Source organism: Electrophorus electricus, chromosome 4 (assembly GCF_013358815.1).
Source record: "Electrophorus electricus isolate fEleEle1 chromosome 4, fEleEle1.pri, whole genome shotgun sequence".
Lineage (NCBI taxonomy): Eukaryota > Metazoa > Chordata > Actinopteri > Gymnotiformes > Gymnotidae > Electrophorus > Electrophorus electricus.
The window spans coordinates 25,142,551-25,286,565 of record NC_049538.1 but is presented as its reverse complement, the minus strand read 5'-3'; the positions used below and the strand labels follow the sequence as shown (position 1 = coordinate 25,286,565).

At 39.4% G+C, this 144,015-nt stretch overlaps 2 protein-coding genes across 8 annotated transcripts in view; both read left to right on the top strand.

The window, feature by feature from the left end:
- The window catches only part of kiaa1549lb (KIAA1549-like b), a 38,664-nt gene extending 33,193 nt beyond the window's left edge, over positions 1-5,471 (top strand). For 5 of the 7 annotated variants that reach the window (XM_026999486.2, XM_026999485.2, XM_026999484.2 and 2 more), the window contains 5 exons: positions 311-706; positions 932-1,026; positions 1,372-1,517; positions 1,954-2,105; positions 3,046-5,471. In XM_026999486.2, the coding sequence (XP_026855287.2) occupies positions 311-706; positions 932-1,026; positions 1,372-1,517; positions 1,954-2,105; positions 3,046-3,324 (1,068 nt within the window). In that variant the 3' untranslated portion in view covers positions 3,325-5,471. Of the gene's footprint in view, positions 1-310; positions 707-931; positions 1,027-1,371; positions 1,518-1,953; positions 2,106-2,591; positions 2,667-3,045 lie in introns of all 7 variants that reach the window. The other 2 variants (XM_026999490.2, XM_026999487.2) reach the window with 1 other exon arrangement.
- A 71,388-nt stretch (positions 5,472-76,859) lies between these two features.
- On the top strand, positions 76,860-141,139 carry spon1a (spondin 1a). Its single transcript, XM_026999441.2, has 16 exons — positions 76,860-77,532; positions 78,138-78,244; positions 84,226-84,359; positions 89,969-90,042; positions 90,412-90,534; positions 92,899-93,047; positions 128,389-128,453; positions 132,760-132,961; positions 133,899-134,039; positions 134,582-134,657; positions 135,013-135,195; positions 136,652-136,822; positions 137,026-137,193; positions 137,472-137,636; positions 138,957-139,220; positions 139,501-141,139. Exons 1-16 carry the CDS (start codon positions 77,295-77,297, stop codon positions 139,662-139,664), a joined length of 2,424 nt encoding a protein of 807 aa, XP_026855242.2. The 5' UTR covers positions 76,860-77,294; the 3' UTR covers positions 139,665-141,139.
- Positions 141,140-144,015: the final 2,876 nt, after the last annotated feature.

The following is a 144,015-nucleotide window of genomic DNA, read 5'->3' as shown; positions in this document are numbered from 1 at the left end:
GGTTAGGGTTATGCAGGTTAGGGTTAGAGTTATCACACATTTCCATTTGCAGAATTGATTTTCAGTTCATAAAATAGTGCGGGATTGTCCCGTAACCTTTTAGCACAGGTATGATTTTGACCAATATGGAGGTTTCTCAATATGGTTTATAGATCATAAGTAAGCCTACTTCTCATCTTGTCTATACAGCATATTTAATCAGATCATGTTCTAGCTGAGGTTTGTCCTTGAACCTCTGAATCATGAAGGACCATACTGATAATGCAATTCTAAAGTAACTTTATTTTTGATGCTATGGTGATGTTCCCAGACGGAGCCGGAGCTCATCGAAGAGACAGACGTGGACCGACTGGCAGCTCGCCGCCACTATGGCTACGGGCGTCAGGTCAAAGGTCACTCTGAGACATCCACACTGAGCTCACAACCCTCCATCGATGAAGTCCGTCAGCAGATGCACCTGCTTTTGGAAGAGGCCTTCAGCCTTGCGTCAGCAGGCCGCTCCACGGTGGGCAGGCGACGCCAGTACCACCCTCACCACCACCCCTACCATCACCACCAGCAGCTGGGCCCATACAGCCCTGGACCCCCAATTCCCTACTCTGAGGTTGTGACCAGTGCCCCTGGGACCATGAGTCGAGGCCGAGGAGGCCTGCAGTGGGTACCTGCATACGGGCAGGACCTCTATCAGTGCAGCCTCACTAAACCAGTAAGCTCACATCTCTTATTATGACCTACAGACTAATAAGTTGGAATAGACAAACTACCTAGAAGGACCTCAGCCGATGGAGACTACTGAATCACTTTTTTATTTTCAGTCAGACATAATTTCGAGGCCATTATATTGGTCTCTAGAGCTAATGGTGCTTCTGTTTTTTCAGCAATGTGTGTATGTGTGGCTTCTAAAGCTTGTCATGCACATTTCACTTTGTAGACTTTCAGATTCACCCAACTGCCTGAGATGGCCTTGGGCTCTCCTCCACCCATACCCCCCAGGACAGGCCCCCCTCCTGGGAGCTCCCTGCGAAGGTAACATCAGCACAGACTAAGACACTCATTGACAGGTATGAACAGAGAAACACACAAAACACACAAAACTCAAAAACTTCATGTACATACTTTTTTCTTAGAAGAGATGGGCACTTGCCTCACTTTTATCACCCAATTTCCATGCTTTCACAAACTGATGTATGACATATTCTCAGTGTAAGTCTGACATATGGTATGATTTCACTGCTACAACTACACAGGCTATCATGAGTATTGGCAATGTTGAGGCATACTGGCCGCCACAAAAGATTTATGTTGCCAGTTAGTCTGCCATCTAGTGGTAAAGATCAGTAGGTGTGTTTCTGATTATTTGATTTTGCCCAGGTCCTCATCTGATCTGGGTGCAAAGGTTCGCAGTTCTGAATCATCAGTTCAAGACGTACAGAGTCAGCATGAGAGCAACCCCTATGTACCAGTCAGCAGACCACCGCTCCCACCTGTCACCTCAGAGTCTGCACCCAATCACTCAGGTTTGTGTGTGCGTGCTGTATAGCACTTGAGGTTGCTGGCAAGACTTTGTAAAAATGTCTTTGTGTGCATGAAATTAATTGCTCATTTACATGATTATTCAAACACAAATATAAAAATGCCATTTGAGACTTTTAAAGGTATCTATGTTATTATTGTTGGTTTAGAGCTCTGTTGATTTAAAGAAACTAACATGCTTATAACCCCACCAGGGGCTTTCACTTATTATACCCTCAACTCTCTTTAACTACTACTTTGGCTGGTGTAACTGAAATTGCATCAGTAATCTTAAGTTGCTTTATATAATGGTAATGCACACATGGCTGAATTACTAATATTCTATATATTTATCCAAGCGATTTGAAAGGTGAGATCTTTATTTCCTATGTGGACAGCTGAAAGCAGTAAATGAAAACATTCTTCTAATTTGTTTCATAGGAAACCCCATGACGGCTGTGTATGCCATCCCAGCCAGCAGGCCAGGATACACGGGCTATTTCATTTCAACACCCCCTTCATCCTACCACAGCCCGTCCTGGATGTCTTACCCCCCTGAGCCAGAGGATGTGCCGTCCCAGTGGGCTGACTCTGTGAGTAACCCTGCTTCCCACTGTACGCCAGAGCCTAACATCACAGACCCCCAATCCTGCTTCACAACCTGGCTTAAGTGCGAAGAGCTCGCCTAGTGCTGCTGTAGAGCAATGCAGAAAGATGCATGAGGTGAGGTATGCTATAACTTTCCTCACTTTAGATATGTCTGTTTTTAAAGCCTGATTCTCCTGGTGCTTCCTTAGAATAAAGCTCATTTGGTAAGATCATGTTGTACATGAGAGGGATAGTGAGTTAAAGGAAACTTGGACCCAGCCCAGTGGGTCAGGATTGGTTGGTCAGCCATGTCTCTACATCTTTCCACATCGTCCTCTTAAGGCGGGGGGCATTTTGTTGGGTCTGTTACTACCCATGTGACCTCCAGCTCTTTTGCATAAGGCTCCTTGTCAGTTTGGAATGTTCTTCTTATCCCTGTTTTGTGTCTGCCTGTTTCAACCAAAATGCCTTCACGCAGTGTCTTTTTGCAGAACCAGTGTCATTTAGAAACCATTTGCTGAACTGAATTTATCGCTGCCGTTGAGTGGATACAACAAAACACCGGGGTAGTCACATTTCTTCAAATGAACACATTTTACTTCTTTTCTCAATCACAGTTTTTCAGTGTTTTGTGATTTCATGGTCTTATCAAACCCAATCCACTGTGGAATTCAAACAAGTCTGTTTGAATAAGATGTCAAATGTTCATTTTTGTACTGATCCCACACAGATCATTTCATTTATTTTTGTTGTTATGAGTGTTGTGCCTTTGTGTGCTTGCATTTTCTTTACTTTTTTGACTAACTAAATTAATTGGGCTTACAATTACAAACACTTAGATTCTAGACATTTACACTCTTAGAACATCCCTTCATCTAAGAACATAGATAGGTATCTCTTCCATAACATTACAAAATAGTGTTATAGCAGCTCTTCCTCTTCCAGGTGCCCTTGCCAGGCTATGCAGAAGCTTTCCCACACCCGCATTATCCTCAAGGAAGCCCACTCCTCTGGAAGCACAGCCAGGCCATATCTCCTCAGGGGCGACTAGAGCAGCCGCCCTCTGCCGCCACCTCCCAGCAGAGCCTGGCTGAACCTAGAGACCTGATCAGCCCTGACACCCCCCTCAGCAGCCTCTCCACCTCTGCTCTGGTAAAGGCCATCCGGGACGAGGTGGCCAAGCTCGCGAAGAAGCAAGCTGACATGTTTGAGTTCCAGGTCTAGAGCTCCCTCTGGTGATTTGATGGGCAAACTGCACACTTATGTGTTATTAGGAATCCAGGACTTTGGTTCTGCCTTGAAATGTCAGCATTTATGACTTTTGTACAGACAAGATCTCCTGTGCTCTTGCATTCTACTGGACATTTTTATTCCTGCAACTGAAAGATTTATGTGTTTTATGAAAAGCCTGCCTGTTGTTTATAAAGCTGTGTTTCCCTCTTTTTTCACTGTCATTCTAGTTTAACATCAAAATAAACTGCTGAAGAAAATTTGGTCACAACATCCACATCAACAGCGATATCGTGATCAGTTATAAAAATCCCAAACTAATGAGAATGATGGATTATAACTAACAGTACAATAAGAATAATAAAAAAACATAATTTCCTCTAAACATTCAAGTTTCCATGCTTCCAGTATTAATGACTCCATAACACAGTCATTCCATCACTGCAGATTTGTTGAGTGATGCCATTAATATTGTAAAAGCAGGACATCTTTTCTCTTTAGATATATTACTTTTCAAACCTTACTTTCTAGTTGGGGGGCATGATTTGTGCAAAATAAAATGTTTTTATGATAAGGTTCAACCAGTGCAATACTCAGTGGATATCTAGAATAAAATGAACAAGCAAATAAATAATTAAAAAACAACAACAAATCAATGAACAATTTCCTATGTCATTTATGGGAAATGTTTTTAAACCCTGATGGAACACAGTTAAACCAGTTAAAATCATTTACAAATGTCAGTAGACTTTTTCAAAACACATATTTTGTGCTCATTACCTAGTGAATGAGTTGTTAGTTAGGCATAAGGGCTTTCTTTTAATATTCTATACTGTATGTACAATAAAGTAGGCTTTTATGTTTGGTCTACATATTACAATTTTGTTGAAAAATTCTTATCATTAGTATTCCTTCAGCAGTTTTCAATGTGTTCTAGAACTCCACAGAAATGTACTCTAACTTTTGGTAGTACTGTAAAAAAGCACTTTATTTCCAGTCAAAGTCAGAAAGATATCAATCTAACGCAAGACTAATGATGAACATTGCTATTATTACCGGCCAATGAAAATTCAAAGTTTTGTTGGCAAAAGTTTATGACAGTGTCTATGTGCAACAATCTGCGTATATCATGAAATGGTAAACTTAAGTATGCTATCTATTTTAGATGTTTTTTTATGTGTATGCTGACTGAAGTGGACTCACTAATGGGCACCTTTAACAATGTAACATTAGTGTTAAATTTAGTATTTAGTTGTTGCAAGTCATTGATCTTCCATATTTGCTTTGAACATTTGTTATTATTTGCTTCATCACGTTTTACATTATTCCACATAAGAACCGAAGCTGAACAGAGCTGTACCGAAGGCATGATTGATAGTCCTCACAGTGGAGCTAGACAGACGGTGTGATTGCCCTCACAGTGGATCTGGACAGAAGTCATGATTGTCCTCACAGTGAAGCTGGACAGAAGGCATGATTGTATGTACTCACAGTGGAGCTGGACAGAAGGCATGATTGTCCTCACAGTTGACCTGGACAGAAGGTGTGATTGATAGGCCTCACCTTGGAGCTGGACAGAAGGCGTGATTTATAGTCTTTACAGTGGAGCTAGACAGAAGGCGTCCTCAGAGTGGGCCTGCCTTTCTTTTCTGTCACCCCTCTCTTACACCACCTGTCTTTTTTTGTTTGTTTTTACATGTTTCCTTATCAACAACACATCTTGAAATTAATGTGGAAACCATAAAGGTCTTTTTAATATAAACATTGGTGTTAACCCCCCAGAAAAAAAATAAATAAAAAAAATTACTTAATGCATTAATCCTTACACTGGCAGTTCATATATAAATACTACATCGTTTCCAACTTTTAAGAGTTTCAGGGCCAGACTATTAGCTACAGGCAATTTGACTACCCAACCAAGTTAGTGGGAGCACTTGTAACGTAAATGTCTGGTACCCAGCCTGCATTTAAATGCTTCAGTTTTGCATATGCAACTGATAATTTGCAAATAGATGTCCTCATTATTACTGATGGAAATGGATTTTTTTTTTTTTTGCAGGTAAGAATCTGTGTGTAATGAACCTATCACACCACTGACTGACAACCTAAATAAAAATCTAATAAAATCACTGACAAAGATACCCATTGTGCCATTTGTGAGGGAACAATAATAAAATTGCATTAATAAAATTAGGTATATGTGTGTGTGTGTGTCCATCCATAAGTTCAATAACTTGATAGTGAATACAAGCAGGAAGCTAGACATTATTTATTCGGATTTATTATCAAGGGCTTCCTCTTCTGCAACGGCATACCCCTTTTACTTCTCGTGTATTTCCGTTTCATGCTGCAGTGCTCAAAAAAATAATCTGAGAAACAGAAAACGTAAAGTCATCTCACGTGGTAATTTTTAAAATTCACATTTAGCTAGGTTATAGCCTTTACCAAAAATGTAAACGAAGATAGCTAGGTTAGCTAAGATAGCGTACCTAGGTACTATCCTGTATTAATACAGCTAACTAGCAAGCTCACAAACCAATTAGCTAGCTAAGCAACCAGAAACGGTCTACTGATCTGATAACACAGTTAGAAAATGCCAAAATTGCCTACATCTCTTGTCGTCAAAATCCTCCACTAGCTGGTAAAATAGTTCTATCTCCTTGAATCTGACAGACAGCTCACAAATGCAATCAGCCTCACTCCACGGCAATGACGGTCCCTCCGCCGGGGGAGAAAACACATCAAACGGTCGATATTCCGCAGTCACTAGGCTTTTCGTGACAGGCCATGGCTGCGGCTCAAAAATACTTTCGCCTTTGTTGAGGCTCCAAAACAGTGACCCCCAAATATCTCCTGTGACATTTCGGGGGTCATAAAGCGATGGGAAGAAATCCACATCATTAGTATCCATTGACCTGCGACGTTGCTGTGGCCAAGATTCAGGTGTAGCAGAATAGTTTTATTTCAAACACGAATCTGCGTTATTAGGGCAATCATATCAACGGACTGAATTCCAAATTTAGGTCGAAAGGACAATCATTTAATGCTACCAAATGTTTTGGTACACCCAGCAAAACATGCTGACTTACCAGTTTATGGTGGATAATTTATTTAAACTGTAAATATTCAGATATGTGATAAATGACTATTTTGTGATTTATGACTATTTTGAGCACATTAACAAAATATCGCTGTTCGGTTATATAGTTAGCCTACATGCTGAAATTGCGGTATGAATGACTATGTGTGAATGCATAATTGATTATTTATATATGTATTTAGAGGCGCTCATTGGCCCTGAAGTGGGGTGATCACCTGCATATGATGCTTTTGTGTTTGGAACATTCTGTATTATTAGTCTTTATATAATTCTGACACTATTAAATATGCCTAATTCATATACTCTTCACTCTGCAATAACACACACAAAGATGCATACATTTTATTTTCTAAACCATTACTCTGTTTTAGATAAATATATTTCCTGTTGAAATACACTACTGGATCAAATATACTGTGGCTTGTAAATATAAGTTCATGTAGTTTTATTAAAGTTTCACATATTTAAGGGTAAATGCACTTGAAATACTCTCCCTCGTTTCTTTCAGGAGGCTTTAGCTCGATAGTTTCAAAAGAAAGAGGACATTTCAGACAGCTTTGCAATATATTATGGTAGCTATAATATGTTGTTAATCATGTTGTTACTCATGTAGTTGTTGCTGTATTTGAACTAAAACCCTTGAATTATACTTCTTGATACTAACCATCCCTTCAACATCCTTTATGATCCACACTTCTGCTAAAGCCTTCCAATGATATGAGTAAATGCATGCCCCTTTTAAGGTTGAGGGCATAGACATGTGCGTTAAAGATAAGGTAAATTAATATTGACAGATGGTGATGGAGGCCATTACTCCTTCATCCTGTGGTTCATTTGGCTGCTTTAGCGATATCGATTCCCTGTTATCCTGGTAATGGAGTCTGCCTTATATGATGGTGAATACACTTGCTTTATCTGTTACGTGCTAGTGTAGGTGTACTGCTGTCATAAGTATTTTCTGCTGTTTTTAATTGTGATAAATATGAGTGAGAATTTGGTATTGCAAATATTTATTTAATATCAATAAATTTTCTCCACTTCTATGTTGATAAATCTGATTGAGAGTCCCGCAAACCTAAAGAACCATACAAAACAATACAGAACTCATCTGCAAGACATGCCCAGCATAAGACACACCTGCTCAAGGAACCATAACACCAACCTGACCAACCCCAAGTTGTGAATTCTCAAATAGTGATGCTCGGTATAGTAAGTGTCTCCTGTATCAGGTGTGTCTTGTAGTAGATGTGTCTTGTCATTTACACTGGAAACTGGACAGGACAGTCAAACTTGTTGCTCTCTCAGATTTTGTCACATGATGCACAAGCACTGGGTGCCAATGACCCAATCGGTATCACCTTCCAGCCTGACTTTATGTGGTCCTCTAAGCACATTACATGCAATAGGAAGTGGCAGTTGACAGAACCTTTTCTAAATTGCTTGTACTCAGAAAATTGCATTTCAGACATAACCAATGAGTAGACAGAGGAGAAATTGTGGAAAAGGGATAATTATCTCTATTAGACCATGAGATACTAGTGGTTGAAATATTTTAGAAATTGTCACTCCAATTTGGATGTGAGGATAAAAATAAGATGTAAAATATCCAGTAAGCTTTCAGACTGCAGAAAAGTCTCTTGTCTAACAAAAGCCCACGTCTCATTAAAACAGGTGAGCAGACTAGTGTAGCCTAGTGTTATTGTCTAATATAATTATGTCTTATTCTGTGGCATTTTGAATGAAGGCCTGCATATGTGTACATATACATGTACACATTATTCACATATCTTTTTAGGAAAAAACAAAGATTCAGGGTCCTTAATTTAATAAAGACAGGTTACAAACTGTAATGTTTTTGAAACATTGTTGTAGTGCATCATACATCATATTCTCATCATATTCATTATTATAACCTTGTTGGTCCAAAGCACATTCATGTGTTTCAACATTTGTGATTGTAATATTCTCATGAACAAAAGTAACTCTATTATACATGTATGCACTTTTAATGTCTTGATATTCATTATAAGGCATTTCATGCAACATTATAATACAGGACTCAAATGATGTATCACCTAATAAGTCAAAATCTTAATGTTAAGCTGTATCACATTTATAATGTATTATTAATGTATTTCTTAATCTCTCCAGTAGGGGTCATCTGTACTCTGTATCAGAAAACACATGCTCCATATGCTCCAGCTCCATGCTGCTCCATGTAGGAGTTATTTTATCAAGCTCTTCTCACCTTCTGCTATGATTTCTTAGTAAGGACCCTTTTGCAGTTACATCTTTTATGCTGCAGTATCTTTTAATGTCCCAGAACCTAGGATCCCATTCATATCCACTCTCTAACTTCCTGTAACTCTGCTGCAGTCTCCTGTGTTAAACCTTGGGGTCGTTGCGGCTTGTTACTTTTGAAACAGAGCCATACAGTTAACAAATAGCCAGCTGTGACAACCCATCCAGAACTGGCTTGTACTGTCTGTGGTTCTTCTTCATCAGCTATGAAATTGTTGTTGTATATTTTTCTCCTCATTCTATATTATTGCTCTTGAACATAATCATACTTTATTGTGGATTTATGTATATCACCAGTCTATTACATTTAGAGCATTTAGTAGGCACTCTTGTCCTAATTGACTTACAGTAGTGTTTTGTTGTCTCCTTCTTGTCTCCATGTCTTTCCTTGTAGCACACATTGTTAAGAAAGTACACTGTTAAATTCTACTGTGACTATCTATGTTTAATTTATTCACATGGAAGCCTCTGGGATCTTCATTCCTTAACCTGGTATGACATTCTTGATATTGCATTACATCTAGTTAATTTTTATTTGTTTGTTAATATGATTCAATGAACACCATACTGATTGCAGTGTGAAGACTTGTCCAGAGCATAGTGTGGTTTTCAGGCCCTCTGCAGCAAAACATGACCTATTAAGCTATGCTTTGGACTACATGGGCATTGATCCTAATGTTGTTTAGGAGTTTGGTCCATGCCTCTTATCAGCTTTTCAATTAGCTGAGCTCGGTGAACTCTCGGTTCTGGTCTGGAGTGTGGCCTCTTTGAACAGCGAATTGTTCGCTGTGTGTGTCTAAGTGCATGCTTGTGTGTTGCAGAGTATGTGGCACTTTCTGTATGTGACAATATTTTTATATATGCATTATGTAAGATAGACAAGTGTTTATTGGAGTATTGGGCTCATTATCGTAGACATGCAGCCTGAATACAGACCTCATAATAGCTGCTCAGCTTCCCTATACTTCTCCTGTGAGCTTCAATTAAGCACATTGATTTTTCCAAATTGAATAGGAATAGATGGCCTCTGGAAGTTTTGAGTGACCAGCAAATCACATCAACTTGTTGGGACTGGATAATAACTCCTCAGTTTTAAATGAAGGTGGAAGCAGGTGTGTGAGAGGTGGAAGGAAGGAGCAAATGGAAGATCCTGACATTATATAACACTCGAAGCTGTTGATGATATTAAATGTAATCATCAGCAACATCCACACCTCAACTCTGAATGTAACTAACAAATTCAATCAACTGCCATTTGTTATAATAAGGTTTGGAGATATTACCTATATAACTCCCTCTGAGGGGGCCTTCTCAAAAGCAACATCAACTTAAAGGCCAAAAACAAATTCCAGAGTGTTTCACTGGCATCCTTTCCACAGTCTGAGATAACCTTAGCACAGTGAGTCTTTTTGGAAACACAAGCCCAGGCCTTTTTGCTATGGAACAGTTCTTCACCATATATGTATGATGAATACCTTAAATGTCATGCCATATTTGTGCTTTCATTCTTTGTAAAGGTAATATGTGATATTACCTTTTAAATTCTCATTATTATTATTGGTTTTTATGATTCTCTTGATTTGGCAAGAAAGCCTTAAATTAGTATGTTAAAACCTGTCCTGAATATATTAAATTCTAATGTTAGATCCATTCATTCTGCAGTTCAACCAACAGGGAATATTTGTGCATGTGGGTGTCAGCAATGCCTGAAAAATCAATCTCAGCTGAAAAAAACAAAACAAAACAAACAAACAAACAAAAAAAGAAGTAGAAGAAAACACGTACTTCATTAGGAATATTTATACACTAATCCAAATTTAGTTATGTCTAGTACTCCTGCTATAATATCAGTAATATAGCAGCATCAGTACTGGCCCTTTGGTCATTTATAATTCAAAATATGTGCCTTCTTTTTCATATCTTGTCACCAACTGACCCATCTCTGTAACTCCTCAAAATATGCTGATTCGTTTATAGAATGTACCCTACATTAATAATTGGTCAGTTATTAATTTGTTCAGCATAATGGCTGTTATTTTTTCCTCTGACCAATTATAGAAGGTGTTTGCCTCAACTCTTAAGTTATATGGTCCCTCTCTGATGTGTGTATAGCTTTGTAGGGAATGGTGTTTGATGGATCACTGCTGTATTTCTCTCATCATGTGGGTGACACATGCATGAGGTGATAGGAGCAAAAGAGTTCAGTATGGGTGGGTATGTGGGCATGCTTACTGCAGAGCTAGGTTCGGACATGTAATGAGAGCTGTGTGATCACTTCCCCTCAGTAATTAATGTGTGATAGAGAAACAGTGGGAATAATGCAGTGAGGAAATACACATAGCCATCTTAATCTTCTAATCCTATTTCCTTTTTTTAATGAGGCATCATCTCTCTCACTCTCTTTCTGTTTTTCTCTCACACTCTCTCATCTCTCTCTCTTTCTCTGCCTCTCTATCCTTCTCTCTCACTCTCTCTCTTTCTCTTACTCCTTTACTCTGTCTTTCTTTCTGTCTGTATCTTTTGCGCCCCTTCTCTTTTGCTCTCTTGCACATGTGCTTTTATATGTGAAATGCTTTTATGTGACATCCCTGCAACATGTTTTCCCATGTCCACCACCTTCTTGCAATATACCCTCACTGTGATGTGCACTGTTCTACAACATAATTCATCAACTAATTAACTGTGTATGGTAAAATGATGGCAGGTTTCAAAAGAAATGTTTCTGCATATCCATGATTCAGCTTTTTGAAGTACATCTTTCTCATATAGACGGTATGTACCTGACATCACAGTCGGTGGGCGTCAATGCGGCATAAGAACTGAGTGGCAGAGTAGCTTGACGCTTGGCAGCACTACAAGGCAGGATTTGTTGGTGAAATTAAAGTGACGAAGACACTAATGGATATTCTTGCATTTTACTGCAACTTTTATTTGCAAAACTTTATGCTACCTAGGCCTAACACTAACACTTCCACTCAGTTACATTATATGATGTCATCCAATGTTAGCATAATATTTGACACATACATTTCTGTGGTTGCTATGATCTTTAATGTTTCTCTGTTACAAGCGTAACTTCCAAATTTACAAAGTAAATGTCTAAACTGCCTGAGTCTTGACTAGCCAACACTGTCTTCTCTGTTCTTTAGCTTTTGAAAGTTTGTACAAAGATAGCTCTGAATGTTACCTGAATCTGTGCAGTCAAACAGCAGCTCTTTCATATTTTAGATGTTTTTGTGTTTCTGCAGCTGTCACTAAATGCTAATGCTGTCACTCAGTGGGCATATCCCCAGTGACTCCCATCAACTGTGACATCACGTGCATACCCTCTATATGAAGACTGTGTCCTTCATTGGGGTTTAATGTACAAATTATAAGCTTCTTTGATACAGTGAATGCCCATTAAACACTACTACTAACATTCTGTTTGGAGTTTGTGGGGGTTATGGTTTCCTTCTGACTTTTTCAGAGGTCAGTGCTTACTCCACTATCTTTCAAGCTTTTCAGATGTTCATGAAAATAGTAATGCAGATAATTCAAAAGCTACAACACTTGAGCGCACAAATTCACCTATATAATGATTTTTTAAAGACAGTGACACTCAAATACAGTGTTGCTTTGTCAGGTCATAAATAAATCCATCTGTGAATAAGTAAAAATATTGCCACACAGCAGTATAAACCACACAGTGCAGCTTGTCTTGGTGCTTTGCAGATCTAGCTAATTTTGTCTGTGTCCTCTACTGAATTGTTCTACCCTGTCCCCATTTTCATCATATTGTACGTGAAAGCAAAAAATCTCATTATTTTTTACAAACAGTAAACTGTTATTTATTGTTATATGTATTCAAAGTCACTTGTGTCAAATGAACAGCTCCACACTGAAACAACTTTTGTCTAAATCCTTCTAACTTTTATCTCTCCAACACACGTATTTGCAGTTCCAATAATTCTGCATTCTAGTGATGCCTTTCTTCTTCCTCTTTTCATTTATACGCTAATTGAAAGACCTGCTAGGGAATATGTGGCATAGAAAAGGGCAGACAATGTCGGGATTTTTTTTGCCTAGCTGTCAAAATAGATCAGTCACAACCTTCTGTAAATTTCAGCTCATTGCCCCTTGGTGATCTTCATTACCTCTAAACTAATTTATGTATTCTGTGATATTTGGAGGTAGTCAATTAACTGAGAAAAGCACTGGGAAAATATGGTGAAATATGGTGTTCTGTCCCAGAAGTGGTCTCCTTTTCATTCACCCCCTGTGCTTAAGCAAATGCCAGTGCAAGTGGTAAAGTAAATGATAAAAGTACTTATTCATTTCACAATGTGTTGGAAGACAATGACATCGGGTTTCATCCTATTAAAACAGTGCACTGAGTGCCAAGTAATACAGATGGATGAGGGAAGAGAGGAGGCAGGCAGACACACACACACACACACACACACACACACACACACACACACACACACACACACACACACACACACACAGAGAATGGGCCTGGATGTCAGCCCATGGCATCACACAGACTCATTATTTGATTTAAAAAAAATTTTTTAAAGGTCCACAGGCTTAGTTTCTTCTAATGTCGCATTGGCGCAGGATTGTGATTCTGGCAATTACCACCAAGTACAGCACCACCTATCTCCCTGAAGCAGTCCCCATATCACCCCTCCACAGCGGCCCACGCTGATTGCCGGTATAAATCTCACCTCTCCCACTCCTCCAAATTAATGAAGGCAGCAGCTGGGTCAGCTCTCCTCTTGCAGCACAGCAAGGGTTATGTTCCATCACCCCAAACCTGCGCAAACGATCCTCCTTTGTCTTCCTTGCACTTTAGACTGCGTTGTTTATTACCCCTGTCCTTTGTCAAGCTATTGTACCTGCAATAATGAAAAGGACAGTGGAGGCTTGAAACACAAGCATTTTAGAGGGCTTTCATAGCATATAATCCAACTTCTCACTGAACAAGCTGACTTGGGCTCAGGAAGACATGGCTTTTGTCCAACTTCAAAAATGTATTTGCTAATGAGCATTAGAAAAAGACCTTACAGTTTATTGCCAGTAAAAAGGGAAAAACGGAATGTTGTTCACAGTGCATGATATAATGCTATATTTGTCCTGATATAATGCTATATTTGTCCAAACTGTTGGAGCTATTTTGTTATTGTCACGATACGGCAACTCCCTCCTCCTCAAACGTCTACGTGTGTGTGTGTGTGTTCATTCGTCTGTAATGCCACGTCCTCTCGTGTCGTCCACCTGTTCCTTGTTGTGTGTAATCGTCTTGAGTGTATATATATATATATATGTGTGTGTGTGTGTGTGTGTGTGTGTGTGTGTGTGTGTGTGTGTGTGTGTGTGTGTGTGTGTGTGTGTGTGTGTGTGTGTGTGTCGTGTTGTTGTATGTTTGTCGGTGTTTGATGAGAATATAGCCTACATGCTATGTCATGTGTGTTAAGTGTTACATGTTAAACATGTTTCATCGTGCCTCGTCCCCGCATCCTGCTAAAACCTCCTACCGTTACAGAAACACCGACCGACCAAGGATGCCTAGGAAAGGTATTAAGAGGAAGGGAAAGAAGGGAGGTAAACGCCCTCCTACAGCCCTTGTAAGGACACCCCCCGTGTTCCTGGGCACCATACTGACTCCCACAATAGGGGAGAGAGGTCCAGGTGTGTGCGATCCAAGTGCGGAAGCGGGGGAGTCGTGCGGAACCATGTCTGGCTACCAGAATTGGTATAACGATTTCCAGTCCTCGGAATCGGACTCCGTGGGCTCCCTCTGTACCATGGTGAGACCTTTGCTAATCCTGGCCTTGCTCCAGGGATCCACAAAGGGGGAGGAATCCACTGGAGGATTTTTTTTTTTTTTTGGGGGGGTGGGGGACTGTATATGGTCCGGGGTCGGATGCAGCTGAGTCCTACGCAGACTAACCGGACTACGATAACCAGCAATCGGAGATGGACTGATAAGTGGATAAGTGCTGATAAGTGGTGGAAGTGTAGCCAAACCTGCAGAGCATGTGTAGCATCTGCAGGGGGTGCTGTAATTCACTATAAAGGCCGACTTCAAATCTATGCGCTAAAGGTGAAATTCTCACAGGAGAACTCAAATATTTTCCTTATTTTTCAACATTTTATAGGTGATTAGCTTCCAAGGAATCTTAAATTTACATTAATTAGAATTTAAAAATACTGATTGGATTGCTAATCATTTTTAAATATCTGAATATTGACCTGATCCTGTGAATGTCAAGGAGATGGATGTGACCAGTAATGAATCTGCAATGCAATAACAAAACAAACTGAGGGTTTTTTTTTGGTTTCATTTGAGCAAAGGCAATGTATTTCAAGAGCGTGACCATGCATGCATTTCCCCTCTCTTACCTCTGAAGGCTGGGTGCCTTTCTCCTTTAACCCTGGAGGTATTTGCTTATCTCTCAAGCAACTCAGAGGGCTGGCACACTCACAGATGCAGTTCTCATCAGGCTGGGTAAATACAGGCTGTGGGATGGGGTGAAGAGGAAAAGTACAGATAAAGGTTAGAGAGAGGGTAATCAAAATACCATGAAAGGAGTCAACTTGGAGTAAAGAACCTCATCGTATTTTTTCTTCTACTACTATTAGTACCACTACTCTGTCTTTTTTGCTCTCTTACAAAAATAAAAAAATGCAATTATCACAAATTCTATTCTTGGCCGCAATTTACACGACTTACTTTTATGTGTCATGGTAGACATCTTGACTGGAGGTATGCCTTGTCCATGCTGAGTGTACTGACAGGACATTCATTCAGAAAATAGTATGTCAGAGATTACAACTGAAGTCATTAAAGACATTTTGATGAAGTGTTTTGTGGGATTTTTTTTCTCTGCCTCGACAGGTGCCATGTGGTGTGGTGCTCTGGCATCTGTGCTCTGTATGAGGACTGCAGTCCCCCGGGGCAGCTGTGAAGGGATTAGACTCCATCCAGGCCAGTTATTGCTGGCCAAGTAAACACATAAGTAGGCTGAAGGAGAATAACTATCCCCTGCTGAAACACAACTCCATAAGTCTGCAGTCTGCCTAAGTTTATAGCAGGCTTCCACTGAAATATTACCAGTGAAAAGTCTTCGTTTTTCACTCTTTTTCTGCCACTCTGTCTCCATTCTGTTATTCCCTCTCTATCCCCTAAAGTCAGACATGCTTTTACTAACCAGTAAAAAACGGGAAACATTTCATATTGTCTCAAAAACCCTGTGCATCAACTTATATTGCAGAGTGGATACATTTTTCATTGTGTAAATATTCTCAGCACTGCTTTCCTACATTACTCTGACGTTATGGAAATTCATTTTCCTTTGGAGAAATCCCCACTGCCACAAAAGGAATATTGCATTGTAAAATGCTGTTAGACCACAGTGACTTTCAGTCTCTAATGCACGGTTTACCTTGCTTACCTATAAACCTGGGGCAGTCAAGACGATGTTTGACTATTCCTGAATTTGGCAACCAATTTAGGTAGCTTGAACTACATCAGTTATCATGACTGAGTGTGATTTCCAATGACGAGAGCAATCTGCAGGTGTAGTGCAGAGTCTCCTGTCATGATTTTCCTCTAGACCATTGAAGTATTTGCAATTCTTACATGATGACTTACTTGCACAGTAGGTCATTATTGTAAACACAAATCAATTAACGGCACCCCTTAGTATAACAAACGATGTGCCAATGTTAATGTGCAGCCTACGACATCTGAAGCAGATGCTGTATCAGTGGTTTGAGCCATGTGGCAGGGATGATGTGGGGAGCGTCTGCATCTGCCCATCTGAATGGCAAGCACAAGCAGCTTGTAAAAGCAGTCCGTGATTTATGCCCAATGCTAATGATGCAGTTAACTCTACCTCTGGAGCTTGGTATTCCTCCCTTGCCTCTCTCTTTCCTTACACTCTTTTCTTCTCTTTGTGCCCCTCACCCATCCCACACCTGCACACCACGTGTCACGCCACTGCCAGTATTTCTGGACGCACACCTGCTCACAGTGTCATGCCCAATTTTGATCAAAGTCTTACAAAATGCAATAACAGCTCTATAGCAACAGATTTCTTTTTGGGGAATAATGAAGAATAATTAGTTCAAAAGCCTTGAAAATGTTTTGTAATGGAGGATATGAAGGCTGAAGTTTAAATGTATGATTATCTAATTGGTTTGTTTGTTCAAATTTAATTGCAACTGAATTCATTCAAACTCATTAACTCTAATGCATTAATTAAAATTGAATCATGTCACCATATTTAACCTTCTTCACAAAGAATACTGAAAAATTATGCCAGAATGTTTTAAGGCTCTGTAAGTTCTGCCTTAAAACTGCAAGTTCTGGCTAACAGCTAAAATCATCTGTGCATTCCGTAGTCAACTAAATAATCATTTGGCAGGACAAACTGTCCAGGATGTTTTACCTGCTGCCATCAGAGAAGCCATCAGAGGCATAGCTTCTCCTTGTCCATCCTCAGCATGTTGGAGATCTGGCACTTACCAGCAGAAAGTATAAGGGTGGGTGGGGTGAATGAGTCTTAAGCTGGTGCACACTCTGCTGCATAGACAGAAGAATGGTTAGAGCCACAAATCCATCCCATGACTCAGAGGAGAGCATGTGCTGGGAGACAGTGGTAAATGCCTTGTGGAAGACCTGTGGTGGAAAGAGAAGCGTGGAAGAGAAGCCTGGGGCTTGGAGCCCACTGGAATCCTGCTTTGGAGGAACTGGACTGTCAAGGCACAGAGGAGAGGAAACAGTCTGCATTTGTTTTATTTTAAAGGACAGAGAATCATTTATTGAGATAGAGCATGTTAAAAATATGTTTAACATACATTTACCTTAATGCTAAGTTTTAAACGAGTAATGTTCAAGCTCCCACCTGCAGATCAGAAACTGTACATTGTAAGCATTTTAAAATATAATTACTTGCATAATAACTTGTATTTATCTTTGTAATCCACTTCTGTGTGTGTACACATCTGTGCATATGTCACAAGACATTTTATCTCTCCATACAGCAGCAGAAGCAGCTGTATTGCACAGATACAGATCCTGGCAACAGCCACATGGTGCTGCATGAGAAATGTGTGTAGAGACAGAGAGAGTGAGAAAAAGAATGAGAATGAGTAACGAAAAAAAAGTGTGTCTGCATTTTTTCTGTTTCTGTTCATTGTTGTTATGGAGGAACATGAGGAGAAGCAGCAAGAGGCAGCAGATCACAGTGAAAGACTGATGGGGAAAGACAATTATATATGGATGTGTTCAAAATAGATGGAACTGGCAAATATGAGATGCTACAGTTCTTTCTTCATGTAGTGATCTCATTCTGTGATGTGAATGATTGACAACCTTAATAAATATGTACTAAATATGCTGTATAAAATCATTTAATTGTTCATCAGGTTTTTTCAATTCTTATCAACATGAGAAAACAATATAACTGCTGTGATGCCAGTGTTTGAAAAAAATACATACATTTTATTCTGAAAATAATGTGTCACATTTATTTGCACCCATGCCTTGTGCGCCCTCCCTTTGCCAATATAACAGCATTGTCTTCTTTTATAATGCTAGGTGAGGGAGCATATATGAAGACATCTGAAAGAATTCCTCAATGTCTCTAGATCCTGCAGAGTTCAAGGTTCCTGCTTGTGAACCATCCTTTCAGCTTATCCCAGTTGTTCAAGGCTTGATTCTATCATAATAGAGCAACCTTTGTGTGTATTTGGAGATACACTTTGGATTTTTTTTTTCTGCTGGAAGATCTAAACCATGACCCAGTTTATCTTTCTGGCAGAGGCAGCCAGACTTCAATTTAAAATCCCCTACTACTTGAAGGACTTCATGATGCCATGTATCCTAGAAAGGTTGCCAGGGCCTTTGGAGGAATAAAAGTCAAAATATCAGTAGTGATAGAGCTTAACGTTGTTCTTTTTTACATCAGTGTTTTTTCAAATAGCTTGTTGTTGTGAGGCACCTCATTGTAGCTATGGAGGCTTGTCGACTCCAATGTACAACCACCCCTAAGTTCTCTAACCATGATCCTTGGAGAAAGATTTGTTTCTCAAACTATGTTTATCACCATGTGTGGGACCATCTACGGTAAGGGCTTTGTTTATAGCCATTGAAAATAACATTTCAAAAACGTTCTTCTATGATTTTCCACATTGACAGATGACTAAGGGAGTTTTTCTTGGGCATCACCTAATATTAATACCTCTGAAACCGGAGGTCATTAATAACCAAAGGACTGGATTTAAAAAGTAAAATCTAAATGGTATCACGATTAGTCCCTCCCAGCTTCCTTGTTCAGTGTTTTCCCTGTCTTGTGTATTTTAGTTCCATGCCGTAGTTTTGTTTTCTCCGCTCCTCGTTTGATTGCTTACACCTGTCCCTCGTTTCTAGCTTGTTAAGTTAATGTATTTAAACCATTTAAATGGGTGCGTTTATGTGGTTGTGTGGAATGTTTGAAAGCTCGTTTGTGTATCCTAGCCCCGAGTTTTCCATAGCCTGCATATCTTGTTTGCCTATCTCGTGTGCCTATTGGTTTGTGTATTCTAGCCCTTGTCTTGTGCTCATGTATCCACGTACCTTCCATGTTGGCTCTATCACCCTGCACTGTTACAACGACTCTGATTTTGTAATTTTTTTTTACAATTTTGAAATAATTAAATATCTTACAGACAGGAAAAAAATAATTATTAGAATAATGTTGCTTTAGAAAAAGGTTATATTCTGAGAAAAAAAGATAACGCTATTAAAAACAACAGTTTTGTTAACTTTTGCTAATCCTTTTATATTTATCTTGGGTCTCAGTAATTCTGGAGGCCTCTATAGCCACATAGATGCATAAACCTTTGATACCTTTGAGCTACCTTTGTAGATTGCATTTTGTTTTAATTTGTATTATTGTTTTATTTATATTATTTGTTTGATTAAATGCCATATTAGTGACTTCTATATCCAAATATGCCTGACTCACAATGTACCTGTATACGAGTGGTAAAATTTTAGTTCTGTCTTTCACTGTATTGTTCTGAGATTAGCTTCCATGTTCTGCTCTTTGGAGTTTTATTGAAGCTCAAATAATGAGAAGGAAGTAAATGTGTGGGCATAAATGCTGTTGCTCTGGTCCCAGATGTTGCAAGAGTCAGCACTGTTTTCATCAAAGATCTTTTGGATGCTCTCAGATTCCTTTTAAGTTTGATCTATGGCTTGAATAGTAATGCTTTCTCTTTATTTCAGCTACGCCCTGGCCAAAAGGACAGGCAGCAAGGGAGTAGCATTACTGCCTGAACTGGAATCCTCCAACTCCCACTGACTCTAATTGAAAGCTTGTGTTGTGTCCTTTTCTTAATGGATTTTTAGTTTACTCTTCTGTGGGAAGTAAAGGAGAGAGAGAGAGAGAGAGATATGACACTGCAAAGCTTCAGACCTATATAAGGATTCATTTATTGGAGGAGATATTAATGGTTGAGCTTAACTGTCAAGTTTTTCCTAGGGATTGGGGAGGGATGTGTGTGGAGAGGGGATGGTAGGGGATTTATGGTGGAATGTCTCTGAGCTGTTAAATGGCTGCTGTGAGTTTTGCCTGGGCCAGCTGTTTAGAAGTGAGGCAGTCAGCAGGATTCTCCGGTTCGGCTACCACCTGCTGCGGAGCTGCAGCTTGTTACGTCTGCTCGTTCTTTTGCTCTCTCCCTCTGCCAATTTCTCTTTAAATCTCTCCTTTCTTTCTCTCCCAGTGGATTGATTAAGCTGTTTGTCAGCCGTAATGTCTTTGCTCAAGCACTTTTCTTTCCTCTCAGTGGAGAACAGGGAACCTCTCAGTCATCTACATTCTCCCATTTATTCCATTTCACAAGGTACACGCAAAAACAGAACTGTTATTACATGTGTTTCCTCTTATGACATGTTTGTTGGGGCTTATCTCTGCCTACCTTCAATTCTGACTGAGTGCCGTACCTTTTGTAGGTCATTTCCAGGGAGAGAGATATTTATGTTCACAAAATACCACCCGATTAGTTTTGTTGGTTATTTTTGTGGTAATTATTTTTCAGTTGAATAATGCTGCAGTGTCTGTCTCATCAACTGCATGCTCCATGCTGAGATGATGTTTACTATAAATTAAACTTGCCCCCATATGATTCAGCCATCTTGATACATGTAATTATGCACCAATACTTCATCTTTATTTTATGACTAAGCTCACAAATCACCTTCTAGAACACAGATGAGGAAGAGATTCCAAAAGATACGCTTCAAATGCGGATTATGAAATTTGAAAAATTTGCTCAGCAACTGCATGTATACACTCACAGCCACTACAGGGCAGTAGTTTGGTACCTATATGGATATGCAAATACTCTAGCATCACTCATTAAAATTCTGCTTTGTGCTGATTTTGCTACTGTCTATTCTACAACTCTAGGACAGTATTATATCTTCAGGTCGAAAAGTAGATGTTAAGATTAGTGGGCCATCTCCTGTGGGCATTCATAAATCTAGTCATATTAGCATATTTAAATTTTGCTATTTACAGTGTTGAGACGGAGGTGGAATGTGTGACCTTCACTGCTTTGGATCGTCTGATGAGCATCTAATGTCAACAGACGTTACTGCAAAAAAGAGCATGTTTTAAAACACAAATTTATTTCTTACTTTCACCTCCATCAAGCTGATTCAAGCAGAACCAAAACTCTGAAATTTAAGCATCTTCCTTTTGTGAAGGATGATGGTATATGATGATTAACCTCTACATCTGATCCATTATGGACAAGAGAATTTGACACTCTCTGCCATCACTGCAGCTAGGTACAGCAGGTCAAGGTACACCTGTTTGCTAGGCAGATTCAAGAACAAGTTGACCTGTGCCTTTACTTATTTGAATAGCAGTGTCACAACTACCTTTCAAATAATCTACCACAAAAGGACAGCTTGCTGGCTTGCCTACACTATCTGAAATAGTAAGCTGAAAAAGAGAACAACAGCTCAGTCAAGACTAGGCAATCTTCAGGAGATGGCATGAATGCTGGAAATGCAAGTGAAGCTTTTTTTTATACCAAGAGGTCATAGAGACATGTTTCAAGTCACAGTTACTGTTTTATAGCAAGATACGGCAGTCTGACTGTAAAGAGTATAGTTCCTGAGGTGAGCATCTTTATGCATTGGCCAAAATGGCTTTTGAATCTTTTTCTTCAAACGTTATTTATAGTAAATCATACTGTTGAAATTAATTTAAAAGGACCCACTGAAAAAATAATCTAGAAATACTGTCAAATTACAACATACTGTTTTTTGTAATTCTGTTAATAACAATGCTTAAAAGAAGGGCAACACAGAGAACCAGTAAATTATTTTACAGTAGGCTACAGATCAGTATTTTCAAGAAGGGTCTTGCTGTGGCCTGCAGACTTTACCATGGCACAACCCCATCATACACTGTCCATCACTCCCCCCTCACTGCTTGCCTATCTTCACTACACTTGGACTGGGCAAGCTTTTTGGTCAAGGCAATGCGCAATCTGAACAAAGATGATATTTCTTAAACAAAAACAACAGTCAGATATGGGGTGTTATAAAGCACAGCTGGAACAATATAAAAAAGACTCAATCAGTATTTTTATTGATTATTCAGTCCCTGTCATGCTTATTATGTTTATTAAAATATTTATAATCAAAATCAAAATTGTATATAATGCTTGATTATTGACAGCAGTTACATGTTTCATTAAGTAGTGAAATAACTTGAATATTCAACTTTCAGTTACTGTTTCAAGTTTCTCATGGGCCTTTGATTTTATTGAGAAATTTAACTGGACTTCATATTTTTACAGTAATGGGACTGACCATGATAAAATGTACTTTGATAACAGCCCGGCTCCATAGTTAAAATACTGTTGCATCTAATGTAATTATTTTACATAAGCAATATTTTTATAACTATTGTAGGGGTCTTCCTGCTAAATATCTCAAAACACTTCCATACATTCAAAACTCTGCTAGAGTTCGGACACACACAAAGTGATCTGCTCATATTACTCCTGTTGTTCATTAGCTACACTCATTACCTGTCTCTTTCTGTGTGAAATATAAAATCCCTTCTCACATCCAAAGCTCCGCATGGCCTTGCTCCTGCTGAACTCCATCTTTATAAGCCTTCTCGCACTCGTAGATCTTCTGGCAGTAACTTGCTCACTGTACCTCTTACTTGTCTTTCCTCTAAGGGTGCCAGGGCATTTAGTGCTGTTGCACTGAAACTGTGGAATGCCCTCCCTCATTCTCTCTAGGACTGTTTTTCTGTTACATCTTTCAAATCTCAATTAAAGACTTACCTTTTCATTCAACTCTTTTCTACGGTCATGGCCAAAGTTTTGTGATTAGCACAAATGTTGGTTTTCACAGTTTGCTGCTTCAGTTTTTTATGGTGGCAATTAGCATTAACTCCAGATTATGAAGAGTGATCATATAAATTGCAATTAATTGCAAAGAGTGATAACCAAGTGGCTTGGTGAACAAAACATTTAAATTTTGGTTCATGGCCAGGAAACCCCCCAGATCTCCATTCCATTGAGAACCTGTGGTCAAGCTTCAAAAAGAGGGTGGACAAACAAAAACACAGAAACTGATGAGGCAAGAATGGATTGCCATCAGTCAAGATTTTGCCCAGAAGCTGATATCCAGCATGCCAAGGCATATTGCAGAAGTCTTAAAAAAGAAGGGTCAACCCTGTAAATATTAGGTCTTTGCTTACACTGGATGTATTTGTTAATAAAAACTTATGAAATGCTTATAACTGTACTTCACTATGCCATATAAACATCTAACAAAAAGATCTAAAAAGAAACTGAGGCAGTAAACTTTGTGAAAACCAAAATTTGTGTCAGTCTCAAAACGTTTGGCCACTACTGTACTTTCTCTTGATTTCTCTACCCCCCTCCTTTGTCCTTGGATCCAGGGAAGCTGCTACATAAATGTAACTAATAAATAAGAAATAAAAAAATATTTTAAAAAAGCTGTAATAAGTTGGGTGTCATTTTGTCTTGTGTGGTAATCATTACTCATTGACAGATCATCAGTGCAACAAGCTAGGCTTTAGCAGCTAGCTGACTAAATAATTGATGTTATCACTTGCTATTGCTGAACCACAAAATTTTGCTGCTAATATTGTAAAATTATTCATAGGTTACATTTATAAAGAAGACATGTCTGGAGAAAAAGGAAATATGGATCACCCTACTTCTTGTTATGTATACAGTAATTTGTGCTTCAGAATATTCATTCATTTTCAACCATCATGTGCATATGTTCATATATAGTTTTTATTGTTTTTATATACTCTTTATTTTGACACAATTTATATTTCTATGTTCTGTATACCTGGAAATGTTACTCCCACACGATATGTCTCACTCTCTCTTTCTTCTGCTCAGATTAATTCACATTCACTCCATTTAGCAGGGTAAATCTAAAAGAGGTTTTTGTGTATTGCATTAATGATACATGTCCTTGTTAAAATGTTCAACTTGTCAAACTAGTGGGAGGCTACTAGCATTTTGGAGTTTATTCATAAGGATTCCCTAAATACAACTTTCTTTCTGTAATTATGGATGCCTCACAAGTCAAAAATTAACTATGAACCCATTTACATGTACTATGTGCCTAGAAATGTTTGTTCAACTACAAGTTCACTTTTGTCAGGTTGTTTACACAAATCAATTAGTGTTTTACTTTGACGTTGGGTTTGTGTTGTCATTTTATTTAATAATGTACTTACATAACATCTGAAAATTTAATCATTTTTAAGTTGATTTAATTTAGTCTATATATATATTCTTAAAGTTCTGTATCCACATTCTTAGATTTTATTGTTCCAGTGGGCAGCTCAAATGAAAAAAAGTATTTGTATTTTGAATAATATGCAACTGTAATTCTGAATACAGTACAGATATAGTAAAACTGAATTTCAATTCAGCTGTCAATTCAGGGGTCACTCACAAAATAGCTTGAGACCAAAGTCGAAGTTTGAGAAGACACTTGTTAATTATCAGAGGACATTGAGATGATTACAATATGCAGGACTTCAATCACCACTGAATTACAAGACAAATTTAATGCATCAAATTTCACCTAAAACCCAATAAAGATGCCAAAATTAAAATCAAACATTCATTATGATAAAATCTAAAATATTTTCAGGGTCAAAATGACAATAAGCGGTGCAAAGATGTCTTGTGTACAGCTATAACTTTTTCATGCTGCCCCTGTTCTTTCTCGGGGAATTTAAATGCAATATCTTTGAGCCATATTCCTGCTAGGAGTTCTAAATCTGATTACATTTGAATGAGGCTTAATCTATAATTACAACAATCACTTTTGATCCCTTCCCCAACAGAAATATCTCTTTTCAGAATACAGCATAATTTGAATGTGTGAAAGGTTAACATGCTTTTATGTTTGCACTATTAGGATGAAATAATAGATCTACACTTTTTTAAGAAGGGCTGAGTTTTTGGAGTTGCTAGGACGATTTTTTTTAAGAACATGTCATGCTGTCGTACATTTACCCCCAGCATTCCAATGAATTTTGTTCATTCTTCTTAAATGCCTTTAGATGGATCAGACTATACTTTGTGTCTGCCGTGTGCTACTTTAATGGAGACATTCTATGACAGTAAAGTCTCAGTGGATTCTGCTATTCACTGTTACTCACAGCAAGCTGAAACTTAAGCATGGGACACTTGGGCAAGATATTTTCTTGGTCAGAGTTGCTGATCTCACTTCCCTTAGCTTAAGGTATGTACCAAACACAGAGACATGGGCTGATGATACCTTTGTGGCAAGAGCTCTGTCTAGACTGGAGTCAAGAGATCCCCAGGAAGAGCCCAGAAAGGTCAAATAAGGCTAGTACATTTTCATGACAGGCAGGATGGGAGCTGGCAGACTGCCATAAACATGTAGTGGCAGCAGGGACCGTTGGCTTGTCAATGACACATAGTGCAGCTCCCCAACATGAATATGTTTTGAAAGGTATATTCTGAGAATTCAAAATAATATGTTAGTTGGATTGTGTGGACGCATTGTTTATTTATTTTATACCACCTTCTAAATCACCCAGAATAAAATATCCAATATCAGATGGGCCCTACACATGGAGCATTGGTAAATATTTCTAAAATCAGTGCCTATTGCTATTGTTACCTCATGGAAGTCTGTAAATGCTGTGACAATGAATAAACATTGAATAATCGTCAACTTCTATTAACCTCTAGAGAGCGAACACAAACATAGCTAATTTAAAAGAACATGAAGTGCTGTATGTCGTTGTTTAGGCTCTTCGGTCAGATGCTGAAAGGTTAAAATTTGTACTTACACTTACTTATTTAGCGGAATAATAAGGCCAAGTTACTAGGATTCTATTTAGAAAAATGTCTGCAAAGGGGGGGAGAAAGTTTTTTTTTGTTTGTTTTGTTTCTGTTGTCTGACCCAGGAATTAAACACCATCCTACTACTCCCCAAAATGCAAAAAAAAACACTACACCTAACAACAATAATAATCCTTGGGCAAGACTTCTATTCACTTAACTCTGAAACATAAGAGCAAGAACAATGTCATGCCAGCTCAGTATTTGTCTGGTTCCGTATTCATTGCCTACTGGAATAACCCATAGATGGATGATGTCGGATAATATAAACCCAAAGACATAAAGGGCATGAGAAAACTACTTATGACAGAACAGCTTCATCCACATTCAGACAAGCAACTAGTTACTTAATGCTCAAACATTAACAAATGATGCCTCCCAACACACCTGGAAATGGAAGAAATAAGGGGAAATGCTGTTGTCAAAATACAATAACATTTACTACTACACCTGAGAGAAACTCAAGAACACCAAAGGAATACATGAATACCACAGTGTACAGTGGACACATTGTGTGGCTGAGCTGCAGACATACACAAGATGGTCATGACTAAGATAACTACTGTCAGCCACTGGTGTAGATTCTCCTGACTCCCCATCAGACAGCATGGTATCAGATGAATGCAGCAATAGGCATAATTCCAATCACAAGGAAAACAAACCAACAAACCGGTAAACACAGGGTGGAAACCAAGATAAAGACAACTCACATGGAAGTCAGCAAACTGGCCATGCTCAAGAAGGATGCAAAGGTCAAAGGTGGCTAGAGAAGAAATAAAATTGGTGGCCTTGGAGCCTGTTAAATAGAGGTTTAATGCTCTCTTTGCCTCTCACACTGCAACAGAACACTGGCTGTGGATCCACTTAGAGCTGAAATAGAATATACTGGAAAAGCATATACAAGAATAAATAATCATATAACGCCAGTGGTCCATGTTGAAGAGATATCAAAGCAGAATGCAATCTTCCAGAGCAGGAACCAGTCAGCCTTACCAACAGCAGTTATTCAAGAACAAGTCACAACCATGAACAACTGGGCAGTATGTGGGACTGATATTATCCATGCTTACTGACTAAAGAAACTAACATCTCTGCATGGCTGCCTAGTAGAATAAATGAACCAGATGCTAGCATCCATCAGAGCTGTCTAATGCAAGACAAGAGAGTACTGGTCATGAAGGGTCCCAACAAGGGACAAACATAATTCGACTGCAGACTAATTACATACCTGTCCACAACATGGAATCTCTTGGCAGGAATACTAGTCACCCAGCTGAATGAACATATGTGCAAGTACACGAGAAGTGATAAGGAGGAGATTGGAAACAATGGCAAAGGCAACAGCTACTGACAAATAGCGCTGCCACCCTGTATTCCAAGACCAGACAGAGCAACTCAAGATTTGCCTGGATCAACTAAAGGTTCACAACTAGAACTTCAAACCCAGACCTAGCTATTCATGAAATATTTAAATGACCAGTGACCCTGCTCCTATATTGACTAACTGAAACTAGTACTTATTGGTATTCTATGAGTAAGTGACAAAGAACAATTGTAAGTCGCTGTGGATAAGAGCGTCTGCTAAATGCTGTAAATGTAAATGTAAAAGTAAGCATATTACTCAGTGCCACACACCTGGATACATGAATGCCTAGCCCTGTATAAAGTCAATTAAACCATAAAGCCTTCATCCAGAACTTACTGGAACACTGGAAGAGAACACTAGAAGCCAACTTGAAGATGGCAATATATTGTACAATATACAATAATCTATACAACTATTTAAACACAGGACAGTAGAACCTAGACTTTGAGCAAAAGTGGGGGAGGGGTGTACACCATCTGCTAATCCCCAACGTGATGGTATAATGTTAGTGGGCATGCATTATTATTAGTGCATGGATGACTTATTAATACACTGATGAACTGACAATAGTTGTAGTAGCATGATAAAGTGACTGTGCATATAAAGTGAGTAGAATATAGTGATTCACAGGTTAAATAAAGTGGCTGAATGCATTCAGCAACGGATTGCAAAAGTGAGGAGTAGAGCCATTGTAATGGTTCAGTCTGAATGTATAAAATTCCATCAGGCAGAGCCATTCAGCAGTCTTTAGAGAATAAACTATCTCGTAGATAGATCTATTTCTTTAGATAGATTGCACCAGAACTCTAGATGTCCCTTCATTATTGGAGATGAGCCTCACAACTGTAGTGTCATCAGAAAACTTGATTATGTGATTGCTGTAATGTTTGGAGATGCAGGGTGTTTGGGTGAGCAGGGTGTGTAATAGAGGTCTCAGTACGCAGCACTGGAAGACTATGGCATTTAGGGTGATGGGAGCAGAAAAGTGTATTCTTGACCCTGACCATCCGAGGCCTGTTGCTCAAGAAGGCTAGAACCCAGCTGCAAAGTGATGAGCTTAGTCCAAGTGAGTGTAAATTGTTGACTAGCTTCTGAGGTATGATGGTGTTGAATGCTGAGCTGGTCAATGAACAACACTGTGGCATAAGTGTCCTTGTTTCCCAAGTCTAAAATAGTTCCGTGGGTGACAGACATTATGGCATCCTCGGTAAAGTAGTTTTGCCTGTAGGCATACTGGTGAGGGTCTAATGAAGGTGTGATGGCATCTTTAATGTGAGTCATGATGAGCCATTTGAAGCACTTCATGAGAACTGGGGTGAGTGCAACAGGGCGACAGTCATTAAGGCATGTGACTAAGGATTAGTTTTGGCACTGCAATGATGGTGTTCTCTCAGTAAATAGTAGGGATGACATTATATTCCACCACTGCAGAGCAGTGGGTAGTAACAAAAGAAGTGTTCATGCAACTTTTGTTTATGTATACACATGGTCCACCACCTCTTGTCTTCTTGCACAATATGTTTCTGTCCACACAGAAGCAAGTTAGGCCATTTAGTTAAACTGCTGAGTCATGAATGTTGTCATGAAGCCACATTTCAGTTAGAATTAAAATGCAGCATTCCCTCATCTCTCACGGTGCCGGCATTCTGAGCCTGAGTAAGTCCATTTTGTTGCTGAGTGAGCAAACGCTAGTTAAAAATAGTGCTAACTTTTCAATAAATGCATTGAATATTTATGTGGTCTGCATTACTCATTGGGTGTTATTGGCCATTCAAAGCATTACACCGATTCATGGTATACTTCACTTGGTATCACACTCGACCAAGACAAGTTTCCAATCTAAAAACATAGGAAAGAGTCCTCAATCATAGTGCAAATTTTCTTTAAAAAATAATTTGTTGCTGTATTTTAACATCTGTGTCTTGTTGTTAACTATTATTGCTAATATGTACCTGTAATCACTAGCAATTAGGACATACTAGCGAATCCCAGAGACCCTCCCTTAAGAGGAGATGGCAATCCTCTGTCCAAAATGAAATGCAAACAGGGAAACCAGATGCTCAACTGACTGAACTGAAGTAAATTGAGGAAATGCCCAAGCCCCCTGAACAAACATCAATTTGTCAGAGTGGCTTTCTTGATGTTATTCTAGTTAGATACATAATTAGCTAGCTAGCTATAAGTTATTTGATTAGGTTCAGCTAGTTAGGGGAATAAGTCTATGAATGTTATCTCAAAGATTTTGTAATACAAGTCTATGGCTTCGTGATATTTTTTGCCTACACTGGGAAATAACTAGTAAAACTTTGGAACAGCATAAGTGATGTCCTGGTATGACTGATGTAAAATCTACATGATCTGATTTGTACAAGCTGGGCGTTAGGCTTTTCTCCAATATTAAAACATGGATGGTTGCGATCTCCACTCCATTAGAAAATCTCTGCAATTCCCTGTGCTACTCACTCATATGGATGCCAACCGATGTGCAATCGGTCTTTGTCAGCCACGTGTGTGTGACATCTGTGACGTCACTGATTCACCATTTTGAAGCTATACTTACAGTGAGCGGTACAGTACACAACACAAATATCAGACCAAAGTTGAACTGGAGTTTAAACATGTTTAAGTAAGTATCATATTAAATCAAAAAATCAGAAAACCAGAAGCAAACAGCGAGAATACCCTATAGAAACAAACTTTGTAAATTGTTGTCAACCCCCTCCTCCTACAAAACACAATACAAAACTACTATTAAACCATACCATGTATACATGACATTTACATTTACTGCATTTAGCAGACGCTCTTATCCTGAGCTTTTCCTCTCCAATGTTGACATGGTGCTCTAGTCTTGATACTATCACATTACAGAACAAGTTCTGTCATTCTCTGTTACACTAAACATACTTGTTGTTTTATTTCTCCAAATAATCCTTTGTCTCATAAATATGTTATTTCAGCTTGGTGATTTTATTGGTGTATGGTGATGTTTTGCTTTTTTTATACATCTTACATTATTCTTGTTTTTTTTTCCTAATTGCTTAATTGATTTAAAAATTGTTAATGATTTTACCCATGGGTGTGTACTTCTAGTCACAGAAGTTTTAACAGCTAGGAAAAGTACTCAAATTTCTTTGAGCAAAATTTCCTTTAGACATTGAGAAAGTTAATATTTCTAGGGTTACTTCATTTTAACCATCAGGCATGTCTCATTCTGAAATTGTTTTGTCCTGTTGGGCTGGTGACCATTTTATTAAAATTATTATCAAAAATGTATAACATGAATAGTATTAATTCACTCAGAACACCCATAGAAGTTAGATATTAATTTATTTTAAAAACGAGACAAACGAGCAGAAAAACAATGTCATTCAGTATCTAGAACATTACCAAAACAAACCTCATCAAAATAGCTTCTGTCACATCCATAGACCTGAGCGTTCCCCGTTGTCATGTCAACCAAGTCACTTCCGGGTTTTCATCCGTCTCTATGGTTCCCTGTCTCCTCCCCTTTCCCTCCACCTGATTATCGTTTAGCCTTGATTAGTGTATCCACTTGAACCCTGTCTCTTTTGCATTTTGTTTGTCAGTCATTTTTGGTCTCTCTGGTTAGTTCTTGCTTATCCTTGCTCACTGTGTTTCTGGTAAGATCCCGTTTGTCCTAGCTTCTGGTTGTGTTGTCTTTGGTCTCGCCGTTCCTCTCTCTGCTTACCCTTGCCCTTCTCCTGTTTAGTTAACCCTCCCATTTAGAGCCTATGTGCTTTCTTACTGCCCTCTCCATCTCTTTTGCCATCCCAGTTTATGTGTGTCTAGTTTAGTCTGCTGTCCTATACACTGTATGTTTTCTCGGTGCGTTAGTTTAATTTGCTTTCATTATCTGTTACTGCTACCCCTGGCACTGAGGGGACAAGGAGTTCTTGACCAAAGTCTAGGAAGTCTGCGAAACGTAAGCAAACCTTTTCAGATACTAGTCGAGACTCCCGGTAAGTGCTCACAAACTTCTGATCTCAATGCTATCATTAATGAGCTTACAGCAGAGGTCTCCAGCAGTGTTCATGTTTCCGGCACTGTCAGTGCTACTCAAATAATGGACAATTAGACTATGGATTCACAGAGATATTTTTGGGATTTGTTGAAGCCTCTACAAATTGGGCAGCCTTGGTCTCTCCCTTCTGATATGGGCCCTCCACACGAGTACAATTGGAAGGGTTCATCTTACAAAGTATGGATTATTTCAAATACCTCCTCTATCCAGATCCTCTGGAACTTCAGAAAAATGTGTGTTTTTTTTATTTATTTATTTTTCACCAGATAAGGGCCAGATTTTCTAGATCCAGACCCAGAGACTCTTATGTTAATTTGGACCATTCCCCAGCTACCCGGAATACGACCTGTTGTAGCGCTAGTGAGAGAACCTCCAGCCCAGATAAGTCCGCTCTCTACCAGGCTGCTAGATCCTGTGCCTCATGTTGGCGGCCTCTCCAAGGCATCGCTGTCTGTGTGACAGGAAACAAGCCCTTCACCTCAGGAAGATGCCACCCAGCCAGTTCCTGCCTCCAGAGGGGAGGAGGCTGCATGTCCTGAGCCTGTTCCTAGTGCGGAAGATGCTGCAAGTCCTGATCCTGTTCCCGGCATAGTGGATGCCGCCGCTCGTCCAGTTCCTGTTCCCGGTGCAGAAGACGCTGTACGTCCAGATCCAGAGCCTGTTCCCAGCATAGTGCATGCCTGTCCAGAGCCTGTTCCTGGCATGGTGGATCCCGCCACATGTTTAGAGCCTGTTCCTGGTGTGGCAGACACTACCTGTCCAGATCTGGTTCCAGTTCCTGGCGCGAGAGACGCCGCCCGTCTTTCTCCTGATCTTGGCATAGTGAATGCCAACAGTCCTGTTCCTGTTCCCAGTCTAGTGGTGGCTGCATGGTCTGTTCTTGACAACCAAGAGGTCTTTCCTGCTCCCTGTGTCAAGTCTTTACTTGTAGGTGTGCCTCCGGATCTTCCTGTGCCACCACTGACAACCGCCGCTGCTCCTCCAGACCCACGACCACTGCAACCGCACCCACTGACCCATCAACTGCTGTGCCCCTGGACCCACCACTGGTCGCCACAGCCACGCCCGCGAACCTGCCATCGACTGCTGCAGCCCCTGACCTGCCGAAAAACGTCGCAGCAACACCCCCACACATGTCCAGTCCTACTTCTGCTACTACGGATATCTCACAGCTTGTTCTTCCTCCTGGAGTGGGAGTAGTCAGACCGGTTCCCATGCTTCGTGTTGGTCCGAGCACTGTAGTTAATTCTCATGACTCTCCTGTGCCCAAGACGGCTACTACAGGTGTGCTCCCTGAGATAATTAGGACTCCTTTGGGCACCCCTTGTAATCAACCAGTGACTCCTCTGTTCCCAGAGACTGCTGTGCCAGCCCCCTGTTTTGCCCCAATTACTACTTTTGTCCTTGGCTCCTGCTGACAGCTCCTTTTCCTGCTTTTGTCCTAGTATCTGTGCCTGTATCTGTGAACTCCATCCAACCAGTTACCCTACCTTGTGGAATCGGCATACCCCTGCCTGTCCCTGTTTCTGTAACCATGCCTGATGTATGTTTTGTTCCTGTACCTGTATCAGTTATCATCTCATCTGTCTCTGCTTCTGCCCCGTCTCCATTCCTGTAGCTATGCCAAAGTTTGGCGCTTCTCACCTTTTCCTCTCTTGTCTCTGTACCTATTTCCTGTCCTGGTCATGTTTCCAATCCCACTCCTTTTCCCGGTCAGGTTTGAGTTCCTTATTTGGTCCCTACTCCTGTGCCTGTCAGTGACCTAGCCCCTGATCTCGTACCTGCTCTCAGACCTCTCATCATCTTTGCTTGCTCCTGTTGCCCCGGATTTTGTCGGATTCTTTCAGTCTCCTGTTTGTCAGTTCCTCACTGGTTCCTTTCAGAACTCCCTGGTATCACCATCCGAAGCTGCCCGTAGCCTGGGCGTAACTTTGGACAACCAGTTGTTCTCAACTCATGTTTCTAATCTAACCCGGTCTTACAGATTCCTCCTTTGTAACATACGAAGGATTCTGCCCTTTCTCTCACAGGAAGCTACCCAGGTGCTTGTGCAGTCTCTTGTGATCTCAAAGCTAGACTACTGCAACTTGCTACTTGCTGGTCTTCCTCCAAGTGCCATCAAACCTCTACAACCTGTCCATAATGCAGCAGCATGACTGGTCTTCATTCTTCTGAAGTTCACACGTTACTCCACTGCTGTGCTCCCTTCATTGGCTCCCTGTAGCTGCACGCATCAGATTTAAAACCTTGATGCTTGCCTACAAATCCAAAAATGGACCACCCCCTTCATACATGAGGTCAAAGCCCGATCTGTACCTTGGGTACTTCGAACCTCAAGTACGGCTCGGCTTGAAATACCTTGCTTCAGGTCTCATGGACGACAAGCAGCGAGACTATTTTGTCCTGGCTCCAAGATGGTGGAATGAACTCCCACTTACTGTCTGGACAGCAGAGTCCCTTGCAGTCTTCAAACACAGACTGAAGACCCATCTATTTGCAGAATATTTAAAGGACAACTGGCACTGCTCCTTTATTGACTGACTAATTTAGTACTTATTGTAGGGCATTATTTATGCTTTTTAACAAACTCTAGCACTTATTGTTTATAGCACTTATTGTTTAAGATGGACCTTTATGTATTTTGCACTTCTAGGTATCAACATTCATCCCTGTATTCTAGTTCATTGGTATGTTTAATTCTAACCTACTGTACTTGGATATATTCTATGAGTAAATGACAAAGCACTTTTGTAAGTTGCTCTGGATAAGAGCGTCTGCTAAATGCCATAACTGTAAATGTAGGCCCGTGATGTGCACTAAAGCGCAACTGCGAGCTCCCTATCGCTCGCGTGAGCCTTGGGAGCCACCGAGAAGGTTGTCTGTGTGTTTCTCCAGGCTAACCCTTTTCTCTAAATCCCCAGGGATTTGCCCATAAATCTCTCTCTTCTCCGCACATGCGTCCGCCTCCTTACCACTCAACATTAGAGAGGTTATCAATAATGGTTTTAGTAGTTACAGAATACAAGGGTTCAAGTGCATTTTATTAATTTATGCTGTTCACTGAATCTGATTTAAATGTAATGATGGGCCAAAGTAAAATGTTATGGGTGTTTTTAATAAATAACTTTATTACTTTTTAAGAATTATTAATCACATTTAAGCCATTCATGGAGGAATCTGGATCATTCAAAAGAGGTCATAAACCTTTTTTTTTTCTCACATCTGTAGCTAAGACACAGGATCTTGAGTAGACTTGTTTGAACATGGCCTCTAAAATGACCTCCATTAACTGCCCGTTGCTGCACAAAAGACCATGTAATTTCATTTTTTTTTTTCTCCATTCTACTTTGTCCTGTTAAAGCTTTTGTCAGGCCCAATAATTTGGTTTCTCATAGAGAAAGTGTACAATGAGTGATTATCTGCTGCCAAATTATCAGCATTTGTGGGTGAATTCACTCTAAGGGGTCACCTTTTGTGCTACTGCTTTTTTTTTTTTTTTAATAATATATATATATATAGAGGCTGTTGACTATTTTGTTCTTAAATGTACAAGGATTAAGGACAGTATACACAGAGGCCATGACATTTCAAGAGGCATATTGGCCACATTTCTACTATGTTTTACTGTGAGAGAACTTAAACACTTAAAGGGAATGCAACATGCACTCTTAGAAACAATCCTGTTTGCTTCTAAGAAAATGTATTACATCTCTAAAATGTAATGTAACCTTTAAAGCTAAAAGCTGTTAGGATTTGGTAGAAAAAATTCCCAGTTCTTATGAAAGCAATAATAAATAATGCATGACTAATTTTTATTGGGATATACTTGCTGTTGGAAAATGTTAATAGCTTCCTGGATTATATGACTGAACATTCACTTTTATATTATTCAAAGCAACCATGTTCCCATCCAAGTTTTTCAAGTAATTATGATGTAGCCCCTATATTTAAACTTTTGTTTTACTGAATTAAAATTCAGTCCACTACTACCACCACTTGATTTTTATACTGTACACTCAAGCTAATTGAAATTTAAGCTAATAGAACATTAACGAGTACCCATCCAAACAGTGCTGAAACAGTTTGGCAGCTTTATTTAAAGTCATTAATAAGATAAAAGCCTATTTTATTTCACTGACAGAACTGTAAATGGACTTTTCTAATATCTATCCATGAAGATTTGCAATGGTCTACATCTCAGGCATTTGGAACACAGATTTCCACGCTCCCTACTCTAAATGAATGCATGCAAAAGTTACCTTGTTTAATTTCAAAGTGAAATTGCATATTAATTTAGTTACCCACTTCACAATTTGTTACCCAGTGCTTAATTTACTGTGGAAAGACATATGTATGGTGCTCTGATCTGAATCTTGACATTAAAATTATTTTACTCAAGTAGTGTTACTGAGACTGCACACTGTGAAGCTCCTTCGTTCGTTCTTTTTCTGCCACTTCATATTTGCCTCCACCCCCTTTCCTCAGACTAATCATCCATACCTGCATCTTATTCTGCACTCACTGGGACTGTACATATACACACATCCTATCTCCCAACCCGTGTTCCTGTTGTCCTTTTATGGAGGCTTGCAGATCTGTGTTTTCTAGTTACCTTTTTTCCCCCCCAACCTGTTCAGTCTGCAATCTGTGCATGTCCTTGATTTTGTAATTATATTGTTATATCCTGTCTGCATGGTGTTTTGATCTTACTGCTTGTTTTGATGACATTTCATGAATTGGTCTTAATAACTTTGGTTTGTGCAGCATTTAATTCTGCCAGAGAAGGCTAGAGGTTTTAATCATGTTGGAAATGATCTCATACTTGAAAATGCTCACTAAATTAGAGAGGTACTTCTGTTCTGACAAAGTTGGTGCTCTACTCTCCTGTGCATAATGGCATCTGCCCATTACATGCTGCTCTCCTATAGAGTAACGAAATATTTTTAAGGTTCTCAAATGTGTGTAAACGATTTAAAAGCAGCTTGTGGGGTGAGACCTTTTACTGATGAGCCCGGTCTGTGCAGGGGTGTCTCTCTGTAATGTGTATACATACAGGCCACATGCACACATGAATAGCAGCAGTTGCTATTTTCTCCAAGATGTTGTTTTTTTTTTTTTTTTTTTTTTTCTACATTGTTCTTCACCTAAACGCAACACTAGTGGCCAGTTTCCTAGAGCTAGATTATGCCTAGGCTAAAAGTTTTCTAATGGTGGCTCACCACTTGCATTGCAATTTAGTCCAAGGCTAGTATATTTCTACAGAGCTCTGCAAGTCCTCAAATAAACATTAGTGTTACTAGCAATAGTACTTCATAAGAGTAAAACTGCAATACCAACCACCTTTTCTGCAATTCTTGCAGGGGGGAAAAGGAAGGCCTTAGACCTGTGTAGCAAAATGTGCTTAAGTCTATGAATTGTTAACAATGGGGCACCACCCTAAACATAGGGCATTATTAAGAATTTATTACTAAAGGTTAATTAATAGGTTACTCTCAGTCTTATTCAGAAATTAGAATTTGAAGCGTGTGCAGTGACTGCTTATTTATTTTATTTTTTAAAAAGCGTTCCACGATGACCAATTTAATGGATAAATGTGACGTTTCTTAACCAGAACAGAACATGTAAACATCATAATGTATAGTTAGTGTAGAATAAACGGATTTGGCTCAGATACGCAAAATTAGCTAGCACATTACTGGCCTGAGGGAAAACCAACATTAGCCCACTAACGAGTTGTTAGCATGGAAAATTAGCATTAAAGAAACGGATAAACTCAAATTTCCAAAGCCAAACGCTAATAATAATAATAATAATAAAAAAAAAATGCTTCAACATAAAATTACTTTAGGAAAATGCCTTAACGGGGAAAAACCCTCCCAATGGAATCCTGTCGAAAAAGTTAGCTTTGTGTCTGCGCTCTGAGCGAAAAGGGAGACAGATATTCTGTAGACTATATAAATTGTCTATGGGGGTTTGTTTACGGCTGGTATCCAAAGATTAGCATGTGAATTAAAATCATACTTATAGATGACAGAGTGCCAGCTATCATTCTGCCCACGATAGAGGATGGCATAACCCTGCGTGAAGGAAGTCCGGACAAACCGTGCGAAATTCGTCAAGTGTGATTCCAAAACCTTAACTCTGAGCTGTCGGTTCCCCGGGTGTACTGTCCCGAGGTGGTCAAAAGACGACGAAACGAGGCGGATGTTTGGACTGCCGAAGTCCACGAAGCTTTTAAAGATGTCCCAAAGAGGCGCTGCCTCTAACCCTGGATCTGCGGTTGATTCAATTATAATTGATTACTGCAGAACTAATCATAATTCTATCAACGACGAAAAAACTTTAAAAAAAAAAAAAAAAGTGATGGTGAGCAAACAAAACAGTTTAAACAATCTAACATGAACTAACAGGACAACGAACAGGCAAACAATACACAATTTTAAGTAATTGTTTCTACTCGCAAGAGGATATAGACTTGAAGTTTCTTCTTTTTTTTTTCTTTTTCTATTCGCTGCGTCTAGGTGCATATATCCCAAGAACCCGGGGGCGTCTCTACTGGGAGGTTGGCTAACTAGCCCATGGCTGAAAATTATGAATATTCATTATTTCAGTCCCTAAACTTGGATTAGGTGAAGGCGTTTTCCTCAATTCCAAATAAATGATAACTTGAAACAGCTGAAAACAACGTGACAACAAATACGTAATTTCTCGAATAAATTAATTTCTAAGCTTCGGCTAGTTTTCCGGACACCACGGAATCATACCGTTTTTACCTGAGCAAGATTCTGAGATAGTCTAGGAATAATTATACAAGTAATACAAACATTTTATATATATATATATATATATGGAAAACCCGTTATATACTTTCAAGGACAAACTACTTAAAGATGGAAACTAAAGTAAACATCATAGCTGTATTATCTTCCCCCAGAGCGCATCTGTGGCGGTTTAAGGAAGTCTTCCTCCATTTGTGAGCAGGTTAACTGCTTCTAAATGTTACTACGCGTATATAATTATGATAATGAGAAGTGAAAAACATAGCTTTCACACGTATATGGCCTAATACGACATTTGGGGGGGGGGGGGGGGGGGGGGGGAAAGATAAATAAAGAAAACGAAGAAAAACAAATTGAAGTAAATAGCCTACGTTGGTGCAAAGAAAGAAGCAGCCAAAAGATTCAACTGCCAGGATGGTGAGTGATTAAGTACAATTCAAATTGTAATGCTATTTCAAATAAGGTGATCCCCATATGCACGTTACATCTTTACATTGTGGGTTTCTCGGCAGTCACTGAGGGGTGCTGTGGGTTCACAGACTAAAAAGACCATTAAGCAGTAAAGGTTTTTGATCAAACAACATAGAGTCTGATATAGCTGAGATCTTTGTGGGGAGGGGCATCCCTTTGTGAAGGTTATACTCCAGTATTTGTCTAAAAACATGGAGTTTTGAGAAACATTGGAAATTTGAACATCTTGGGCCATGTGTTCTTGTAAAAGTCATAAACCTCTCTTACCAAGAGGATTTTGGAGCAGATGGGAAAATCCAGACCTGGTGGAGCTGTTGTGTGTTCTGACCCTGATAACTGGTCATCCAGGATGGGTGTTGAAGGTTGTTTATAGGTGAGTGTGGTCAAGAGGACATTCTCCACTACAGCTGCATCAAGAATAATTATACCAGTAGATGTTAGAAGTGCTGGGATAGGAGTGTTTCAGGTTCCTACGTAGCTTAACTACTGCCACATGCTGCGTCAGTCCTACAATATGAAATGTTACATTCTGATTGAGAATTTAGATAGATGTATGGAGGGCTGTATGGTAGAATTGTGTTTGTGTCAGTGCCACGTAGTAGCAAGTTCCATCTGTATATGAAGAGATGAGTGTGAGTATTTTGCCCTTCAAGACTGTAGTGCTGTAGTGAAATAAGGTGGAGATCTCCTCGTTTAGGGCACTGGACATAATTAAATGGGAGATTACCTGCCCAGTTAATAAAAACTACAAGTAAATTTATAATTTGTTATATTAGCATTACAGAAATGTAATTGCTTTCTAGAAAAGAGAGAGTCCCTTGTGGCTTAACTCCAACTAAGTAACCATTTCCACTCAATTAAGAATGATTGCTTGATTGTAGAACAAAGAGATTCATTGGGAAACAGCAAACAATCTAAAAGTACAATGAGTGGATTGTACATGCATGAAAACCATTCACATGTCTTTTCACATATTTCTTGGGCAACTTGCTTTCAAAGCCTTAATCCCTTTCCAGTTAAAATCGAATGAAACAAAGTTTGCTATTGTTAAAATGATGGTTGCAATTAGGTAGCCTCATTTCTTACCCATTACAATTATTAGAAGCAGTATTTGCTGAAGAGTTAAAATGTTTATTCATCTAGTTAAATTGTATGCCACATCTCTCTCATTTTACTCTCCTTAAATTAGAACTGCAGATCTGACTTAATTTCATACATTCCAAAATATCCCTGATTCACTATAGAAAAATGTACTACGTAGGTCCTGAAGGGAAGTCACTGCTTGAATTAAAATCATACCGTGACATGTAGTATGACACTATGATGCTTGAAATATGAGAAGCTTTAAATACGCATTAGGGATGGGTTGAAAACCACTGTTTCTCAAAAGTATTGAGTGTATAACAGCCTTTTAAAAAGGCTGTTTGTCATAGGAAGCCGAGGTCAACTATGTGTGTTTATTCATGAGCCTCTCTCCATTCTAATAAAATATTGATCACTGGGTGCACATTTGTTGCTCAGTGTGTGAATATGGAACAGCATGACTATTTGATTATCCCTCTTTTCACTTCAGCTGTGTGAGGTAGAAACAGAGGAAGCGAGAGATTCTCAACTGTGACAGGTCCTGTGAACAGGTCCCAGAACAAAGAATAAAAAAAACATGCCATGATTTATACAAGGAGAGGAAAATTAAAACACTGAATGCTATATATAGACAGAGAGATTAACTTTATCCCAAAGTTTCTGGCACTATATGCTCTAATTATACTCCATAATCAGTCACACAGGCACTTATGATTACCTCCTATGTTTAGGCATGTTTCCGATGCCGATGTTTCCTTACAGATACTTATAACTTAACTCCTGCCTAAGGGGGTGAGGAGAGAAAACACTTAAAAAGCATATCACTGGGGTTGGGATTTATGAAGTATTACCTTCTTTGCCCCTTTGTATTATAAACTCACTCCTCCTACTCTTAAACTTAAAAAGTAATCTAATGTTTTGCCACATTTTAATTGCACTGTTTATGATGTCAGAAGGAGTATTAATTTCAAAATAAGAGGATTTGACTGGATGCAAATTGCATCCTTCTTTTAAATGCATACTTTGCATTGGCCTGCTTCTAATGTATATTGTAAAAAAACATTGAAAATGTTTTATAAACTTTACAATAAAGCTGGTTATATCTATACACGAATCTGTTTAAGAAGGAGTAGACCCTGTGTTATATTCTCATTCCAAATTACTTGAAACTTGCTGACTGGTGTGAGTGCTCAGGTAATTTCATTCACACAATGAATGGCGTGCCCTTGTCTGAGCACAGTGGGTTTCATAAGATGGGTTCACTAAGAATATCATGATTGATGATTGACACTTCATGGGCTTGACTTTAGAGAAGTGAGTGAATGATATTTGATGGACAGGTCTGGGAGTGTTAAAATGCAGTGCCTCCGGCAGCAATATGAGCAACAGTGCTGCCTCAGAGATTGTAATAGAGATTTCACACAACAGTAGATGAGAAGGGTGGGGCCAGATATCTTCATTGTTCTCTAGGCCTCAATAAGCATTTTGCCCTTGAGGCAATGACTGAAAAAGTCAACATGTCATCTTCTGTGTGGCTTTCAAAACAGAGTGGTTGTTCTCAATTTCTGTTTGAGTATCTTGGTAACTTGTGGCAATATTATTGAGTGGGAACTACTTAAAAACATTCCCAGAACAAGCGATTAACCATTTATCTGGGAGCTAAATTTCTTTGATCTTATATTCTGCGGTGGTTTCTAATGCTATCACCTCACTGAATATTAATAACTTAATATGAAATAAAAAATGCATTTTCACAAAATATCATTGAGAAAAAACAAATGGATACCCAAGAATATGCATTAACTACTCTATTCATATGCATCATTACTTTATGCACTCATTACTTTGTTATGCAGCCATGCTACCATTTGTTAGGCACCTTTCATCTTCTTTACAACCAGCAAGCCTCTGCCCACAGGAACACCACAGTTCAGTGGTCTGTCACCCAGAAACACCCAGCCAGTTTGATTAATACAAACTGGGATTGGTATCTGATGGGTCATAGTCATTAACTGTAACCAAATAAGGTGTTAATAATAATAGTAATAATAATAATAATAATAACAACAACAATAATAATTTATTATTATTATTATTATAGCTATTGATGGTACATCACTTCTTAATGTTATTTTGATGGAAATAAAGTCCAATATCAAAAATATTTCTGATGTCTCATTCACAGAAATACATTATTTAGAGTGTTATTTTAATAAATCTATTATTGTTAGATTAATTTAAACATACACCGATCAGCCATCACATTAAAACCAATGACAGGTGAAGTGAAAATAACATTAATTATCTTATAATGGAATCAGTAAAGGGGCAGCAAGTGAGCACCCAGTTTTTGAAATTGATGTTATGGTAGCAGGAAAAATGGGTGAGTGTAATAATCTGAGTGACTTTGACAGTTCAAATTGTGATGGATAGACGACTGGATTAGAGCATCTCCAAAATACCAGGTCCTGTAAGGCTTTCCTAGTATGGAGTGGTTAGTACCTACCAAAAGCAGTCCAAGGAAGGACAACAGATGAACCAGTGACAAAGACTCACTGATGTCCATGGGAAACAAAGGCTAGCCCACCAGGTCTGATCCCCCAGAAGAACTAATATAGCACAATTTTCATAAAAGGTTAATGCTATCTAAAATAGAAAAGTGTCAGAATGCATAGTGAATTTTGGTTTGCTACATATAGGTGTGCATAGCTGCAGTCTGGTCAGAGTGCCCAGGTTCATCCCTGTCCAATTGCCAAAAGCACCTTGGGCATGAGCATCAGCACTGAACCATGTTGCAATGGAAGAAGGTGGCATGGTCTGATGAATCATGTTTTCTTTTGTTTATGTGTGTGTGTTGCTTACCTGGGGAAGAGACGGTGGGCACTGTGATGCTCTGGGAAATGGTCTACTGAGAAACCTTAGGTCATATGGATGTTACTTTGACGTGTACAAACTACTAAAACATTGTAGCAGATCAAGTACATCCCTCATTGCAATGGTATTCCCTAATGTCAATGGCTTATTTCAGCTGGATAATGCACCCTGCTACACTGCAAGAATTGTTGAGGAATGATTTGTGGACCTTGACAAATTGTTCAAGGTGTTGACTTGGCCCCCATATTCTCCATATCTCAGTTTGATAAAACATCTGGGGGATGTGCTGGAAAACAAGTGCAAAACATGGGGACCCCAACTCACAAGTTACAGTACATGTTGCTAATATCTTTGTGCCAGATACCACAAGACACCTTCAGAGGTGTCAGAGCTGTTTTGGTAGCACCATATGAGGCAGGTAGTTTTAATGTGATTGGTGTGTATAAACATTTAGAAAAATTTCATGGTGAAATAAATGGTATTTATAATCATAGGTATGTTAATAATATTTATATATGATAATCATAGATAGATGTCACTAAAGAACATGGTATTTTAGTAATATAGGTAAATCATACAGCTGGGATTCACCTCAGTCATATTTGCCATCCCTGGCTGGGTGTTAAGAGCTATGAAAGTGGCCATGTTCACAGTGGAAACATCTGTGACCTACCAGCCAGTCAGGTACAGAGGTGAATGTTCCCAAGAATGGGGAGCGAAGCTTTCATCTTCAAATACTTTGAATTTCTGTTTGCTAATACAGCAAGCAGAAGGTGGATATTAAGTATGCACTGTCCCTTATGGATTGTCACATAAAAGGGGAGAGACCATCTATAATTGTATGACAAGATTAGAAAAAAATGAGGATAATGTATACAATAAAAACACTGTTGAAGAAACAAAATGGTATCAATTACATTATATAGTGTGTTCCTATTCGGTAGGAGCATAAACAACTATAAGTGCTAAAATCATTCAGCCTGCACTTAGAATACATCACCCCAAATAAAGATATTTGAATGCGTGCTTCTCACATATTTGGTGACCACTATTGCTTCTCTCCATGATCTCTAAGTTTGCATATAGTCTAAACAGATATGTGGATTATGCTATAAATATGGGTCTGCACCATTTGGAACTCAGAAGCACATATTCCAGAATTCTTTTTGTAAATTTCTAAATTGGTATTCAACATAATCATTCCTGATATATTACTCAGTAAAATTTCTCAAATGAAGGTTGATTAGTCCATCTACAAATGGAACCATGAGTTCCTAACTAACAGGTCTCTACCTCTCAGTTTATCTATCAGCACAGGTGCACCACAAGATTGTGTACTCTCACCTCTTATCTACTTTCTATATAACAATTATTGTGCTTCCAGTGATCTCTGTTAAGCTACCTATGTTTGCAGATGACGTCACCCATAGGTCTAATAGCAAAGTGTAATGACCGCAAGTACCAAATACAAGTAGAGCATGTCATAACATGGTGTGCCATAGATAACCTGGGTCTCAACACAACTAAAACTGTGGAAATAATAAAATTCATGAAGCATATTCCTTATTATTAATCAAGAACACTACTGTCAATGTGGTAGAATCCTGCAAATTCCTAGACACTATAATCTCCAATACTCATTTCTATCACATCACTTCTAACACAAAGCTTAGACAAGTAAGATCAAGAAACTCTACATAAGCAACCCTTATCCAGTGTTACAAAGCCATCAAAACATTATCACCTCTTCTGTTGTTTGGTCTGGCTCCAATACTGTTCAGCCCAGAGACCAGCTACGGTGCATTACCAAATGAACTGGTCATCAGAAGGTCATAAGCTGCAGCTTGAAAAGTGTGAAAAGCTTGCTGACTTTTTTTTTTTTACTCATCTAGAGCAGTGAATGTGGCCACCATAATGTCTGTAGATCCCTTCCACCCCAGACATCATTTATTTCAAAACCTAATCCCTGGAAAAGCACTCTAAAGCAACAGGGACCAGAACAGTTTCTTTCCCAGTGAACTGTCATGTTTTCACAACTGCACCTTATGTCACTATTTGTAATTAATTTGGAAATGTATATACTGTACATTGTCTTGTATAACCCTGCATCTTGTATTATCCCTAATAATATTATCCTTAATAATACTTATGCGTATACTGTAAAACTCCTGTCCAGCCAGTGTTGTGTGCTGTTGAGCAGATTCCACCATACCAAAGCAAATCACTAAACCTGAGAATTATTGGCAACAAGTGATTCTGATTCCTAAACTAGCATGAAATCAATATTATCACGATAAAGCTGTTGTGATGTTAAGTAGCATAAAAAAAGAAGTAGTAAAAGTTTAATGAATTGTAAAAATGGCCAACTTCTCATTAATTAAAAAAAACAGAAGAAAAATAAATATCATGACTTTGCCCAGGGGTTCAGTTCTAAAGAAACAAAAACCTGTCAAAATGCTAATTGTCAATAATTGATAATAAAACTAATATTCATTTTAACTAAGGGTCAGTGCTAAGGGTCAGTAAACTGCCATTTATAATGTAACTGTTACAGCAAGCGTCCGAGGGATTTCCAAACAAAAAGATCCAAATTTGACTGTGGGAACTGTCATTGTCGTTAATAAGCAGAAATACATTTATTGAAAACAAAAGTAAAGAACAAACAATACAAACAAAAGTAACGACATTGACAATAGGACATTTAAACACATATAAACAATGAAAGTAATGAGGAACATTACTAACAAGGAAGGAGGCTAAGAGCAAACAAAGAACAAACAAACGCTACATGGATGAACGAGTTGAGGGGAGTGTGACAATGAAATTTGTTGCCCACATTCAGTAAGGGATCTGTGAGGACAAACATCACTTTAATGGTAATGACCTTCAGAGTGCTCCTGCTCTTGTTTGGAATAAATATGAGGTGCTTTAGCTGTCAACACAGTATTTTGAATGCCACTGAACAGATACTATGGTAAATGTGTCAATTCTACACTTTAATCTTTACAAAATTATTGCCATTTAGCTAAGATAATGATGATGCTAAGATAGATGATGCTTTATTATATTTTGAACAAAAGCTTTATAACATCAATATGCACCTGAACACCGGTAGCAAGTCCACAGATGACATATTTTCATATACTTACAACATGTTTAGTGCTGTCAAATGGATTGGCACTTTTCTTGCCTCACTTATATTTATAATAGGACTCAGATCAAGGACATTATAAGACTTGAAAAGTCTGAGTGCTACCTCAACATCTTTTCTACAGCAAAAGGTGTTCACTGTCCTTTTTAGGGTTGCAAACATGGTAGATGCTGGAACCCTATTGTAAATGCTCTTTTTTTTTCTTCTTCTATACCAGTGTGTTATACCAGTGACTGAACTTCTCTCAGTGCATTCAGTGACAATATAAATGAAAAAAACATGGCCGCCTGTAATGATGGAGGTTCAAGCAGGATGCGGGGATGAGTTGCACACACAAGAACATATATGTTACATGTGAAAATAAAAGCACTAATTAGCATGCAGGCTAATGGGTCAAACATCGACAATATCCACGATAAGACAAGAGACTTACATACATGTACAATAACAAGGATCAGGTGAGAAACATGAGGGGGCGTGACCACGCAGATGAACGAACACACACACACACACACACACACACACACACACACACACACACACACACACACACACACACAGAGACGTTTGGGGGGGAGGGGCCATACCATGACACCGCCATTAGACAATTATTACCATCAGGCATTTGACAAACTTAACATTGGCCAATTGAGATGAACCCTGTATAGAATGTACATTGCAGGAATATTTGGCCAAATGGGGTGCTATTGATGGGCTCAGTTAGAAAACCCTGCACATATTTTAAATGGTTCATCTTATGGACATGTAGTTGGCTTCAAATTGTGCACTACAGAGAGCTTGACAACTTTGCAATTTAAAGTCTTTTCATAACTTGCACCGTTGTTCTGCTGTTGTTGATTGATTGCAATGCACACTTTTTGAAAACATATCATATTGACTAATTCAAAATAATATGAAAATTGGTCTTTAAATAATCTTCATAGTCTGAAACTAAATAATATATAAAAATGTTGATTTTGTGTGGCTGGAACACATCAATCAAATCTGTACCTGTATGACTATTCCAGACCATCAACAAAAACTTAGTCACCAGATTTTCAGCATCTACTGTATCACACCTGCTTAAACAATGGCCTGCTATTCCAAACCACTGCACATTCTATGTAAGTCAGTGAAGTACCTACCTGGATGTCTGCAGTAATAGTGAAATAGTAAGTGCTTGTTTTTATGTTTAATTGTCAAAGGGAATGACTTCAACATGTAACAGACCGGCTACATGTGCTTAATTGCCACTTGTAGCTATATTATAGCTGATAGCCCTTTTTGACAATCAGATATCACTTTTATGTTCCTTATAGTATATTTTGTAATCCATAACCACATTTAGTGTTTTATCCCACTAAATCTCGCTACATTAAAAAAAATCGAAACCAAATATTATTCTTTCATATCCACTAAGCCTAGAATGTAGAATTAGTACAATATTTTAAAGACTTGACTCAGATCACTAATCACCTGGGTCTCTTTGGGTCTTAAGTAAAGTCAGTCATTTTCAGATTCACAAAAAGTAGAGAAGAGTAATGGGCTATATATTTGTGTTAGCTGTCATGAAAACAGTAACAAAATAGCCCTGCCACTCCTTGATAAATATGTCTGTAGTGCATTCTTATAAAGTCATTACATCTCAAAAATGATTGGGCAGAAACCTTAATGTGTTTGTTTAAAGTAAATAAATTGATTTCCATTGTTTCCAACAGTGCCTGGAGTGTTTTTTAACATGGCATGATGCATGTAACCAGAGAGAGGAAACATGTCCTATAGCAGGTTGCAGGCATTGCTTTTGAATGACACATGCCTTGACTTAGCAGTCACATGCACATTAGCACGCATCTTTTCTATCCACCATGAAATGTGCTAGTTAATATGAATACCAGCATGTGTCTAAATGAAGAGAGAATGTCTCACATCACTAAGATCAGTTTATGCTGTTTGTGTAATTTGTAAAGTGTAAGGTCGCAAAGTAGGGTAGGCTATTTATGTTCTTGATATGTAATTTCTGCTGCTACTGCTGGTCACTCAGTAATGGAATGATCTTCCTGTTGCAGTGTGTATGACTCTCTCCTAATTTTGCTACAATTAAATAGCAATTAAAAAAGAGGAATACCCATCATTTATGTTGTCTTGCATGTAAAAGATTCATTATGTTTATGCTGTTAGCTGCACTTGCTGAACATACATTTGATAACATTTTATGGCTTTCACTGTTTGTTATTGCAGGTTGATTTAACTTATGTTACAAATGCCCTTGGTCATACTAGGAAAAATTGTTGAACTTTTCTGAATCCTTGCCGGACACGAAGAGTTGGTGCCTGTTGTAGTGTTATGTTCTTTGTTCCACATGTGTGTTGTGATTTTTGTTCCTGTTTCAGGTCAAGTCCTTGGCTCCAGTCATAACACTAACAAAATTAGTCCCCTCATTCGCCAGTGTCTGTCTAGGTTTAGATTCTTTGTTCCATGTGTGCCGTGTGCTTTTGTTTTGTTTTGATTCCATGCCCCTCCTTGTCTCTGCTCCCTTGTTATGCAGTTCATCTGTGTCTTGTCTTTAGCACCTCCTGTCAGTTGTTTTCAGGTGTTCGCCATTCATCTCTCAGAGTTTGTGTGTGTATCCCTGTTTTACGTACTGCTCCTTGTTGGGTATTGTTTATTTGTATAGATGTATTCAAATGGTTATCCAGGATATCCAGGTGTTTTTAGTTTCTTGATTTCTATTTATTTATTTATTTATTTATTTATTTGGGGGTGGGGGGTGGGGTGGGGGGGTTGGTTGGTTGGTCTCCAGCTCTGATTTAGTTTCTCTGTATATTCACTTTGGACATAAAAATTCCTTGTACTTGCATCCTGCCTCCATGGTTCTGGCTCCCTCAGCACAGTGTCATTTACTGCCTGACTGTTTTGTGGCTTGTTCTGTACAAGACCATCCATAACAATTGATTATATTGATGAGCTATGCTATGCTAGGCTTTTTTGTCTTTTCAGATTGCATATGAGATAACGGTCTCTGCAGCTACCCTGAGAGCACAGTGAGCCATAGGGTTTTAAAACACAAATTGTGCCTAACTACTAATTGGCTGCAAGAAACAAAATGGAAAACAGATGAGTGATTAAGTATTCATCGATGCTGCCATCAGACAATCAATTAACTCATTGCATGTCACTTTTCTTGATTAGTTCAAGTATAGGAAACCCGAAGAGAATTTACTCTATCATATGAGGCTAGTAGAGCTGCACATTGCCAGCAGCTTAAAAAATGCTAGGAGTAGGAAGTTCTCACTTTGTGCTGCAATATCCTCATACCATGAGGACCTTTTCTAGGTATTGTAGAGTACTACTATTATTTCTTGTTCATATTATGCTATCTGAATTTAAATTTACATGCTTTGTTGGCTGTAGAATAAACTTGGTTTATTTCAAGTTTATTTCCATATCTGTAATTTCTTTTCCTTTTTTTGGCTATATAAAAGTAAACATTCTCAGAAGGGTCACTGCACATTTACACAACCAAAGAAATCACTGCTATTATGCACATTATAGACCCAAAGAACTCACTGCTATTATTGTAATACATATTTAAACTGTCCGGTGTCAAATTTAGTTCATATCAAGAAAAAGATATAAAGTACAACATGGGTAAAGGACTTATACCTTCAGTCATTCTATTATTAGTTTTATATAGGAATCATGTGCTGTTTCTCTGTAATGTATAGAAGCAGTTAGACTGTAAAATGTGCATTTTATTTATTTTAATGACCTTTCAAAATGTAAATTATTTAAATAACTAAAATAAAATATTTTATGACCTTTAATCTAGAAAGTAATTAGGAAAACATTCTTATTTACAACAGTGGCTTAGCAAGCAACAAAAACCACAGATATACAAATGACTCCCAGTAAAGAATAACATGCACACCAACAGAATTTCACAACAAAAAAACTAAACAAGGCATGAGAAAATGAACAAAACAGCAAATGACAAGTAGTGCCATGAAATAACACACAGTCTATAAATTAATTAGTTTTGTAATGTACTTGTGTATGTCACACTCTCAGGATAATCATTTAAAATGCTGAGAGGCTGAGCATCGACATGTGCACCTATTTCAAATATGCTCTTGATTAGCCTGTTTATGCCAGTGTTTAGACTTTTCACTTTGAAATCTTCATACCTGTATAGTGTAGTTTTCAGCCTTTTCATTCCCTTCATGCTTGTTATAATATATTCTGGTTCTGCATCATCATTCGACAAATGTTTGGTTTTGGTTACCTGACTAAATTCAGTTTAGTCCAAACCTAAGCACCTTTGACATCACATTATGACTGTCATATAATACAGTCAACTGCAGTGTGTCAATTGATTATATGATGCTGGCCTTGGGTTACTAAAACATACTTTGAAAAGTACATTTGATTAGATTCTTGACTGATATTCCTAAAACATTTTGAATCAACTAATTTATTACTGCTAATAATATCTAAACATGACCAAAGTTGCTCATCAGGCTTATGCAAAGAGTGCACATGGTGAAGTTTTAGAGTGCTTACAATCTTGCACTCTAACTGTCTGACTGGTGTCACAGTTTATATAAAGCTCATAACTTGTGGCTCATAACTCCCCTTGTTTAATTTCAGCATTCATTCTAATAATTCCAACTGCCAAACATCTTATACATAGCAGAACAATGCATTTTTGTTTTATAGTTATTATAATTATTATGAACAATCATTTCAAGTAAGTGATTCCTCCAAAAAACTTCTTTGTATTTCTTTTCTGTTGCCAAACATACCAATAGGAGTACCTATCTACCAAACACACCAACAGTGGGAGTATATGTGAGAGTACCTTTCTACCAAAATCTCAGTCAATCCTCGTATGCCCCAGTTTATTACTGCCAACTTTCTAGCTTCCTGATAAATATTTCAAAGAAAATTGGCGTAGGTGTTGTCTGTCAAGTAGGAGACTTAGTATACACAATATCACAGAATACTACAGTTCTCTAACTATGACTGAGTGGTTTGTTTGGTTTAATTTACATTTATTTGGCCACAACTTTCATTATTTATGGGAAGAACGGCTGCACAGGTCCTGATCTTGGCCAAGTAAGCACTGATTTGTTGGTCTAAATAACATGATGTCGAGAAGCACTAAAAGCTTTCATGCTCTCTGTACTGTTGTTCTGAATCAGTATATGTCAGCTTCACAGTGATGGCTGGCAGATGTGCTCTGCTTCTTTTTTTCTGATTTGCAATGGTATTATTTATCCATGCTGAACTAGAAGTTTCAAGGAGCTCCCACACATTTCTTTCAACATTTTGTAGAGGAGCAAGGCTTAACACAGACAAAAAAAGACTAATTTCCACAGTATCCTTAGCTTGAGCTTTGGAGAGCTTTACTTGAGAATTACTTTCCTTAAAATGCTTCATTGCATTGTACAATAAAGTGCAGGTTAAAGCAATAAGCGTAGTGCAGAGAAGTAGTGCAGGCAAAATCCAACCATCTTCTAAATTTACTCTCCCCAATAAGGCTTGGTCTTCTGTCATTTTAATTAAAACTTCCATTAAACATTGCACCATTTCTGACTTTGGTCCAATCAGTGGTAATTAGTAATTTAATAGCACTACTCCAGTGCGGACATTTGGTCTATAATGAGACTTTCTTCTCTTTTTTTGTAAAACCCCAAATCAATGAGCATTACATTACTGCACCATATTATCCAATTCATTTATTTTAGATTACTGTATTATATTACTGCACCCCATCTTTTAATAAGGAACACCTTTTTTTTTTAGTAGCTTCAACCAACTTCTGTCTTGCGTCTACATAATCCAATGTTGGACTAAGAAAAGAGCAGGTTTGCTGCACTTAAATTTTTTTTCCCCCCAAGGACTGAGGCTCCTACTAAAACAATGTGCTCATTTTGCTCCATTTTGCTCTGCCCCCCTTTGCCCTCCATCCTCTCCATACTAATGGCCATTAGCAGACATTCTGGTTCACAGCTCCAGTATAAGTGCTCATGCTCAGATAGCGGTGCATGCTCACATTTCAGGCTATGAACAAAACGCTTTGCCAAGTACTCCAAACAGCCTAGTTCCTTGAACAGGATGGAGTTCTGCTTTGTCTCTGCCGATTATCTCACCTCACTGAGTCATTGAGGGAGTAGTAGACAACACTCATACAGGAGAGACACGGAAGATGGGTGTAATTAAAAACACTTTCACTGAGGGCATTTATTTCCCTTCTTTGTGAGAGGTCTACCGGACAGGTCCAAGAGTGAGAGGCACCGAATCAAAAGTACTGTGTATAAAATCTTAATTCAAATTCCCACAGGGGAATAGAGGTGAAGAACGGGTGCATGCAAGGCTTTGTTTGTATGTGCTTGTGCAACTGGATTTTGTTTAGAGCCAGATACATGTATAGTTGAAGTTTGTTTAGTGAGAGTGAGATAGGCTTGGCCATTTCAGTGCCATCACTCTCACTGTCGAGCGCAAAATGGCACCCTACCTCTGGGCTCACTGAAAGGTCCACTGAACTCTGAAACACAGCTCAATAAGCAAAGCCTAGGCTAAGGGGCAGAGCAGTGTGTAGACTTTCACGGTGGAGAGAGAGAAGGGGTCAAGATGCCATGCAGAATGTTTTCTCCTGCTGGGCCAGATGCTCATTTGTCGCAGAATGAGCAGGTACTCAGGGGGAGGTAATTTCCACCTCTTCTCTTAATGAAGCCAGTGTTTATGTATGACCAGGTGACCTACCAGTGGTGCTGACTGCAAGAAAATGTTGCACTGAAACCTTGGTGGCTTTTTCATCCTCTATATACCCCAATGTATGTAAAGTTTATGTACGATTCACCCCATGGAGAAAGTACATTGTTTGTGCACAATATGTTTATCATCAGTTAACAAACATTAGGTTGTATCAAATGTGGCATCTTTTTTTTCCGTTGCAATCATCTCTGTGTTTTTCTTCATTGTAAAAAGATAATCAAATTATTCATGAAACCCAATGATGCAGTTATGAGAGGAGGTCATTTGTGAGTTAGTTTTTGGAGAGAGTAGAAATGCCAAAAATCAGGACAATCAGCATAAAAAAATTCTGAAATTTTATATTAGGATTGTACAAAGTATGAATAAAATGATCTGTGAAAATTTGAGGGATTTACTTGTTATCTGAAAACAATCAGCCAAACATGAAAGAGAATACTTGAAACATATTGTATGTAAGTAGCACATTCATAGTTGTAATAAAATGCCATGGCTAATGCACTTATACTATTAATCGTCTAGCTGACACTTTATCTACTCATCTGAAAAATTAAGACATTATGCACCAGAATTTTTAAAGGCCAGATATTTTGTTTTATTGCCAAAATGCAGGTGCAGTTTGAGCCAGACATGGACATGGTTTATTTTCTATACAAGGCATTTAAAGGTACTACAAAACCAGTGAGGCAGAGTTACCTTCATAATGCTAATGCAATACTATTGAACCATGAAAAGTGTACTGAATTTTCCTGTGCCTTTCTTCACTGACAAACTTCAACTACCATGCCTCATGACAGTCAACAAGATTTATGTTCATTCCTGTGTTTGTTTGCTTGTTTATTTACTGAACTTCACTCTTGGAACCTTTTATTCCATTTGTACATATAATGATAAAGGACATAATGTTAACTATTGAGAACAATGTTTATCTTGTATTGTCTGTTCTGATGGCTAGCTTCTGGTCCTAACCAATGCAGTGTGCTGGGAGCAAGGCTTGGTATAAGACCACCCTTATGTCATTGCATGTTCAGTACCCATTTTTGGCAATGGTAATGTTGAAAGGTTTATGCAGAGACAGGCTTCCTCTATGCAGGTGCTGTTTCAGTACAAGTGGAAATCTACACTTGCCAGCCTACTTTATTAAGTACTACTCTTTTATATGTACTTCTCGTAGGTGTGCAGATTGTTAGCTGTCTCCCAACTCTTTATTACTGCTCAATTTCTAACCATACACCCTCTGTTGTGTAAAATCTTCAGTAACACTACTGTGCTGTGTTGAATTTGGTCCACCAGCCAAATAATAGTGGCTTGTGGTCACAAAATGACTAGTGCCGAATAGAGTAGAGTGTGACTGTCTGATCAGTTGTGCATACTGACATTTGTGGCATCATACGAACATTAGCAGATTGCAGCATAGCATAATAAAGTTATGCATAGCATCATAAAGTTTTAGTGCACTGTGTTGGTGTGATTTTTGTATGAAGATTAAGCATTTGTGTGGATAAACTGATATAATTAGTCTGACTCCAAAAAACATAAAATGGATTTTAACTATGTTTTCATTACTTTAGCTTTTTGGGAGTGGTTACATTATTTTTGCCCAGTGAACATAAAACAGAGGCTATAAGAATATCTTAATTCTTGCCAACTACAGCTATCGCAGACCAACTGTAAAATGTTCCCACTTGCCTATAGAACACATCACAACACAATTGCCTATCATGCAATTAAATGTAGCCACAATGAAGGTGGAAACCTTCACAGAAAGCCAATTTACACAATATTAAATTATAGCTGGTAAGCTAAAAAGAGTTAACTCCAGCCTTTGTAAAGCAACTTGGAAAGTATAGAGCCAAACTATTTACCACATTCATTATTTGCCCAACAGTGAAATAATTAAAATAATACTACTTTTAACAAAAAACAGGATTAAAAAACATGCAGCAAAAAGTAATGGCAGTATAGCTGGATAATATAGAAAGGAAATGGCTATGGATTTCTTACACTTATCAAACAACATGCAGTTTGTGTACAACTCTTATACCATTTAAGCAGTTGAATCAGATAAGTGGAATTTGATGATTAGTATTTGACAAACCGGCTACAAAAAAGCTAAACTGGTCTAAATGCCTGGAGATATCTCACCTCTGATTAATTGCATCTGCATACAGACTGTCAGGTGACAATAGCACAAACCTGTACATCCCTTGTTATATTATCATATTATTCAGCACAGCATGCTGCAAATCAATACCAAACAACAGGAAAATATCTCCAAATAACCAAATAGTACATCAGCTTTAATCTACTATTGTAGGAATGAGCTTCAGGCACCACAGAAATGTATCTCCAACAGTGCATAACCCCTACTCAGAGTGATAATGTGCTTTTAGTTGGTGCCTCAATGAATGTTCAAAATAGTTTCTTAGATTGACAAACAGTTCATAGATTTTTATGCCTCACACCCTCACACCAACCACATTCTCCTCTGGCTCTCTATAACATGTTTATTCATTATCAGAGTAACAATGTCTTTTTTAAGATGAGCATACCTTTCTACTCAATAGTTAATAGAGCAATAGTTAGTTCAGGCAACCTGCTAGCAATGGAATATTATTTCATTTTTATTTATTTATAGTTCATTAAATGGTTCCACAGGTGCAGCCAGTGTGGAATTTGACCATTCTCATTGTGCCTGTGTGAGATTCCTCTGGGTACTTCTCAGGTTTCCTCCCAAATTTCAAAGGCAAGCATGTTCGATCAATTGGTGTCTGGTCTGTCAGATGGTTACTGTCCCACCCACATCTTCTCCCATTCCTGAAATACATTGGCACACTCTATCAAGCTCACCTGAGTTTTAATGAGCCCCACCTGTTCCTCATTTTTCCCAGTTTCCCTCCCCCACAATGCTCCATTTCTTAAAAGGCTCTCTTCCCCTTCCTCTTTGTGAAGCATTACCAACATAATGCTGCATATTGTTTATACTCTCAGCCTCAGCCTCAGCCTTTTGACTGTGGATTGGAACAACCTTGTTAAAAGTCCCATGCTTGGGAAACTGTGCCTTAACTTGTTTCTCTGACTTGTACCCACTGTGTTTATCGCCTGCTTGTTTCTAAAATAAAACCAACATGATTATTTCTTGCAATTGGATCCTAGTGTGTTTTAGATACTTGTTATTGTTACAGTGTCCCTAAATTGTGTGAAGTGTGAAGGTGTGTGTACATTGCGATACCCTGGACAGGGTGTCTGTCTTGGTTTATGTATTGCACCCCATTCTGCTGGGATAGGCCCCTCACAACCCTAAATTGCATTAAGACGTTTATAAGATGAATAAATTAATGAATAGATAAAAGGTGCTTCATGGGAATTAAAACATGTAAATAATTGGCAACATTGGAAGTGAGTGGTAGATCGTTGAATAGAATTCTTAGAAAGACTAGCCAATTTCAAATGGAGCCATTAAATTTACCAGGCAACTAATATAATTTTCAGGCAGTTGTTAAACAAGATTTAGATGGTCACTTGTGTCATTTTTTCTATTCAGCCAGTGCCTTAATTTTCTGAGAATATCTGATTTTTTAAATAAATACATATCATGGTCTATATGTTGGAGAGAAAAGGAAAAACAAAGAGAAAGAAGTTAAATGGTGAAAATGAAGGCTTTGAAATGACATAGCCTTCATTCCTTTAACCTCTCACCCACATCTCCACACTACATTTGTGTGAAGAGTTCAACTTTGAATGGTTAAGTGACTATTCACTTGTGCTTCCACCATGTTTAGATGGTGATCGACAAATTCATCGTTTGACAAACTCCTTTGAATCCAAATGGTTTTATGCAGGAGCACAGATCTGAGTGTGTTTCTATGTTGAGTTCTGCATTCCTGCTGTGTTTCATACTGGGCTTGGAGACAATGGCACTCAACCCACTGAACTAGGGTGACAAAATAACCTCTTTTTCCTGGACTTATCTTCAAATGTGTCCAGCTGGGATTTCTAAAATGTCTGGGATTTGGCTTTCCTTTCATGCTGACATTTGCCTTCTATAGTCGCCATACACTGTTTGGACATTTTTGCATTGCTTTGAGTCCCGCCTTCTCGCACACTACAATTGGTTGAGCATGAATACACCCTGCACACAACCAGTTTTCAGACTACTTCTCAGCGTGCATGTTGATTCAAAGAAGCATATGGCAAGAGAAGATACATGAAGTTTAGCTTTTATATGATCTTTTGTATGTTGCCTTAACAAGGCCTAAAACATTTTTTTTTTTTACATTTTAAAACTGCCCATCACTGCTCATAGTGGTGATGCACTGAAGGATGGACTCTTTTTTTTTTTCTTGCATTGACCATTTTGTCTATGTATAGCATGCAACAAAAATAATTTGAAGTGAATCCTTATGCTCACACCCTCACAACATAAACTCTGATTAAATTACCTTTTATGTTTGTAGGTCCACTAAAACAGAAATTCTAAAACAAAACAACAGCAAAAAAATTATATATATATATATATATAATTTTTAAATGTATATTTAGCTGTAAGAACAGCTAAATGAAGAGGAAAAACATTATCTTGCTGTATAGGCTCTGAAAATTTTTATTGGTCCTGTAAGTAAACAACAATCCCATGTCTTATTCTTTCCCTACTTTGTGTTTGACTGTCATCTTGGCCATTGGTTGTAATCTTCTCCTTAAGAACCCAAAACATCATCAGTGGTTCTTGACTGGGGGCAGGGGCAGGGTAGTGACATGGAAATAGGTCACAGTGTGCCATGCACAAATCAGCAATAAATATCTAACATTAGTTAGCTAGCTAATTCTGATGTTATATTGATATTTTGTGCTTGTTATGAAGAAAATGACCATAATACAGTGAAATAATATTAAACTAAAGACTGGTTATTGCAACTTTTATATCGTTATTAATAAACCAATATTTCAATTTGTGGGTTTTTCGTTGCTTACACAGCCAATCAGAGAAAATTCTCATAATACTCAGCTTTGGAGCATAGATGATATATGAATGGTGGCACGTGTCCTTTGACTCCTATTTTTTTGGAGCCACCAAAATTGCTGAAATGGGAACTGACATGTTATGTTGCATCTTAGGCCAACTTGGACTACGAGCATGCGCAGTAAAGACTGTACACTCGTAGCCAAAAGTTTTGAGATTAGCACAAATTTTGGTTTTCACAAAGTTTGCTGCTTCAGTTTTTATGGTGCCAATTTGCATTAACTCTAGATTGTGAAGAGTGATCAGATTGCAGTTAATTGCAAAGTCATTCCTTGCCACAAAAATGAACTTAGTCACAGAAATTACTGCATTCCAGCCACTGCATTTTAGTCCTGCCACAAAATGGCCTGCTAACATCATTTCTGTGATCTTCTCACTAGCTCAGGAGAAAGTGTTAACGAGGACAAGGCAGCTGATCAACCATTTATTGAATCAATCATTTATCAAATTATCAAGAACCTCAAGGAGATAGGTTCAATTGCAGTGAAGAAGGCTTCAGATTGCCAAGCAAGTGCCAGGACCATCTCCTAATGAGGATGCTGATATGGGATCAGGTCACCAGCAGTGTAACGCTTGCTCAGGAATGGCAGAAGGCAGGTGTGAGTGCATCTGCATGCACAGTGAGGCAAAGGGTTTTGAAGGATGGCTTAGTGTCAAGAGGGGCAGCAAAAAGGCCACTTCTCTCCAAGAAAAACATCAAGGATAGACTGACATTCTGCAGGAATGTATAGGGATTGGACTGCAGAAGACTGGGGTAAAGTTATTTTCTCTGATGAAGCCCCCTTCAGACTGTTTGGGACATCTGGACAAGTGATTGTCTGAAGAAGAAAAGCTGAGTGCTACCATGAGCCCTTTGTCATGCCAACAGTGAGGCATCCTGAGACCATTCATGTGTGGGGTTGCTTCTCATCCAAGGGAGTGGGTTTGCTCAGAATTTTGCCTAATAACACTGCCATGAATAAGAAATGGTATAAAAACATCCCCCAAGAGCAACTTCTCCCAGCAATTCAGGAGCAATTTGGTGATGAACAATGTTTTTTTTCCAGCATGACCGTGCACCATGTCACAAGGCAAAAGTGTAAACAAAACACCATATTTTTTGGGTCCATGGCCAGAAAACTCCCCAGATCGCAATCCCATAGAGAACATGTGGTCAATCCTCAAAAAGAGGGTAGACAAACAAAAAACACAGAAACTGTGATCACCTCCAAGCACTGATTAGGCAAGAATGGGTTGCCATCAGTGAAGATTTTGCCCAGAAGCTGATATCCAGCATGCCAAGGCGAACTGCCGAAGTCTTAAAAAAAGAAGGGTCAACACTGTAAATATTAAGTCTTTGCTTAAACTAGATGTATTTGTCAATAAAAAGTAAAAAAGAAACTTATGAAATACTTAATTGTACTTCACTATACCATATAAACATCTGTCAAAAGGACATAAAAAGAAACTGAGGCAGTAAACTTTGTGAAAACCAAAATTTGTGTCAGTCTCTCAAATTTTGGTCATAACTGTATATGTACCCTAGCACCACCTTACTATCGATAAAAGTCACTGTGTTCAGCTCAAAATGAATCTCTTGCACTATGAGCTCTGCTATCTCTATTGCTGTACACTGCTGTACAAAACCCTAACCTGGGAATGGTGGGCCCAGTTTGAGGTGTTAGTTTCGCTCTACCAAGGATGAATCCAACAATAACTCGGCCATCTTTGTCTGTTGTCATGAGATATGCGACTGCACCTATTGCCTTTGTGGATGCATCTGAGTAGACAGAGATTTCCCTTCTTCTTGCTTCGCATACAGAGCTTCCTGTGTATATGCGAGGTATATGAGGCTGCTCTAAGTCTTGCAAGGAGTCTGTCTCTCCATGCCTCCCACTCACTACACTTGTCTTGTGGCAAGGGTGTGTCCCAGTCTCCAGCTTCAGTAGAGGGTTCTCCTAATAGAAATCTTCCCTGTATAGTCACAGGTGCTTTGAGGTCAAGGGGACTGAAGAGACTGTCAATAGTGGATAGGACTCCACAACGTGTATAGGGCTTATCACTTACTGACACTTGGAAAGTGAATGTATTGGCTGCTACTTCCCAGATTAGACCAAGGCTGCATTGTACATGAGCAACTTCTCCATCAAGGTTGAGGTCTTTAATTTCTTTGGCAAGGTCATTGTATGGAAAAGCCTTCAGTACTTCTGTGCTATTTGACACAAACTTGTGAAGCCTTAGATTTGAATCAGCGAGAGATTCTTGTGTCCTCCTGAGCAAATCAATTCCTTCTCTGTCTGCAGTGAAATGAGCCCATCGTTCATGTAGAAGTGGCGCTCCACAAACTGTCTGGTATCAGGTGCATACTGCTGTTCACCTTTTCTCATGACTCTCCTCATGCTGTAGTTAGCCACTTCTGGTGCGGGGCTATTTCCAAATACGTGGACCTTCATCCTAAATTCCCTGATATTTTTGCTTGGGTCATTATCAAGAAACCAGAAGAAGTGCAAGTAATACCGTTGGTCTTCTCGCACGATGAAAACATGAAACATTTGCTAAACATCTGCTGTTACTGCCACATGTTCCTTCCTGATGCGGACACCCAGAAGACTATTATTCAAGTCTGGTCCTGTAAGGAGGACATTGTTCAGTGAGATGCCCCTGTACTGTGTACTAGTGTCAAAAACAATTATAATTTGATCTGGCTTTCTTGGATGATAAACACCAAATGATGGCAAATACCAGCATTCCTTTCCATCTCTCAGTGGAGGTACAGGCTTGGCATGTCTGTTATCAAATATTTTCTGCATGAAAGCAATGAACTGCTCCTTCATCTTAGGCCTTTTTTCCAGGGTGCACCTTAAAGAAGAGAAGTGAGTTAGGGCTTGTTCTCTGTTGTTAGGAAGGGGCTGTCTGGGCGTTCTGAAAGGAAGAGCCACTCAGCTTTTTGAATCACCCTGGTAGACCTCTTCATCCATGAGTGTCAAGAAGATTTTGTCTTCAATAGAAGGAGCGGGCTTCTCATCGTCACATGTTCTTTTGAAGATGATGAGCCCAAGCCCATCGTCTGAATTGCACATCGCCCCCAGTGGCCCTTGAAAGCATGTGACTTGATGCTGTAATTCACCTTGAATCTGTGCACAATGGGCTTGTGGACATTTTCCTAGACAGAAATCACCTACAAGAACCCACCAAAGATCTAGCTTCTGAACAAAGGATCTCAGCATTGTGAGTTCCGCTGATCTGTCGTCTCACTTTATGAACTCTGAGGATATCTGCCCAAGAGGAGAATGATGTGGGCATCAGGTTCTAATGCTGAGATCTCTGTTGCAATGTCCTTAAGGTGAATATGATACAGATCTGCTTCTGGTGTAGAGTTCATCTTGATTATTCAGTATATAATTGCACTCAATCAGTGTTGGAAGCACCTGACTCCACCATTTGCTGCTTTAATCTGATAACCGGAGGGTCTCCTGCCTGAAACCTCCGCAGTTCCATTTCCTTAGTGTGTAAGGAAATGCACTGGTGCAGATGCCAAATAGGTCAAAAAATGCTGATGTGGCTAAAGATCTGTTGCTCTAGTCATTGAGCGAGGCATACATTTTGATGGCATTTTCAGGATTCTCTTTTGGGTAGACCTTGACAAGGCATCTTTTCGAGCAGGATTTCACTGAGAGCCCTTTGTCACAGATCTCAGTGCACAAAGAGTTCACCACAGGTGGTTGTTTGCCTTTGATGACCAAAGAGGTAGGCCAGGATCAAGGGCTGTATTGTGATTGTTGCTGTCACACTCGTCACAATTCAGTATGGCTTTACAGCTGTGGGCAACGAGTGAAGCAGACACACAACACTTGAAGCATATTCCTTTCTCCTTTAGGTATGCTTTCCTTTTTTCTATAGTTTTAAGTCTAAAACCATGACACTTTCTCAGTGGGTGGGGTTTGTTTAGGGCAATGTTTAGCTGGATCATCTTCCAAAGCACTGCTGGTGTTTGGATCTACAGCTTGAGAGATATCTGTTTTGTGTACAGACACTGGCATCCTGTAGCTGGTGTGTCTTCACTCCAAGAGCTGTTGCTGTTCGGCAGATTGAAGCTTGGATATTTTCTCATTTTAGCTTGATCACGGACAAATTAAGTAAAAAAGGAGAAAGGTTGGTAGGAAACGTTATACTCTCCCTTAATTTTGAGCCTTGATAGATCCATTTTTCTAAAGTATATTGAAGTTTCTCCACTATAGGCCTGATACCGCATGCAGTGTCCATGTAGGCCAAGCTAGGTAAGTAGCCATCTTCCTTTGCAGAGAGTAATTCCATCAAGAGATCTCAGAGTACTCTCAGCTATAGGCCATCTTTACTTGAAATCCCTGGGAAACTGTCTAGATTCTTATAGAAAGCACTTTCAATGATTTTGTGAGAACTGCAGCACTCATTTAGTCTGATCAACACCATTTTCAAAGCTGTCTCAGGGTTGTCTATGTGAACTGCACCAATAGGTTTCAAATGTGCAAGATTCCTTGCCAAGCCTTTTAATAACAGATCTAGCTCTTCGCCAGCTGTAAGAGCTAAGTCTGTAACTGTGTGAATTAATGAAAGAGGACTTCCATGCTCTAAAGCTTTCAGTATGATCATCAAAATGAGAGAGACCAGTATTTCAAGTTCTCATGGTGTTGATATATTGTTATTATTAGAGCACCATGTGAGGGAGCTGGTACCGATGGAGCTATGTAATGAGAGGGGGTTGGCTTAGGTTGTTGGAACCAATCGCTAGGCCTTGGGCCATCTCTTTCAGCCTGCTGAGGAATTTCAGTTTCTTTGAGAAAGCAGACTGGGTTGGTATCCTGGTGAATTGCAGTCATAAGGGTATGAGTCAATCATGACATACTGGCTGGGTTTTTACTTCACTGAGTTCTGAGCTACACAGGGTGTTATCCGGATGCTGCATTCTGACTTATGCTCGTGTGTTGGGCTGACAAATGACCTGGACTGATGTGTAAGATGCATGGCTTGATTGCCAACAATCTCACTCGTGTATTTACTTGCTATTTGTGCCATGATTGGGTGATCTTTCTCCATATAGAGTTCCTCACCCTCTAGTTAGGCTGCTGCCTCCAGTATCTCTGCTTTAGCATTATCAGCTGTAGCTTCCTTTTCTAGATGTAAAGCTTCCAAATTTCTACTTTATAGTTTATCAACAAGACAGAACTCAGAAGCTAGGATAACTATATTTTAGCTAGCTAGTTCAGTTGCGTAGATATATGCACTATAACTAATATATGCACTATAACTAACATTAGATTGTCCACCACATAAGTGATTGTGATTGTCATTTGACAAGACAACCGGCCATGGGCATAACTGCTTTGAAAAGTGTTAAGTACAACAACGTGGACAGGGTGTTGCGTTCAATTCAGCTGCCCATTAAATTCTTTAGATGCCAGAGAACATTTTACAAAACTCAATAAATGCATTCTAGGTCATCTTTAAACCAACATTTAAAAAAAGGGTTGGACTTTTTCTCGTTCGTTTGCGCCTTGGAGCTCTCGGTCACATTCTCCTTTTCTCCTCAGTGAGTAGAAATAACAGTAGATTAAGTTTTCACTCTCCAGCTTCAGAAAATTATCATCAGTCATTTTTCTTTCCCTTGACTTCCTCGTTCTGTCGCCTGTATTGGGAGAGCGAGGAAATTTGGATTGTATTTAAGTATAAGTCTTACCAGTGATAAATCTCTCTAGCATAGCATCTTTGATGGAGCAAAAAGGGAAGCTTCCTCTGGCAGTAGTTCTATCTGCCTAGCTTTCTGAAGAGTCATTTCAAAATAATTGGGCACAGTATTGGAATTTAGCTTTCATTTGAGCTGAAGATGAGCTTTCACTCATTTGGAAGTCAGAAATCTTAAATCGTTAGTGTCCTTGAGAGGTTCCCCATTCTTTAGTCAAAGCAGATTTATTCACATTGTACAAACAGAGGCTCAGAGTGAACTATCATAAAAGAGATTTCCGTCATTTCTAGACACTGCCTGACTGGGCGCACTTTAAAAAAACAGCAACAGTGTTGGTCTTTGATTAGATAACTGTGAGTGACAAGGACTGTACTAACAAGTCTCTTTCACAATCCCCCCCAAAATCATATTGAAAATCCTTGGGGCCTTTTTAAATGCAGTGCCATTTTTCCCCTTATTTATGCTGAACAAGTTCATACTTCAGAATTTAAGGAGACTATGCCATTTTTTGTCTGATTTCTGGTAGATCCTCATCTTTTGTTACGTCTGTGTGTTTGTGTGTGTGTTTGTGTGCGTGTGCACGCGTGCATGCGTGCGCGCATGCGCGCGTGCGTGTGTTTGTTTTAATGATCCCAGGGTGAACTTTTGGCTATATACTAAGTTTGAGATTTGAGCTGGTCTGTTCAGTCAAGCTTAAAATTATAACAATGCATATGTGTTCTTCAATAGGAGGATTTGTAGAAGTTGGGAAAAAGACTGGGTCTTTTGAGTTGAGGTTAATGAATTCCAGGGAACTCCAATGCATTAATAAAAAAGATTATTCTTTTGGTTAAAAAGTAGCAATTTTTTAATTCATTCATTTTTTCTACATGTCATTAATTTATATACTTGCATGTTGCTGAACACAGATAATTGAATATGGATCATGCACCCAACAAAGCCCAAATATCTATTTGTACATGGTCTGAACAAAAGTGAAGGGAGAGTGAAGAAACAAACTTAACAAAACAAATGATACAGTATATGTTTTTCAGAAGGTGGGAAAACCATGGATTCATGGAAAAGAGCCTAAACACCCAGTCTGTGGTTTGCTGTCTCATTGCATGCTCATCCTGTCTTTGTGCATACCCTTCCTGCATGGTGTCCTGCCTCATCGGCTCTAAATTGAATCTGTCCAGAGCTCATTATATCAGTCGATGCCTGGAGATCAGAAACATATGCTGACTGAAGTGCCTGTGACACAGCGGGACATTTACCCTCAATTAGCCCGAGAGGTCTGCTCATCCTCATCTAGCTGATCTCTTAGCTGCTTCCTCTGCCTTGCCCTCACAGTTTGCTCACTCCCACCCACTCTGTGTTCATGGGTTTAAAAAAAAGAATACGTCACAAGCTACAGCCAACATGTGTAAAAAAAAAAAAGTGGAACCTGCCTCATGTGTTATGTGAGGGACAGGTAACCATGTGCTGGTTGTCAGTTCAACCACTGTTGTCAGTTCTCGACGCTGCTACTGAAGTTTACCAAACGGATGTATAGCAACAGATTTTGGAGCGTCTGTAACCCTATAATTACTCTAAATAAATATATTGGCTCTTCTGATCCTGCTGTATCTGCTCTGAAGAACTAGCTAGTTAAAATACACAATCTTTCATTTGACTCAAACTGCACATGATGATGGCACATTGAAAAATATGCAACATTATCATCTGAGCACAAATATAATAGTAGCGTCTTGAAGGGATTATTAGTGAAAGGATGATTGAATACGTTTTAGTGTAGAATGTAATAGTAATAATAATTTTTTTGCAGAATATATTAATTTATTTGTCACGTTTCTTTATAAACTATCACCAAAGTATTGTTTACTTCCGAGCTCATAAAGTATGCAAATTAGTTTTTCACACTTCATTAAGATTCTTTATGTTGAGCTCTGCCTTCATTTTCTATGTGAGTGGTATCTATCTTGCATATTCATATTCATCTTGTAAACACAATGAGAAAAATAAATCTACTGTTACATCAGGTACCAAGGAATATAACTTAATGTGGAAAGCATGTTATAATTTAAGAAGGTTGTCACGTGTATAGGTTTTATGCCAAAGGTGACTTGCAAGACTCAAATTATCTTACAGTATATTTAACTTTGAGCAGAAGTTTTCTTAAGTGGCTGCCACTGCCCCAGATCCTCCACATGTTCATTCATATGCCTGCACCTTCAATCTGTCAACTTGAGCTGAACTAAGCAGTGGGAATCTGAGTCTAATATATGCAGGTGTGTGGTCATCAGCCTGATCTCTTTACATGGAACATCCTTCCCCAAGACCTAGTGAAAGAAATGAATAAGCTGGGTTGCGAAGTTTTGGCAATGAACATTTTAACAAACTTCTGTCAGAGTCTGGTTGTAATTTGTTCAACCAGCTAATCAAAATCAGCCTTTTGTACACCTCAAAGGATAGACACTATTGCAACACAAATCCTTTTTATACCTCAAATTGCCTTGCCGTGTGACGATTTTTTTTCCCCTATCCGTACAGTTGAAGTCAGCAGTACAGAAGTCAGAAAGTAGGATACAGAAAGCAGCACTACACTTGCTCTTGCTAAGGGAGCCTTATAGGCAGGGAATGAGAAGTCCTGTATGACTTCCAAAATCACATTGTATTACTCAAGTTTTTCATTAATTTCTCACTCTCTTACTCATGCCTCAGCAGCTGGCCTGATGCGTGGCTCAGTAACCCTTTACAGTCATTGCAGTTGCTGATAATGTGTAACTTTTTACACATTTTCTTCAGATGAGTCTATTCAGGGAGTATAAATGGGACTCAAGAAAGAAAAAAACAAATCAATAATCCCAGACTCTAGAGTGTTCCTGGATGATACAAGTGAAGTTCTTTTTGACATTTCAAAGTCACAGAAGTCAATTTCTGCTTTGTGTTCTTGGTGGAAAAGAGATGTTCCGTCATGCCTTTCATTGACCCAGTCTCAACCAGCAAAGCAGTCCTGGAGGACTCATTAAAGGTGGTGGTAAAGTCAGCATCAGCCATAGATCACAGAGGATGGGGTTTAGAGATGTCCCAGTAAGAGAACCAGCAGTTTTAACTGGGTCCACAGAGCCAGGGAGAGGAGCCTCCTCAAGTGCCTGATCAGAAATCATAAAATACAGTAGGGGAATAGTTGATGTATTTTTAGCCAACTATGTTTACTGTACAAAAGTTGCTATTTCTTATGGTTCTAAATAATTGTATGAAGGGAATATAAATCCAGTTTGCTCTGTGAGTTCACACCTCTGGTCAAGCAATTTATTTCAGGCAAGCAGACAAGTTAGACTATGCCGTACACACTTCATTACACACTTCCCTGACATACATACATTTGTAGACTGCAGTCTGCACTCATTCATATATAGCTCTTATTCAGCTGGGTAACTTACTGATGGTGAATTAAAACAGTCTCTTATGAACTACAACAACATTTTTTTTTTCTGTGTGGCATTTTTTTTTTTCACAAAATGTGCATGTGCAACCTCAGTACAATAAAAATTCTGCTAGTTTAAATACTGCTATGGATAATGGCATGTTTTTTTCCATGATGTTTAGTAGTGCCATAGAAACCATGCACAGCTTGCTGGCAATATTAAATGCACATGCTGTCATACTACATGCATACCTAATGTAACGTTGGGGCTGTACCGTGACACTGTATTGTAAAAGCTAAGATCATGTATTCCTATGCAGCGGGACTTGGCACGGGCACATGGATGTGACCCATGCCTGGAAATATTTACCCATGGGTAGCTCATGCAGGAACATTGAACATTCATCACAGTGGTAAAGGATGGTGGCTCAGCATGCTCTCACCACCCTGTGGGCATTGCTATGGCATTAGTGTTTGATGAAGCACATTGCACAGTTATCCGGACTCCACCTTTCTCTGTCTAACTCCTTTCTGTCTAACTCCTTTCCTCTCTTTTCTGCTTTTTTTTCACTCTCGTTACATTTTCTGCTCTTCTGCACCTCCCTCCATTCTCTCCCCCTCCCGTTCTACTTCCATGGTCAGCAGCATTGAGACGGTGGATACGTCAGGAATGTAATGATTAATGGAGTTTTCTGTGGCTTCAAAGGGAATTGTGTGCTGTCAGTGACCCTCCTGTCTCTGAAGCTCCACGGTCCGAAAGGTGTAATTACTGTGCTTTTAGTAGACCTCTTTCTCTCCTGTCTTCTTGCTCAGTCATTTATAAGGGGCATTTTCTGCCTCTCTATCAGGAGCCACAATCCTAAGGCACTCAGAGCATGCTGGCTCACTATTTACTTTTCCCATTCGCATGCTGAGAGCTATCTTGTGGGTAGGAGTTAAAGTTCAAACTACTTAGCCACCATTCTTTGCTCAGATGCATACATCTTGCATATTGAGTAGAACAGCTCAAGTAGGCTCCAGACTTCATGGATAATATGTGGCTGGAACTGCAGTGAGAGAAAGATTCTGCATTATCATGGTTAAAGAGCTTTGAAGTGCTAGGAGCTAGTTGCTTAGGTTAATTCTAAATATAAATAGGGTAAACATTTTCTGCGTGTATTGTTTATTACTTCCATTCTGAAAATTTACATCTGTATTCAGGACATGAAGCTTGGCTATGGATGGCAAATAGAAAAACTAGGATATGATTCTCCTAGTCCCAGTTCAAGAGCTTTCCTCTTTGACTAGACATGTCCCTTGGGTAGTGGGATGGTGGGTGTTGAAATTGTTGAAAAGTGCAGTCTAATTTTGAAGTATCTTTGGCTGCTAGCAAACAAATGGAAAAGGACATAGAGGGCTTGGTAACATTATATTTAGAGTCCATTTGACATGCTCCACGAAAAATAAACATAAAATAAACCAGAGTGGATGCTGCTTCCAGCTCACAGAACATTACCTCTAGATAGTAAATATATCCATCAGATGATAGTCCATTCAAAATGGGTCCACCGAGTCTTTCTGACTCATTAATTTCTGCATGCATACAGTGACAGAGGACCAACAGCGTCCCCGATGGCATGCAAGCTTTTTGGCTGCTTCGTTGTTAGAACTGGATGCCTGGCACTAGCCCTTTGTGGCCTGCTGTGCCAGAATCAGATGCCCTTAATCAGTTGCTGACAGATGACAGCAGCTCTTGCCGTGTTTCACTCTCCACACCTCATCTCTTTTCCTCTTTGCTTGCATCTCTGGGCACAAACATGCCCCTAAGTGGAGGGGTCATTTGGCTGCTGGTGGTTTGGTGCTGCTGAATTCATAAAAGATGTACTCCACAGTCAGGTCTATCATGGAGAAATAGGTGCATAAGACCATACGTTCTAAGTATGGACAGCTTAGATTTTGTGGCATACTGTAGGGTGTCATGCCCCATGCAAATTCAGTGATCCTACTGTCATCTCTTTACACACAAAATGTTTAGCATGTTTCACAATATCCCACTGAACATTTGGAGTCTCACATCTATTCTAGCTTGCTATTCCCCAGTGGCCTTGGATGGGAGACAGGGACGCTGCTGGGAAGAGGTATCCTGTGGTCTACTTCAGATAGTGAGTTTCTGAGGTTTTTAAAATTTCCCATTCTGCATATAAAACATTCAGGCATTTGATATATGAACAAATGAGCAAGTTTCATCAGCTGGAGCATAATGGTTGGTTGTTGATGCTTTTATCATACTTGCAAATTTGCTAAAGCACATTTCCAAGATTTATGTGTGCATGCAATCCATTGTGTTTGCTTCTCCAGGGCATTCTGGAATGTTTTTGAAATTGCTAATGTTTAAGGAGAGTGGCTTACTGCTGTGCAGTACAGGTATAGCAGAGAGGAAAGCTGAGAGTTCATGTTATGTTCACTGTCATGTTAATTTTAGCACATTTAGAATGTTCTCTGAAAGCTGCACCTTTTAAATAATTTAAAAATCAAAAACAGATTCTTATGTTTTTATAAGCCACTTATAGCTATTTATATTGATAAAGACCTTTATTTTTATGAAAACTTAGAAAAACAAGAAAATGTGGGGCTAGGGTTAATGGGTTCTGAGCTGGAACTGATTCCAGAGAACTTTGAGGGATGTAAAAATGTGTCTGTTGTTCAGGGTGGAGAGACTATGCACTGTTGAAGCACCTTTGCCCTCTGATTTACTAGCTAAGTAGTGACATCTGTGTTTATTTAGGTAATACATTTGCGCTATTGTCTTTACTAAGGAAAAGATGGTTTATATTACATAGATAAAATACATAAAAATAACGGTGACGTTGCATGTTGCAAATCAGGGCTTCTATGAAAAACCAGCTGACCTTGCATTATATACATTTGAAATAAACAAGCCTTCGGGCCACACAGTGTGACTTTTCAGATATGGTGTCCATTACAGTTTTTATGCACATCTCAGCATATGGGCATTGTTACCATTTACATTATTTTTTATATCTGTAACTTACATGAAGCTGTTGCTCTAAGCGTTTCTCAGATGTTGTGATGTAGTGTGCATATTTCATTATATCTAATTTAATAAATTTCTGTTGAGTGAACGCTTACGTAAAAAGTGGAGTGTTTCCAAATAGAGAAAGATACAATTTATTATCAGTAAAGACTTCATTCTCTATTTGCTGCTGGAAAACAATATAATGACCTCATGCAGCATATTCTCCACTGACCATTATTCCCAAGATACTGTTCCATCTGTGTAGGTAGGTGATCATAATACACCTCAAATGTCAGTAGAGGAGAAAAATAGTAACATGCTTGAAATTTCAAATTTCATATCCTTTTCCCAAACTTGACTTTGTACTTAGCCTGAAAGTTGAGGGTTTTTAAGCATTCTCCTCATGAGAGTAAAGCAGTACCATTAAACACATGGCTTCCCTCTTTCTGCTGTTTTTTTTTTTTTAATTAAATTTCAGTTGCCAAATGACTGTGTATTCTCAGTAAGGAGCAGAATGACCCCAGGCATGGCATTCACTGTAGAACACATGAATGTATCAGTGGGCCAAGCTGGCCAGTAAACGATGAAAGGTCACTCATACAAATGGAAGGCCAGCTTTTAAGAAAAGGTCAGAGCTGTTTTATATTGTAAACTGAATTTCAAGATTGCAGTGAAGAACTATAGGCAACTTTTGGCAAATGGGGCTATGTAGTGTATTCTAAGAGCATCTGTACGAAAATGCATCGTAATTAAAAAAGGGATAGAAGCTTGAAAAATTATTAAATTTAAATTGTATCACAAAAATAATGTTTACTAATGATTTCAAGTACACTTGGTTGATAGTTGAGAACTCTGTGTCAAAACCATTTGAAGCAAGCATCCATGTTGAAATGTGGGTATTAGCACAGTGGGTAATACTTCCAGAACAATGTGAATTTGGTTGGATTCAGTAGGAGGAATATGGATGGAATACTCTGCTACTAAATTCCTCATAATGTCTCAATGAAATTCTTTTCCAGGCTGGGGTGGATAATTTCTACTTTTTCCTTTGCTTGTCGTAATGTTGGTGGCCAGCTGTGAACCTACCCATGCATGCCCAGAGGACATCTAGCCCAGAGGTCATTTATGTCTGACCTCAGGCATTGCTGCAGATGTGGTGCCCTTTGGAAAATGTGACAAGTAATGAGTAAAGGACTAGCCGGCTCTCGGTGCTTGACTGAATACTTGTCAGCAGACAAATTCTGTTTCTTTTCTAAGAAACTTGTTTGCTATTTTATATAAGCTGTTCTTCATTTAAACCCTCATTTCTGTATAATGAAGAAACTCCACTGATAATACAGAATGTAGTTCAGAGCTCAGTGGTGACAGAGTGATAGCTTTTTTTTCTAAGCTTATGTCCATGTCAATAAGACCTGGGCAGAACTGTGCATGTTAACCATATGTGTCATATCCATGAAGTCACCTCAGTTTAGGAGGTCACATCCAATGATGCAGTGTCATTCAGAATCTTTTTACTTACTGATGTCTGGATTTATACAGCAAGTGATGGATAACTGACAGGGTGATTTGTGAATTGAAACAAATCCTTCTCCATTGCTATTGCACCCCCCCCCCCCCCCCCCGCCCCCCTGGCCAAAAAATAAAAAAGGGTTAGATTTCCATTCTAAAGTATGCTACTTATGATACTATCCCAACAGAATACATTTTCCAGAGAGATATGTCTGAATTGATTTTACCACTTGACATCTGTTATGATGGATTTGCAAAAGATGAGAGATCTCTGTATAATTCATAATGGAAGCAACCTACATATCTGCCTTTTCTTGTGTCTTTAGTAAAATCTGTTTTCTTGGACAAGGCCTGTGTCTGCTGAAACCGGGCTTGATATTTGCAGGTCTAAGTAGACCAAAGTATTATTATGCATATGTTACTGCATGTTATGGTAAAGAAATGTGATGTCTAGGAAAAGTCATTTTGTATGTCTTCTGGATTTTGAGTTAGGCTAAATTTATTTGTGCTTCACTGAATCCTACTAAACCAAATACTTTCTCAAGGGTGTCCATTCTTAAAAAAGTGCAAACACCTTTACCACATAATATAACAAAATTTGAACCTAAAGTTATGTTGGATTTTAAATCTGGTAAAAGATCCTGTATTCTTCAGCTGTGAAAAGCATAGTCTGTAAAAAAAAAAAAATTCCCAGGACTCAGAAGAGACTAAGACCCAATTAGATTTCACCCTTTGCCCTTAGACCACTAAGCACTACCCTTCTGTTTTGCATGTTCACTTCTAGGGATAGGGTGTCTTGATTCTTCTTGAGATAGAGGGGCAGGGGAAAGTGTTAGGATTGCATGACCATCCAAATGGAGGTGGTCTTTGAATGTCTTTCGAATTACTGTGCAAGGCTGTGCAAGCTACCAAAGAAATCCCACAAATCAGTGAAGATATCTTACTCCTTATTCCTCTGAATAAGGCTCCCCCACATGCTCATAAGCCTTTAGAACTTTAGAAATGTATTGAATGATATATTAAGGTTAATTCATATTGCTGGGCAGACATATCTAGATCTGTAAAGTATAAGATCAGATACTCTAATATTAAAATATACAACAAGAGAACAATTTTAATAATACACCAAGCACTGAGAGACCAGTTATATTCATCCATGCAGCTACCCCAACCATGGCACTAAATGTCAAGCAAAACTCAGTCTGCCTTCTTGGATGGAAAGATTAACACCCACATACCATAAACATGAGGAGGAGAATCATGTGTTGTTCATCACACCATACAATCTACATAAATCACAGACTGTGATATCTTAAAAACAAATAAAGCCTTAGCCATGCAAATATTTCAGAGGACAAACATTAATAGTCAAAGTATAAAAAACACACTTACCCCCCCCAAAAAAAACAGTACAGCAGATTTTCCTCTAAATAATTCCAGGGCAACCAGTAAACACATTGGGGCTATAACAAACATTGAAAAACATTTAACACACTTTATCACACTTGCACATGCCAGGATTTAAATTAACATGTTAAAACCCCAATTACATTCCTTTGGAGTCTCGAGACTCCCAGTGTTACACTCAAGCTACTCACACAAAAGACACCATCTTAATGGAATATTACCACCAGGTGCATGACTGTAAAACCTTGTGCAGCCATAAGAAAAGTGATTAAAAATGAGCATGGATATAACAAGCACATTTTCAATGATATAACTATCTCAGATGTACCATATTACTGGTTTTCAGTGTTTACATTTTGCTAGCTTTAAAACATTTGAGATGAAATACCAATACATAAATACTATTACTTTAATGTGTCAAAATAAAGTTTTGCTAAGGCAGATAAAGTATGTTTGCACAGTTAAATGTTTACGTTAGATTATTCTATTTTTTCATTAGTTAAACAAATTAACCCTCTTTATATTAAATCCAAGAGCATTTTAAAAAGTTTAATAAGTTTCATAAGAATAGTGAGTAACATATTGCACAAGAATAAATTAAAAAGAATTATAATAATTAAAAAATATTTAAGAATTTACAGTGAAAAAGATTGTGAAGATCATATATCACTCGATTTTCATTTTATTTTCATAGATCCAAGTCTTTTATCATTCACTTCTTAAGTTAGTGGTCTTTGTTCAATTTATTCACATGTGTGACAGTCAAATTTAATTTTAGTGTTTAGCAGATAGCTACAAGGCTGATGGAGATGGACTTTGTCACGTGGCCAATGACCTTCAGAATAGGTAGTTGGAGAATTACAGATTCACACTGTCTTCCAGCATCTCAGGAGTTTGCCTACACAGTCAATGTGGTCATCTTTGTACCCCTGTAAGGGTCCAGCTTGGAGAAAGCAAGACATTTTTTGTTTGTTTTTTACTAACAGAAAATTACATTAGTGTTCATACCCCTAACACTGCTGCTGATATATGGAACTCTTGAAGGGTTGTCCCATTTCTTATGGGAAGATTTCAACCATTACAGCTTGTAACACTATTCCAATGGGCAAGGGAACACTTGGAAACAATAGGTAGAGGTAAAAATATGACAGGGGATTGGGTCTTTATCAAATTCACTTGTTAATAATTAGGCTACATTACCCAACTGCCTCCCAACTAATACTCCCTGCAAAGGTCTTATACAGCTGTGTAAGTCAAAGCTCGTTATGAACTGATTAAGTATTTAGTTTATGCTAAATTGGTTTGACTGACATGTGCAATTTACTATTTAGATGAAAGATAATGGCACAAATAGGTCATGAATCGTGACTGATTTCTGGATTTTCATTTGTAATGTAGCTTCTAGACCTTTTATTCCTTCAGTTACTTACACCAAACGTACTGTGGCCTGCCAAGCTCTGGCTGAGAAGGTTCAAAGCATCTGACAGTGTGTGTTCAGAATCTCATAGCTGCAACTCAGCCCCTTGTAACGAAGGACAAACACCCAGCAAGTACTCAGCAAGCTTGAATTCTCCCAGCCCACCTGGGAATTTCTGCTGCCAGCCATCAACTCGGATGGCCTGTAATGGATTCTGAAAGGCTGTGGATGCTCCGAATGCAGATATTTAATCCAGGCATTTAGGCCGACATCAAAACACATCATGTCAGGCTTGTACAGAGGCTGCAAGCTTCTTTTAAAAGCAACAGACTGGAAATACAGACATTTAAATTGGATTTACTTTGGTTATGTCAGTTCGAGATGACAGATCTGGCTGTGATTGTTTGTGTGCTTTTGTTGTATTTCACTCCATATTAGTTGCTGAGATGCACTATCAGTCTGGCCATACAAATCTTAAAATCCACCAAAAATCACAAATAAAATAAGATGTCAAAGATGTTGTTTAGCCTGTACAATATCTGATATAAGCACATATAAATTCTTAGGATGCCAGTTAATGCAAATGCCAGGTACACGTGAAACAGTTAATGAAAATGGCTCATTATTATTATTTCTATTATTATTATTTTAATCTCTCCTTCTCCAAAATAGATGCCTGTTTTCTTGTTTACATAAAAAAGATGTAATGTCATTCTGACAATGATGCAACGATAATAAAGCAAAGACAGAGAAGTCAGCCCGAGTGCAGCAAACTGTAGGGGTTGCCTGTTCTGTGGCATTGGAAAAGGCCACCTTTTGTATTATTATCACTCCATTTAGAATATATTTTCTCACTATTACAAACAAATGCCCCTGCGTACAAAAAAGGTTAGTGTCTACAGTGTTTATATAAATACAATTTGCAACACTGTAACAGTTAAATCAGTGTTGTAGATGTTAATTCAGCACTTTTTTTGCTTGTAGGAAGTAACTTCTGGTTTTGCTGTAAACCACATTTTCTGTGGGGGAGGTGGTGGCCATGGTCATGGTCTAAACTCATTGACTTTCTCCGTATGCTAAGATCCATGCATACCTACTGTACAAATGGAAGACTAGCCATATAACCATTTACCATGTCATGCTAAAGTACCATGGCTGGCTTTTTTTTTTTTTTTTTATATTCATGTGAGGCCTAAATGGAAAAAAACCTTTAATATATTTGTAATGGACTTGTATTTGCAAGTCTTTTAGTCACAGGTCTGGGCTGGAAAATAATGAATGAATGGATGGAAAATCAATCAATCAAAATGTGTTTATATAGCACATTTTACAAGACGCTTTGTCACAAAGCTACTTTACAGATGTCTGGGTCCAGACCCCAAGTAAACATGCCAAAGTTGACAAAGAAAAACTCAAAAGAGTATGAGAAAGGAACCTTGAGAGGAGCCAAAACTAAAAGGAGGGGACAAGAATAAAGTAAGCAATAGAATGCCAAGAAACAAAAAAGAGCACTCTACAAAAACGAAAAGCAGGGAGAAGATTGGTAACTTTAGCATTTAGATATCTTAAATGATTTTGGTGTTATATGAGCACAAAAATATAAAAATGGCATTGTTAAATTGTATAAATTGTTAAATTGTACAGACAGGAAGTTGATGGAAGGAAGTCGATGATTGTGTCCAAGTGCAGGAACAATTACGGAATTAATCAAGAGAGAAAGAGGTAGCAAAATAGAAAAAGTGCAAACAGGAGGTTAAACATTAGAGTATATGGGCAGTGAATGATGGAAGCTTCAGCATGTCAGAAACCTATCGCAGAACATGAGAGAGAACAATAAAGAATCAATGCCAGCTGTTATGACAGCTACGTGACAGTGTAAACAACAAGTAATGCATCTCATATTAAGTTAACCTGAAGGTAGTGTAAATAAGTATTGTATACATTTGTTTACTACATGCCATAGGTCCAATGTTTAATAATGTGCTTTTATTTACGTCAATAAAGACAAACACATTAGAAAACTTTCCAGTGTGGACATGGGCACTTCAGTCGCGTTGTGCTGCTGAAGCCATGTGAAGTGAGATTTCTCATGTGTTAACTGAAGTTAATTCTCTCACGGTCTCTCGCACATGTAACATCTGGTGGCATCTCACAGTCAGCATGTCCTTGCACACAGAAGGCTACATGGCAGTGTGACCAAAAATATTTCTCCTGTCATTTAGTTTAGTTTCCATATCATTTTGTGTTTTACAGTGTAATTGTTTAATTCAATTGCCTTTAATTCCCATTTATTATTTTATATAGTTGAATGTATTATTACTGATGCTGCTGAATACCACATGTAGCCTAGGGTACAAAACTGTTTTTAACTTGCTCATCCTGAGTTCGCAAAGTTAGTTGTAAATAAAACATAATCACAAACGGAATCATGCAACGCTTCACATTAGATTAATTTTAAAATGAAGTTTTCACCTACCCATTTGGTACCGTTTGTGAATAAATGTCTGCGCGCACGTGTGGAAACAAGAGCTGCGTGTAAATGAGACACGATGAAGGTTACGCTGTGTTTAGAGAAACGTTTCGTGTGCATAAGTAACTGCTAGCGTCTCTCTCCCTGCTGTGGGTTGGTAAGATCCACGACTATATCAGATCTGTGGATTTCAGCAAGGACTTAAAATGTGAACACCACTTGAAACGCACATGCTTTGTTCTAAATGTACGTACATGGTCCAGAGGTCCCAGTCTAATGTCTCAGTGTCTTGTCTGCAGGGGTGTTATGGATATAGTATGTTGTTTCTCCGTGTGCGTGAATCGCGCTCACAAGTCTACTCTGGAGTTCCCATCGCTGCTGCTCAAGCGAATCAGTGTGCGCCTCTCCAGGATCGAAAGCGATTTGGATTCCGTTCCCGTTCAGCCCAGGATGGCAGTACCTCCTTAGTGGAGGCGGAGATCGGACCGTCAGTTGCGTACGAAAGTGCGTTAACACAGACCAGTTTGGTCTACTTCATAGTTTTACGTCGGTGAACTTTTAAATTCTTCCCATTGACTTGTATGTGCACTGCTGGATTCATTTTACCTCTGTCGCAGTGAAAGGCTGTTCGCGCAATGTTAGGAGCGGCAGTGCGTTCGCGTGTTCTGCTGTTGCAGTGTTTCATCACTGGTTCCCTGTGCAACGCATTCACTTTCACAGAGGAACCTGCGGAGCGAGCTGCAAAATCAGATGGATATTGCAGTTGGATTCTAAAGACACAACCGCAGGGAGCGAGGAAAGAGGGCTACAATGAGTTTCGACTCCGTGTCGAAGGGGACCCGGAGAATTATCAGCCCGGCAGCACTTACAGAGGTACAGTTGACATATAAACTGCGTTAGAACTGTGCGTTTCACTTGTCAGGACTCCGCGTTCCTGTCCCGCTGACACGAACTAAGTGCGCTTCTTACCCAGCATGTCTGCTCAGCTGGAGCATGTACGAGACAAAGTAGTGACTAACGAATGCTAAGTGGTCAGCCTATATGCGATGCCTTATGATAAAGTCGATGTAAACGATATTTATGGTCAAGTCGCTACAAACTATTAAAATGTTGTAGTGTAATGCCCGGAAAGGAGTAGACTTGTAAATAGTGATGTTTATAGGCGTTTGTTAATAATAAAAGGAAGCAAACCGTACATTTATGGAAATGACTTTTTTTTTTTTTTACTGTCTATAATCCAGGTATGTGAAGGTGTGGTGCAAAGTGAGCAAAACTGATTTTGACATCAAGTCAAGTACATTAACATATAGGTTGAGTTGAATACAACCACCTGAGCTGGTCTAGGTCGTTTCAGGAGCCTTTCTTCTCTTACAGGAGCAAAGTCACTTATAATACACCATGCTTCCTCGGTATGGATCTGTTATAGCAATTATACAGATATGCTTTACTGAGTACTTTTGTTTTTCCCCTCCTCATAGTGACTCTGTATGCGAGCAGCCCTGCGTACTTCAGAGGTTTCACTCTCATAGCGCTTAAAGAGGGGAGGAATGGGGAGAAAGAGGAGGATTATGCTGGCAATTTCCAGGTAGGAATGTGTTAAAATCTTGCCAATACACAGCAAAATGGTGACAGTAAGAGAAAGAAATCACCAGACCAAGTGTAAAGCACATTGCGAGGAGGAGGAAGCTGCCTATTTATGAATAGACAAGTATCTGTGTTTGCTCCCTGCAGATGACATCTGAATGTCTTATTCAGTTTTTATGCTGAGAGGAGAACATCCTAAGTGTTAGGTCACCATACTATCCAGTGTGGCAGATTATTTAGTAGCCCACCCTCACATCTGCTGCTGTGGTGAAACGTAAGGCTGTCAGTGTGAGGGCCAAGGGCTGGCATCCTCTCTAATGCTTCTGAGAGCTGTAGCCAGCTTCACACTCAGCCACACCTGGCGAAGTCTCTTCCATCGGTGCCATATGCCGCTGCCGCTGGGACCGCCTCACTGCATAAGCTCTCATGCAAGACCAGGGAGGGGGAGAAACGGGGCCTCTTAAAGTGTCTCAGTAACAATAAATCTGACTGAGCTCTTCTTCCCAGACTCTTCTCTGATGCAATAGTCACTTCCTGTGTCATGCGGGGGTTATTGAGGACGTCGGCGTATTCTCACCGTGCTCACCAAAATTCTATTGTTTATGAGATCCAAAGTAGCAACAGAGGTGCCATTTTACAGTGGGATGGTCAGCACAACCGGCCCAATCGTAGTCTATAATGTTCTTCTGTCTTTCTGCTGTTCTTTCGAAACCCTTCCTCGCTCTTTTGTCCCTGCCAGGCTCTGGGAACATCTTTCTTTCTCCTCTCCACGCCCCCGGGCATTCATGGCTTTGTGCGCCAGAGCTGGTTTTCATGTGGAGATGAAGCGGGCTTGCCGAAAGGCGGAAGTTCAAAGTGAGGGCCCAGCTCCCACCTCATGCCAGCTGGATGGGCTGAGGGAAGGAGGGAGGGAGATGTTCCTCTTTCTGTGGGGGGAGGGATGCCGAATGGTTCAGACTGTGCTTTTCCTCATGATGCAAGATGAGAGGAGTCAAAAAGGATCAAGAATAAACAGCGGGGGATTTGGCTCACCAGCTGTTGCTCCAGGTCTCAAAGCCAAGAGTTATCCACTATTAGTCTTTGGGGCCACATTTCCTTACTTTTAAATGAATAATGCAAGCATACAGGCATATAGAGGCAATCTAACCCTCAAGCAGTGAGACACTAGATATTCTGTAGAGTTACTAAATGTCAAAGTTTCTAATATTTTTACAGTGTTGTTACACCTGTGCACTGCCATAAGTGTAATCCTCAGTTTTGTATTCCCTTCCACCCTTGGTTACCCATACATGATCACAGTCCATCTTATGCAGCTGAGAACCTGCTCCACATGTGTTGGCTTGTGCCAAAGTAAACACAATCCTTTCAAAGTAAAGGGAGGGACATTAGTGACCTTTTTGCATACATATAAATATTTTTGGATAGCTTTGACGGATTTGATTTTCAGTGTTGATTAAGTATCAAGAATGCAGTATATGACTGAAACCAGTCATTATCACTGGCAGTATTCACAGTATCTGTTGAGAAATCATGGTCATATTTTTAAAGAATGAAGCCTTCTGATTTTGCCATCCAGTCATTTTGTTAGCTTTATGCTCATAGAATAAAGATGAAAAATTGTGAAATATTAGTATAAATGTTCTGTTCTGCCGAGTTAATCCCAATGCTGTGATTTCGTTTAATGTTTAGCAATATTTTCTAGTTTTAAAGTTACATTTTCTATACATTTTCTATTGTTCAAAGTGAAAAATTATATTCATGTTGTTTTCCCCTGGCTGAAAACTACGCTTGCACAAACTTAGGTTCTGTGTTCTAGTAGTTTTTATTAAGTTTGAAACACTTAGGTGAATTGACTGGATCAATACTGCAGTCATAAACACACTTTATGACCCATGATGCTACTGTGTAACTGACTGAATCAGGTCCCAGTGCCTGTTTTAGCTGTAATTACTCTGGCTGACAAGGTCCCTATAGAGGCTTCCTGCTCCAGAGCATGCAGACCCATGTAGAGAAAGATCAGGGCTCATGGAGAACTGTTCTTTACTAACCCCACCCCCACATTTCCCTTCATATATGTTCTCAGCATGCAGTTCTCCCTTTATGCAGATTTTCCCCCCCAGAGTGATTCCCTGTCTATGACTGTACTTAATGACTGTGAGCACCAGGATGCTGACTTATCTAGTTTAATTGCCCCTAGTCAAAGGTCCCTTCTCACTCACCACTGCTTTACCCCGAGGCAATTGTTGTTAATGTTGAGGTCTTAAGTGTTGCAGAGAGCCATGGCAGTTTCAAGGCCAGAGCTGTTAAACATTGGATTTGGCTTGAATCAAGCTGGTCAGTGCTAATCGATCTTGCGGGTCTTTTGGATATTGCAGCAGATCTCTCTGTATGCTTCTGCTTTGCTCCTCCAGTTCACTGTATTAAAGAACTAATTGATAAGCATTCATTTAGAGTACAGCGTTCACCATTACAAATATGGCCCACCCCGTGAACCTGAAAAGTCACCCTGCAGTACACCAACCTTTTCTTCCAGTCTTTTTCATTTATTGTGCTTTGTGTAACGTGTGCTCTCATTATCCCCGGGAGCTGACTGCACTGAAACGTGCTGTTTTGTGCTCTTGAAATTAATTTCATGGTGTTGTTTATTTAGTGCCCATGTAGAGTTTCCCTTTTGTGGGGAGTGTTGCACACCATAGCAGGATACGCTCAGTTATAATATCACAGGTGAAACGGAAGGAGAAATTGGGGTCAGAGTATTAGTGGTATGTTGTCAGTTGAATTATGAATTATGAAAAAATGAATTATGATAACCTAGGTGAGAAATTAAATAATTTTAAATGCAGTTAATTGCTTTTTAGATATTTTGTATTGCACTTGCAATAGCAGTTCTGTCCTGTTTGGCTTGTTTAAGTTGAATCTTCAGTAGGAAATTCATGCAAACTTCAGCCCAGTGCTTGAATCTGTTACATAGTGATAAAGATGTTGCAGTCATCCAAGCAAATCAATCGTGATCCCTCCACCACATCCACATAGACATGCGTGCTGGGATCTGGCACTCCGCATTGTCTCCTTGAGCAGCCACATGAGATATAAATAAATAAATAAATAAATAAATAAATAAATAAATAAAATAAACAAAGACAGTTTCTCTTTTTCAGCTGAAACAGAGCTTATAGGTTCCTCCCACAGATACCAATGAATAATATTCAGCCTGCTGAGACTCTTATGGAATGCTAAAGAAAAGCCTGGCTTAGTCCCACAGCCACACTTCTGCTCAATCCTCAAGCGTCCCTCCTTCTTTATCCCACTGCAGTCATATCCCTTTGTGAGGCTTAGGAACTCAAGAGACCTGTGCCCTTTCTTTTACTCCATCCTTCCTTGTGTCAGGAGAGCCAGTCATATCACTGTACCCATCCTTTCACCAGCCTGCCCAGACTCACAGTCAGAGCCTGGAGCAAAAGTGTCTCTCTCTCTATCCCCCCACCCCACCCCACGTCTCTTTACCCCCAAGGTAGATGTGGCTCAAAAGCATTTTTTTTTTGCCTTTACTTCAAAATTCTGGCAAATGGAAATCTCTTGCCATTGGGGTTAGTTGAAGAGCATCTTATTTGAAATCTGGAAGCGTGCGCTGCCTCAGCCATTTCTGCCTGGATTCCGACTGCCCTAAAAGCACTTTTGTTTGGCCCTCTGGGGAGATCTGTTGGAACTGTGCCTGACTGGTGACTGACTACTTTTCTCTTGACTGATAATGTTATTTACAATAAATAAGATTCTTGGGAAGATCCAGAGTCAGTGCCTCTTTGTAGTGTTAAACCTCTTTTGATTTTTAAGAGGATTTTAATTTGTCCATGATACTCAACCCATATCCCTCGTGGCCTTGATTCTAGCCAGCTGGAAATTCAGGCTGTGTCCTTTGCGACCTCTAACTAAAATGGCTAGAGGTTCCTAGCAACTTGCTTGAGAAATGATCCTAGATTAATAAGAGGGCTTTTATTGTAAAGTGCATGACATGTGCAATCACTTTCTCTGTGTTTGGCCAGCCATGCAGCCGGTGGCCCGCTGCAGAGTTCTGGTTTTGTTTGACATTGTGTGTTATTGTTCCAGCAGGCTTGCCCTCACTCAAGTCAGTAAAATGCTGCAGGTCAAAGGTCAGTCTGACGCTTTTCACAGCTGGTCTTTCACTGCATTCTCACAAGGTGTCATAGAGATGGACACACGTGTGTGCGCACACATCCCAAATGCTGCGCACTTAGCCTGGTCTGCAGATCAGGCCCTTTTCTCATTCATAAATGGGATGGGGCCAGAATTCATTGCTGACAAGCTAGTCTTATGTGAGTTTTTTTGTTTGTTTGTTTTTGTTTGTTTGCTTGGTTTATTGTTATACACGTGTGAATAAATCAGAAATGAGACTTTTAAATACTTCTAGATTTTTCCTCAGCACTTACATCCTGTTATGAGCTAATACATAACAATTAAAAAGGTTTTATATAGAAACATTTTTAAATAAGCTAAGCAGAACATGGAAACCTGATCCTTGAGATGAATAAACATTATTGTTTGCATCTACAGCTTTATGTATCATTTGGAGAGATGTAGTCTACATCCAGCTTCTCTACAGCTTAAGGCTAGTTACGTTAGCAGTTTACTACTTTCATGTGAATTACCTTTAATAAGCTACAGCTAGACATTATTGGACAATTAAGACTCACCATGTATAAAATACGACAATAAGTGGTGTTTGTGACTTAAGGGAAAAATGCATTGTTCATGGTTCTTCTTTGCAATCACAGCAACTCAGATCTGAATCCCCATGTCCATACTATATAAAAAGTCTTAGTTGGTATTGAAGTATGTGTGTTTTCTAAAGCTGGATGTGCCAAAGTGTAGTGTACCTGAAGTCACAGTAATTGAGCAACATGAGGAACCTTACATGCACGTTATCTGAATTTGCCAATACCCTGCTTACTGCCTTTCGAATATTTCAATGATGGCAACTGAAAGATAATTACCTCAAGTACCACAAGCTACAGCAATAACACCTGACACATTAAGACAAGTTTCCTAAAAAGACTGTAGAGTTAATATGTGTCTTATATAGGGCTGTAGTCATTCTTTATGTCAGTATTACCTTTAAAACCATTAGCAGTGCTGGTCACCTTCAGTGTGCATTTGAAGTTCACAACTCTGCCTGTGTATAAAGTCTATCTAATCAAACCAACAGCTGATTTGATTGCTGCTGCGGTTTATTGGGCGGAGGATTTTAAGAAAATTGGAATTGCCCCTGACCTTCATGTATATCTTACATCACACACATATACGTGCACAAACACACGTACACAAACATCTCTTGGCTCCACCATGTTTCAAAGCATTTACAGCTGAAAAATCTCATGTCTGGAAGAGTCATGTGGGTAGGGCTTGTATGAGAAATACTTTGCTTGTTTTCCCACTGCTGGTTCATGACAAGGGAATGGATATTAGTAAGAATTATAGGGCTTCAGTACATTATATTGGCCTTTAGTGCAATTAAGAGATAAATACCATCAAATTAAAGTAACAAAACAATTAATCAAAAGTAACAAATGGTAATTTACAGTTTGGCACTTGATTGACAAGGTTTAATGGTATTCACCATTTAGTATGAAAGAGATTACGCTAATTAATTAAAAACTAATCTAATGACAAAAATCCTTAATTACTGTGCAGTTACCAGATGTGGCTATTAAGAGTTATTTGTGCGTAATTAGTTACATTTAATTATTCCTATAGTACAAGGTATTTCATACAAATGTTTATTCGAAATCAGATGACTCAGGCTGTTAATGAAAGTAAACATGTAAAAAATATGCCTGGCCAGCAGTCCTTTGACAAGATTTAAAATTAGAAAAACTAAAAAAATATTTGCCTTTGAAAATGTTTAGTTATCTAATACTGTTTATGATTTCTGAATGTGTGTGTTTTTGCGTGTCTTTTGTTCTGTAGGTAATTGATGAAGAGGACACACAGTTTATGACTAATTGTCCACCTGCAGTAACCGAGAGTACCCCTCGCAGAAGGACAAGAATACAAGTATTCTGGACAGCACCCCCATCAGGGACTGGCTGTGTACTGCTGAAGTAAGTGTCAGACTTTGTCTCTTCTTTGTGGATTTAACTTAACCATACTATGTGACGCAACTATCATCTGTCTCTTAACTATTATTATAATTGCTCTCTCCCTTTTCTTATATTCTATTATAGTCAAGGCCAGAAAGAATTTCTAATATTGCAGTTGATTAGATGTAATGGTAATTTAGTGATTTCTGTATTTGGGTCAATAGATGATGAGTAGGTCAGCACTAGAGCAAGTGGAAAGTATTGGCTGGGGAATAATCATCTTGGATTGTCTTAAATCTTCGTTAATGAGAGGAATCTCCAACCTGGAGCAGATTATTCAGAACATATTTAAAGTATGTGACATCAAATTATATGTTAAATGAGTGGACCTTTGAACAGGTGTCTCTTTGTATGCTTTGACTTTGCCATCAGAGAGCCTGCTGTTGTTATAATTCAGGTCTAATCTATCTATCTGTAGTTAGTTTGGACTAAGTAATAAAGACTAAATAAAATCATCCACAGCTCTGAACCTAAAGTGAGTATATTCAGAACATAGACATATAGATCTATAATTGATGTTGCTTTGTGTTCTTTTATTGAGACTTGCATCAGGAAGCGGGCTGGGTGGTAAACACTGTAAAGCTGTCTTTTACAAGAAGGGATGGATCTGATAAAAAGAGTGGAACAAAGAGGAATGGAAGAGATGTGGTTTACATGACATTCTGATCACTGCATTATTAAAGCATGGAGTGAGCCTGTCACTCTGTGCCGCTGCACTGTGCTACTGTAAAAGCCGTCTGCATTCCTTATTAATGTCCATTATTATGTGGTTGTCTGGATGACCGATGAGCACCCTGTTCCCGATGTCTCTGCTGTCTCCACCAGCTGGCTCTGCTCCTTTTGGTCTCTAACCAGGAACACAGTTACTAGAGTCCATAGCAGCCTTGATCCTGAGAGAGGGGAGAGATGGGGAGGGGGGGGTAGCAAGTGGGAGAGTGCAAGTGAGAATTATTGAGCGGGACTGACAGCAGGGGAAATAAAGGATACAGCATGAGGAAAACAGTGTCTGGGAGCAGAGCAAGTCAGAAAAAGGAGATATGAAAGAACGTTTGACAACATAAAAACAGAACATGGTGGAAGAAGAGGGACTGCTGTAGGTGGATTGTGAAGGGGATGTCGGGGAGGGTCGGAGAGGGAGCACAGAAGGTACAGGGAATTCAGGAGAGAAGAGGTGTGAAGAGGCAAAGGAAGACAAAGGTCAGCCTGCTTGAACCTTTGTGCTTTTTTTCATTTCTTAGTCAACAGGGGAGTCCTGAAGCTCAGGCTTCAGTGTTCCCTGGAATTTAAATCATGTTTCAGACACTTGTTGCCAAGTGCCAACTGACTAGAGCAAAACCTGAACTAATGGAAAATTGCAAAATATACTGATGCGTAGGAAAAAGAGTTATTAGCTAACTAAAAAGAGGCCAACTGTGTAACATAATTAATTATTTTTGTATGCCCTCTGAGTGAGTGCAGAAAACTCAATAGGTTGACTCCAATTAAACATTTTCTAGAAACAGAGTGACAGGTGTATAAATAACACTGGCTCAGCCCAAACATGAAACTTCTAGTCAAATATACTACATTTGGCATATACCATTCACACAAACACATGCATACAAAAATGCAGGCAAATTGTTGAGATACTTCCAAACATCTTAAAATGCTATTCTCATATATGCTCATACTTTAGACATAACAAACTGATCCACATGGCAGCAGGTATTATGGAATATCTAGTAAAATGCATCCCCTCAAACCATTTACTTTCCTCCACACATCTAAGGTTTGTTTTCATTGTCATAATTTCAACTTGGAAAAACTAATAAGAAGTTTATTTCTTATTAAACAATTGAAATGAGTCCATCTTACTGAGCTTTACCTTTCAACATGTTTCTCTGCCATAAGGAACATTTTTTTTCCTCTTTTAATTTGACATTATAGTTTTACCCTTCTTCTTATTGACTGATTGATTTGGTTCATTCCTTCCTTCATGAATCTGCACAGTTATTCATCCTGGTGTATTTAAAAAACTATAAAAAAAAAAAAAAAAAAAAATTATATATATATATATATATATATATATATATATATATATATATATATATATATATATATATATATGTATATGTATATGTATATATATATATATCAGACAATTCATAGAAAAATTGATATAAGTATTATGATTAAGTTTAAAATTAGAACACATTACTGCTTTAAACTAGTCACAGGCACCCCTTTATTGGATCTTTTATTTCTATATTTGCCCTGTAAAAACACCAGGCTTCAAATTATTTTTATATGACATATATGGACTCTTTCAGTTTTAATTTGGCACAGCTGTTTGTTGTGTGGTGTTATTAGACCTGCAGTCTACACTTTGTGAAATGCACCCTGCGAACTTGTCAGGACTACTAGTGCACCATCAGCTGGCACTCAGGCTTGCCTGGGAAGCATTTGTTGATTTGATCGTCCACTCTCAGTGTGTGATTTAACAACTTATTTGACAATACAATTGTGTCTTGCTGTGTACACTCCTTTGGAAGAGCTGTTTTTACAGAAAATGTCTTTTCAGTCAGGCTTAAGCCATGTGAGGCTGAGTGCCAGTGCTCATTGGTTTTCTTCAGCCACCTCTCAGTTTGCGTGAGTCCTTGCATTGGACTTTCTAAGGATTGAAACATTGTTGTTTTCCCCATCAGACATATTTATATCCATGTTCTCCTTCCTAGGATCAGACATATACAACATTGCTAAACATAGGCAGGCACTGATGAGAGGTCGAGGCCTACCATAAAAGAGCTCTGATTCACTTATTTAGTGAATTTGCGACCACCTGCTGTAAGGAAAGTTCAGCATTGCCATCAGCCACAGGAGGTGCTCTTTAAAAAATAATAAAAAAGACAGAGACACAGCATGAGCTAAGTGCACCAGCTGAGCCCTAGCTAGCCTGGTCATGCTTGTCTGAATGACCGACTGTGCATGGATGGACACTACAGAGCTAAGTTAAATTCAGAAGAAAAGACTCACATTGATTTCCAATTGAATGGCCTGATTTCATCCCCTTGAACTTTTAGCTGTAGCAGACTGAACTGCATATGTCACCTATTTATTTGGCTCCTTTTAGCTAGTGGGATGCATTGCAAAAACATGTTGGGGGGATCAAGAATCCTTCACAACAGCGTCAGAGAGTAACATATTGCTACTACACTGCTCCTACTAAACCACACAAATAAATCCAGACATACCCATTCACATGTGCACACAAACGTACAAGCGTACACTCACACAACACAAACTGTAAGTGATGCTGGTCACAAATGCAAGGTAGCAGGCACACATTCATATTATGCAAATGTGTCATGCTAATTTGTGGCAAGTGCTTTCAGTGAATGTCAACCACTCTTGCATGTGTACCAGAGCTTTGAGCAAGCTGGCTTTCCCTTTACAGGGTGTGTACCTACTCTTAAGATTGATTATAATTGTATAAGTTTGTCAATAAAGAAGGGTCCATGGCATGGAACATTTTTTAAAATTTAGTCCAAGCTAAAAAGAAGCCTTCTCACAGACATGTATGGTTTGAAATGTAAACTGATCTGATGGGTGTCCTGTCAATCTTCGTTTCTAAATTTTTAAGGAAAGTCTATACTGATTCAGCACAGCTGTATAATGTATTTATGGAAAAACGTTTCTTTATTACAGAGAGCTTTTGGACTGTGTGGTCACACTGCTGCACACTGCTTAAGTGAGCTGCATTTTGCTTCAGTTATGGGCAGCTGTAATTGTGGAGTAACGGCACTATGCAGACATGTTGAAGCCTGGAAACAAAGTCTTGATATCTAGAATCTCCCGCCTGATGCTGAGTTGTTTATTGAGTGAAACTTCTTTGAGACTCACTTTTTGGGACTCGACCAATGTGACTCCAGTAACTAAGTGACATGAGTAGTGTTTTTTTATTTATTTATTTTTTATTTTTATTTTTTTAAATTTGAATACATGCCAAGCATTGAACCAACCCTTTAGCATCACTTCCAAAATTTTCCCTCTGATCTAACACTGCATAATCCATGCGACTGCTGTGCTCTTTTGAATTTATTAAGCACTGGCCTGAAGAGAATGCCCTCTCCTTTAGCCACACACACAAACACACACACACACACACACAAACACAAAAAAAAAAACATACACTAAGATGATTAGCATCAGCAGTGTAGATGCAGGAAAGCGAGTTTGCCTTTAATAACGTCTCATTGATAGAATTTAAATTGGATGTTAAATAACCATTACCACAGCTGATTGCCTGGCCAGCCCGGCCAAGGGAGGAGACTTTCTTCCAGTGCCTCTCTTTCCCACATATGTGAAATTGGGGTGAGATTGAATTAAAGCATGGACAATTAGAGAGGATCTGGCAGTACTTCTGCATAACATGGGAGTGGGTCTGTGTTCGTTTTGGAGTAAGTCAGAGTGTTATTTGAATGATGTAACTGAAGGTGAAGCAGGGAGCTGCTATGGAGATGTATCTTTGCATTTCTTCCACTGTCACATCCTCAACCTGTGGCGCGTTCCCTTATCTTTGACTCCCTTCAGCCTGGAAAAAAGCATTCTCGACAGTAATTTTTTTCCCCATTTAATTGACTGTGAAGGAAATGGCCGGGGGTTGGGGAGGGTCTGTTGACCCCTCGCTGCTATAGTACCAGACACCTAGCAGACAGATGTCTGTAAAGAGGTATTTACTCCCGCTCTCCAGCACCAAATGTCGCAAGGACAGCAAAATAAACAAATAAAGGGCCAAAAGAGTAAATAAAAGAGCTGCCACTTTCCACAGCCCTTATCAAACATAATGTAGCTGACAGTGGGACCACTGAGGTTACAGTAGCTCCTTTTTATTTAGGAAGCTGGAATAGCATCACCAGCATAGAAAAAGGCTAAAAAGAGCAGAAATGTTTGATTGTTTCTTTCTGTTTTCTCTTTCTCCATCTCCCGCTGAATGTACTGACTCAACATTCCATATTTGCACCTTAAACTAGTTTATTTTCCTTTTGTGTCCAGTATATATTTCCTGTGTCCACGTCATGTTAGTATGATAAGACATCCACACCAAGAAGTATATCAGAGAGACACACATTTGCGGTCCGCTTATAATTATTTGAGAGAATGGTCCTGTGATTGAGGAGTCCTTTTTTGTATGCCATTGTATGATTTCACCAGAATAAGGCAAAGTAATGTAACTGTATAGCACCTGCTGCTATTGAAATCCTGTAGTCATGCTCTGCTTGAGGCCATGATACTGTGGACCCATACAGCCTGACACAGGCCTCTTTTTTTCAGGCAGCACAATCAGTCTATAGGAGGTCCTGATTGCACCATTGTTCACAGTACTGCTCAATTACAATGGTGGTCTCCTCACCTCTCCTCACCTCTCCTCACCTCTCCTCTCCTCTCTACCTTTAGGCCCCACTATTGCATTTTACTTTTGTTCCTGCCTCTGTTCCTTTTACTTTTACAGGGTCTTCATTCTTATCTCCTTTTCCCCCTTGCTTATTATTATCTCCTCTCCTGATATTTTCTCTCTCTCCCCCTCCTGCCAGGGCGAGCATCGTTCAGAGGAAGATCATCTCCTTCCAAGATGAGGGCTCGCTCACAAAGCGAATGTGCGAGAAAGGTAAGCCAGTCATTACCACCCAGGAGATGAAATCTTCTCAGCCTCTCAGGGAACCCTTTCTCCTTCACCTCCAGTCTGGGTGCCGTTGCTCTTTTGAGAATATTTCACACAATGTTCTCAATGTTTTTTTTTCTTCTGTTCTCTCTTCTCCCACCATGCTCCTTCATCTCCCTGATCTTAGAGCCTGATTGTCATAGTAGTACTTGCATGATTATAAATGAAATGCTGCCCCCACCCCCCATGCTGTGCATGACATTGAATGTATGTCAAGAGACTACTGTGTGTGCATGCACGTGTGATTGTCTATGTGTGTGTATGCGTGTACCCAGTGTCCTGTAAATAAGCAGGATATTTCTCCCTACTCTGCAGAGTCTCTATATGGAGAGGCCACAGAGAAGCCCATGCTGGACTGCTGTGCTTGTGGCACAGCCAAATACAGAGTCACCTTCTATGGGAACTGGTCAGAGAAGCTTCACCCCAAGGACTATCCAAGTAAGTTATCAACAGTTGCTTAAAAAACCCTAAAAACACCATAATTTGTGGCTCTAACTTGTTTAGCCCATTAACACTCACCTAAAATCTATTTTCACCGATTACACTTTCTCATAACTTATAGCAGTAAAAGGGTTCTCATTAAGGCCCACCCTGCCTACCCTCCTCTTGTGTTTTGTGGGTATAACCTTGACATGGCCTTGTTGAGAATAAATTAAACCCATGGATTACTGCCACTCTCCCCCCAAGCTTATGCTCTGGCAACCCAGATCAATAGGCTGATTAGAATGAACTCTATGAGTGAGATAAACCCAGGGAAAGGGAAGCCATGAAATGCATGAGCTTAGAAATCAGGGGGAAAAAACTGGTCTGTTGGTTTTTGGGAGATGAGAAAGGTGGGCCCATTCTTACACACTTACAGACATGCCACTTAAGAAACAGGTGTGGATGGTTGAATGCAGCATGAGGACAGAGACAAAGAATGAAGCTTTGGAGTGACACAGTGCCACCTGTTTATACCACTCATATCAAAGAGCAAAGTGTTGTTGTGTCTTCCTATAATAAGGGTTATATTCCAGCAGATTTTATATTTCATCTTTAAATCTGTGCCTGCTTGTCACGCCATGGGTCTTTGCACAGGGTCATTTTGCTGTCTGATTTTCCAGATGGGCAACAGGTTTAGAACATGGTCTAGAAGACCGTAGTGGAGAGAAGGAGCGTGGGAATAAACTGATATGGCAACATAGCCGAGGCTGGACAGGGAACTGAAATCTTACCAAGACTTAAGAGGAAAAGGATTTTTAGCATGAGCAAGCCAATACAGTACAGATGGATCATCTCCCTCTTCACACTAAAATCTCTGCTGAGACAAACTGAAGGGCATTGAGTTTCCTGATTGTTCCAGTTTGGATGGCAGATCATACTTGATAAATGAAAAAAAAAAGACTTTCAGTAGGGAATCAAACTATATCCAGTGCACTAAACTTTATCCATAAAATATGTATTTACTGCTCTGGAACAACATTTTTATGCAAATGTTTGGAGAGAGAATGGGACGGGGAAATACAGGAAATATGAAAATAAGGGTTTTCTTATCACACCTTGTCAACAAGAGGCAGGTATGCTGGATTGATTAAATTAATGATCACAGTAATGGACATTAATTACTGATTAATGTATATCATGTGATAAGCACCTCTTTGAAGAATGTTTGTATGCACTCAATCGTGTCACTGGAATAGTTTGTTCTGTAGAGAGAGAATAGATTGGAGCCTCTAAAATTCCAGCCTGCATTAGACTGATAAAGTCTGAATGCAGATGCATTTAATTAATTAAGCAGCATCTTTTGATTCTGGACTTATCATGGATCAAGTTATAGTAGGTCACTTTAGCAGCAGCTTTTCAATATATTCCGTTTATTCTAATGGCAATGATCAGTAACAAATGCACATGTAAGAAAATAAATGAATTTTATTATTATAGTTATATTTTATGAATTTAATTTAAATTTTGAAAAATGTTATTGAAAAAACAGTAATATTCATTTATACCACATTTAAGTATATTGTTTCCTCAGTCTGAGTTTTAATTACAGTATAAAACATGAAGTGGTTAGCATGCTAAAATGTCTTATAGAAATTGAAGGTTATTTTAGTTACTAGATTGTAAATAGGACTAATTAAAGTGATGACAGCACAAATTGAGGCAGTTGCTTTCCACCAGCCATTTCAGAACACCTATTAAATCTTTTTTTTTTTTTTTTTTTGCTTTTTCATACTGTGTAATTTAACTCGTTTCTTTATGTACTTCACAGAATCACAGTATTTGTTGTGGTAGAGAATTAAGGCTTTGGAATTAAACTGAGTTAGTTTTAGTGACTGCATTTAATGTCTTCAGTGAAAGCTATTTGTGGTTACTGTGTGATGGGCCATCTGTCATGGCTGTCACTGGGCTAATTATTGGCCAGAACTGGGGTAATTGGGGAGCACGATTCCCATCGATTGGCCAATACAGGGCAGCACTGTGTTCTGGGATGTGGTGTTGGGGATTGACAGATGGAACCTTTGTGCCAGGAGATTACCTGACCTGTTACATTGTTGTTTTGTGGGGAAACAATATCATAGAAATGCCTTGAGATCAAGGTGCCTTATTATATTAAGTAGCGCAATACATTAACTGAAAATGGTGACTGGTATTACCGAAGAGTAAAATTAAACTGATCATTTCTGTGGAAATTTTCACTGAAGTATTGTGTACAATGTTTAAACACACACAATAATGGGACTCAATTGATTTGCCTTCAGTAATTTGCTATTGTAAAAGTTTCAAATTTGATATGAAGGATTAAATCTCTAATTCCTTCAGGAAGAGCCAATCATTGGTCTGCCATCATTGGGGCATCCCACTCCAGGAACTACATGCTGTGGGAATATGGAGGCTATGCCAGTGAAGGGGTCAAACAAGTTGCAGAGCTGGGCTCACCAGTCAAGATGGAAGAGGAGATTCGTCAAAAGGTAGGGAGGCGCACAATATAAAAAAGGTATAAGATATACATAAAGTCATTATACCAATACTTTTGGATGTCTTGGATTGGATAGAGACTAGTTGAACCATAACACTAGATTTTAAGGCACCACATCATAAAATGTTGGTAAGATGTTGGAAAGAATGTGTACTTTGTGGTATTTTCATAAAATATGACTTGGTCTATGTGGTGAACTCTTTAAATACCATCTAGCATTTTGTGTGAAATAATTAGTGCATGTTTTATACTACTTATTTAACAGGCTTCAGTCTTGACCAAACACATTAGTGCTAAACCTGATGCTCTAAACACATTTTGCTTTAATATTAATTTACTTCACTGCAAGTTTGGTGCATTATCCATGTTGTCCTTTAAGAAGTTTGGTAACAGGTAGAAAAAGAGGCAGCATCCAAAGGGAAAGTTTGATAAAATAGCATTGAAATGACACTGGGTGGTCATTACATTACCAAAGCACTAAAAGAGTGTAATTATATGGTTATGAAGGAGAGACAATGTCTGAGCAGTGGAAATGAACCTATTTTACAGTTACATATCTTACCACAGTGCACAGCAAGTTTTATCTACAAAAATATAGATTGCTGTTTGCACAAAATGGAAATGCAGAGGATACTGCAAGCATTCAGTTATCAGTTTCCGTATTTCTTTTCAATGATAAAACTCTATGGATAAGGGTGAAGCCGATTCAGCCATATCTCTCTCTTTCTATATATCTGCCACTATCTTGATGATAATTTTTTCTTGCTTGTCTCTCACCTGCCATGTAACATTTTGTCATGTTGGGAAGTATGGAATGATGAAAGTAATGTAGCAGACCTGGAACCTCAAAGGATCCTGTGCATATTTCTCTCTCTCTCTCTCTCTCTCTCTCTCTCTCTCTCGAGAGAGAGAGAGAGAGAGAGAGAGAGTCCGTCAGAACCACTAATCTGAAGTTCATCCTATTTTTCTTTCCCTCCCTCTATCCTTAATCATCCCTGCATGAAGAGAAAGTGGGCAGGGCCCAAGGAGTGTCAGTGTTACCATTCATCAGGTTCAGTATTCATGAATAACTCACTGAATTGTTAAAATAATGCAGATTTCAAGAGTTTCTGACAATAAAAGCATTTAAACTGACATGCACTCTGAAATGTGAAAAACTTTGAAGTGTGATTTATGGAGCTAGGTGCAGCTCTTAACTTAGGCGTGTTCCATAATAGTAAGATGCATAATTATTTAATTGTACTTATAAAGTCTTCCTTTCTGTTTGTACCCATTCTGATCTCTTCATTCACTTTATTGTCAGTTCAGAGAACACTGGTTTATCATCTAAATCCTAGTCAGCACAGGTGATGTACTCTCAATTTAGAGTGGCCTAGAAACCGGGGGGGGGGGGGGGGGGGGGGGGGTTGGAGGTGGTGGGGTAGCAGAGGCAGGCTGATGGCTCTTCTGTCAAGGAGGTCTGATATTGAATGACTGCAGCCAGAAACACCGAGCAAGGGTTTGGAGGGAGATATGGTAATATATGGATCTATAACTGTGAAGAAACACATCTTCTCTTCACACTGTCGAGGACAAATCGCAAGGGGACAAAAGAATCTCAGATACATCTTTGAAAATGTGAGAAAGGCAACTGATAAGTCAACTGTTGTTGTGACACCAAATGTGTTTGTGTTTGTGATATCAGAACTTACTCTTTCTTTTTAAATAGATGGCTGTAAATTACCTTTAGAGTCAGGAACTAAAGTAGATGTGAAGTAGTGATTCATAAATAATGCATGAATGTACACTTTAAAGGTCCTTTAACAATGGCTTTTTACCAACTATTGTATAATGAGTGGTCAATACACACATTTATAATTTCAGTTGAAACAAAGCTCCTCATCAGTTACACAAGGGGGGGGGGGGGGATGACTTGTGTGCTTAGAAAGGTAACACTGAAGCATCTGGGGAAAATTTCGTCTCTATGCTCAGATGGTAGGCATATCTACCTGCATCATTTTTTAAAATCTTTTTAAACACACTGTACATTTGTGTGGCCCTGTTGCTTTTGATACAAATATAGTGTTGGCAGTCTGGTAAATTGTTATGACGAACATTTCTTCTCTATGTGGTTGTCAAGCACCCTTCACTGTTACTGAAAAGGTCCAGGAAATGATTGAGGTTTATTTTAAAAAATTAATCTGGCCATCAAAGAAGTTCTAGAGGAAAAAAAAAAAAGAACACCAACTCAAACCAGTGATGCTTTAAGGAGGTAACAGGGAAGGACAGCTGTGATAGGCTAAAGTGCAAAGATAAAGGAGAAAAAGCAAAAATCAGAATAGAACCAGGGACATAGTGGGTGGCAGAAGTGACATGATTTGGGTTTTGTGCATAGCTGCTGTTGCTGAGCCAAGCAGGTGTCATACCACAGATGATCTGAACATTGTGCAGAGCATGGTGATAATAGATTATTATAGATTACGTTGGTCTATCTCACCTTTTCAGAGTGCAACATAACGTGCACTTCCATCTGTCCTTCCTTTGGGTGAGACTGTATCATCTCTACCATTTGCATTCTTTAATAGTCAGTCATGTGAGCCCTGTTTTTTTTTTTGTTTGTTTTTGTTTGTTTTTGTTTTTTAATGCATCTGAACAGAAGTTTGTATTGATGAGCTGCTCTAACTGCTTCCCAGGGACACATGCAAATTAGTGGACTGAACCATTTTTGGGGTATTATTTTCTTTGGTACATTTTGAAATCATTACTGAATCTCAGAGAGAGAGTAAAGTGAAAGTGAAAAAAGCCATTTTATCCAGCCAAGGAAAACAGCCCTAAAACACTCCTTGTTTTCCCTGAAATCCTTCCTGGTTCTATGAGCCCCTCCAGTGCTTTCCAGGTGTCTTCTTGTCAGTGATGAGAATTTGGTTGCTTGCATACCCACCCCCATAATTCCCTACGTGATTTGTGGCAGGCAGTATGATCACACTACATGTTTATATATCTACCAAGATCTTTCTTTATATATCTACCAAAATCAGTTATTTCACATTTTTTTGTCCAAGACAAGCTGTTTAGAGAGCAAGTATATTGCCCTGAAGAATTCTTTGAACATTGCAGAACCAAAAGTACTGAGCTCTAACTGAAAATTACAGACCAAAGGACATGGTCATTCATTCCAGCACTTATTCATTTGGAAGTCGGTTCCCTGTTTTCCTAAAGCATATGAGAGCATGACTGTCTGTTTTCAGAGCCATAATATGCTGTGTCCCCTTCTATTTTCCATCTGAAAGCTTCTCTCTCCTGATTTGGGTCACAGCAAGACCCATGAAATGTATGGCACTGAATCCCACAGGCATACCAATCCTCCCTCGCTCCTAGGAACAGCCAATGATTTGTCTATGCAGTCAGCTATTACCTTGGCTCAGTGTGGAACTAATGAGAAGGCTGCTGTTGTGGCAGCTTTAATGGCAGCCTAGCCTGTGTCTCTAGGAGCACTGACATAGGACACTGGTGGACCTCTGATTGGCTTGTGAAATTGTCAGTGTCCTCTAACAGTGGAAGATGTAACTAGTAGTTACTCCCCTGCATCATGGACCACAATGAAACAAGCTCCGCTGTGATTTACATGAAATAAAGTCTGATAATTTTTGTCTTTCTCATTCTATTTCCACTCCCTGTTCTTGACACCCTTGGGTACTCTGTGTGTGATGTGCATCTGTCTTGTAATGCCCATCTGATAATCTACCATGGGTTATGTCTCTGTTTGCTCAGTTTGCCCATCACCTCTCTTTTATGGTATGTCAAAGTTGAGGAATCAGTCTGAGAGCATACTGAATGTTGCATCTGATGGCTTTAGGCATTCATAGCCCTTTTCAACAGGCCTGGATCTCATAAACCCTCCAAAACAACTTAATGGATTCCCACGAGTATGACTCGGGTTTGCTGCCTTTTAGAGCCTGAGGTGGTTGTAGGAAGGCAATGTATGTTAATTAAATATACTAGATAATATATCTGGGGCCACCTTATCAATTTCTACTTTCTAATTATTCTTTAAATGTGGATTAAAACTGTATTAGTTGATTGAGTCATTGTATTGTAGCTACCTGGTGGGTGTATTTTCCATACACATTGATTACACATTGATTTAAGTGTTGTTTATTTGGTCAGAAAATTACAAAGGTATCTTGCTGTGCTATCTGACAGCCATATTTATCTGTGTAGACAGCAAATAAAAATAAAAGGAACCACAGTCATAACAAAAGTATGAGAACAAAACACTACACAGAAACCAACAAAGAAATACATGCATCTTAAATGGCTCCTGCAGAGAAAAGCAAAAAGCTGTGTCCTTCACTTATGTCTGTAGTTAAATTGTATGGATATGCATTACATATTTGGGTATACTAGAGTTTAAATTGGGTTTACTAGAGAAAGAATGTACCCCTATTATTGACCTGCAAGACTATTTGCTGTATTACAAAAATGTAGAGTCTTTGTCTTTCTAAATAGGAGCTTTATGAAAATAAGATAAATAAAAATAAGATAAAATAAGATAAAAATAAAATTAAACCAAGAGCTGTTCCTTGTTTATAGTAGTTATTCTGTCATATGCTGTGTTGTATGACCACCAAAACAAACTGCCTTGATGTTTGACGTTATGGCAGGTATCACATGAAATAATGTTCAGTCAGCATTCTGCCAAAGGTACGGTATTTATATTCTGTGTAGAACAGCGTGCACTCATACTTAGTTTCCCCACTTTCAAAATGCACTGCTGTTCTAAATCTCAGCACAATTTCCTTTAATGTTTAGAGTTGACTTTGACATTTTCACATTTTTAATTAATGAGCAGAGTAAAGGTGCTTTTCTTGCACGGCAATTGTTAGTTAGACTGCAATAATATTGATCAGGCTTTGATGTTATAAACAAAACAAACAAACAAAAAGATTTGTGAGACTGTTGTTACTGGCTCAGATATAGAGGTTGTTGGAGAAGGATTCAGATTGTACAGGAGCTGTCTCATAATAAACCTAACACACACAGTGTGTATACTCTGTATTGTTTTGGGTTTTTTTAAGTTTGTGTGTGTGAGAGAGAGAAGGAGAGAGAGCGAGAAGGAGAGAGAGCGAGAGAGAGCGCGAGAGAGACAGCTTTGTTATAAAACCACTCACAGATGCTTCTATACTCTGTATGTCAGTATCAATGATATGCTCTGTGTGCATGAGTGAGCGCTCATCTCAGTGTCTGTGTGACCCATTAAACAGCATCCTCGTCGATGCAGCTAGAAGTGCTCTCATTTATTCCTTTTTATATCTCTTTATCCCTTTTCCTTCTCCCTGGAGCCTCCTCTCAGATGAGTCTGTTCATCTTAACCCAGTCAGCCAATCGACCTCCCTCCCCATAATGAATGACATTCTGGTAATGATCAGTTTGTTCTGTTTCTCTTCAGCCCTCCTCAAGTCAGATCCTTTACATCAAGGAATGCTTAATAAATTGTTTATCTCATTGAAACTATGTGGTACTTTTTCATAACATTATACTCAGTGCAGTCTCTTTCATACTATTACCGAGCAAGTAGAGAATCAGAATACACAAAGCACTTTATTCAGCAAACGATTAAACCTTTTTTTTTTTTTTTTTTTTTTTTTGTCAGAACAGGAGAAAACTGGGCCAGTTAAAATTTGTAATTAGACATACTTACAGTCTAGGAGTTTGACAGGCCCTGTTTGTAATGCCGTGCTAAATCTTAATTTTGATGGGGAATTTTAAGACATTTGAACAGACATAGAGCCATGGCTGCTTAGTAGGAAAAAAATAGCAAAGTTTATACTGCAGTTCAAGCATTTGAGTGTTGTGGGCCATTTAATAATAACTCTTTTTTACTGTGCCATTTTAACTAGTTTTTATAATAACCTTGTTCTGACATTTATCTTAAATTTATTTTTGTCTTATTCTTTTTTTCTGGTGTGAGATTAAGTCTTCTTTCTCTGTATGCACATTACATTAAGGTTGTAACATTGCATTTAGACATCTGCATAATTATTGTATGGCTTTAAATTGGCTTTGATACAGATACTGTTTTCAGACATTGCAGATGAACAGTTTTCTAATTGTAATCCTTGTTCCTACATGTTCATTTTTAAGATTGAACTAGAATTAGAACAGGCTAGGTCTACTGTAAGGAAACATATATTTTATTTATGTAAATGAGGTGACATATGGTAACACAGCATTGCAAGCAGGTATATACTGTATAAGAGTCTCTCAGTGCTGGCAAGATGGATTCCTAGATTGTTGTGTCCTCTCTACACTCCAGCCACCCTCTGTGCAGGAAGAGCCCATGCCACATTTCAGCTCTGGAAGCAAAAGACCGGAGAGAGATCTGAGGCCCTGACCATGAGCTTGTAAATGTGTAAATGTGCCAGTGCGCAGTGGCTGGAAGTCTCAATACACTCACTGCCTTGCCAAGGCTTTCTTTCCTTTTTGATTCCTGGTCATGAAACCTCTGCCAACCAACAGCACTGTGTTTTAACAAGGTATACATCCAAAGTTAGCTAAATAATATTCCCCTGCAAAAAATAACAGACTGCAGAGAGGCAATAACATGTGATGCATGGTGTTAGCAGTGACCTTTACCCCAGCTGTTGTCCCAGTGTCTGGGATGGAGCACCAGCTCAGAGTTGTGGCTTTACACCAGTACAGTGACAGGGAACGTATTCTTGAATTCTTGTTTACATGCAGTCTTAAGCTATTTGGGCTTTGCATGACTGCCAATAAATTTCTCCTCACCTCTGTTGCTTATCCTCTCTGCCTCCTGGCTATTCCTGGGCTTTTCCTGGGCTATTCTCAGGGCATATCTGAAATGTTTACAGACCTCCTGATGCTGCCACCTTTTCTTGACATTTTTTGTAGGAACGCCGCTCTGAATGTCTCCAGTCATAATTGTTTAATTTTAGTCACCTAACAATTTTCTGGAAGTCTGTCAAAGGTGAGATTTGGGAGCCTGGTCTCTCGTAGAAGAACAAAGGCAAAGTGGAAAAGGAATAACCCAAAATGCTTTGGCAGGCAAGAAAGTTATTTATAATCTGCAATCTGTAACAAATAGGTAAACAGAAAACGTGCATGTTTGACTTGAAAGTACTTGTGTGTCTGATGATATTTGGCATAGTGAAGTCTGCTGTGCCTTGATTGCAGATCTTGAGGCATGCTCAGCTTAGCAGATGCTCAGTGTCTCTGTGCTTTCTTGTATGATCCCATCTGCTTAATTTTTTTGTTTATAAAAATTACTTTCTTCTTCAAACAGGTTACGTTATTAGCCATGTGATGCATCCTCCTCAAGCATTCACTCCTTATCAATAATAACCATAAACATTTCATGTATTAGAAATTCCAGGAAGCCACCTGAAGGGTAAGGTCATGGCCAGGAATGTCTTAAACAATGAATGGATACAAAATGCCCTTACCTTGAAACATGACATGGCCATAATCAACAGTTGACTTGGCGGACTCACCAAGCACTCTGATCCCCAGCTCGCTAGGGCTGCTTGGCTTTGAATGCTCATGTTTCATTCAGCTCTCACCCTGATTTCTGGTTCATGTGTTGTTCCCTAGTCAGGAAGGAGCTCAGCCTACTGAGCGCTGCAGCCTGACAGAAGGAGCTGTACTCTGAGAACATGCTTTTATACCCAGGTCCTGATCAGCAACATCTGTTAGCACATTGGTGTGCTTTAAACCTCAGACCTTCCCACTCCTCCCCCTCCGTCTTTGCTCTTATGAATATTAGTTCAAGCTAAAACACACTGGCTGCAGCTATTTTTACCTTCGCTTAAAGAAAATAAGTGATTTTAATGCCAACACCAAGTATATTAGTCTAATTAAGAGCCTACATAGCAAAACCTCCAGTACTGAATCAGCAGGCACAATATTAAATTAACTTTTGAAGTGTATATTTGTATCCATCTGAAGTCAAATAATCTCTGTAGGTGTAAATTTAACACTAGTTAGTTATTTAACTTCTGGCATGTAAGAGCCAGAAGTATTTAACCTTGCTACTTTCCCTTAACTCTTATATTTATATATATTATGAGCTGGCAGTTGGAGCAGAGGAGGCTAATGGTCTCAAACTGCTCTCACGAGCCTCTCTGCTCCCACAACAGAGGCTTTTTGCAATGTTGCGCAGCATACAAACATCTTTCATCTTTGAGGCATACCAAAAGGACCAAACCTGCATCATTCTCTCAAGCAAATCTCTTAACCAGGGCAAAAGGCTTTGATCCTCTGTTTATCATGAAAGCAGCTTGATAGCATGTGGTGACTTCTAACTAAGCCTCCTTTAGAAAGCTCCTCAGGCATGAAGAGCTAACACATGCACACGCAAACATGCGGTTGCACACAACACACTCATTCTGCTTCTCAAACTCAAGGCAACTGATATGATTGAAGCATATGGATAACATTGACATGACCACAGACATTATTTAAGTGTGCTGAGTATCCTTGGTGAGAAGTGTAAGAGTACTGCAGTTGCAGGAAACTTCATGTGAAGAATTTGCAATCGTTGAGTGTTTTTTTTTTTTAAATATAGCTTAGGTTTTGGATGGGTTATGCATACCTGCATTCTTGATAACAATCCTAAGAGTGTATAAGCACACACAAAGCACCCACCCCCATATACACAAACACATATGCCATGTAATGTCATAATTATTCTGTCTCTGGAACGATTTTTCTTCTTAAAATTTTTATAGCTCCACTGTCCTTGTAAACACTATAAACCCAAATCATGTGTATTGGCTTATGTTTAATTCATGCGATCCTCTTCATAAATCTGTTTACTGTAATGGTCCATACCTGCCCTGTTTTCACTATGCAAATGAGCCCTCAACTATGAAGGGCTTCATCTAATATAATCTGCATCTGATTTATGCAGGCACAGACAGGGTTTGGCTCCTCTTTGTAGAATCTTATAGACCCAGGATAAACCTGGAAGAAGAAAACACAACATTGCATAAACCAAACACACACCCAGCCCCCTGACTGACAGACCAACACTTGTAAAAGTTTTTTGACAGCTTGGACCACCATTGTGTGTGTATCTAAAGTACAAATGCAAAATACATACAAACACATAACACATAAACACACACACATAACATAGGGCTCATCTCCATACATGTGTGAAGAAGTAATTTCTCATTCTCTGTCTTGATGATGCTTTCCTGTTTTCATAAAATATACAAGATGCAGCTTCTTCAGTCCTCTGCCTTATTTACTTTTCCATCCCATTCGTAGTCTAACAAACAAGACTGTCAGCTCAGACACATTTATTTCAAAGTAGTATTTATACTATGGGTTTTTTTTAATCTCTCAATTAGGACTCAAGTAGTCTGATGTCACCTTTACCACAAGATATTAAAATGTAGCATGGTAGAGAGTATGTGGATTTGAGATGCTGATAGCAAAATGTATTTTGTAGCGCTGAGCAACAACCTATCAAAGACACCCAATAGAATTTCCATACAGTAGTCATAAATTAATTAATCCTGCAGGAATAACAAACCATTTCAAACAAAAATTCACCATATTCACTGTGATCATACCACTGGATTTTTCACAGACCACTATTTATCAGCATTTGTCCAGTGAGTCATTTTGTTTAGTACTGATATGCTGTAGATCTGTAGAATGAAAAATATATTTTTGAAAATAATTGTGTTGGAAATAATTATTCATCCATCTAATTACAGGTTAAATTAACTCTCGATGGAATAACACATTATGTTGTAATTTCAAACAGTTGGAAGAAGAAGCAACTAATGCTAATTATTTACAATTCACTAATTGAGTTGAATCTTTTACATCAAAGTTATTAACATCCAAGTCCATCTGCTTGTTTATGCTATTATTGAATATTATTAATGAATTTGACTCAAGAAAGAAATGCTGCTTTAGAAACCAGAATAAGCTTTTCTGATAAAAGAGTCTAGTGGTTTCTTAACTGATCTCCTCCTGTGGTTTCTGGATATGTAGTCCTGTGTTGATGCACCTTGAATGTGATGTGCATTGTACCACATAAACTATAATAGGCCTTATATAATTCAGGCTGTGTATGACAAATGAAGGAAATATACTTTCGGATCAGTTACCTGTGTAACATGCAAATATTATGTGCATAGTGTATTTGAAACAATACAGTAGAAGCTAAATGTTTTGTATCTTATATTGAATATTTCACTTTAAATAGCTAGAATAGCATTTCCATGCTTGTCTGGACTTACCATTACAACTCTGAGTACTGCTAATTATAGGATTAAGCAACCTGAGGTAATTGTAAAAATGTTATTTTTAATGCCCACAATCAGCAGCAGTATGGTGGAATACTAATAAGGCATGCAGCATGCCTGGATAAAGACAACCATGGAAACAATAATGATTAATTAAGCAGTGACAAATTTCTGTGTCTGGGCCTATGTACCTTTTTGTGTGCAACTGTGTCTGTGTATGTGTTTTTAAATATAAAGCCATCAGTGCCCACTTAGATGTCTGCAACTACACATTCTGTTCCTGCTGAATGCAGCTCAAACAGACACAGATTTACTGGAATACCCTGACTGTTGTGTCCTTGTGCACTATACGTGAGTTTCACTGTAGTCACTGTATTCATCATTACAACTGCATGCCAGTTCTCTTTGCCACACAGTCTGCTGCTTCCAAATGTCTCCAACACTGGCTGCTGCTGTTCTATAGAAGTGATCTTTGGAGAATACATCTGCAGCTGGAATAAACTCAAAAACAATTGCTGAATTATAATAAAAGAAATGTTACAGTAAAGTCACCACTGCTATCTCCCAGTCTTGTGGACCACTGTTCTGAATGGATAGAGATGAGAGCCTCCTGAGTGTATCTAGGGTAGAAAATGTGTCTGCTATTGAGGCTGTTGCTAAGTTTAGGAAGCAGCACACACACACACACACACACACACACACACACACACACACACACACACACACACACACACACAGACAGTGAGAGGGAGGCTGGCAGGCTCTGTGTACTTCAGAGTAGGCTTAGAGCTGACACCTGGAAAAGCTGACCTAATTGGAGGAGTGAGTGCCCAGTGAGTGTGGCAGTCATCACCAGAGCTGGTGGCGGGAAGGCCGAGGGCCGTGATGGGTGTGGACAGCTATGAGGTTGCTGATGTTTGCGAGGACTAGGAAGACTATGAAGCTCTGAAGACATCATAAGAGTAGGGTCCTGCTAGAGCAGATGTTGTTTCTGTGGTCTTTTTCTTCATGATTCACTTTTTTCCAAAAGGGAATAAATGTTGCCAGAGAGATAATATCAAATAGAAGTGAGACATTTTGCTTTTTATATATGTGTAATATGGCTTCCCTGAGTAGAAACTGTAATTTTACAAGCAACATAGCATCTGTTTCTTTGTCTATATTACTTTTTAAAATTTGTCAGAATTATTTTAATTCAAGAACCATGTCTCAAATGGACATTAAAGAACTGAAACTATCCATTAAGAATCATAAAAAGTGGTCATTGCCTGTTCAGAACAAGGACTTGCAGCTAGATATATGAGGTCAGGAGAAACACTGACCTGCTAAAAGAACAGTGGTCCAATGGGGAAGAGCAAAGGGGAAAAATAGAGAGATATAGATAGATAGCTCAAATTAGGTCAGCCTGGCCAGTTACCACAACTTACCACACTCTAATTCCCCTCCTTCGTCCTCCTCAGCTTTCTTTTTTGTCACTTGCGCGGCTCTGGTGAATGGGTGTATTGGGCTGTGTGAGCTAGCATGCTTTGTGTGAGCCTTTGCCCATGCTACAGTAGAGGCCTGAAGTCAGCTAATCAATTTCAAAACCCTGTAGAGAGCTCAGCGAACCCTTGTAACTTATCACTTTTAAGGAGGGGCATATTTTACTTTGTCAATGACAGAATGAAGCATGTGTGGACCTGAAAATGTATAATCTGCTCTTTTACTACTATACCTGAGACATCACCTGCTCTCTCTGGGAAATAATGAATTTGAAATATAAATTGGCACTCAGGGAACACCTGATACTGAAACAAATTATGCAAAAGTAATCATCGTATTGTGTTCTAAATGAATCTTAGTTATTTTATGTGTCTATAAATTCTCTTTTTATGGTTTTTGAGACTGAGGAGAGAAACTGCTGATTATATTATCAGACAAGCCTAATGAACTGTTTCTAAAAAGCAAGGGGTGTGTCCCAGGATCTACCAAGACAATGAGACACTGCTCAGCTTCAAGTAAACCTTGGTTCTCTGAGAGACCAAAGGAGAGCACAGTTCTGTTTTAATGCAAAATCTTTTTACCACTTGTGATTGCTGATTCCATTTTTGCTCGTCTTTTTCCACACACAGGCCAGTTGCCACTTCCTCCCACTATGATTTGTTTTAGGAGAAACACACATGATAAGCTCCCTAGAGAGTTGCCCTGCTTCATGCTATTGTGCAACCAACGATTCTCAGGAAAGCAAGCATCCTGTTTCTTTTTTGAGAGCATGTTTGCGGTGGACTTTGTGAGAGGGTGAAGTTTGTTGGGCTGAGTACTGTAGATGAGGAAAATGATTAGTGGTACATCAAGGCTGGAAATGGAGCACAAAACATAGGTGTAAGTTAAACAGAATGAACAGGATCTGTTCCAAGTGTCCATATGTCCAAGACCTTGAGGAGATTTAAGTGATCTGCATTTTCCAAGTGTTCATTTCAGAAACATGTCAAAAAACTGATTTCAAACTTGATTTTATAGTATACAGTGTGTTTTTTTTTTTTTTCTAAAAAGTGTCTAAAGGCTTGATTCAAATGGGTTTTAGCAATTATGACTGCAAAATATAATTATTCCCCAAAGGAACCTTAAGAGCTGTGCTTGACTATGTGATTGAGATCCTTAATATAATTTAGGTGTTTAAGAGAGTTATGTGGTTTTGGCAACAGTTTGTAAATTTGCCTTGAGAACTGTTTGGTATTCACTGCCAGGAATAAGTATTTTGAGTATTGGCATTGTGTGAAAATTGGTCTACTAATGAGAACAGCTTTAGCGGCTTTTGAACCCTAAATATATGGTAGCAAATCGGTAATTTAATCAACTGAGAAACCTTTTGTATGCTGTGTGGAGTAGATGGTTTTCCATATGCCTGTACTTACTGCTTAATGCAATCACAGTAAATAACATAACCCCCTACTTTTGGGGAACTGCACCCCCAAACTAATCTGTGTTATTTCACCAAACAGATCATTGTATTATTCATTACAACTGATCCATATGGGGGCAGTTTCTGCCCTCCAAATATCAATGGTATGAATAAATAATGAGGTTTTTTGTGTGGTAATTACTGGTAATGATCTTTTTAGCATGGTGATTAACTCTAAGTTGTGCAGCTGGGAATTGACTGTGCTATAGAGAGGTTCAAGCTCCAGCTATTGTTGCTTAGTGTGGCTTGATATATACCACCCACCTATGTGTCTCTGCAGTGTATATACTAGTCTTAAGTTGTATATGCATCTTTTTTTTTTTGTAATTATTAAGTGCTTTGACTCGTTGGTTTGTACAGGATAAGGAAGATCTGTAATTTACTTAAAATAGCCGAGATGTAAACACTGCTTTTCCGCCTTGAAAATTGGATGAAACTAGTCTGCTGTAAAGAAAAAATACTGTCAGCTGATGCTTAAGCTGTAAGCCTACAGTTCGGTCAAGGTACCAAATGCTGCCCAATAAGAGAGAAATCGTGTTATTTTGCAAGAGGTACTTTGGAGGTACCCTATTTTATGTTCCCGTCGACCTAAATTTGTGAAGCTGGCGGTAGGCCTATGTAGACTGGCAGGATAAAATAGGGTCTCCGCCAGCTCGCACTCCATTCTGGCAGCATATGCACCTGGTTTTCTGGCCAGTATAATTCAAATGGATTTTTGGGAGATTCAATTGAAAGAAGATTTCTTTTATAGAGGTGGGTCAGAGTTCAGCTATATACAGATTGTAATTTGCTCTGGTATTTTTACTTTTCAACCTAAAAAGAAAATCTGGACGGTGCATATTCGTATTGGTTTAAAATCATGTCTCATCAGTAATCACTTAAATTATAGTACCTCACTGGGTAAAATATAATCCAGCTCAACTAGGGCTTTCTGTGGTGGATACTAGCTCAGCGTAGGTATGTTATTCCTGCCTACACACTCTTTGCCTCTGAGCTCATTATGACCATAAACAGCTAAAATGTTCAACCTGTCATCAGTGTGCAAAGTGTGTGCCAGACACGGCTGCTATGCTCATGACACCAAGAAGTCTCATGAGAAAATGATTTCTGCAGTTTTCTCCAGACATCTTCCCATCTTATTGCAGTCAATGTCAAGTTGGGACGTGCCAAGTAAGACAGTGGCCATATTCATGGCTAATGCCATAGGCTCTCAAGAGAAGCCATTGGACACACTATGAAGTTACCCCAAGGCAGGCTGAAATAATTGGGCACACTTAACCATTCATGCATTTTTTCAGCATTGTGCCTCAGGGTATTTTATGTGAATGGTAGGTATCATTTCAGTTCATATAAAATCTATTTAATTTTTTTTTCTAAAGGTCAGATGATGCATTACCAGTAATGCATATTTAACACAGTGGACAGTACTGACATCAATCAATACTGACTTCAGCAAAAGTGAAAGTTGACATTTTAGCATTACATAAAACAAGAATCAAATCACCCGCATCTCCATTTTTGCTGTGAGTGGCTTTGCAAGCAAGACACGTGAGTTATGCAGCTCGCAAGTGCATGTTTGTTATTCCACTGAGGCTTCCAATGCTGTGATGATTGTTAGTGGCCAGTGTAATTGTTTCATATTTTTAATGCTATCAGAAATGACACTGTAAATGAGGCATTGGGCTGAGTGTCTATTGAGCATAACAGGCGAGGAGCATCCAGACTGTCGTCCCACTTAATCATATCTGCAGCTACAAGTCTGAGGCGGTGATTTTTCTCTGACTCTCCTCTTAGTCATTACATGTTTGTAACTCCCTTACTTGCCTTACAAGGAATTAGTTATGCTAATTCAAGCATTTAGAATGAAATGGTTCACTCCATTTGTCACTGCTTGATGGAAATATGCTGTGTAAATTCTGTGGTATGAGTTTTGGCTCTTCTGACTATAGTAGCAGTGGTAGAAATATTATTTGTGTTCACTCATTGGCTTATCCATGTTGTTTTTTTTTGTTTTTGTTTTTTTGTTTTTTTTAAATGAAGAACCAGTTTAGGTATGTGAATACTTTAGGCACGATTTAATCCTGATTGCTTTGATGCAGACTCACACTTGCAGAGCTCATTTTATCTTGGTAACAGCAGAGGTGTAAAGAACAGCTCAACAGGGACATTAGGCAATTTATGCCTAAATCATCACATCTAATTTTACTTGACATCTGATTCTTACTTGTTGTTAGACACCATTTTGGAAGTTAGGATATCCATATGGAGTTGTGTGTAATGCAAAAACAACAACGAACCCAAACTTTCATTTCCACATTTTAGACAAGAATATAATTCTATAACAGTAGGGAAGACACCATCATACTTTCTGGCATACATTTAAGCATTTGACTGCACTGCTCACATTCACAGTACGCTATCGGATCAAGGCTGCTAACCCACATCCACAGTGTCCTGCCAATTTCCTCTATGTCCCACCGACACATCGAGGAGCACTCATTACATGGGCCCATACCTCTCTGGGGACAGGTAACCCAAGCACAACCCACACCGCGCAACTGATAGGGGTGCGTTATTGGTGGCCAGCTATGCATAAAGATGTGGTGAGGTATGAGGCTTCCTGCATTGACTGCGCACACAGCAAAATGCCCTGGGTACCTCAGGCGGGTAAACTCCTACCCCTGCCTATGCCACACTGCCCATGGTCATACCTGGCAGTGGATTTTGTGACTAACTTACCGGACCTGGAGGGCAACACCGCTATCCTGAGTATAGTGGACTGATTCTCGAAAATGGTTCGTTTCGTTCCTTTGGTAGCCCTGCCCACCACGCTAGAGATGGCAGACATACTGTTCCGCCAGGTCTTCAGACAGTTCGGTCTACCTGAAGACATTGTTTCTGACCGAGGACCCCAGTTCACATTGCAGGTGTGGAAGGAACTACTAGGGAAGCTTAACATCACGGTTAAGCCTAATGTCCGGCTACCACTCTCAGGCTAATGGGCAGGTGGAAAGGGTTAATCAAGAGCTGGGTAAGTTCCTATGCCTTTATAGTAAACACCATGCAGAGACATGGAGTATGTACCTCCCATGGGTGCAGTATGCACAAAATTCTCTGCAACACACGGGAACTGGTCTCCCCATTGTGTTCTAGGCTACCAAAAGCCTCTCTACCCCGGAACACCCCTACGTCACACCAGCTGGTGGTGGAGAGATGGTGCAGGGAGAGCGAATGGACATGGGAGGAGACACACCAAAGACTGAGTAAGGCAATCGCTGTCTACAAGAGGAAGGCGGACAGGAAGCAGGTAGAGACCCCAAGGTACACTATCGGACAGAAGGTGTGGGTCTCTACCAAGGACAGCCGTGCTGGAGCCACAGGCAAGTTCGAGGCGAGATATGAGGGCCCTTACTCCATTACTGACAGGATCAATGGGGTAACCTACAGGGTTGGCAGTCGAGCAGTCGAGCTGCTCGGTGGGTCCCCTCACCGAGGAGGAGGGTTCCTCGGGAGACCCTCCCCCGCCTCTGGAGATGGAAGAGGGCCTAGCTTACAGTGTGCGGGCTCTACTGGACTCCCATAGGAAAGGGAAGGGCATCCAGTACCTGGTGGACTGGGAGGGTTACGGCCCAGAGGAACACAGTTGGGTCCCGGCCTCCCAGATTTTGGACCCCGACCTCATTGCCTCATTCCATAGGCTGCACCCGCTAAAACCTGCCCCGAGTCGGTGGGGCCTTTGGGGGCGGGGTTCTGTCACAGTAGACCGGTCCCCTACCAGGAGGGACATTCCCCCTCCATCCCAGGACCTTACCACTTGCCTCCCCCGCTCGCAATCACCTGTCTTCTGACAGGAAACACCTGTTGCTCGTTAACACTGCACACTATTTATACTCCTACAGGTTTGGAGGGACAGCGCTGCACATTAGCGGACAGAACCACAATCGTCTGTTGGTGTAACGCTGCTCCGATCCTGGAGACTGCCCAGACTCGTCATCGCTACTTTAAAGATTACGGAAAATAAAAAACATGTTAGTTCAACTTCGCCTCTCGCGTCCTCCATGCTGCCCCTGAAACATCCACATTTTATGCATAGTAAGAGGAGGAAAGAAGTTGTTTAACCTAGTGCTAATGACATGTCAGTGTTAGAAGAATCATCCATATAATAAGAACCAATTAAAGGTTCTTCCAAGAACTATATGCCCAAGCCAAGAATCTTTTAAGAACCTTTTTTCAGTTAATACCACACAGATGCCTCATTCTCACAAGCTACTCCACAGAAGTCCAGAATGTCTTCTGAATAAGCAGTTGAACAGCACTATTCATTTTGCCTATAATCAAAGTGGAACCTGCAACATGATTATTTGCAGCATAAGCATTTTGATCCACCCAGCACATATTAAGAACTAAAGTTTCCTTAACATTTCCTGTAAATGCAGTTGGCACTGTCATTTTCATTTTCAGTTTTTTTTCCATCTATATACTGCATATAGTTGATCCCTCCTTATCTTTCAGATGTAATGACCATCTGCTTACCTGTCTGTCATGCTACACTCTTCCCTTTATCCCTCCATGCTCTGCATTAATACACCCATCTTTTTTTAGCTGAGGGATGCACACAAGAGATGAAGGATGTTTCACAAGAGAACTGCCAGCTCTTGCCAGCTGTTGCAGAGTCTCCCCCCTGCCAACCCCTCGACTCTGCACCCCTCTGGTTTAGGACAACCTGCCTGTTCTTTTATAGTGTGAAATAACACCAGCACACTCCGTATCAGCAATATTGTGTTGATAACATTCAATATATTCAGTAAAGCTCGATGGGTTTGTTGTTGCACACAGGCATTGATTGCTTATGAGCAGGCATTACCTGACTTTTTCTGAATCTACACTATTGCTCAGACCCTAAAGCCCTAGGATATCCAGGCCATTGTAGCCCCATTCCACTCAGGGATTTCATATCTATATTTAGCTGATGATGTGGTGCTGATTTTGGACTGAAAGAAGGCTCCACATGTCTTGATTAGTCCCTCCAAGCTTCTCTGTTCCATGTTTTCCCTGTCTTGTGTTATTTTAGTTCCATGCCATAGTTTCGTTTTCTCCACCCCTCGTTTGATTGCTTACACCTCTCCCTTGTTTCTACCTTGTTAAGTTCATGTATTTAAACCCTGTCATGTTCCCGGTGTCTTTGCTGTTCATTTCATGTTTATTCGAATGGTGTGTTTCTTTGTACTCTGTGCCTCTGTGTTTATCCTAGCCTTCGTGTTTCCTAGCCTTTGTTGTAGCCTGCTTCCCCTGTTTGCCTTAATGTGTTCTGTTTGTTTAATCATGTATCCCTGTGCTCTCCGTATTGGCTCTATGACCCTGGACTGCTACAGTGACTCTGATTTTGGATTTACCCATAATAAATCTCGCTCTTCTCCGCACATGCGTCTGCCTCTGAATCTCTCAATGTTATACCACATGTGTTGCTGCAGCTGAACACAAGCCTTTTTATGTATGAATTATGAACTCCGATAACACTTTTTGTCATCTGGAATCTTACTGTATTTTATACATAAAAAGGTATAATCTTTCTTTTCAATATCTTTGTTTCTCATGAAGATTCACATCTGTCCACTGCAGTAAACTCCATGCTCTTACTGTACAAAAGAGGAACTCTAGGACTAACGAAAAATTACTTTATAAAAATATATAAATGTGATGGATTTTAACATATTGGTGTAATCTGATCACAGACATCAGTTTATTCAACTTTCATATATATATATATATATATATATATATATATATATATATATATATATATATATATAAACACACACACTGAACAGCCACTTTATTAGGTACACCTGTTCAACTTTTTAACGCAAATATGACAGCACATGACAGCAACTTAGTACATTTAGGCATGTAATTTAGAAATGGTAAAGATGACCTGGTGAAACAGAGCATGGCATGTTGTTGGTGCTAGATGGGATGGTCTGAATAGTTCAAAAACTGGCTGATCTACTGGGATTTTATTTTATATTACAACCATGTCTAAGGTTTACAAAGAAAGATTAAAAAAGAGAAACTATGCTGTCACTGGGTGAAAATGCCAGAGATCAGAGGAAAATACCCAGACTGGTTTGAGTTGACAGAAATGCAACAGTAACTTATATAACCACTCATTACAACTGAGGTATGCAGAAGAACATTTCTGAATACACAGCACATTGAGCTTCAGTGCAGATGGGCTACATCAGCAGAAGACCACACTGGGTGCCACTCCTGTCACTTAAGAACAAGCAACTGAGGCTACAATTGCACAGAAGATTAGAAAAACCTTGCCTGGTATGATTGATCTCTATTTCTGCTGTGATATTTGGATGGTAGGGTTAGAATTTGGTGTGGCATGGTTGTGGTGCAATGGTGTGTTGGATATTTTCTTGGCACACTTAATACTAATTGAGCATCATTTAAGATAAGAAAGATAACACTTTACTGATCTCGAAGGAAATGGCAGCACTGTACTGTTCACAGTACTGAACAAATTGTACAAGAAAGGGCATACATAAAATAGAATAAATAAATGCCACAGCATGCCTGCGTATTGTTGCTGACCATGTCCATCCCTTTATGACCAAAATGTACCCATCTTCTGATGGCTTCTACTAGAAGGATAATGCTTCATGTCACAAAGATCAAATCATCTGACTGCTTTCTTGAACATGGGTTCACTGTACTCAAATGACCTCTACAATCACCAAATCTCAATCCAATCAAGCACCTTTGGGATTTTTTGGAATGGGAGATTTGCATCATGGATGTGCAGCTGTCAAATCTCCAGCAACTGCGTGATACTGTCACATCAATATGAACCAAAATCTCTGAGGAATGTTTCCAGCACTTTTTTGAATCTATTCCACAAAAATTCCACAAATAATTAAAGCAGTTCTGAAGGCAAAAGGGGATCCAACCTGGTACTAGCAAGGTGGCTGGTGAGTGTGTGTGTGTGTGTGTGTGTGTGTGTGAGAGAGAGAGAGATTCAAAATTCTCCACTTGCCCTGCTCCAAGCGGTCTCATTTTCTCCCAAGCCTATGAGCTTGAGGGTCTTGGGCAGTATCTTAGCTGTTCCCAGGACTGCATTCTTGGATGTTCCTGGGATGTGCTGGAGCCATTCTCCTAGTTAGGGGGTCACAGCCCATAGTTTGCCAGTTACTACTTGAACCACTGTTGCATTCACCTTCACACATCTTTTCCAGCTCTTCTCTCAGCCCTTGGTATTTCTCAAGCTTATCGTGTTACTTGTTCCTGATGTTGATGTGTTTTGGGATTGCTACATCTATCACTGCAGCCCTCTTTTGCAGTTTATCCGTCACTCCTATGTCCGGTTGTTTACCCATTAACATTTTCTATGTCAGTATCTGGAAGTCCCACAGGATCTTAGCATGGTCATTCTCCATCACCTTCCGGGGTATATCCCACTTTTACCTTGGAACTTCCAGTCTGTTCTTGGCACAGGTGTTTCTATATACTATAAAAGCCACTTGTTATAACAGTGCACTTTGTATAGTTTATTCCTTTGTTGGGGAGTTGTAGTGAAGAGCACCAAAATGTCTTAAAAGCAATTGTGTTTGCTTTAGATTTTCTCTTATTATTCACAGGCACAGGTATATAAACTCATGTCTTCTATTCACTACTTCTATTCACTATGCTTTATGCAACAGTTTAAAGCAGGTGTATCCATACACACAGTGCTTGCCAAAAAAAAATCAGTAAATGATTTCAAGAGATGAAATGAAACTGGCTGCTTTCTCATCAGTACTTCTGTCATTAGATACTACCCATCTGCCACTCTCTTTGTAGACTGCATATCAAATGACTAACCAGAGAAGACAGAAAATTGCCCAAATGTTCAAAGAATGAATGGTAGTTGTACTACAAAGACTCTTAGATAGGAGATAAACTATTTGATTAGATAGAAGATTGTCACAGTTCATTACTTGTGAAGAGGATTTGCCCCTTAACGAGATTAAGGTAATTAATATGTATCACACAGCTGTGTAGTTCATCTAAATGCTGTGTGATGCTCAATTTTAATTTTGATGGCCTTTTTCTCTGATTGCTTGCTTTGGGTAGTGCAAAGGGACACTTTTGGGTGGCTGAAAGGAGAGTGCCCCTCCTGTTTTGTTTGCTGTGTAGTACCATTATAGGAAGAAAAGCTCAGAGAGAAGCTTAAAGAGCCCTCTTGTGAATTTCATGAATAATCAGACAAAGGCATGAATTAGGAATGATGCTCAGCCAGGTTGGATATTGCTGCTTGGGTAGGCAAAAACAAAAAGATTAAAATACTTTTTTTTTTTTTAGATTTAATTAGGCTATTGTCTGAGCATACCATTAAGAAGTGAGTAAAAATAAGGTGCACATTTTAAATAAGGTTGGAAAGAGTTGGTTATCAAGAAATATGTGCTAACCAGTGACACTTTGTTTGTGCTATTTCATGCAGAACCTAAGAGTTTTCTCCTATTACTTTTGAACAAGGTGTTAATGAATGTCAGAATAGACAGGTGATTTGTCTTTGACTTTCCCCTCAACAAACAACAAGGGAAGAATTCCTTCAGTATTTTGAGCACTAAAAAGTCAGGAAAAATGTGTCTTAACTGTACACTGCACAAAAAGTGATTTGACTATAAAAATATAAACAGTTAAATGGGTATCTAGGAGCATATGCTACAAGTGGGTCAGTGGTCCTTAATCTAATCCCTGCTGCCCAGCATGCTTTACTATTTTCATCACTGTGTACAACGCTATTTCCATCAATGTGGCTGTAAATGAAAAAGTGCTCTCTGAGCACTTTTTCTGGTTAAATAAAGGAACTAAGACTGGTACCAGTGGTGCTTTATGAACAAGTAACAATTATCAGAGACCCAAGTAGTGGGTCATTCTATCTACTGCATTTCTAAGTTCTATTCCCTTCTTGCTCTTTCTGGTGTGCATTTCTAAGCTTGACCCTGACAACCCCACTGTCTCACATGTCACCATGAAACATGTCTTGGAAAAGGCTTGCTCAGTTAATGATGTTTTGCCAATGATATAAATGAGAAGAAATGTATAGCACCAATAGGTCAAAGCAATTAACGTGACACTCCAGGTTGGAATGAATTTAATAATGGGCATTTTACACATATCTCATTCACCCAGGAGTTCCCATAGAGAACCATGGTGGGGGAGACAAATGGATCTTATTAGGTGGTGGACACCAGGAGCTAGGATATTTAGCTGGCTTTTGTTTATCAGTGCCAGCATGATCAAGGAAAACAGCAAAGTATTATTACATGACTGTATGAAAGCACATTTCCACTGCTGATATCATGTTTCGGTTTCCATCAGCACAGACTGCAAGAGTGTGTAAATGTGTGAACCATTCTGTTATACAATGTCATCATGCCTGCTCTGCTCCACTGAACCATTGCTAGCTGCTCCAGTGTTGTTTGCCTAATTATGTAGTCACATCGGCTGCAGAATAAGACAGTACATGCTCACACCACTACAGTAGACTGTCGCCTATAATCACCTTTGATTTTGATATCAGTTTTTAAAGATAACATAGCTCTTGCCTCCAGGACTCCTGATATGGCAAACACTGCAAGTATTGTTATTAAAGCTTCCCTCATGACATAAGAGGGAGTATGTAAACCAATTTGTTTATTTTTTCAGGACTTTTTAAACTAATTTCATGGCTGATTCTTCCTGAACAAGAGAGGTTTGTAGTTACGGTCCACAGATGGAGAGTGCGAGATTCATCCTCTACTATGCCCATTTAATGGGTCAAGACCAATTAAAATATATGCATAAAGCCTCTGTATAATTGCTAATTAAACTCAGTGCTGGCTTTAATATTCATAAGTGTCCTTGGGAGTTCTGCTGTTGGCAAATGCAGGCTTAGAAACTTAGAGGGATATGTTCTGCTCAAATGACCTTGTGGGGGGAAAAACAGTACATACATATGCTCACAAAAGAGAAACACAGCAAGGCTAATGTTCACACACACACACGCACACTAACATAGAGATAAATTAGCTAAATTTACTAAAGTGGAGTAACAGCAGATGGTCTGCATATGTTTGTGAAGGTTACATAGAAAGTGGGCGGAGAAGCATGATGTTCTAAAAAGGAGCTCATTGCTCAGGGTTGTTTGAAAAGCCAGGAGTCTAAGAGCAAATAAAATGGTACAGATCGGTACCCATGAGAACAATGGCAATTTAGCCATTCTGTCTACTAGTACATTTAATCTACAAGGTGTTTTTCTTGCAGAGTTTAGCTTTAAATATTTTTTTTCATTGTGTTTTGTGAACTGCTTAATGCAAGCATACGTGTTGTTTCTAGCCACAGCTTAGCAAGGTATATCTGTTTAAAAGAAATTTAGTGGAGGATTTAGAGCTAACTTCATTTATAATGTGTCACAGGCACAACAAGAGTTTAATAAAAGTGTTGAAAATGTAACCGAACATAAAGTTACAACAAAAGAAGCCAATGTAACATCAATGACCGACAAACAGTCAAGCAAACTAAACCGGCTTAATTAAGTAATTACATAATGACAACATAACCCCAAGGAGGGATAACACACACCACCTGAGGGAGGTGTGGACTAACATAAGAACAAGTGACAGATAACATATTAAAAAATGTAAATACGTACTCAACTGCCACAGAATGCTGGTAGCTGTTGGCATTGTGATGGCACCATGACATAATTGTGTTATTTTGCAATACACATTTTATACACAATTCGATCCATTTATAAATTAGAGGTTTCCCTATCTAGTAGCCAGTGAATCAAGGTTTCAGGTAGGTGTTTCTAGTAATCTTTGAGTATACTTCCAATTTTTTTCCTCTGATGTAGAATTTGTTGCAGTCCTCCACTGTTGTCTCAGTTCATCATGTAACTTAGGAAATGAAGCAGGATTGTCAAATAATGGGTGAAATAACCCATGTGACATTTCATGAGTGCTTTTGTCTCTCATACATAGGGAGCTATGCAGACATAATTACTGTGCATCAGCTGCTTGGTTTCTGCGAAAATTATATGAAGCATACATGCTCCACCTTTCCCTGGAAAAAGTGGCATAGTGACTGTTCAGTCCAGTCCCTTTCCCTCATGTCTAATGGTGTTGATGAATGAAGATCAAGGCACTATCATTAAAAGTAGATACTCTAATGTCACTCATCAAAAAATTAATTGGACATTCTGAAGCTCTCTTTATGTAAGTCATACATTTATTTCACCTGAGGTGCAAACTCAGAGTCAGAAACCTGGAAAGCCATGCGACTGATCTGCAGCATGGTATGAAAAGATAATGATCTAAAGAGTTTGCTCTTTATTGAGAATGCTAAAGTGGTTTGTTTTTTGTTTGTCTGTTTTTAAACAATGGGGTATTAATGTTTTATTTTTTTATGAAAATTCATATATATGTAAAACAAGTTTAGAGACAGGCAAAGCACATTCTTAAGTGTGTTAATATGCACATTTATTCTGTGGGTGGTTAAAATGAAGAAAGAGAGATTATTAGTAACCAAGGGCTACATGCTCTAAAATGTGGAGCTGAATATTGAGGAAATGTCTGTTTGAGGCTTCATTTTAATGAGCTTCCTTCAGCTGTCATTTGAAAGCATAACTATGGGATTATAGATTTACTTTGCTTCCTATTAAATTAGCCAGCAAAGCTCAATGCCTGTCAGTCTCTAATGCTATTTGATGGATATGTGCTGAGCGTGTCATCCTGGTTTTGCTGTATTCTACCCTATTAATGAACATACACTTACTGCAGACACTGACATACACTGGTTTTATTTGTCTTATTTCTCATTTCCATAGTATGCAACAATTCCTGAAATGGAGAAAAACTAGCTTTGTTGGTTCAGAACAGTTCTTGGTGGACATTTTTTCTTTATAGCAGTATAGTAATGCAGGAGAGGCTTTATGAATGTACATATACATTTTCAGAATCTAATATTATTTTTTTAATTTACAGAATGTAATATTCTTTCTATATTTAAGCAAGACATATCATGAATCAATATTGGACATATGTAGGGCATATAAGTGCTCCTAGTCTGGGAAATAGTGAACTTGGTAGATATCTAATGACAGGCTTAGTCAGACAGTTCCTTTATTTATCTTTACCCGCTCAACTCCAAATCCCACAGTCCCAGCATGATATGAGCTTAGGAGTAGAGGCTCATATGGTGGGTTGCTTGTGGGTCAATATTGCAGCGTGGTTTTCATTCATCGCCTCCTCAGAGAGACCCTTAAATTCTCCCTCTCATCAGTATGGCCTGAGAATGCAAATAGGATTGACTGAAAATTCCTATTTTTTTCCTGTCCATCACCTATTTTGCCCACACAAACGCAATGGGTTTGCATTCAGATTACACCTAGTCCAGAACTTGAAGTGATCTGTATAGTTTAATCCTTGTCAGCATTACATTTCTTTGTATTTATGGTAACTGTTGTTCATTTAATACTACAGTCCTCTACTGCTGTTTCCATCACAGATAATGCTCATTCATTTATTCCATTACCCCAGCTAGAAAGTTTGCTTTCACCTATATTCAGTGTTGTAAGCAAACAAATAGATATCATTGCATAATTCTATAGCTGTGGGTCTGAGGATGAGGACTGCATATGAAATCTAATCAGTGGTTCATTTTGTCATTTAGTCAGTTCATCTTGGTCATAATAGCAAAACTACAGAGAATAACTGGTTTAAGATTGTGTGTTTATTTAAATCTCTTTGGTGCTTGTGGAGTGCTTCTATCTTAATGAGAATATGTATTACTCTGTACACACTATACTGAGGTAGGCTCTTTGAGATTTAACGTGCAATTAATTAACTTTGTTTTGAATTTTGAAATAATAATTGGTTTTCTTGTGTATGTGTAGAGCAGATGGGTTTTGACTCATTTGGGTTAGTTGCAACCAAATTATTTCAGTCTGTGCCTTTGATTAGTCCATAATCATACACATTTATATATGTATTCATTTTCTGCATTTGTTTTGGCAATGGGATGTTATGCCTGTGAAGGGTTGTACCTTTCAGAAATCTGTAATTTGAAATCAGATTTTTTATAAAGCATTTGGCAGAGCTGAGCAAAATACCATAATTCCAGTCGGCTTCTTTTGTATGATTAAGAAATTCCATTAAATTGGGTGTCTGATAATGTAGACCTCTCAGGGGCTCACCATACTCTGAAGGGCAGGCTGCCTAATTGAAATAATCCTCACCACGGAGGACATCTTGCAGAGACATAGCCAGGTTTTCTGAGGGCCTAACAAATCTCTTCCCCTCTTTTGGAGACTGAAATGAGCTGCTGATTGAGTCCATAGCAGGAGAGCGATTTCTGATCGGATCGCTTTGACCTACTCATGGACTGACTCTGGATGGAACATTGCAATCATGCACTACTACTTTTTGCCTGCAATCAAATGACTCAGTTTGGTTCCCACTGTAGACTTAAAGATGATTTTTAAAAATGGGCATGGCACTTCCAGTTGACCCAATGTGCCTCTGTTGATCCTGCACTCTATTGAAGTTCAACAACATGATGTGCACATCAGTGCAGATATTCAGCAGTTCAGGGTACTAAAGTAGATGGGCCAGTTCTGCTGAACACTGTTCATGGAAGGAGCAGAGATTTTGTTCATGTTGTAACATACTTTCTGCACCTTTGCATAACCAACATATTTTCTATAAAAATGTTATTGTAAAATTCATAATTGGTCTACATTCTTGTAAAAGAATGATCTGTCACTGAAGTGTTGTAAGTTTTTTCATGAACATATTCCTAGCTCTCAACTAGACCTGAACTTTCGATAGAGGTAGATTCACACGTGACAGATTAAGTGCTTGAATGATTTGTACTATTAAGAGACTTGTATGATTAAGGCATTGGATATTTTAATGTGTTTAGCAAGCATGGTCAGTCATGCCTTTCCTACAGTGGAACGGAACTGCAATGCATAACATGCATAACATAGAGTGGCAGGGAGCAAAGCCTTTTATTATTATTATTTTTTTTAAATCTCAGCATGCTCAGCAAGAATACACAAGTGATGTGCACATTTGCACCGATTCGTATTGTCGGCTGGCAGATGCTGCCCACTTTTCTGGAAGACAGTGGAGCAGTGTCATGCTGCTCTAAGCAGAATTAGCATATTCTACCCATCACGTTCCTAGATCTGTGCCCAGAAAAACAAACGGAGTTATGATACTCGTATTAAACCTGTTATATCTTTGAGTTGCTTTGTGCTTGCAGCACTGTGAATGCTTGCTTGTATAAGCCGTCTTGCCAGGAGTTATTTCTGATGTAATAAATTATACGTGGGTATCCTATTACTTTTGATGGAAGCCGTAATATTGCAGATTTATTTCATAGGCCGCCAGTATTGATTTGGCTGGAGCAGCATGCGATTTACGCAGAGTCGTCCCTGCCGCAGCTGTCGCTGTAAAAGTAAGGAGCTCTATCACTGTAGCAACAGCCCCAACATACTGCCTGCCTCCCAGGGCTCAGTCTGAAATCCTAACCATCATTTTTCGCATAAAATGGAAATATGTCTGTACTCAGACAGAGCAACCTTATTAATACCAGGAAATCATATTTGTCAGTATTACTGCTATGAAATAGGAATAATATATCGCTCACTAGGTAAAGACTTTTATATGTTATTAATTGTCAGAGCATGGTTTTGAGAGAGGACTCCTTGCCTTATTTTTGACTGCTTGAAAAATAATTAATCTCTGTAATTGTCAGTTTTTTCCCCTCTCTTCAGTGCTTTAACATTTGAAGATTTTCTATTTAAACAAAGGACTTAACCCCAGTAACATCATTCACTGATTCTTTACCTGGAGAACTGTGGCCCTCTTATATCAGTTCACAGCCTGAACTCCTGGTATCAGTCCGTCTTTGTTGTTTTGTCCATCTGAAAGTCTCATAACGTGGCTGCACAAGATCCACCACCGCAGCCACCACAAAGATTACTAATGACCACTGCAGATAGTCGGTCTGCTCTGAGTATCTCTCGTAACAGAGATGTAATCATTTGCTGGATCTTTCCCAGAGAGGGGGTGACATTTGTATAATTTTGCTTCTTCTCACCACCAGCCACTCATATCATAACAGCCACATATCGCACTAATGTAACCTCCCATTGCTTCCATTCAGGTGCCTGTGTTCTTCCCTTGGTCTTCTCCCTTATTTAACACTAAGTTCATTTTCTCCTTGTCTTTTTCACAATTCAATTTTTCTGCCTTTCTCTGTTAGAAGTATTTATTTTTTATTATTCTTCACAGCACCACTGATTGTCTGATTGTGTAAACTCCTCGATGTTCAAATGCTACATTGCTTGAGTAATTGACATTACTCTTTGTCTCATGGAAGTTAGCAGGATTTAATGCCACTTCTGACTGCAGATATTGGAGTTTTATAAAGTACTGCTAGTAGAGTAATGCTGTCTATTAATTATGGGTAGAAAGATTCACCAGAAAGCCAGCATCAATTACTCCTTTCATGATGAACTGTGCTGTAAAGTGACAAGTGGAAACACTGCACTATATTCAAGAGTGTCATGCTGTCATTCCCAAGGTTCACACATACACAGTGTAGTCTGTGAATAATTAGGGGCACAGTTTGGCTTCTGTGCTGCTCCCAACTGGATTATTAATAAAACAATTACTATGGAGTTAGAGTGCAGAATGTCATCTGCAACTGCATCGGGTTTTGGTGAAATATATAGGAATCAGTGATTTTATTCAATTTAGGATTGGAAAAAATGCAGGCCTTACGAGTGGTTTGCATCTTGCAGTAAAGTTTTTGAGGCCAGACAATTCTGGTGGATTCTTGTCTCTTGACAAATCTACATTTGGGTAGTGTTCTTGATCTGTTCAGTGTCTCTTTTTTTAAGAGCATTAGTATTCTTCAGTCATCTACTTGGATCTTCTGAGTTCTCTGCTATTCGTAAACACTATTCGCTATTCCGAAGAGTCAAAAACATTTCAAAAATCATTAAGAAGTATGTTCTTTCCTTATTAATGATGTTTCAGTTGGTATAGAGCCTTGATGTTTTGGCTTTGTGATATATTCTGATTGTTCGGCCTTGAGCTGGCAAGTTTTACTGGCATTGACACTTCTTTGGACTGCACAACAGTGAAACAGCAGCAACAGGCAGAAACCAGTGCTAATTCTTGACTATGTGCTAGTCATTTTGTATTTGAAATAATATCATGACAATAGGCAGTTGGGCAATTACTTTTGTTGATTCAAACAAAGTTTAACTCAGGAATGTACATACATCTTGGGTAACAGCTGTGGTCCTCATTTTAAATTCTTTGTTTCATTTCAGTATGATGAGTACAAAAACTACCATAATTACTGTCACAATTGCTGTCCAATTATTTACAGATTTCTAAGGAGATGATAATTAAGTGCCCCCTCTTCATCAAGGGTTTTATTAAGGAGTAAGATGAGCAGTCTGCAGTTGCTCCTAAGAGCGCCATGGACACTTTCCTTTCCAATTAAATGGACAGGTTGTCTATTTGACACCAACTATAGGGATTTGCAAAAGGAAATGAGACACAGATTCAAGGGCAGTGCTGTGGTATAACGCTAACATGTACTGTAGTATAACGCATTGGCATCAATGTTTTGCACTTTGTCAGCTGCTTTCTCGGAATGATTTTTATTGTGTTTTTAATTTGAACTTCATTCACTAAGGTGGTGTGCCCTCCTTGACTTATAAAATACATACTTCCTAGTGCACAAGTAAAAAATGTAACAAGTAAAACACAGTCCATCTTAAAGCCTCTCATTCAATCTTTTGGGACAGATTACTAATTACCAATTAGACTGTATAATGCTTATAGATTGGAGGCAGCACACAATCCCAGTTTTTCATACTGCAAGCTCACATCATTACTTGCATCACACACCTATGCGCAGGTGCACACACATGGACAAATCTATTGGTTTCTAAAATCTGTAGGCATATCAATCAAAGATTCTAAGTCATTTTAATTTGTTGAATATCACACAAACTGCCTAGCACATAAATGCACAGTATATGTGTAGAAGTCAGCAGTAGTGTGTTGCATAATGTTTTGGAAATGCACTGCCAAAAGTTTATGACTCTGCAGGTCTGTTGTCTGATATTTTAAGCATTCATGCCACAGCCAGGCCTACACATTGGTTTCTGATCACAAGAGTCTTCTGTTCTTTAATGCATTTATGCTTTGGTTTCTTACTCTGCATTTTTTTTTTTTTTGTCTTTACCACTGCTTAATGTGTTTGCTGGAATGTGATGGCGAGCAGCTTTGTCTTTTCTTAATCTGCTATTAATTAACACCCGGCTTGCTCCTTCACTTCTCATCGCTACTCTTCAAAGGGCCTGTGCAAAGAGCGAACGTTAAATCCATCAGGTCGTGCACTGAAAACATTTCTCACATATGTGAAGTGCTGTAATTATGCGCTCGCTCAATTAAATTAATTGGATTTTAAAGTGGTTGGGCCTGGATTTAAGCTTTTAGTTTTATTTGTATTATATTGTTTTTTTCTGTATATGCCTTCAGTTTTGTATGCTTTGTATGTATTTGCTTTTCATGCGTTCACCTATGTGTTTATTGTGAAGTTGTTACCACCCTTTTTAAAGAAAATCCCAAAAAGTATCTATATTTCTTTTCAGACAATACCCTACTGCATAAAGAGATGGCTCACACTGCTTAGACGTATCACCATTTTGATTCTGGAATGCAGCGTAATTTTTGCTCAAAGTATAACCATTTCATCTGCAAAGTCACAGCAGTCCTATTGTGGTGCTTCCCATTGTGGGACCATGAGATTGGGTTTCTAATACATTTTCTCCCCAACAGGATGAAAGTAACAGTGGGTCTCCCTCTCACACACTTGGAAAATGAATCATGCACTCCCTCAATTAAATCAAATGGATTTTAAAGTGGCTAGGCCATGAGCTGCAGATGCTCAGCAATGCGGCTGTCAGTCAGAGTGCGCTTCTGTGCTGTGGGCAGCTAGTAGAGCTTTCTACTGTAGGAGTAACTCTCCTTTTGGGCATGGGGCCATGGCTCAACCCCTGCCTCCATTTCTGTAATACCGTATAATGAGACATCCTGTGCCGCTTCTATAAGAGTGCCATCTAAAAGCCTATTGGCTTTGTTAGAGGTAGTTTATTGCCAGGCATTGCAGCAGCCATATACTCAATATAGTGCTGCATTTGCCCGCCCCCTCCTCTTCCGCCCCACTGGTCTTATTGTACCAGTGCTGTAACTAAGAACTAGTGAATGCAACAGGCAGCATCCGTGTTGTTCATACTTTTTCTTCCGTACCACAGCTTTTATGTTCTTGCTGGATCACTCCTGCTGCTTTCGCAAGATGGTATCGATCACAGTTGTTAATTGCATGTCATTAATCAAGTCACATATTGTTCTCCTCTTCCTGAGACAGCATGTCATCCTCCATCTCTAATATCAAAAAAGCCAGTATTATATTGAGGTACTGTCAAATAATATATAATTTTCACGGCCATGCACAGAGGGAGAGACAAAAATCATCCCTGTAATAGATGTAAAAAGTACAAAAGGATTCATATTGTGACCCTGTAGGGGATGAGCATAAAGGAGCCGGTCCGAGAGGCCATAAGGCAGTGAGCATGGCTATCTCCAGCATGTGCTCTGTGATGCTCATCTACTGACAGATGGCATTGTATAATAGTGCAGGAACACACGAGGCTCTTTTTCTCTGCACCAGATCTAGTGTTGAAACCTCTCATTATATCTGGGTGCCAGGCAGGAACAGCTGAGTGCAGACAATTGCAGGAGTAGTGGAAGCAATTTCAGTTTTGATTTTGCCCTTAAGCCCTGCTAGAAGATAGCCTCTAAAGCCAATGACAGCCCTTCATGCTGGCTAATAGCTCTCTAGGAAAAGCAGTTCAGAGAGATGAGAGGATCAAATAGTCAACTGGTGAGGATTCTTGCATTGATGGTTTCAAAATGATTTGTGCAGTATAGGTTGAACTGATTTTAAGATTAAAGGAAGTGTCTCTTCTATAAGACATTTTGTATAGAATTTTCTCTCTTGCTCTCTCTCTTAGTCGTATCGAAACCCAACAGGGCCCCACACAGAAGCATGGCTGAGCAAGGCACCATGTGTGTAGTTCAAAACTGCTTTATCAATGACAAGTGTCCATTGGCATGGTGTACTATTGTCTGGCCCAGGGAGAGAGTCATCCAGATGAGTCAGGGCTGTTTCCATCACTGCCATCACCAGCGGGAAGAGTCATCACAAAGAGTGGCTTCAAAGGTATTCGAAAAGTCATTTCATGAATAATGCATCCTCTGCCAAGGCTCTGTTCACCCACTTCCCATTGTGGGGCAGAGCGGTCATTGGAAGCGTGGTCAGAAATCTTAAGGCCCTCTCAGCAGTCCGATCAATATTGCTTCATTCTGGGCAGAATTGTGTGTATTAAGGCCTGCATGGGTGGTCATTTGTGGGAACAATAGACCTGGGAACAGCAGGCTTCCAAGTACCGGTCAATGTGTAATAATGACTTCACACCAAGGCCACATAACAATTACAAGGTCGTACAGCAATGGGGCAGACCTACAGGCAAGGAAATTCTAGCTGGCTTACTATAAGGGTGGTGATGTAGAACATGGGCGCCAACACTGAGGTGTTAGTGTAATCTTTGTTTGTTTTTTTTTCCCCCATCTTGGGCCACCCTATATAAACTGTATTACTGGATAACTGATTAATTTTACATGGGGCCTTGGGGTAATTTCTTATTTTGCAGGTGCTACTCCGATATTTTATTTCCATCCAGATTGGCCATATCATTATTTTTCTTCATTCTCTTCTAAGAAAATGACAGAAAAACTACTGTTTTTTTTTTTTTTTTTTTCCAAACTAAGCAGTTGTCTGATCATTTTAGTCTTGTACAAAAAACTAATTTCCATGTTTTTCCATATCCAACTTTTTGGCCAATGATGGAAAAGAATTGACTGTGGCTGCTTGTCATATTGAGTCTCATAGAGCACATATCACTGCCCTTCTCCCAGATATTAAATACTACCAGAATCACTAAATGAAAATGGGTGCTTTTGAATAGGCTGTCAACCGTTTACTTGTTCTGGGTTGTAAAATCTTGACTCCCAGGAAAGTGCTATCAGGAGGAGAAAGGAAATTAAATCAAACAGAAAAATGAGATCTCGCAGGGAGATTAAAGGGCGATTATAATGGCAGCTATAAAGCATTACTTTATATTCACATATGAACCAAATTGTCAACTTGTACTTCTCTATAAATAATGACTGGTTGGATGTCATGTTGTGAATGGAGCATGATCATATGACCTTGTGACACAAACATTCAAGTTCAACAACAAAAAAACAACTAGAAACTCACTACCCTTGTGATTCAGGTGTGATAGTTTTATCACTGAGGAGATAAAAATTACTACAGACATCCACCTAGTTAACTAATCCAATCTAAATAGTTATAAAGTTAGTAACTACTAGTGATTCTTTCTAGAGCCTCCTCAACATAATTTACTGAGATATTAGCATTTTATAATCTAATTTAAACTGCACCGTGCCATATTTTGCTTCACCTAGTCTTCACAATGTCAAACAGTGCTATGTTTCTCAGTTTGGCTCTTTCCTCTCCATATCATCTGTGCAACTAGAAGGTATTGAATGATTTTTGTGCAATGGCTTGTTTTATGCTCACTCAAAAGGAAGGCAACCAACCAGCTCTACAGTACTCGGTACATCCTACTCCTTTGTGCTAGAAAACTATATTTGCATCATTCATCATTCATCATGGTTTTACGCCAGTTCAACAGCTCATGGTCGTCCCTGAGATTCATTACCACGGAAATGTGATGTCATAAATTCCATGCATAATAAATGCTCGTGGAAACAAATGAGCCACATCACCATGGAGGTGCTCATTTTCTATTGTTTCTCATTTTATGATCGTGACTGTCAGGGCTGCTTCCACAATGACTCACAAGATGCTCAGACACAGCTTCCTGTTAAGTTTAAGTGCTTTATTTTTATTTATTTATTTTTAACATACTTGTAACGCTGAACATATGAGATGTAGTTTTGATCAACAGAATGATGGCATCTCCTCTGCTTCATGGCAGCAGACCATGCAGAATACCAAATAGTTTCAGTTTAAGGCCTGGTCGTATAAATTAGTTGGCAGTCTTAAATACCTTATGTACTTCAGTTTGTTTTGCAGTTTACTTGTGGCTTAGTGCTAGTAGTTTCTGTAATGGTATAGATTGACTGCCAACTATCTGGTTGTTTTATTTTAGAGCTGGAGCAATTCTATCAGAACATTGAAATGTTAACATCATCTCAGACTATAGACAGGATTCAAGGTGATTCTCACTCTTTCATCTTGCTCATCATTAATGAGTTTGCTGCTATAATGCTTTTTGGCTAAGTCCTCCTGTTGCTCCAGATTGTTGCTGGGCATTGCAGTATGAGATATTCTCTCAGGGCTTTTTAAATGCAAGCAGCCCTGAGTGTATCTGAGGAACCCTCTCCTGGTTTGGCAGTTCCCAGCAAAGACCTTCCCATGAACTCTAAGAAAGAAAATCTTGCAAACTTGTTCACTTGCTCGCTTAGATTAATTTACATCAATTCAGATCAGTTCACCTCTTATTGCTTAATCGTCACATAAATACAGACACATTTGCAATTTAAGTTACATTACATTAAATTATTATTTAAGAATGATAAATGGTAAACTGAGCACAGTAGACTCTGTTAAACTAAAGAAAAATAAAATCCCTCTGTCTTGTTCTTTCCCCCATCACCATTTCTGACCTGTATGCCACAAGCAGTTAATCAAATATTTATGTAGATTTTATGAGACACTGATACCATGATTCCTGCTGCAGGGAAGTGAAGGCAGCTTCATTCATTCATGAGGGAGAGAGAGAGAGATGAAAAACATGTTGCCCCTTGTCCCCCTTTCTTGCTGTCATGTTAAGACTAGAGATGTAATGAATGTGTCTGAGTGGCCCTTTATTTTGGGGTGTTTATTTATGTCTCTCTTTCTCTTCCTCTCAGGGTGATGAAGTACTGACGGTCATTAAGATGAAGGCCCAGTGGCCAGCATGGCAGCCCCTGAATGTGTAAGTAACATCACCTCCCATCACCAACAGTACTGCTTCTCTTCATGTGTGCATGTATAAATCATAACCTTTCTCCTTATCAAACAAGCAGCCCTTTTCAGACCTTCATACCAAAACATCAGCAGTAGCATTAACCTATATATTAACAGCAGCATCCTTTGGAATGTATTTATTTGATGATCCATATGATCCATGTTTCCCTGGCCATTAGGAGAAGACTTGAGCTCAAAAATACCCCTGATGGGATTACATAATTTTTTGTGCAAGGTACTGAGAATTTGCTTGTTTATGTGTGAGCTTGGGTAGACTGAGCTCTTAGTGAAAGGTAGTTGGTTGTGCTTTCTCAGAAAATTAGTTGTCCTCTATGGAAAGGTGTCTGCTGCTTCAAAGGGATGAGAGCATAGAAGCAATCAAATCTGTGATGGCCAATTAACACTCTATCTTGTTTACTTGAAGGGAATTTAATTGCATCCCACAGTGTAAAATTACAATGTATATGCAATACAAACTAGTGCAATTTCTGCAGATGTGAATGTTTCATAAAGTACGCAATGCAGCAAAGAAATGTGATTGAGTATATCCACTGTATGTGGTCCCCTTTGTAATCTGAACCCATACCTACAGGCAATATGGGTTAACTATCAGAGACTGTTTGTGTGTGTGTGTGTGTGTGTGTGTGTGTGTGTGTGTGTGTGTGTGTGTGTTTTGAAAGCAAGGCTGAGTGATGTGTCACCCAAAGGTGTTTTTTGCCATCAAGGTTAATGGCCTCCTTGCAGCCCTTATATATCACGACATCACATTAACTTATTTAAAGCTGCAACCCTGCCTTTTGATTAGACCACACAACAACAACAACAACAACAAAAAAGAATCCATGGAGAGCTCAGATTAATTACTGTTGATTCAGACATCTTTCCCTGCCTGATCACATATTGTCATTCTGCTAAAGGGAGACCGTTGGGACTGCCTCAAATATGACATCCATTATGGAGCCCCCATACAGCTATGCCTCTCTTGGGGTTCTGTAATAGAACGTGAATGTGTGGACTTTGAAAAGCCATTAAAAAGTTTGTGAGACACACACTCACTAAAGCCTTTAAGTTTAAACACTGCTGATTCAAGGTCAGAATAGGCGACACACTGGGGAAGCTGGAGTTGTTCATGCTCACCCAATCACAATAATGAAGGTTCACTTCCCTTCATGGAGAGGCAATGGAGTATTTGGAAAAGGATCAAGTTAGATTAGAACTCTTACATTATACTTCTGAATTCTATACTCTTTAACCAACTACACAGGTTAGGGGCTCTGATTGAATTAGTATACCTGGGTTAGTTGTCTTCCCTTTTAAACAGACCTAATTTACAGAAAAGATTATAAAATATATGCATAATACTTATAAGGATATTAGATTAATAAGAGCAATACCAGTAAATTATTTTAACTGTTTGAAGACCAGTTAACTGGATCAGGGTCCAGTTAATTCCCCAGTGTGTCAACCGTTAGGCTTTGAATCAGCAGTGTTACAAACATTTTAATGGCTTATCAGAAATTATATGAAAATCACGTTCAGTCTTTTTGTACTAATAATCCCATTAGTTTGTGCAACAATGATCCAGTTTTGTTGCTATATCAGGTCTAGATCAATTTTGTTTCACACACTTCACTGAATTTTATAAAAAGAAAAATCAATTAAAATAGCTATGCTATTCAGGGTCAGGTGCAAACATAGAGTTTGTGTAGACTCAAGTGTCTACTGGTAGGCTTTACTTTTTTGTAGTTCTTACCTCTCTTCATAGCAAAATGCGAAATTAACATTTACGTAACTGCAGATTGGAGACCACTTTAATACTCTTTGTGGGACGTACATTAAAACTGATAATTTTGTTATGCCCTAAGTAGATTGTTAAATGTTACTCAAGAGGAATGTGAATGGTGAGCTCCACCAGCACTAGACATTTCTGAGTTTCATCACTGACAAAACAATCACTGACTTTTCTGTAAAAGTGACATGAAAAGGCAGGCTGGACATAACAGTGTTTTGCTTCACCACAATGTTTACCATCTAAAGTAAAACTCTCACAATAAGGTTTTTTTTTGTTCTATTTTCTCTTTTTCTCCTTCTCCCATGACTCAGAGCAGTATTTTTAGAAAAACAGCAACGGTCTTCTTCAGAGAACCACACTACAGCGCCGCTGGAAATTTCCAGACGTCTTGTAAGGCTTGAGGAGAGTTGATTAGCAGTGCGCTGACATTCAGACAGTGAAATAATGGGTTGTCAATGCAAGAAGCATCTCAAATTAGCTGTATGGTTTGTCTAAGCTTTAATTTGCATGTGCGTCAGTTTGTGTGTGCGCAAGTTGTGTGAATGTATGTGTGTGTGTATGTACATGCAGACGAATGTGAGGACAAGGGTCTGTATACCATAAGAACTAAATTTACTGTGTATGTGTCTGATGTTTGCAATTCAAGGTTTAAACTGTGCAGTTGGAGGTCTTTTTCTGTCACAGCACAATACTGGGTGTGATCACTACCTCTGGGAACAAGTAAATATACATGTTATGGATGCAAGTCACATCTGAGACAATTCTGTGGATTCTGCTACCTAGTTTATTCCCAGAGCGCGATGAGTTAGCACCAGCTATAGTTTTCTCTTCACACTCCCACACTCACACTCTAAGACTGTAGTGACATGTCAGGTTCAATAATTTTGCTGACAGCATGCGTTTTCTGCCTCATTCTCTGTTTTAATATAGAGGGTCTCATAAGTGTTAGGTTTATCTTTGACGGCCATATTGGGGCAAAACAAAAGCAAGGCATAATTACTAAATTACAAGGGAAAGGTGGTTGGGTGTTGGGTTACCAAGCCCTGAAGAAAGGAATATAACCACATTTTCATGTTAACCTTTTAAAGAAAGGTTTAAAACGTTAAGACATTACTTTGCGACTTTGAGTATTAGCTTATTTATATTATTTGTATTTATATGTGTTTATGCATTAGTATGTTTTACTAATGTTTAAAATGCTTGTATTATATTCTGCCTTGGAAATATCACTTATTTTAAGATTCATTATAAGGTTAGAGTCGGCATCTCATTTTGTGATGTCCAGTTTATGTTATCTGTCTTCTGACCCTCCATGAATGGTCAGTTTCTGACCACATGTGTGCTGCTGGCTGGTGCTGATTGGTTACTCTCAAACCAGCAGTGACAGCAGTGATACATGTAGAAACTCCAGCTACATGGTACATGGCTGTACCTGATAAACCTTCACCAGCTTCTCACCCGTAGCCATGCCCCTAGAATGCCAGTGTTACTGACGTGCTGAGAATGGGCCACCGGCCAAATAATATCTGGGCAGTCCTGTCAGGGGAAACTGAGCAGTGATGGATATGGTAGATGGTTGTGGAGAATTTTGTGAAATCCAGTAGATGGGCCACAGCCTATAATTGCATTTTATAATATAGATGGAAAAAAGCTAACCTAATAAAAGGAGTGTAGGTCCAAATGTAGGTTAGGTGTTTCTAATAAAGTGGTTGGATTGCAGCTTTCACTTTGTTGGATTGAATAGTTACTAATACATTTATTGTCTGCACATGTTCAGTTGTGAGTATTTTTGGCATTTTTTAACAGCAGGGGATGAGTTCCTTTTAGGCTTCAGGCCTTAGATTCCTCTTTTTACCATAAACTAAGAGACTACAACCTCCCTCACATCATTTAAATCTCCCAATTTTTTTCACTTTTCTAATGATAAAATCATTTAGCTTGTTCTCTTTAAGCTGCCACTCAAACGTCTCCAATCACATAGCAATTATTTTGATTACTAAAACAATTACACCGAGCAGGCGCCAGGTTAGTGCTTCCAACAGCAACAAAATGCTCTGATGAAACAGAGAAAAAGATGGAGCCATCAGTGTGCAATTACTACATAAGATGAATTATCTATTGATTAGATAATATAGGCCTGATTTTGGAGCTGTCTTTTAAATCAATCACAATGGCCATCCACAGAGGCTTAAGCTCTTGCTCTGTCCCTGCACTTTTAGCAAGTGTTTCATTTTATTGTGGTCTCCCTGCCTTGATGGCCTTATATCTCACTACCCCTTTATTTTAGATTTTTGCTTTTTATTGACAGAAAACTTTTTTTTTTGTTATCCCCTCTCTCTTTTTTTGCCTCCTCCTCTTTGTTATTCTGTCCCTAACTCCCCTCCATTCTCCCCTTGTCCTTTTTCTCTTTTGTGGGTTCTTTTTTGATCTTGCTTTCCTATGTCCATGCTCCTATCCCACCTGCCCGTTTTCCGGTCTGCAGGCGGGCCGCCCCCTCGGCAGAGTTTTCGGTGGACCGCACACGTCACCTCATGTCCTTCCTAGCCATGCTGGGGCCCAGCCCTGACTGGAACGTGGGCCTCTCGGCCGAAGACCTGTGCACGAAGGAGTGCGGCTGGGTCCAGAAGCTGGTGCAGGACATGATCCCATGGGATGCGGGCACTGACAGTGGGGTCACCTACGAGGTCAGTATCCATGGGCTAGCTATGCTGGTTATGCTGAATCAGGCTAAGGAATCTTCTCCATGAAGCACCGGTGGTTAAAGAGTTTGGCTGTGTAACTGCCAAACCGCAAAATGGGGCCTGGTGGGTTTGGGCTGGAAAGTTGCTGTTTATTGGAGGTTAATGTGGGGACTTGACTGTCATATAAACAAGAAAATACTCACAAACAGAAGGCAGGTGAAAATAAATAAATGTTGCATGTTTTTTAACAGGAATGCTATGCGAACAAAAATAGGTATGAGTGAGGATTTGGACAACAAAGGTATTCATAATCGCAACTTGACTCTGCCATCTGCTGGCATGATGGATTTTGTGAATTATGCTCTAGTTATGTTTCCTCTATATCCTTTATATATATATAAATCTATTCAGCATTATCCAAGAATCAAGTCTGTGGATAAAAGATGTGATACTTTCATCAAACTTCTGTCACGCTACCATGTCATTGTCCGTGCAATCTCCGTCGGGGCTGTGAGCTGTTTCGTGCCTCTAGCCACGTGCCTTATCATTTCAGGGCACTGACATTTGGCCACTCTCAGTGAAGAGCTGATACGCGTGTAATTTGTCGAACCCTCCTGGCTGTGTGTGCTAGATTTGTCCCCTGTCACTGGCCCTGCCACTGTGGATGAGAGCAAATCTTCCCATTTGAAGCCCAAAGCACATGGTGGCAGTTGTGCAGAGGAAGTGACTCTGTGCTGTAATGGGATTTAATGCTCACAAAGAGATAGACAATGTTCAAAGAGGAGGCACAAATGCTTGAATGAATGTGGAAAATATTAGAACATTGAATTTAGCATTTACAAAATACCAGAAGAGGATGTAATTCATTTTGTACAGTAATTTATTAAGTATACTGTTTGAATTTTAGCATTTTAATTCATGATTTGTATGCTCTGCTCAGTCTCCAAACAAGCCTACAGTGCCCCAGGAGAAGATACGCCCCCTCACCAGTTTGGACCACCCCCAAAGCCCCTTTTATGACCCAGAGGGGGGTGCTATAACACCAGTGGCCAGGGTGATGGTGGAGAGAATTGCCCGCAAGGTTTGTCCTCCCATCCCTCTGTAAATATGATTGTGTTCTTCAAATATAAAGGAAAATCTACAGCTATTGTCGGCCAGGTTATTGAGGCTCAGAAGCAGGCTGGACATACGTTGACAGCAGCTCTAGCCTGTGATTTCAGCCCTGTGAGGAACTGGAAGTTCTTTCTTTTAAACATCTGCGCAGTGTTCTCTCAGCAGACCAGAAAGTCAGCCTCAGCCTCCGCTCAGCCACTTGTTATTGTGGACATGTGTATTTGCTGTCTGGGGACAGATACGTATGCGTTATTAATGCCTCCCTCTGGGTGGGTGGCTGCGAGAGAATCTGTACACTGCTGGATACACACCAGTGCTGAGCTAGCTGAATTAAGCCCCAGATCAGATGCACAAAATTACCTGGCTTTATTTTGAAGAACAGTTCTGACGTGAAGCTTTTGGATACCATGGAGCTCACTGCAAAGAAAATCAGCCTTTTGAACAGTGGCTGGCTTTATAATATGCTTTGGGTATGACATGGTAAACATTGTAGATTTTCTGTGTCTGCAGGGCGAGCAGTGTAACATTGTGCCCGATAACGTGGACGACATAGTGGCAGACATTGCTCAGGAGGAAAAAGAGGAAGGTCTGCATTTCCTATCACCTTCACAGGAGACCTTGATCACAATCTGCCTGTATGCGTGCCCGCATGCGCGCGCGCGCGCGCGTGTGTGTGTGTGTGTGTGTGTGTGTGTGTGTGTGTGTGCGTGTGTGCGTGCATGTGCATGTTTTGGAGTTGGAGGTAATTATATAGTGCACCAAACACCCTCTAGCTTGACTTTTGCATATATTTTGGTGCTCTCACTACATCCTATAAGATCGTGAAAATAGCCTACAGGAAAGTGACTTTACTAAAGTGCTATATAGAAAACTCCTGAATTTCTTCTCCCCTGCTGCTTCTTACTCACTCTCTCTTCATGTCACGTTTTCCTCTCCGCCAGACGACACTCCTGAGACGTGCATTTACTCCAACTGGTCTCCGTGGTCAGCATGCAGCTCCTCCACCTGTGAGAAGGGCAAGCGCATGAGGCAGAGAATGCTGAAAGCCCAGCTGGATCTGAGCGTGCCCTGCCCCCACACCCAGGACTTTGAGCCCTGTATGGGGCCGGGCTGCAGCGACGAGGGTGAGTGCCACACCCTCAGCTTTCTCTGTTTCACCCACCTTTTTCTGGCCAATTCCAGAGAGAACGTGTTCACACTGCAATTCAGTTTGGTCAGCGCTTGACCTATAAACCCTGCCTCCAAAAGACAACGGGCATTCCTCCGGATGATTTGAGGTCGTTTCATGTGGAGCAGATCTTTCCCATTCATCCAGAGTATTCAGAAGCTTGTGAATGGGATGTCATGGGTCATCATGTTTTACTGAAGGACATTTTGAAAATGTCCTGGAGTAATAATAAGAGAGGGTTTTATTAGGTGACAGAACCAGTACATCACGGCTGGGTGATCCTCTGCTTTGCTTTTTCACAGGCTGCCGCACTGACTTCTGCTCTGAGACATTAAAAGGTCAAAGATGATTGTATACCGTTTTTATTTGCTGAGAAGGATCAGTGAAAGCCCAGGCCCCGTTGTATACTGGCCAGTAAAAAAAATAGCAAGCTGCTGTATAAGGAAGTGTTTGTGACAACCTTGGTGTTCTGGAGTGGAGGGAGGAAGACAGTGAAGTATAAACAGTTGGATATCCTTTTTTGTGCTAGCCTAATATTAGGATCCCACTTCTTGCATAAGTCACCTAGCATTTATGCATATTTTCTTTGGTTTTGATTTTGTTTAGACAGATTATCTTGGTTTCGCCAAGTTCCGCTAGACCCTTTCCTAGTTCTGTTGTGCAGGACACTACAGTCTGGTGTCATTCTGCCCTAGTCAAGTTTTCCTGCACTTCTCTACAGTTTTCCTGTACTTCTCTACAGTTACTGCACTTCTACTGTCATAGACAAATAATCACCGCTGATGGAGCTAGGCTCTGCATTCTTGAGTGTTTAATGGGCCATTAAGAGCTCTTATTGATCGCTGATTGTAAGGCTGGTCTGATAAAGGGGACCTCTGGGATGTCATGTTTACTTTATTTTGGTAATGACTCAGTTAGCATCAAGCAGAGCTCAGTCAGTTCCGTCATTTAGGGAAGGGGAGCCCAAGGAATACGGGGAATAATGCTTTGTCCTTCAGCATAGTTGAATTTATTTTAAGAAACAAAGAAACATGCAAACATATATACAAACATCTATACATATATTCAAACTTGGATTGGATGTACTAATTGTTGCAACTAGCTCAAGATGCATTCAAGTGTCTGTTCACTGCTCACACTCTATACTTTTGACTCAAGGCTAAAACACTCAAAACATTCAAGTGCTGATCTGCCAATCATGGGCTGTGCACTTCAGGCCGATACAGCAGTCACAGTATAGTGGGGACCTCAGAAAAATGACACAATGTCAAGAGTCATCTGCTGATTGGTGTGACTGACCTGTTTAATGAATGATGGAAGATTTTGCATGCAAATCCAGCAAAAACAAAAAGACAGAAATGCACTTCTTCAGAGAAGCCAGAAAGAAGTGTGACTGCCCTTTTACTGCCTAGACACAACCACCTGCATGATGTCGGAGTGGATCACCTGGTCTCCATGTAGTGTGTCGTGTGGTATGGGTATGCGCTCCAGGGAGCGCTACGTGAAGCAATTCCCCGAGGATGGCTTTTCCTGCACCCTCCCCACCGAGGAGACGGAGCCGTGCACAGTGAATGAGGACTGCTGTGAGTGTTGCTGTGCAGGATGCCCTTTCTCCTTGGTGATTTAGAAAATCAATTTTATTTTCTCTTATTTTTCTGTACTGCCATTTCCAAGGGCAAGTATTAAATCCGGCATAACCTGGCACTCCTGATGGGTGCAGACTGTGATCTGCATCGCATTATCTCTGGCATTTAATGGTCCTCCTGCTGTCATTTTTCCCCTGTAGCTCCCAGCAGTTGTCTGGTAACAGAGTGGGGGGAGTGGGATGCCTGCAGCGCCACCTGTGGGATGGGCCTGAAGCGTCGTGAGCGCATGGTGAAGATGCCGCCGTCAGACGGCTCCATCTGCGGGGCTGAGGTGGTGGACGTGGAGAAGTGCATGATGCCAGAGTGCCGTGAGTAGGAAGCACCTGCGTAAACACAGTGCACGGACACACACAGACCATGTTACTGTGTGTTACAGCGTGCCCCAGACATGGTAGCAGGGAACTGCTCACTTTTCTACTTTACAAAGGAGTTTGAACGAAGTGCCCCGTGGACAGGTATTTGTCTCTTCACAACCAGATGTCAACTGATTCTAAAGAATGTGAGCAAAAGGATAGCTGCAGCTCTGTTTTGACACCATGTTCCAGAGCTGTTTTTGCCATAGCGACATATGTCTCTGTTTTGACAGACACCATCCCGTGCTTGCTGTCTCCGTGGTCTGACTGGAGTGACTGCAGTGTGACATGCGGAAAAGGGACGCGCACGCGACAGCGCATTCTCAAATCCCCCGCTGAGCTGGGCGAGTGTGCCGAGGAGCTGGAGCAAATGGAGAAGTGCATGCTGCCGGAGTGCCGTGAGTGCACACACACACGTGCGCACATGTGAACACCAGTGCAGCTGGACCTGCGCACACACATACACACCTGTGCACCCAGACCCGTGCATAATTCTGGGTCTGGGTGCATGTGCACATGCCCATGCACACACCTGTGCACCCGGCACATCCATACCAGTGCACACACCTGTGCACCCGGACCCACATGCTTATGCACACATCTGTGCACTCGTACTCTTGCACATGCCAACACTTTTACACCTGGGTCCATGTGCACATGCACACACCTGGGTACCCACACCTACATGCACACGGCTCCAACTGTACACTCTGGTCCACTGCACAAACACACCAAAAAGAACAAAGCACGTGCACAAATGCATACACGCATGTACCATATTGCTTGCTCACTGGGTGCTATGAATACACATACACACACAGATGCACATGCATAACAATTTAATAAAACAACATAGTTGTACTTACCTTTAATCCCTGAAAGAATGTGCATAAGACATTAGCTATGTACAGAAGCACCTCAGACATTACCATGCACATGGTGATGAATTCTAATCAGAGGCTTGGCAGAGCAGTCTGGTCCAGCAATATATGCTGGTGAGGATCAAATTAAGTTTATTTTGAAATCTAAATTTAAATTGGAAAAAAATCTAACCTCTCTGAGCTAGGTGAATATGAACATTAATTTTTATTTTACTGCAACTGTTTTGAATGTAACTGAGATCAAGACTAATCTGCTTTTAAGCCTCAATCAAGATTCATTGCCAATGGTTCTCTGTAGAAGAATGAATAAGAGAGACTGTTGAAGTACAATACATTTTCTATATAAGCCATAGCCCTATACCCAAGAACATATGATATGAAGCCTGGAATGACCCGAGGACTTCTGCTTCTGTCATGACACAACATTAGTCACTGCAGTGCATGCTCAGAAACACAGTAGTAAATATGATTTATTTATTGATTATCAAGGTTCAGGGTGAGTCTTATAAAAACAAGCTCAGCATGGCAATAACCGTTGAGAAGAAGAGACATGTTAGAACACCATCATGTAATCAGTGCCAGGAATGGCTGCTTCATTACCTAAGCTTGGTACCAAATATTTCTGAGCATGTTTCCAGACCATAATATTTCAGTTTGATGGTTTATTAGGCAAGTAACAATTATCATGGGATACTAGTAAATGCAGAGCATGCCCTGGAGAGGAAACGATGCCATTTTAGCTCCTTATTTAGCTTTTATTGTTTATACTGAGTTCATTGCCCTCGCAACAGTGCTCTCTCTGTCTCACTTTCTCTGTGTCTCTCTGTTTCTCTGTAGCTTCAGACTGTTTGGTATCTGAGTGGTCTGAGTGGTCTGAATGCAATAAGTCGTGTGGGAAGGGTCACACGATCCGGACGCGGATGATTAAGCTGGAGCCACAGTTCGGGGGCGACCCCTGCCCCGAGACTGTCCAGAGGAGGAAGTGTAAGATTAGGAAGTGCAACCACGGCACTGCCGACAGCGAGGAGAGAAAGAGACGCAAGGAGGCCCGCAAGAGGAAGAACAAACAGGGCAGAGAGGAAGCGGCTGACGAGCTTGCAGGTGAATGGCATTGTCAGGTTACAGCCACAGTCCTGCTGTCCTCACTGTTTAATCTGGTACTGCTGGTATCTGTGCCATTCGCAGCATCAGTATTGTCATTCCCACTTTGTTCAGTGTCATCTTCATACCAGCATCTTTAACAACATCAGTAGTTTCTGTCTATGAATTTCAGAATCTTTAATGTGAGTGAAAACAGAATATAGCAGTAAAAGTTGATGAACACACAACTGCAAGTTTGACTTACACTGTCCCCTTTCCTCTATGTAACCTCTACCTAAAGGGTGCAAAATGAAGCCATGGTCTGGATGGACTGACTGTACCAAGTTGTGTGGAGGTGGGATCCAGGAGAGGCTAATGACAGCCAAGAAGAGGTTTAGGGGCTCACAGTTATCCAGCTGCAAAGACAGGAAGGAGATCCGCGCCTGCAATGTTCATCCCTGCTAGGGCAGCAGGGCATCATGGGAAGGGACATAATTTGGCAGGGAGACAGGATTTAATCACTGTCTTTCAGTAATGCAGTGCACTCTGTTTAGGGCTGGCATGGTGAAACAGTTTGGTATTTTAAATTTTTTAATTTTTATTTTTTAAACTAGACTATAGAATAGTAACCCACTATTTGTCAGAAAAAAGAACACAAGAGAGGTGGTTAGAGTTACTGTGGAAATACTATTCAATTTTTACTTTATATCTAAAAAATACTTGTAAAATTCAATTTCATTGATAGGATCCAATCTGGTGGGATTTACAGAAGATGTATATTACACAGTGCAGACCATGACATAGAAAGGTTAATTTATTTTGAGAAGAACAAAAACATTTTTGTTTCATACTCACCCAAAACAGAAGCGAAACCATCACAAATTCTTACAGTGTGTCACCTGTGGACCCATTTACAGGCCATAAGAGACTGAAGCATTTTTAAAATTCTTTTTAAAGAGTAGTATTTCAAGAATATAATTTAATTCAACACCTCTGTACCACTACACTGAATGGCACACAGTTAACAAAGGACTAAAGACAGGCGTAAGTGGTGAAAACTCTTCAGACATGTGAATGAGAATGGGTTGAGAGACGTACCCTTTTGAACCTTTCAACAGCAACAGTTCATTTGAACTCTAGAGAAGTAAATATAGCCATAAACATGTAAATACAGGGCCAAGGCTCTCTGTTTACATCCACAACAGGGCTCTGAGGAATTAGCATAATGGCATTCTACTGGTATAACAGCAAGAATAAATATTTTATATTCAATTCTCCAAGAGGCAGTGTGTTCACTCTACTTTTCAGCCATTGAGTGGACAATGGGAATTGTATATGTCACTATTTAATTTGAACATTATTAGATTTTGAATTATTACTAATTTTAGAGATAGTTCTGCCTTGTGCAAAAAGTAGCTGCATTGAATATAGATTTTTTTTGTTGCAAGATTACTGTAGTTATGATATATGTTAAAGTTGTGATATTCCTTAAAGAAAATAGAATTTTTATGATATTCTTAAAATAATAGATAGAAACCAATTTAGAAGACTTATAAATGTACTTTTATCATTTCATGTGTTATATCCCCCATATGAAAGCACAGGTAATTAGCCATTCCAGCATTTTCTAAGCTCCAGAAGATGAATGTGCTTTCTAGAAGACAGATCTGTTGTGACTTTTTCCTTGCCTATAATACTTAGATGCCATTTTACTTGTCTGCCTTTGAGTTTGTGCATTTCCTTTACTTCTCAATTTACCCCCAGAACTTTTCTGAGAGTGTAATCCAAGATTCTTACCAAAGTGTTGTGTAGATGTTTTATTGTTGTTTCACCATGCTCCCTCTGACACAAAATAATAATCACAATTACTATGATGATTATAATATTTTGGAATATTCCAGATTTACAATAAAAGTGAATGTGACAAAGTGTCAAATTGATTGATTGATTGATTGATTGATTGATTGCTTATCTGGAAACAAAACAAAATTCACGTAGCTTTCCTATTAATAATTTATATTGCTTAGTCACCACCATTCCATAGACACTAACACTGCGATAGATTGAATATGTTTCATATAGTAATCCACCAGACGGCACAATTGACCAGAAAGCTATTCGAGGGGAAAAGAAGACCGACTAACCACACGATGGCGACAGTGGACTTTCAAAATTCACATATGGCAAGTAGCGCTGTAGGACTTAAGATCACGTGATAATCCTTGATCGAGAAAAGAATGAAGGACAGAAAATGCATATAGGACTTTTACCCATTAACAGTAATTACTATCGACCTAGTGTAAATTTTCATATACTCTTTGAATGTGGTTGCCATAGTAACCTAGTCCACTAAACTTTTTTAAGGTACAGTCCCTTTTTACACATTCTGCTGCATATCCTCATGCTAACCCGTTCCTTGCACTGCTTTAGATAACGCATAAGCAAATCTGAGGGCTCACCATAAATTGCTTTTCTGAAACAGGACAATATGATGTTATATTCTGCAGCAATAAATAAATAAAATAAAAATAAATACATGAAACGTTTATGGTAAAAACAGCAATAGGAAATGAGGTAAGAAATATAATCCAACTTCCTGTCTAACACAACATTCTGACTGCCATACAGATTTCCTATGAATATGTCGAACTGTTTCACTGGAGTTTCTTCTCAGTAGGCAAAGAAGAGCTCACTCTCCCCAAAGTGTTATCCCCTGCTGATGAAGGCAGAAGAACAGTAATGACTGCTGCTGTGTGGAAGACTTCACTGAATGATACACAGAAAACACACAGGTACACCAATTACATTCACAATATCTATGGCTTTCATTTCAATAATGAATGTTATTTCAACATACCTCTGAATTCTCCACAGTGGGCATTATAATGTTGATGGGGGTGATCACGATGATGTATATCCACGTATGTAGAGTTTTGGTGAATTATTCAGTTTTCATGTGCCAATGTACTCTTTTGTCACTATGGCAACAAGAAACCCCATTCACACCCCACAACTCCCATTGCTTTCGCAGAGTGTGCCTGGTAATTGTCATGGTGATATGCTGTTGACATGCGTGTTAAATGTCCATTGAAATCATTTTGGAGCGCAGAGGGTATGTGTGAGTGAACTGTGTAACAAATAGTGCCTTTGCCCATTGTTTCTTTCTCTCTCTCTGTCTGTCTCTCTCTCTCTCTCTCTCTCTCTCTCTCTCTCTCTATCTCACTTTCTGTCTTTCACTATTTTTCTTCACAGGTGCCTCTCAAATGCAACACCTATGACAGCATGTCTGCATTCACAGTTGATTGGATCAGGTTTTGGGCTGTCAATCTTGCATGACTAAATGGAGGCCCCATTGTTGCTTGCATGACTGTCAACACATCCCTGATGGTAGTGATACCTCATCTCAACCCCGCCATGCACTTAGTCCATGTGTTTCAACCACACATGCTGACACTTGGGGAATGTTGTACCACACAACATGTCTGGACTGTTGGGTGCCCTGTTTCTGAAAAGCATGTTGCTGCCATCTTAAAAGAGATAGTTCAGTGTGATACTTACATTTAACAATGATCTTTGTCTTATGATGCATTTCGGAAACCCAGCCAAGTTATTTATTGAAGCAAACTGAAAATGAAAAACATCTAACAGTGTAATGTGGCTGTAGATTGCTTGGAGAAATGAGCTTATATGAGCTTGGTAACTTCAGGAAGGTTTGGGAAGAGCATATTAAAATGATTGTTTAAATCATGCTGCAAGTAATTAAGCAGCTACTTACCGCAGCCACGCTGACCGTTTATCCAGGATCCTGCCACAACCCAGTCAGCTCACTCACTCATACCTTCCACCTCTCTCTACAGTTTTATGCCCATGACTGGGGATCTGCTAGTGATGTCAGGCAGACTCCAGACTACTACCATATTCCTGTATACTACCCATGAATTCGACATAGGACAACTCAGAAATGCAGAGAGAGATCATTTCTTAACCTAAAAATACGGCTTTATATATGAGTTTAATCATTTGCATGTAACCTCTCATTCTGTCTAATTCTTGCTCTTTCTCTCTTTCTAACAGACACACACATGCACACACCCAGATGAGATGCACAGTGTTAAGTCCATTACCTAGCCAAATGAGTCCTTGCAGGTGGTCTGTAGTACTTGCATGTCTTATCATCAGAGTTCACATTTAATCAGTGAGAACTGCAAATATCACAACACACTTTGTAGTGTTGATTAACAATCAGCTTATCTCTGAACCTGAATCCACAATTGCTTGAATTATGTCTTATCTTACAAGCTAGACTTAACCCTGCACCAGGCACCTACAACACGTTCCTATTGTGCATTTTAAACATTCCAGCTTGAGTGGTTTTGTGGGCAGATGTCAAACATAAAGGTCATTTCATGTCCAATACAGTAATAAGAATGAATGCTATATTAAATTTAGTGCTGTTACTTTATTGGAAGGGATGAGGAAGACCTGATGCTAAAATAGCCACCATATGTTTTACTTTCTCTGTAAGGACTTGAAGGTCTGCACAGCTCTCAGCTCTCTAAGCAATGATTGTTTTAGGTTGTGAAAATGAATAGAGAGAAAATGACTCCATTTCTCCCTTTGCAGACAGGTTGACAGCTTATTACATTCCTTTATAAACTAACTGGCCATGAGCTAAAGCTGTAAAATTTCATGACTTAAGTTTGAAAATTGTAAGGGCACTTTTATTAAATAAATAGTGATCCATGAGGAATAGCTGTGTAAATATAGAAGTGGGATACAGTGTTAGCTATGTCCTTTTATAACCTTTATATTGTAT

Coding starts and splice junctions, on each gene's coding strand:
- spon1a (XM_026999441.2), top strand. CDS start 77,295: ATGTTAGGAGCGGCAGTGCGTTCGCGTGTTCTGCTGTTGCAGTGTTTC. Junction 128,454..132,759: donor GCATGGCAGCCCCTGAATGT/GTAAGTAACATC, acceptor TCCGGTCTGCAG/GCGGGCCGCCCCCTCGGCAG. Junction 134,040..134,581: donor TGGAGAGAATTGCCCGCAAG/GTTTGTCCTCCC, acceptor CTGTGTCTGCAG/GGCGAGCAGTGTAACATTGT.